This window comes from Amblyomma americanum, chromosome 6 (genome assembly GCF_052857255.1).
Source record: "Amblyomma americanum isolate KBUSLIRL-KWMA chromosome 6, ASM5285725v1, whole genome shotgun sequence".
Classification (NCBI taxonomy): Eukaryota; Metazoa; Arthropoda; class Arachnida; order Ixodida; family Ixodidae; genus Amblyomma; species Amblyomma americanum.
Genome location: NC_135502.1, coordinates 116,296,862 through 116,441,040, shown reverse-complemented (window position 1 = coordinate 116,441,040; position 144,179 = coordinate 116,296,862). Strand labels below are relative to the sequence as shown.

Below are 144,179 nucleotides of genomic sequence, written 5' to 3'. Positions count from 1 at the left end.
TCACTATGCAAGCTTAGCACATCAGAAAGCCCAGGAAAAACTGGTTGCACCATCAGGCATCAAAAGCCGTTCGCGAGATGCACGAAAGGTGTTGTCTACATAGTGTCATTATCCTGTGGTAAATATTATATAGGACAAATGGGAAGATGCATAAATGCGCGATTGGGTGAGCATGACTATGTTGTGAACAATAAAAAAGGGGGGCACATGAGCATTCATTGCCTAAAATGCAAAAGCAAAGGAAAAAAAGGAAAACAGGGTGCCGTCCTCTTTTTCACAAGTGCAAAATTCTTTACGGGAACAAATGTCAAATTACGCGCGAAATTGTTGAGGCGTTGGAGATAGCGCGAGCTGGGGATGACTGTGTAAGTGCTCCGTCAATTCTGCTCTCACAAAAAGAGATGTCCTATCTTTGATCATTCAAGTGTGACGCTCGATGACTCATCTTTCACTACTCTGTAGTAATTCCTTGCTGGCATTATCGAGAGTATAAAAATCTATTTCTTGCATGTAATAAAGATCAGTTGGAAGTGAGCGCTCGTGTTGTGTGTCTTATTCTACGTCCTTGTTTTTTGCGCTTTTACGTTCAGTATGTTCGAAAAATTGAAATCGCCGAATTAGAACAGTGGGGATGAAAGAAAGCGTGTTGCGACAATATTAATAGCATAGTATAGTTCATCTTTAAACCAAAACGACGAGGAAGGTGACTGTAGCATGCACCTATTACTACTCTCAGGTGATTAAGAGTGAGCGCAGACCTTCCTGTTTCTAGATTAGTTTGGACATGCATACATGATGATGGGATATCATTTGAAATAGCGAGAAGCACTCCGCCGCCTCTATGTGTACCCTGATTACAGCGGAAGAACTGAAAACGATGAGCATCGAAACAGATATCAGTGTCGCGAACATGCGCAGTGAGCCAAGTTTCTGTTAACGGGGTGATTTTTAACAACAAATATATAACCACAAATGCCCATCAAGGGAAATCTTTTTCCTTAGAGTGTAGCCCAGCTTGTCTGCAGCTCTCTTCGCAGGAATCAGGCAGTGAACCATACCTGTTTTAGCAATTAACCGATGAGAATTTGCTGTGGTACCATGACTCTAACAGCGGGCGTTCTGTGCAGACTTTTGTTGAAGTTCGTAAAAGGATTAAAAACTAAAGTAACAGGCCCGGCACTAACAGAACTACCAGACAGCCGTTCAAGAATTTGGCGAAATGGCTGCCAATTACTTCAGTTTCATCACATGCATTGGTTGACAAGTGTAAGCACCTTGTACCATGAATCCACTGTTCGCAATATATGAAATTCATTGACTTTATTGACGACACCAAGGACTCGGTGTACCTCAATGTTGTTCTATCCGTTCCAGGGAGCCGGCTTGCATGGAAGCGGATATTCGCCATTATTAGGTAGCAGGCGCGGCATGCACCGACACGTTCCAGGAGAGCATGGTGTTCCAACTGGCTGTCCTAGACGACACTAAATAGAAAAATATTGAGGCGCGTTATTCAAAGTAGAAAGAGTGACCACGTGATCACCTTATATGCAGCTCTTCGCTAAGTTAGAACCCTGTTATGTGTTGTTGAGAATTGAGTATTTTGATCGGTCAATTAAACTCACTTCCTGACAATTTAGTAGGTGACCTTTTGATTCACGAAATGATCGCAGAAAGGCTTTTCACATAGTCTCCACCGATGCACTCTCTTACGAAACTGCTACTCCAGAGCAGGATGTGCTCGTCGATGGCACTGATAATAATGGCAGCCGTAATAAAAGAGGAAACTTCGAAAATGATTTCTTGGAGTCTACTCGTTATTTATAGCTATGCAAATAATGAATTCCGCGCCTTACATCTGTGGTGCAACCGGCTTCGCTGCCATCGAGCTGCGAGCTAGTGCAAGCGCGGCATTATGTTTCCTGAAGACGCGATGGTTTTTCGTGAGTTGTACAGCGCAGGCATCTAAGCATAGGCAGCCGTAGTCAATACAAAATTGGGCTCGTAAGAGACGAGACCCTATCTCGCTTTCCCGGACGTCTAGCAGACGTATCCTTCGGACTGTATGTTCGGAAAGAGTATCCGCTGAATTATATGCAGGCGCGACATGTGTATCTGTTTTTTGAAGTGGAGCCCTTAGGCACCCGTTCCCGTGCTGATCACCGTGCCTTGCCGTCGTTGGCGCAATCGAGCGCGGAACGCGCGGGATGGGGAAAGACGGCGATAGCGAAGAGAGCGCGAGGAGGAACACGGAGGGCCGCCTCCTATGAGTCCTATCAGCTCTACGTGTTCCGTCTGCGGTGGCCTGCGGTGGCCTGCGGTTGAAACACCACAGCAGCTACGCTTAAAAATCGCCTTCACGAGAAGCATCGATCAATTTTTAAAGCAAAAGCAGTACTTAACACGGTCTCAACCAAGAATGTTGTGTGAAGCCTCGGATTAGTTCGGATTAGTTCGGTAAGCTCGAGTTTGTTCGGAGGAGCGTCGCGCAAGCTGCAGGCGATGGGTGGAAGCTCTGGTAAGTTCGGAGGAGTTTTGTGCCAGCTGTAGCAAACTGGATGTCGTGTTGTGTTAGGTTTAATGGCGCATAAGCAACTAAGGGTACCACGCGCCAAGCTCAAGGTACAAGAAATTGTTTTCTGTAGATTTGTACAAAGGTATAAAAATATGGCAGTGTAGAAAGCTGAAGTCGTGTTGAAATCTGGGTCAGTTGGTACATGTTCAGGAGTAAAACTAGTCAAAAGACGGGACACAGCGAAGAGACGAGGCACACACACGACGACTGGACTAGCAACTGTGCTTGTTAGAAGAAAACAGACTCCCAGGAAAAGGGGCAAAGTTTGCGCAGCTCAGTTAACAACAATCTACATCAAAAGATAAGCTGTAATCTAACGCTGTTGCGAAAGGAAGCTAAGTTCCTTCTGCATGAGGTAGATAGAAGGACTGCTGATACAATCATCTCCTTGAATACTAATGAGGAACGCTTCGAGGATTTCGCGCTCAACTTTTCCCTTGCCTCTGCCGACAATACTAACATTCGAAAATAGCGGGTAGCAACCGCATTCCCGGCAGTGTCGATGCAAGTTAGCGCCGTCAGTAGGGGATAGAGAGTTGTGGTGTTCTCTTAGTCTGTCATTAATACATCGGCCTGTTTGTCCAGTGTATACTTTTTCGCAGGTCAACGGAATTTTGTAAACAACACCTGTGGCACAGTTGACGTAGCGGTTTTCATGTTGCGTCGAACAAACCGGCCGATAAGTCCTGCCACGTGCAACACGTGAGCACAGGCGTGAAAGCTTGCAGGGAGCTGAAAACACAACATTGACTCCCTGCTTTCCGGCGACCTCTTTGATGGTGTGGGCGACTTTATGCACATAAGACATGACTTCAAAATTTCTCTTTTTTACTATCTTTGGGTAAGCCCTTTTGACGTCTCGAACCTTTATCTTTTGCAGGAGCGTTTCGGCCACACCCCTCAGAAGTTCTTTTGGAAAACCGGCCGCCTCCAAACGTTCATACTGGTTATCGAAGCTAGTCTTCATGCTGTCGTGGCAACTCTTTTGCAGTGCATTACGGAAGCAGTTAGTAGTAATCCCCCTCTTGACAAGCTTGGAATGAGCTGACGAGTACGGTGATAAGGACTTTTTAGTTCTAGGCATGAAGCACCAGCAAACATGGCCATCGTCACGAAATGTTAATTGATGTTCTAAAAATCTAATCGAGTGGTTAGCGGGCAGTTCATATGTAAAACTGAGGGCACTCGAGCAAGCTTTAAAAGCTGTCAAAATCTGGTTTACAGTTTACAACCACATGCAATGAGTCACTGGGTGAAAGATTCAAAAGAATCAGGAAATCATCAACATATCTAAAAATTCTGCACACATGTTTGTCAAAAAGAACGCCTTGCAACGTGTTGTCAAACTTTGTTAAAAATATATGGCACAGTACTGGTGCTACGCTTGCCCTAAAACAGATTCCTTTTTTTCTGGACGTACATGCCATCCTTAAAATCAACAACTGTGGAAGAAAGATAACTCGTTAACAGCTCAAGGAACGTATCCACAGAAACGCCACAAGCATTTTGAAAGGCGACTTGACCCTGCTGTTAAATCAGCTCACGCACCGCAACAAATAGATCACCATGGGGGATGCTGTGAAACAAATCCTCAATGTCAATGGAAAACGCACTGTTGGCTCCAGGGATGCGTTTGTCCAGAACTTCAATCACTGCAGCCACGCTCGCGACACAGTAAGGGTCGTGAACCGTGATGGACTGTAGATGTCTCTGCAAATACTGGCCCACTAACTTCTGCCACGTGCCTGCCTCTGTCACAATGGCTCTCAAAGGGCAGTCAGCCTTGTGCGTTTTTGCAGAGAAAAACACGCGGAGGCGATTGCCTTTGCAATTCTTCACCCTTTGAGACAGGCTGTCCAGGTTGTCCTGTCAATGGCCGCCAAGGCCTTCTCACCAAACGCGCCCGTGGGAAGCACCACAAAACCGCCTTCTTTATCCGCCTGAAGAAGTGTCAACTCGTCTTCGGTGAAGTAGACCACAACTCTTAAAACGTTATTATGTTCTGCCTAGTATTGAGAGCAAAACATGATTCACAAATGGGTAATATTAATAGTTTCAAAAGAGGCTAGGTAACCTCATCAGCCGTCCTTGGCTGGGCAAGAACTGGAGTCCCCCAACTAATCAAAATAAGAAAAAACCTCAGCCCTTTCCTCAGGAATGAGAAAGTGGATGAGGTGCATCAGTAAAAGTACTGGATCATGTTTTACATCAATTTAAGAACAGCAAGTTTTGCTTAAAATTTAACAACGCAGGACATGTCCACAATTGCATTTTCACCTAAGAGCAGTGATGGGTGAGAAGGAACGCATTGGTTATAAAACGAAGAAAAGAACTTTTACCCAAGCTTTTCCAGTTTAGAACATGAAATTAAAATGTGACTCACTGTAACTTCATCTCCACATGTAAAAACTGGTTTATCTTCTTTTGCTAGCAGAAAGTTTTGTGTAATGGTGCGTGTGGCCAATATGGAGAGGGCAGATAATGACTTCCTTGAAACATTTCTGGTGCACATATGATTTCCATTCACCTAGAACTGCTTTTATTAAGTGTAGCTCGTTATTTACTTCAATTTTTCTTTGCATTACAATTTAGTGATTTCGTGCAATCTTTATGGGGCATATTTACATTCATTATTTGCTTGCCACAATCTTGAGCAGCGCACAAATCTGCTCTTTCGTTGCCTTTATTGCCGACATGACTTGATACCCATCAGAGTCTTATGTTTTTTCCTTCAGATATGGCTGTTGTAATGTTGTGTATGAGGTCGCCAAGCAGCGGAATTATTGCATTTCTAGAATGAAGGGCTTTGAGCACACTTAGCGAGTCTGCGTAAATAAAACTGTTGGCGAGATTCTCATTTACTATTTTTTCTATGGGTACACAGATAGCGTAACATTCCGCAGTGAAGATTTCGGAAGCATACTGTAGAAGTCTTACTGTTTGATTCCAGTTCCCCTGTACTACTGCGCTTCCAACGTAAGCAACTGTGTTTAACCCATCTATATAACAGCTGTGAAATTACTCTACATTTCCTCAAATGTGAGCTCTTGTTGTATTATATGTTCTTACGGAAATTGTTTTTTACGGAAGGGTGTAAGAGTGAAATCACAGATTTCGGGAAAATTGTACCATGGCTGAAGTGGACCTCTCCTTCGAGCAAAGCATGGCACCGTTTATAGTAATCCAAATTTATGTCACACCTCTTAAAATCGCAAGAGCAGTGGACGGGCAGCTTGCGGCTAATTGTTCAAAAGTACTCTATATAGAAACTCTGCAGCGATGGGGTAACAAATATGTTTGTGCAGTGAACGCATTTTTAGAATGTGCGAGAATGTGAGCACGGCTCTTCTGTCTTTAAGTGACGGTTCGTTGGTTTCAACATAAAGGCTGTTTATAGGTGACGTCCTGTAACCACTAGCTGAAAGGCATAAACCTAAATTATGCACTGGATCGAGTCGTTTCAAGTACGATGGCCTTGCTGAACCGTACACTATTGTGCCATAGTCTAAGCAGGATTGTAACACAGAGCGGTTAATTTTTAGAAGGCTTGCCCTGTCAGAACCTCATTGTTTTTGTGACAGGACTTTGAGTATGCTCAGCGATGGGAAGTGCTCTTTTTTAAGTCATTAATATGAGTCAGCAAAGTGAGATTTTTGTCAAATGTTATACATAAAAATTTGTGTTTATTTAATACGGATAACTCGGTTTCTTTCAGATGTAAGGTCGGATCTGCCTGTAATCCTCGTTTGAGTGAGAAAATAATGGCTACTGTTTTTTGTACAGAAAACCGGCAGCCATTTCTGTCTGTCCATGATGCCAGTTTGTTTATTGTTAATTGTGTTTGTCTTTCGCATGTTGATATGTTGAAGAATGTGCAAGCTATCTGGACATCGTCAACATAAAGTGAATACATAATTGACCTCGGTATTATTTTGCTAAGAGCATTCATTTTTACAATAAAGACAATTGTGCTTAAAATACACCCTTGAGGTACTCCAATTTCTTGAACAAATTTCCTTTAAAGGGTTGAGCCTAGGCACACATTAAATGAACGGCTTTTGCTCTAAAAAGTTGCCAGTCTGCTAGATGCAGCTTGCAGCGTTGCGATTTTGTTGATATTATTTTCGGTGGAGTTGCTAAAGTGATCAATACATGGAGGTGATCGGTACCATATGGGTTGTCAATGACATCCCATTTAAAATCATTAAAGACAGATGGGGAAGTAAACGACAAATCTAAACAGGTCAATTTCTCCGAAGTAGGTGAGCAGTATGTGGCCTTTTTTCGTATTTAAAAGGCAGGCATTATTTGTGAGGATAAAATCTTCGATTATTTAACCCCTAGGGTCACAGCGCTCGCTTCCCCGAAAAGGGGAGTGAGCGTCAAAATCCCCAACTACTAGACATGGTTTTAGAAGTTCATCGATGAGTTCTTTTAGATCATAGACTGTTAATGTAAAATGTGGAGGAATTTATACAGAAAAGACTGGAATTGTTTTATAGCTTACGAAGCTGACCTCAACGGCTTCTAGTCTTGCTTTGATTTTGATTTCTCGAACATTGACGCCGCTTTGAATGACAATCGCGACACCCCCACAGAGTCTGTTTGCCTGCTTGCGATCGCGTCTAAAAATTTTATAATGTTTCAGGATATTAAGGTGTTGTGGACCAAGATTGGTTTCCTGGAGATATAAAGCTACGGGCAACACTGACCATTAGATATCTCTTATGTCAGAGTAATTCCTCAACAGTCCTCTACAGTTCCACTGAACTAAAAAGCCATGTTTATGTTTTGGGGGTGAGAACGTTGAGGTGTTTACTTATGTTCTGGGCCCGTTATGAGGGCTGTCTTTTTCGCTCAACAGAGCTGTTCCGCCCCTGCAAAGCGGACGGACTTGGAGTTATGTCCATCACCTCGCCAGAGGTGCCGGTGGACTGCGAAGCCGCGGTTGTGATAGTTTCAGGCCTCCACCGACTGGGGCAAGTCCAGCGGGATGCCGACCCATGGACCGGCGCTCCCTGCTTTGGCAATGGCAGGGCAGATTTCGCTGACCCTGCCTGGGGCGTGGATGGCCCTGCCATAGGCTCGGTGGTAGCAGCTTCTGCAGGTGCCGGGGTGCTGTGTGGAGCGACGCCCTTGCGCACCACATCAGCGAAGTTGGGTTTTACTGTGATATAGAATGTGTTGGTAAGGGCAAAGCGCTTCCTCGCTTCTTTGAATGAAATGCTCTCCTTGCCGTTTTGGGTGATTATCTCTTTTTCTTTTTGCCAGGACAGACACGCCCTAAAGAGCGCAGCATCGCCTCTTTCGCCGTTTGCGCAGTGTAGTGCTGCGTCACATTCTTCAAGTAGATGGCCCTTGGAAACGCATTTCGCACAGGTTTTGCGGCCTTGGCAAATCTGTGAGCCGTGCCCTAATCTCTGACAATTCAAGGATTTCGAGGGTTCGGAATGTATTGCCTGAGATTTAGTTTAAGTTATCCGAATTCGATGGTTTCAGGTAGTGTACTTGTGTTGATTGTGAGGACAAGGTGTTTAAATCTATTTCCTTGTTGTCCTTGCGGATTTTAATTCTGTACACATCTCTGACATTTTAGTCGCTGAGACCTTCTGGCATTTCTTTTTCGTTCATATGTATAAAATCGTTTTCTGAGATGACACCACGGACGATGTTGAGGGTTCTGTGTGCTGTTATGGAGACTGGGATCTCTCCAATTTATAGAATGTCTGAGATTTCGAAGTTTTGGATATGGTCATGGATTTCTAGCAATAAGTCACCACTGGCCATTTTCTATAGTTATATCCGGGGCCTAAGGCATCTGTTAGGCACTTTGATAGCAGAAAAAGTAATAGGATTCTTGCCTGCTTTCCTTCTACTGCACTATGTATGACAACAAACTTTGGGAAGCTTGTTTTCTTTCTTGGGGAAAAAGTCTCTTGCTTCGTTTTGCCCTCTTTTAAGAGAGCGATCAGGTTTGTAATAGACGGCAGCCATAAAAAATTAAGTTTTTCGGTCATGATGCCAGCCACCCACGACGGAGCCCAACAAGAGGACGTGACAGGAACTTTCAAGCAAGTCTTGCCCACGCCAGCTGTACATCTGAACTATTACGAAATATGACGAAACCCAGGGCAGTTTGCCACACAAAGTTAACCTTAGCCTCCACGATAAAAGGAAAACCTCAAAACAGAATAGAATTTAGGAGAGTTGCGAGAAAGAAAATAGGAAAGTTAAATATGAAGGGGAGGACAGGAAACGGTGACTGGCGATTTCCTCCGGTCGGGTCAGGCCGGAGGTGCCGCCTACAGGAAGCTGGGGCAAAAGTGGTGTGTTGCCTCCGCCGAGGGACCTTAAAGGTCCAAACGCTTGGCATCGGCTCGACCACCACGATCCCCTTTTCCCCGGACACGGCGATGCCACGCACGGCTAGGCGAGGGTGCTCGGGTCCGTGGTGATGCACTGCTCACCATCATCCTCGGGAACTCGTGGTGTCGCCACTCACCACCGTCTGCAAGCTGCAGACGCCCCTCTGCGGGGAGTAGCAAATTTTTGAAGGTCACGTAAATTCGGAGTAGCGTTGCGCCAGCTGGAACCAGTAAAGGAGGACGTCGCGACACCTGCCGCCGAGTCCAGAAGAAGCGAGAAGATGAACAGCGACAAACGCCGCAGCGTGCAGATGCAGATGACAGAAAAAAAAGAAGAGGCGAAGTTTGAACGCATGCTTTATCGCGTGTACTTGGTTTACTGCGTTAAAATCCTGCCATTTTTCTCTGTCTCGTTCGAATGCTACAGGGCATCGTCTTGTTTTCCTACGTCCTCAGATTAAACTCGACAATAATTCCGCGCCAGACGCGCATCTTTGCAATGCTTTTGACAAGAAGTGCCAGGCGCTGCAGAGCAAATATTTTCATGCTGCGACAAATATCTGCGAAAATGTCCTTCAAATATTGCCAAATATCTGCAGAATTCTGTGTTTTTAAGTGCTTTGGAGTCTAAAGAAGGTAGGTAAGTCATAAAGCTTAAGGCCATGAAGCGTAACACAACTCTGCCTGCGCGTAAATAACAAAGACGCCTTTAAAGCTTCGCTAAATATTAGGCATGGGTACACTGAAGGATCGCCGAGAATGACAGAACCCAAATCATTGACAAATACGACTGCGTTCGGCGTTGCAAATAGATGGAGTTATGAAGGCGAGGCGTTAAAATTATGAAGTAGAATTACGATTAGTTAAGAGAGGTTATGAGAGCGATATTGAGACAAGCTCATAAGGCGAAAAATAAATGGAGCACAAATTATGTCTGGCAGCTGCTCAGCAAAAATGAAAATAAATATACTCCATATGTTTAGAGGAAGCATGCAAGACTTTAAGAGGAAGAAAACGCTCTCACAGAAAGTAACTGCGTGTTTAATAACATTCGTATGTTTTGACAAGCTTGCAAAAATGAGGAGATAGGTAATATGGTTAGACTGTTTAAGTCCTCTTGAGGTGTAGAACAGTGCTGGCGTATAGAGCACAACAACAAAGCTGAAATTGCTCCTCAAACTAAGTCCTCAAGGCAGTGCTGGTGCCGAGTATCTTGATGTTGTGATTAATTGTTTAATTCGTGATTGATCCCGTTGCTCCTGGTAGCCTCCTGCAATGTCACACTAGCAGACATGAATGGATTAACAGCGACGTTGTGACCATCGGTCGAAGCCATTCGCCTCAAGGCCTGCTTTTGAAGAACATTTGGCACGGCGTTTCTCAGTTGTATCTCACAAATATTGCTTCCGGGCTAATATTTCGGACGGCGCAACGACATATAGCCTAAATTCAAGTTCCGCAAAGTAGCGCGCAGTTCTGAAATTTTTTCACAAGGTGGAGCTCTCTTCCAGCCTGCCGTAGTAATTGCATTGCACACCGCGCACATTTTTCACGCAACGCCGCAGTGGTCATGGGAGGAAATAATCCAGCTATCCGTAGGAAATGAGGCGCCAGCAGAAGGTAGACAAATATTTTTGTCCTGAAATTTCACTTGATTTTAGTTCTAGTGCATGAAAATCCTCTTCTCCGCACAACAGCTCTGCTGCCATATGGCAAGAATTTTTTCACGTTGTAGTCCTCACTAGCTTGTTCGTCTGCATTCGCGCACGCACATGTTCTGGTATAAGTTGCGCGTCTAACTGGAGCATTGCTTTTATCTACGAACGCACCACATTTACCGTCTATTATTTGCTGCACGCAAGACGCTTGCCACTGCGCGATAATTCTCTGGGTATAACATTTTTTGTGTAATTTCGTTATTTTCGCCAATGATTTCAGGCATCGGAAAAAAGCAAGGCGTTTAGAATTCTTTCTCCACCGCTCGGGATGGTATCGGTTCTGTTCGCGAAGCATGCATCTATTTTTTTGCGGTCTTCATAGTTTAAAAAGTGCGATATTTCAGCTAGGGTTTGCAAAGTCCTAGAGGCGGTACCGACTTCTACACAGAAGGAAGCTAATTTGTCCCGGTTTTGCACATCTTACAGCCCTGTACTCCGACGTCCAATCAGCATATTTCTCGGCATTTAACCAATAGCAATTTCTATTCGTGTGCTGGAATGGATTGAAAGATTGGTTATGAATAGCATCTGTTTTGATTTGATTTATGAATATTTAACGTCCCAAAGCCACTAAGGCTATGAGAGACGGCGTAGTGAAGGGCTCCGGAAATTTCAACCACCCGGGGTTATTTAACGTGCACTGACGTCGCACAGTACACGGGCCTCTAGAATTTCGCCTCCATCAAAATTCGACCGCCGCGGTCGGGATCGAACCCGCGTCTTTCGGGCCAGCAGCCGAGCGCCATAACCACTCAGCCACCGCGGCGGCTAGCATCTGTTTTGTTTGGGTTAATTTACATTTAAATAGAAGAGCTTTTCCCGCATAAGTTGTGAGCACACACTTACCAGTCTTGGGCAAGTTAATCTTTCGCCGAGATCAACTCGTGGGATTGAACTGAAAATGAAGAAATTGTAATTCAAGCGTTCCAAAGGGTATTTTTAGCAAGAAAACGTGCATACATATGCTCAGACTTCAACTTTTGAATCGAAATGTACTTTTAACTGACACTTTTTTGTTGCCCATTACACGAACTTGTATATAACAAAAATTTGACGTTTGTTTGTTTTTTCAAAACGTTCGAGAGAAATAGTTGCACGCAGACATCGCTCCAAAGTTTGTGAGGCTTCCCAGAAGAAAGATGACATTGGCATATCAGCAAATATCGCACAAATACACACCGCAAAGGAAGCCTCCAAAGCGACAGGAATTTTGCACTCTTCTTTTCTCATAACCTCCGTTTCTTTGCTGTTTACCAAAAAACCGCGATCGTGATGCGACGAAGATACAAGTCTACTGAAATCTGATTCTCTCTCATCTCAAACGAAAGAAGCGCAGTAGCATGGCTTTCTTACCAGGGGCTAGAAGCTTCGTAAAGGTAATCCACCGTGTGAATCATCATTACCAGCCGTGACTACGCCTACTGCAGAGCATAGGCCTCTTCCTTGTCTCTCCGATTAACCCTATCCTTTGCCAGCTGCGTCTACTATATCCGGGCCAACTTCTTAATCTCACCCGCTCACCTAACTTTCTGTCGCCCCCTGCTACGCTTGCTTTCTCTTAGAACTTTGTACGTTACCTATGGCAATCTCCTTCTCTAAAATTCTACCGGTATGCTGAGGCTCTTGCGCTTCACTTTGTTATCTCTCGTGTGGTTTTTGAACGGGTGACATATATTGCGCTTGGGCTCCTTAAATTCAGCTGTGGGGTAGCAAACATGGACGACGTACTGGTGTTCTCGAGAAACCTAGAGGAGCTCTTTATTCACCCCAGCACTCTGCAACAGTGAATGCCGGTCGCGGCTATCACAGCCAATCATCGCTAATTACAATTGGTTGAAATAGAGATGAATCTCCGCAGTTCCAATATCGAGCATGGCATAGCTCGGCCAAACGAGCCGAAACACCGGGCCATCCTGCAGACAACACGGCCAACGGGTTTCTGGAGCCTGCAGCGCTTTTCGATCTTGGCTAGCTTTTAACGCGATTTCATCCCGAACTACCACGACAAGTAGAGGGCCTGCAAAAATTAATTCAGAAAATGATGTTCTGTTTGCACAGTTAAGCCAAATCCGTATTAGGTGCTATAGCAATTCGGCTTTCCCTTCAGTTAAGGTATCCAGACCCATTGTTCACGGATGACAGTTATTCGGGTAGCGATAATGGGTTAATGTAGAATTATGGGACAGCTTTTTCCTATCGCTTCCCGTGTTATGTGATACGATGCAAATAAACTTCAATTCAATCAATTAATGTCCAATTAATCTTTCTCTCCTTTACGTTCATAGGTCCCTGGACGTCCTTATATCGCATCATGTGCAGTGGCGAAGCTGTTCAGCGATGCGCCACCGCTCTGCTATGGCAAGCGCTGCCATCGCTTTGACTTGGGTTTCTTGTGTTGGGCTGTGACCCAGTCTGGTTTTGCAGAGCAGCCTCTCATGATTAATTGAGCTGTCACCTGTCACGGTCACAAGGTTTTTATACATACATAAATATACCGGGGCAGGTAGCCCTCAGGCTAGTGGGCAGGTGATAAGCCTGCCACAAAGCATGCCTCAGAGAGAGACGCAGACAGACAAACGAACACACAACAGCTAAAGGCGGGAAAAGGCGACAATGGCTGGTGAGAGGCACCCTGTCGACATGAGCAGACATGGTGCAAGAAGCACTTCTGCCGCTGTCAAGGGCCGTCAGCAAGCCCGCAGGTATTGCGGCTCCCCACCTCCACCGGCCTTTCACCTCGCAAACAAATGTAGGTGAGTACGGTGTCGGTGCCGTTTTCTTGAGCAGCACTAATGAAAACTTTCTTTTTAGCATTTGCTAGCCAAACCCTCATGTGCAAGAAATAAATTATTTTGTGACAACTAAAGAGCGCCACGCAATTGCATTTGCATTTTAATGTTTTACATGTACCTCGATGGCGCACAGCTTACTATTCAGGCAGATAAAAAGCCCTGTCATGGTTGGCATGGTTACAAAACCCAGCCGGCGCGGTGCTCCACGAGGAAAAACATCCTACAAAAGTATAAATACTGGGTAGAATACAAGAAAAGCACCTAGCATATAGTAGCGAATGCCCTATCTCGAGCCTTAGTACCCAAAGGCGGATAGCCAACACCGCAGTGTCTGGCACTGACAACGCAAGAAGATTCATGGCCCAATTTGCTGTTACACTGACTTCTATTGGTTGCTTAACTCAGCGACTACCAGTATAATCGCATTAGCATGTCTCAGTGGTTATGGCGCTCGGCTGCTGACCCGAAAGTCGCGGGTTCGATCCCGGCCGCGGCAGTCGTATTTCGATGGAGGCAAAATTCTAGAGGCCCGTGTATTATGCAATATTAGTGCACGTTAAAGAACCCTCTTCACTGCGGCGTTACTCATAGCTTGAGTAACTCTGGGATGTTAAACCTCCTAAATCATAAATAAAATCATGTGTCTCGGTAGCGCCAGCACTACCAAGATCATGGAGTCTATCGATAGAAGCCTGCTACCAACATAGATGGCTGTGCGCCATATTCGGTACTGTCAAGCGAAAGAGGCTCCGAAAGTTCTACCTGGTGTCACGACACGCGCCTTGTGAGCCATAGAAACCGAACGAAAACAAATTCTGTCTTGACGTGGCCGAAGATGACGAAAGATGTCCTAAGCTACGTCCTCACTAGCCGGACTCCCGCAACCAGGCTGGTGAAACCACCGGGCCTCATGGAAACCGTGGAGAGCCGATTTCCGCGGAAGATCGCAGCCGGCGACTCGAGTGCACTCTACCACTTACATGCACTATGATAGCAAATGGTAATCGCTACCTGCTCGTCGTCACCCACTGCTTCTCAAAACCGGTAAACATATATACTTTGTAAACTGGCCTATTCTGGCATCAGATGCTATAAACGCTCACCCACTTCGGTCTCCAGCTCAGTCAATCCACACAATCAAAAATTATTTCCGGGCACGCTATTTGTTGCACGGGAAAGAACCGGCCTTTTCATGACAAAGCAGTAGCTCTCGCTCGGCGCACTGTCAATTTATGCACTCGATCGTTGGCTCGTCCATTTGTCGCCGCCATTTTTGTACATCAATGCGAGCACGGCCATGTTCCCGAGCTCTAAAATAAATCGTACTTTCCGCAAGTGTATGGCATGCTTGCGGCGAACAGGGGACAACTGGCTAAATAACAGGAAACAAGCTGCGCATGACATCCCGCTTCTAGTGGAAGTAGATATTTTCCGCATGTTTTAATGCGGGAGGGTTAATACACCCCTGTCGGAAAAAAAACTGTCCGGTGTCGCTGGCGTTGGTGACCGTTTGAAGTCGGAGCAACCGGCCGCTCCAGCCTTCTTGGTGGGCCACCTAGGTCACTTGACCTTGTGAGTAATCAAAACTTGCCCACTGATATGTGAGCAAAGTCATCACCATGACCTGTGGCTGTTAGATTAGTGATTGGTCGTGAGAGGTTGCTCCGCAAGAGCAACGTGGGACTCGCACGCTTCACCGGTATCAGCTCCTGCCATCACAAGGCAGTGGCGTATCGCTTAACTGTTCTACCACTGCGCCAGGAGGGGTGTGAGGACTCCGACCAATCAATGAATGTAAACTCGAGAATTCCGATTTACATATCCATGGGCAATAATCCAGTCAGACTATGGCGTCATCGCCTTCAAGAGGAGCTTCAGTGTTCCCTCCGGATTTTTTTCTTTCTGCCGGGAAGCTTTCACCGCTCGGCTGGTAGAAGACGCCACGATCATAGGACTGATCTCTTGATCTTCGCCTGTCGTCTGGCTCCCAGTAAATTTTGCTGTGTTGTGTCCTCAGCTCCGTATCTTGCACCGTGCTCTACGCTTTATAGCTTTCAGGCGCTCATCGCAATACATTTATGGCCGACGATCCTCAAGTTTCCATAACAGACCGCGCCAACAGCAATCCCAAGACGAGGCTCATCGTGTTAACGGCGCCACAAGGACGGGCACGCTCTTCTCGAGAAAATAGCTTTTGTAACAAGGACGATGGTAAATCCGTAAACTCGCTTTGTAGCAGAAATTATCCATCGTTGTTTGCGATCTGCGATTCCCGATTGAGCGTCGTTTCTTCAACAATCTGGATTACCGGCAAAAATTATACCAGGCCAGAGATCTCTAACTTGAACATCTACCCCTCGTAGCACTGCGGCCAGTAAAACAAGAGCGGGCGAGCCCTTGTGTTCCCAGTCTGCGACAAAACACTGTGCTGCGCATATCCAGTGAGCAATACAAGGAAAGCATTTCAAGTCTGCCTCGAGCAGTCATGGAGCAGCTCTTATTTAGCTGCGAAGCGTAATAGCCGGTTGTATTATCTCCTTCGTAACAAGCACGATGATCGAAACCTGGGCCGGTCAACGTGGACCGCTTAAAACATACCAAGAGCGCTCACCAACCGCATTGCCGCACGTGGCCCATCCGATTCTTTCTTGGTTTTTAAATATTTTTCCAGCGCGAAAAGACGCACTTATATAATGCTGAGAAAAACTGCTTTTATATAGGATCACGGATAACGAACAGTGGATGTGCAAATTTATTCGCAATGAATCGAATGCGCTGTTATAGTTTTCAATAGTTCTCGAAAAACAGGCGCAAAGTTAGAGCAGCGCGCAACGTAGTTGTTTTCGACGGCTGTTTCAAAAAAATTGGAAAGGGCACCTAAGATCTGCAGTAAGGGTATGGCGGGGCAGCTTAAATAGACTAATGCCCATATATTAGGAAATGGTCATTCTCTGCTTAACATTCATAGACCACTGGAAATCCTGATACCACTCCTGGTGCAGTGGTGCTGCGGTCAAGCGAAGCGCCACTGCCCTACAATGGCAGGTGCTGCAGGCAGTGGGGCTTGTTGGACCTAGGTCTGTCTTCCCGAGGTTTGTCTTCCAGGTTTGTCGCGCAATAAATCAGCAATTTAACTGCGGCCTGCAATGGCGGTCAGCTTGCTTACAATATGGTGGGCAGGTTGTGATCATGCACCAAGGTTACGTGACATAAGTGGCAGACCTTACTTCCTTTTCAGAGCTTTTTCGCTCACAGGAAGACGATGAAGTGGCTCTAACGCCGTCCCTTCGCCTCTTTAGTTTTTTCCTGAATTATGACCTTATATTGAAACCACTGTTTCTTTTTTAGTGACGGTGACGGAAGTGGAGGCTGTTGAACTTCAGTCCAGTCGGTCAGACGCTGCCGCCCAGAAGAAACGTCTTAGCGTCCAGAATGACGCATGCAGCCAGGCCACTGTGGTGTACTCGGCCACCAGCGGTGACTCTTCGGCTGACGACGGCTTCATCAGAGTCCTAAGCAAGAAGGCCAAACGGAGACTGCTCAGAGGTGAGGACTCGTCGTCATAGTGTACGTCCACGATCACAGCGGAGCGAGGATCACCGGCACATACTGTCCTATTTGTTCCAGAGACTCCCACCGACAATCTCAGCCACATGAATAGGCAAGCCACGTCTGCGTTCCTGGAGGCTCGCGTCCCGGGAGCAATTCAATATGTGAGGGTGAATCGTTTTAGGAATGTCGTCGGCATTGATGTCATGGACCGGAACGTGCTTGAGAGCTTGAGCAACATCACAACGCTTGGCGGCATGAGCGTTCGTTCCCGTGTACTTCTAAACAGTGGCACTATGGCAGGCGTCATTTACGACGTCGACGTGGTCATCCGCGACTCTGATCTGCCGATCATGATTCAGCCAGCTACCGACGGTGTAGCCATACTTCATGCTCAACGTCTTGGTAAGACAAAGTGCATCAAGTTGACCTTCCAAGGGGACTGCATTCCAACGTACATGAAGGCTGTACACTTTCGGCATGCAGTAAGGCCGTTCGTTGCGAAGCCTCTCCAGTGCCGGAAATGCATGAAGATAGGACACGTGAGTAGTGTCTACAATTTCCCCACCGCTTGCCCACGGTCTACTCAGCCACACACAGGCGATTTTTGCCGGCCAACAGTCCTTACGTGTGCCAATTGCCGCGGCCCTCATGACGTTGCCTCAAAAGATTGTCCTCGCCTGAAAAGAGAAATGGCGATACTCAAACAAATGACGAGACCATTGTACACATAGAGGAGCTGCCGCTAAGGCGCGACGACGTCGTCGCCCTCCTAACAGACCTTCAAAAAATGTAGCGAGCATTGGAAAGGATCGTCCAAGAATTTCCGCAACTTGCCCTCCCCTTCCGCATAATACTTTAAGGACTGGGAGCAAGATGACTGGCGAGACACAGACGGTTGTTGCTGACGGGCCTTGGCCATCCCTGCCTGAGCTACGCACACCCGCAGTGACCAAGCATGTATTGCGTTCTCAGAGTCCAGAGCCCATTGCTAATCAAGCACAAGACACAACTCCAGTCCAAGACCGGGACCGGCAAGTGATTTGGCCATCGCTCCCGAAGCACTGCACACCCTCAATGATAGAAGAGTCACTACGCGTCCAGCGTGTTGAGCCTACTGCTGGTCGGGTAGTAGGTCTGAAACCGGACCAGGTTGCAGAAGAGGAAGTGATTGCAATGATGAAGCCAATCGTGAATGCCATGCGTGTGCTGCTTTCCAGCATGTACATTCCAGCTGCACAGAATGCACTGCAAATGCCGGATTTGTTGAATCCAGTGCCTGCAGCTGCCAATAGCTGGCACAAAGCATCCTTCAGCCTCATCCTTCCGAGAAGAAGCCCGATGCTTACGTTGTCATCAACATTATCAGCCGTAACGGCAAGCAGGTTTTCTTGACACTGAGACGTGTGCGCTGCCTTGTGATGAAGGGCCCTCGATATGCTCTACTTAGGTCGGAGAAGTCGGCAGCCCTCAAGGTGTGCAGTCTACAGCTGCGGTGGCTTGTGACTTACAGTGCTTGTGTTAATAACGGTCGTGGTTGCTACGTGCCGTATTTCGCTACTTATTCTTTTATGCCCCTCTCATAACTCTCCATCACTGCAGGGCAGCCAACTGGAACAGTTCGCTGGTTAACTTCCCTGCCTTTCCTCTACCAGTTCTGTCTCTCTCTCTCTCTTTCGCTCACGACACCGTGGCCGACGATGAACCTGGATTTCTGCAGAGCGGCAGCCTTAACGCCTTCACGTTAAAAGAGGGCCGCCCTGATGCAGCAAATGGATTGTGCGGGAAGGAGAGCTCTCAGCACCTCGACGGGGTTAATTTTGGGCGTTGCAGTCTATAATATTTACGCTCGCGGCCTCCAAGACTGGGTGACATGAAAGAGTTATTTCACGTTCAGCAAACACTGCCTTCATTTCCGCTATTGGATACATTGCTTAAACTCTGTCCTGAACAGAAATGTGTGGATATTTTTGTTGCTGTCTCCATCAATAGCAAAAGGTAAAGTTCCTCTTAGTATGACATGATGGTCATTGAGTTAATGCTGCAACATAGTGTAATCTGTCACCTAGTGGAGACCACTGTTTAGTGTTTTGACACCCACAAGTTTAATTCTCTGCCTTACGGTGCCGGCGCTAACGGTACACTGCTGCCCATTAAAGTTGTTTTGCACAAATATTCGTACACCTAGCAAATAATACCAAAGAGGGTCGATTTGTATTCGTCTCGGTTTTGAATTGCACCAAGTTATTCGGTTTCGAAAAAGTACTAAACGCACGCCCCGCCTTTTTACATTCATTTTGAAATCAATTTCTTCAATACGAGGAAGGAATCTGTGATCGCCGTTCGGAAGCAGTGAATGGCGGTGCTGCGTAGCTTCAGAGATCTGAGCTGGGATAGGTGTCGTGACGCCACCGTAGTTTGCTTACGAAAACGGCCAGTAATAGGGAAATCTGAATTCAATTTTTCTTCCTTTCGAAGCTTATGTAACATCTGTTTTTATTGTAACTGGTATCTTCGTCACTAGAGCTCGGTAAACCGTTGACACATGCCCGCTTCTATTTTTCGCGAATGACTGAAAATTATTTGCACGAACACTAACTTACATTAAGTGTTCGCAATGCGAGAGCATTAAAAACTTTTTATGCCTTTGCCAGAAGTGACGTCTCTTCTTCTCTGGTGACGTTGCTTTCCTCCGGCCAAACAGACAATTTTATCACCAACGGCGAACTTTTTTCCTATGAGCCTTCTAAAGGTATGGCATTAAAATATACGTGGCAGGATACATATTTCAATCAACATTACAAAGAGAATGAAGGTTTGTGCACAGATAAAACAGGGGATCGAATTCACGACGTGGGGCGCAAAATACAGCTAGACCAACCAAAAGCGATCTCGTGCACGTGGCGGCGCCTATTTCTCAGTCATCTTCCTAGGCGGGATCAGGCGCTGCCGTCATGGTTCGCTACAATTGCCCCGGGAGCGAAGAGGAGTCACCCTGGAGACCTATGGTGAGGGCACGAGGAGCGGGTGAGGGCAAGAGGAGCTGGTGGTAGTAGCTGTTCAGGCGGCTGACGTGGGCAGTTTCTCGGCCGTGATGGCGAATGTCCGAAGAGGAGTTGAGCGGCTCCACGATGTAATTGACAGGTGACGTTTGCTGGACGGCACGATAAAGGCCGTGGTATTCTGCGCTAAATTTTAAAGGCATGCCAGTGGTGTGCCTGGAACCCAGAGCCAAGCGAGCGATCCAGCCGGAAAACGTGGTGCCTTTGATCTTCATCGTGGCGATGCTTTTGGCGGCCTTGGAATTGCGAGGTAAAAGAATGCGCCAACTGGCAACATTCCTCTGCATGCTTTGCGACTTCTGAGGGGGGTGTCCATTCGGAGGTGTCACAAGTATAATGTAAGGTGGTGCTCATCATGGACGACGGCTCACGCCCAAACAGCAGGAAGAAAGAGATAAAGCGGTGGTCGACTGCGCTGCGGTGTTGTACGCATACGTATCGAAAGGTAAGATAGCGTCTAAAATGCTGTGACCTACTACGACGCCCATGGTGAGCATGTCTCCAAAGTACAAATGAAGCGCCTGGTCAGCCAGTTAGAGGGTGGCAGACAAAGGTGGTCCAGTGCACGATGCGACATCCGGAAAGCAGAGCTTTAATGACGTGGGGAAAGGAAGGCGCGACTACTGCTACTTAGCAGCGCGTGGCGAAGAACAACATGATGCAGCAGGAACAGAGCAACTTCGCGGGCAGTAGCAGCAGGAAGGGCGGCTATCTCGGCACACCGGTTGGTGTGGTCGGTGCAGACGATAATCCAACGGTTCCCAGAGCCCGTGCAGGGAAGCGTGCCGTATAGGTCAACGCCAATACGATCGAAAGGACGCGTCAGGCAAGGGAGTCGTTGCCAGAGGCTGGTCACACGGCGAGCGGATGTCTTCCCCCACAGACAGGCGATGCAAGATCGGACGCATTTTCGAACATAGGTGTACCGTCTTTGTCAAAAGTAACCGAGCTACTGGGTGCTGCTTCTTAGCCGGGTAGCGGCGCACTTGGGGCAGCTCTTAAGCTGTAAATCTGGGTGGGGTAAGAGGACCGTTTCTCCTCATCTGTCCACGAATTTCGGCTTTAAGGACACCTACCGGCTCTGCTACAAGGCTAAGAAGCGAAACGCCGCTGCTCGGGTACTTTTGACAAAGGGGGCACAAGCCACATCAATAGTAACCCTAATAAATTCTTTTAAATGTTTCCAGCACACCAGTATGTGCACACTGAAGGTCGGAGTGGTAAGAGGCGAACATTTCAGATCACAAATGGCGGGGAATCGGTACTCGGTGGCGTAAAGTTCGAGAAGGTGCAACGTTTGGAGAAGACACGGCGTCGATCAGGGACGGAAGCCACAGGTCTTTCCGCTACTCTTCAGGCCTACCAGCGATAGCAACAGACGAGAAGACGGGATCTGCCACAGAGAAGCAGGCAGCGTCGCTGGGAAGGGGAAACCGAGACTAAGCATCGCCATTCATGAGCTTGCGGCCAGATCGGTCGATGACGCAGAGGTAAAACACCTGAAGGTCAAGAGCGCATCTATCAAGGCGACCGGTCAGATATTTAATAGACGACAGCCAGCAGAGCGCGTGGTAATCCGTGATGACATCAAATTGGCGGCCGTGCAGATAAAGTTGGAATTTCGTTAGCACCCATACAATAGCTTAACATTCATTCTGTGCAGCGCCTCCTCTATTTTAACGGCCCAGCGTTAAGGGCCCCGTGTCGCAGAAGAAGCCGGTGTCGTCGGCGTCGGCGGCGTTGGCCGTGAGCAAAAAATCTCTCTTCCTCCTCCTCCTCCTCCTCGCAATGCACGCCACTGGCCCAACAGGTGGCGCGCGACGGCAGCGCCTCCCGCTCCCCTCGTTCGGGCGCAACGGGGCCGTGCGGGCACGCATGAATGAAGTCTTGTCCGGGCCGCCGGCGGGTGCACACAAAGCCGGCCGGCGTCTCTCGCCCAGCCCCTTTGTTTCGCCGCAACTGCGTTCACGAAGCCCTCGCTGCCGCTACGTGCGCCCTACTTCGGCCCTTCCATGGATTACATAGCAGACCCTCACCACCATCCTTGAACGGATTACCACTGTGCGGTGTTGTGCTCGCGCTCCCTTCCTGCTGTTGAGTTCGGCGAATTTGGACAAGGGGAGGATTCTCTGAAAACCACCGCAAAGGTGAATGAGCCCTCTGGAATAAACGTGGCTGCAGGAATGTCGGAAGCAGCGACGATAATGGCGTCCCCACGTGTTCGAACAGGTCATCAGACGATGAAGTACAAGATCAGTGTTGTCCTCTTCGAGTGTTGGCCTCCGAATCGAGCAACAGCAGGAGTGGGTCGCGCTCGTGTGACGTGGCCCAGCAACCGGGCTTCGGGGTAGCGGCTAAGTACCTGGCGGTGTTGCGCTAGCTTCCTAAATGCTCCTCCTTTTTGTCTGTGCCTGCTTGCTCCTGTTCTGGGGTGATCGGGCGCAGGACGAGAGCTTAATGTCTACTTCTCCCGGCCAAGGGTTTTCCCCTTGGTCGGCATCTCTTCCTCGAGACCAGCTCCCAATTGATCTCTTTTTCCGAAGTGGTGTTTCGAGCATTCCGGTCGCCTTAGTGTCTTCCGATGGGGGCGCTATCCGACTGAACAGCCCGGAGGCAGTGCAGGCGGCCCTTCAGTCCACATCGAAGCACTTTATGCACATTACCGATGTCCGGCAGTTCGTCAGGAGTGGTACTTTGCGCAGGTCGCCGGATAAAGACTGTATTGAAGACCTGCTAAAGCGTACGACCTTCGCCAACCACCCGGTGAGCGCATTCATTCCGCCTCATCTGGCATGTTTCAAGGGCTTGGTCCGAGGGGTCGACTCTCGATTGAGCCCCGCGGAAACGCTTGAGAATCTCTTGCCTGCAGGAGTGATTGCTGTCCATCGATGCAGCAGGATGGTTGACGGAGTAAAAATTCCTACGGAGTCCGTCATTGCCACATTTGCAGGAATATTTTGCCCGTCAGAGATTAAGCTGTGGCCTTTGGTTTTTCGAGTTGATGTATTTACCTCTCGGCCCCTTCAGTGTCCAAACTGCTGGCGATTTGGCCACAGCGGCAAAGCCTGCAAATCGGCCTTACGCTGCTGTGCCTGTGGGGAACGTCATTGCAGAGAGGAATGTCCTGAACAGCAAGAGAAATGTTGTTTGCGTAGCGGTGCTCACCCTGCTGATTCACCTGACTGTCTTGCACGAGCACAAGAAGTTCAGGTGCTCGAGGTTATAGACAAGCGCAGATGCACGCGGAGAGAGGCTTTTGCCGGAGTCAAGGAGAGAGCCTCAGGCTACTCTGGTGTGACCGCCAAATGCCCACCCATAATAGATTCTATTTGGTCCCAGGCTATTACAGCGGCAGTTGAGAAAGCTGTGGCAAATGCATTGGATCGCATTATAGAAACCGTGTCCACGTGCATTTCGCAGCTCATAGCTGCTCAGATGACCAATCTTCTGCAGGCGTTCACCGCTCCGCTCTTGTCTTCTTTGGCTTCGGAAGTTACCCCTCCTCCTGTATTAATGGATTCCGCTCCACAGGGCCGAAAACAATGTGAGCAACAAAAGACCTCTCAGGCCTCTCCTTCGACCAGCGTTATGGACGCATCCTCTATGGACTGTATGGATATGGAGTCTGATCTCCGCGCCCAGAAACGAAGTGGGTCTCCTCTGAATATTGCAGGCCCATCTTGCCCCCAGTCAAAGACAAAGAAAAGTAACGCAAGTCAAAGTACTAAGACCAAGATTCTAGAGAAGGCAGTCGCGGCTGCCCCACTCCCGCCAAGATAGGGTTCTTTAGTGTACTACAGTGGGATTGACGATCTATATTCTCAGCTTAAACAGATTTAAATTGCCTATGCAATCAGCTTCTACCAGATTTAGTTACTTTACACGAAACATGGCTAACTTCAAATTTCAATTATCATCTCAAGAATTACCGTCCGTTCCGGCTTGCCCGGTCACCACGAGGGGGAGGGTTGTTAGTGCTCATCTCCACAAAGTTTTGCCACAGGGCATGCATTTCTTTCCAATATGCGGACAATGAACGTGAAAACCTTGCGGATGACCTCAGCGTCCCAGGTCAACAGCCCTTTACGGTAGCTAACGAATATTTCCCGTCTGGTGTGCGTGACACTAGGCCCCTTGACTCACTCATGTCTAGTAGCCGATCTCAGGTTCTATTACTTGGAGACTTCAATTCGCACCATGTGACGTGGGGGTTTAAAACAGACAGATTTGGTTCTAGACTATTTAATTGGGCTTCTGACAACAACTTGATATGAAACAATTCCGGATTGCCTACGTTTGTTCGAAGCCAATGCTGCTCTGCCTTGGATTTTACTTTTTCCTCCCCAGGAGCCTCTGTTATGTCTTGGGCGCCTGTTTACAATGCAACAAACAGTGATCATCTATCGATTAGTTTAAAGTTTGCGTGTAAATTAACTCTTCGTGAGCGACATCAGCGCACGTTAATAAATTACAGTTGCTTTAAAGACACGCTAAAATCAGACCTCCAAATCACTTCAGATACTTGCGCTCTGACAAGTGCCGAAAGCAAGGCTGCACATCTATGTTCAGTACTGGACCACGCAAGGCAAAAGTCTGAATTTTAGGTTAACAGAACCAAGGGTGCAATCGCGAACAGTTGGTGGAATGCTGAGTGCACGCGTGCATATAGACGACAGAAAACAGCTTGGAAGAAACTTCTATCAATCAATTCCCAAAAAAACTGGTTGGATTATAAGTATGTTGCAGCAATATTTAAGAGCACCGTCGCCCGTACAAATGAGGAGTGTAATGCAAATCATTACGATTTTTTTTTCACAATCAGGAAATAAACTTTCTTTGTTTAATTTCATGAGGCGCAACAAGGTGATTCCACCGGCTGCCAACATTCAATCCCACGTTCAGTCCCCTGCTGACATCGCAAATGCCTTAGAGGATATTGCGAGTGGCTTAGAGCTTCGCTTTACATCTGCCTTACTTTCTCCTACTATATTTACATGCACCTCAAGTGATTTCATTCAGGTCTCTATGCCTGAGCTGTCGCAAATTGTTCTGCGCTTATCCCCAGCGGCTCCTGGCTCTGATAAGGTCACTTCATCTATGATCAAAATTTTGTTCAATGAATCTCCTGCAGACCTGTTGGCTCTAGTTAACCATTCTATTAAAGGTCCTTGGATTCCGCATGAGTGGCGTCTTGCTGAAATAGTTCCACTGCTTAAAAAGCAAGGGGAGGGCTTAACTTTAGACAATAAACGCCCTATTTCCTTAACATCGAACCTAGTGAAATTGGCGGAAAGGGCCCTTCTCAGCCGTGTCATGTCATTCATTTCAGAAAATGCTATATTTAATCCATGTCAAATTCGTTTCAAGCCGGGTTGTTCAATTTGGTGTGCTCATACTGACCTAGAGAGTCGTATTAAATTAGCTCGCAATAGAAAACAGTTTGCTGCGCTTGTCACCTTGGATGTCAGTAAAGCATACAACAGCGTTGAGCACTCGACTCTATTACTAAAATATCAGGAACTGAACTTCCCAAGCTATTTTGTAGCCTGGATTTTTGCTTTTTTGGAAAATAGAGAATTTTACTGCTGCCAAAACGGTGTTTCCTCAAGGAGATTTCCACAGACAAGAGGTGTACCGCAAGGATCAGTTCTCTCACCTGTTCTTTTTAACATTTCTCTAAGCTCAATTTCATGCATTCAAAATGTGAAAACTTATGTGTAAGCCGACGATATTGCATTTTTTGCAACAGCAGGTGACATTCACACTCTTTATCGAACCCTGCAAAATTACCTCAATGTTCTTGACAACTGGTTAGGAAGAATTCATCTGTCCCTTAATGTGAAGAAATGCGCATTGTTAGTATTTCCAGTTTCTGTTCCTGTAAATATCTGCGTGGTCTATAGAAATAAGATAATACCTCAAGTTCGGACGGTGAAGTATCTCGGAGTAATATACGACTCTACTCATTCCTGGCGGCCACACATTGAGCAACGTTCTGCAAAAGGAGTGCAAAAGGGAATGCAAAGCTGCAGCCCTTCCCGCTTCGTCAGGGTCTGTTGCAGGACCACCTAAGGTCCTTTCCCTCTCATGTTCTTATTGCTACCGATGCCTCGCAGGATCGCGAGAAGGCAGGTGTGGGAGTTTTTTCGCCTTCACTGGATTGGTCTTTTTCTCTCCGTCTTCCTGACTTCCCTCCCATTTTTCTGGCTGAATTATTAGCAGTAATCTTAGCCTTACGAAAATTAGAAACTACTGTTTCCCAGGTTCTGGTTATGACAGACTCTCTGTCCATTTTCTCTTCCTTATCCTCGCCCACGGAGTATAGGGCATTACGCCTCTTTAAGTTGCTGATTCTGCTCCATCTAAATTCGGTAAGGTTGCTTTGGGTACCAGGTCACATGGCTTTTCACTGAAATGAGGTTGCAGATTCCTTAGCAAGAGCCTCTTTCTGCGGCCCATTTGTTGCTGTCCTGCCAACGTGTGCATATACAGATGCGGTGAGGTTTCGCAGCTACACAATATTTCAGGAATTTGCTGCCTCGGCTCTTACATCATCTCCCGAATATCAGCATCTTCGGCATCCTTGGAGTATCAAAGACTGGCGCTCACGCAGACTAGAGGTCTCTTTCACGCGCTTGCGTTGCCGGGTTCCCCTACTAAATTTCTACCTTCACAGATCTGGCCTGGCGGCTTCCCCACTGTGCCCTTTTTGTGCCGCACCTGAGAATATAGATTACTTCCTGCTGTTCTGCCGCCGCTTCTCTCATTTGAGGAAGCGTCTTTTGCAAATTCCGTTTCATCAGCTGGGCTTGCCTGTGTCCTCCGCGGTTGTTCTTTCCATTGGCGCCTCTTTGCTTGGACGAAGCGACAGGAGTCTGCGCTCCGCTGTGCAAAAGTTTCTTCAAGAAACGCAGCGCCTCCCATTCTAATTTCTTCTTCCCGCTCTCAGTCAGTGCGACATTGAAACATTACAGGCATTGAATACTATTATGCACATTAAGCCATTGTCCCGTCTTCGATCTCCAAGTTAACAGGACCCCTGTCCTTCCGTCTTCCAATCTATCAGGCTACATCCTATTACCACTCCTTTTCCTGTCAGAACTTTCCTGTATCAAGCAATTAACCGCCTGTGTCTTGTCCACTCCCCCGTAGTGGGTATGTGCCAGCAACGTCTGAGGCCTTCCTTCCTTCCTTCTTCGGTCACGCTGGGGTTGAACCATTGCCCGAGAGCTGCGCCTTCGACAGAGGTTCCACGTTCCGGTCGTCAGTACATGATCTTTCAACCCCTGCTGGGACGCAGCCCGCATTCCTATGTCACGCAGGTGCCTTCCTGTTCCACATGGGCGCAGTGCGGACCCACGTGCGCGCCCACTTGGAGGCCGCGTGGACGACAACGTGACCGGGTCCTGTTCCCTTTCCCTCGAGCGAGCTGCGAGAGAACATCAAGACCACCCTGCCGTGGGTGTTACCATCAGTGCCATCTTGTGATTGGACATAATTCTTCAAACTGTATTCCCCAGCTTGGGATCTGGGGAATACGAAGAGTATTTAACGAGCTGCTGGTCTTGAGAGATACCAGAGACTCCCGACTGCTAAGAAGCTCTCTTTACTGAGAAGCACTCTCGGTTGCCCTTAGTTGGACATTATGTAAATAGTCTTTGTATAAAGTTTTTCAAGTTTTCTTCCTCCGATCGTCCTCATCTCTTCTGCGGCCCAGCCACGCTACCTGAATCCCAACAGCGGTGATCGCGTGTGTCTGCTGCTCGGATATCTTCTTTTGGACTCTGGACGAACGGTGACTTTTTCGCATGTACCTCGTGTACCTTCCCCTCCTTCCCGCCTCAATGGCAGTTCTCTCCTTCAAGGCTTCCTAATTCCGTCTCCTCCTTGCATCACCGGCACCTTTTTGTCGCACGCCATCTTGTCCCCTCATTTCATAATTTCCTCTTCCCTCCTGTGTGGCTTTTGCGCGCGGGTGGTCTGCTTTTCGGCGCGTTTTCCGGGGGTTCTTGTTGTTGCGTGCGTGCCCAGGGGTTGGCCGCAGTTGTCGGCGCACACGGAGTGCATGGGCGCGTGCCTCGCTATCTAAGGGCGGTAGTCTGCGATGTCGTGTTCATGACTCGTTGCTTCCTCCGGACTCGTCCGCTTCGGCCGCCGCCGCTTCGCCCCATCGGGCGCCCTGCTGCACTAGCCGTCCCGGTCCTCGCGCCACGCTCTATTCGCCCGGGACTGACCCAACTCCTCTTACCGCGCTTTTTGCGCCACCTTCCTACCTCGCCTTCTGGCTACCCAATTTCACTGCGTTCAACCTCATTGCCCGCTAAACGCCCATGTCGTAATTCTCAATTTTCGCGCCTTCAAGGCATTTCTTGCGGGTGTTTTCACCTCGCCCCATTCGGCGCGTAACTACGGCCCGCTAATCTCGTCCGTTCCTTCTTTTCGCGTGCCTGGTGGCTGCTCTTATCTTTTATGCGCCTTTTTGTCGCATTAACTTTTAATTTCACGCCCACCCATGAAAGGTATTCTCTCAACGAGCGATGGGGCTGTCGGCAGAAATTGTGGGTTGCTCTCGCGGTGGCGTGTGCTTCCAGGGGTTGGCCGTAGTCGGTCTACCCGGCGTGTTTGAGCACGCTCTGCGTTATCTATGGGTGGTAGTCTGCGTAGTCGTGTTCATTGGGTGGACGCCCTGGACTTGTCCGCTTCTGCCGCTACAGCTTCACCCCATCGGGCGCCTCGTTTCCCTTGCCCTCCCGCTCTCTTCGCCGTCGGGCGTTTTCGCTCGCGCCCCATTTTCGCCTAGAGCCGAATACCCGTCTCTTCCCGAGCATCCCATGCCCTCAGACACTTCGCGGCATAAAGACAGTCCCTGTATAGCAGACCTGCCACCTATGTCCTTCCTCAGCAGACCAATGTCCCTAAGGTGCGGTGTTGTTGTGGCGTCGCGATAAGTTACTTTTGACATCGCCACCTCCAGTCCCCGCCACTCAAGTCTTGCCCACCAAGTGAATTAGAGCGCCCACATCGTGCGTGCCGTGTTGCCCTTCTCGGACCCCCCTCATTCCTTTCCTCACCGCCCTTATTCACAATCACTCCCCACGGGTGCTGTGCAGTGTTCCCCTAGAAGGTAGCCAAATACCACACGCGTAACCGCAAACCTCCAGCCAACCAAGCCACCAAGCACGTGGTGAGCGGCGAACAACGCAGCGCACATCCAAAGCGCGTTCACCAGCTTGAGGCTTGCTGCCCGTTCGTTCGGCGCGGAAGCTGTGCTGGCGTTCGTGGCATCGGGTTTGTCGAGAACGATGTGCCGACGAACTACGACTGCGACTTAAGTCGCGCGCGTTTCGGCATGGTGCCTGGCAGCGCTTCTACGTGGTTTGCCGCTCCGCGCGTCCGTTTCACCGTACGTAGCAGAGCGATTTGTCTGCCGGCAAGGCGTGGCGCCAAACGGGCGATGGCGTTCCGTGGACTCCCTCGCAGTGCTGCAACACGCTGTCGCGTTCCGCTCTTAAAGGCGAAGCTTAAGCGTCCTCCAATTTTTTTTACGATGCCTGCCTAGTACTGCCGATCCAACCGTCAAACATCCTCTCCTATCCTCCTTTCCAGCTCTGCCCAGTCGGCTAGCCTTCGAGCCTGCTATACGTCTGTGAGGGAGAGTGCCATCTGAGTGGCGCCTGAGGACGGAAAGCGGACGAAGACAATTTTTTACGCGTTCTTTCTTTCTTCGTGAGGCGACGCTCAGCTTCCCTCATAGTAGTGAGGCTGCTTGTCTGGCATTGACGCGTCACCGTGATGCGTGACCGTGGAGCTGCTCACCCTGGAGCGAGCCGCTGCAGGCGCTGGTTTTAGAAGGAGCCACAGAGAGTGTGGTGCAGCGGCGTTGGCATTGTAACGAAATGCTGTGGCGACTTGTTCGACTCATGTTTCTCTTTTAGCTACAATGCTGAAAAATTCCGGGAGAGATGCTGAAACTGCTTGACAGAAATATGAAATCAGATGGTAAAGGTAATTAGTAATACGTTTTACTCTATAGATTTGCGGTTCAATCATGTTGAGTAAGGTAAATGGGAGAATGAAATATAGAAGTAAGGATATATCTCCCCGAGAAGGCATTTTTCGAAACTGCCAAGTAACAGCAGCTTTCAACTCGTAGCTGTACTTTTTGTAGGCTAAGCTGTCATCGTTACGTTTAGAAAAAGAACTGTTTTTGTGCGTGGCGAACTGCAGCTACGATTGTTCTAAGAAGCAAAAAGAACTCCAGTCGCAAATGCATGGCGCAGCAGCTGATGCCGAAGCATTTCGGACGTTCTGCCTGGTCTTGACTACAACCAGGCGCTAATAAAACGTTGCAAAACTAAAAAAAAGCGCCTGAAGGAAAGGAGGCACATAAACTCGAAATCAAATCCGCTTGAGCACGTCTTCAGGCGCAGTCATCGTAAAGGCTGAACCACAAGGCAGCTTTTCTTCAGCGCAGCATCAGCGTTTATTCTACCGTCGCTGTCGCTTCAGGCCACAGGCGACGGCAATCAAACACACGAGGGCGTACGAACTGGTTGTCCAGACGGGCGTGAGGTTGTGTTTTGTTTCGTTCACTGTTGTTATGTTCCACTCGCGCACGAGATGCTTTGTCCTGCTCGAGCGAGCAAATGTGGTTGCGCTGCGGTGCATATTTGTCATGTCTGTAAATCAGTCTAAATACAAGCAAATACACAAATTCTAGAAATGCAACCGCCTTTATACAGAGTTGTAACGTATATAGCATCAGACACATGCAAAGTATTGTATATGCTATTGCTGCAAAGAGTTGTAAATATTGTTACGACGAAGGGACAGCGGATGACGAAGTCGCCTCTCGCGTGAAATGAGGAACTAAGAAGAGGTTATTGCAGCTCCCTGTTCAAGTTGTGCTCCCTGCCAGTAACTCTTCATTCTAACCCCCAACACTTGTAAATAAATGTAAATAGTATTTCCCCGGAACATCCTTTGTGGAGGTGCGGCAAGACGGAACTACGTATCGGACGATAGCTACCACGGCAGACAATGACGGAAGCATCCCCCCAAGATTCGGCAGCATCGGTGTCCTCCGTCGTCCTCACTCACCCTCGTGATCCTGGACCCTTCTCTGGGGATGCCAACGTCGAGACTTGGCTTCGCAGCTATGAACGGTGCAGCGCTAACAACCGCTGGGACCAAACTTTAATGCTGGCGAACATAGATTTTACCTTAAGGGCACGGCGTTCAAGTGGTATGATACCAACGCAGATACACTGACCATTTGGGCTGTCTGCAAGCAGAAGCTTATCGACCTTTTCGGCAAACCACTCGGCCGGCAGCTTGCCGCTAAAAGAGATCGCCGTAATCCACGGAGTCCTACGTCTCTTGTATAGAAGATGTGTTGTCTCTGTGCTACACAGTGGATACAAAGATGAGCGAGGCTGACAAAGTCGCACATGTGCACAAGGGCATCGCGGACGACGCCTTCAATCTGCTCATCTACAATAACTGCAACAAGATCGCCGACATCACAAAAGAATGCCGCCGCTTCGAGGACGCCAAAAGCCGACGGATCACCCATCATATCGCACGCCGGCCCAACGCGGCTGCGTCTTCCTCCTGCCAAGATCTTTGTTCTCGGAGCCAGCCGACCTCACCTGAGAACGTGACCCGTATTGTGCGCCATGAGCTTGAATCAATTGGTCCTGCTTCCTTAGCAATTCCTGTGGCCGACCAGCCGTTGGCCCTTCCTCTTATTCAAGGCGTCGTGCGACAGGAAATTTCTAAATTGGGTTTAAACTCAGTCGCCACTATTCATCCCCCCCCCCCCCCAAGTACCCGAAGCTTATCATCTTTATCCTGTCCGGCCTGTTTACGCCATTCCTCGACCACGCAATCCCTCCGAGTGGCGTACGCCTGACGACAGGCCCATATGTTTCAATTGTTCCCGTGTAGGCCACTTCGGCCGCCATTGCCGTAGTCGATGGTAATCCTCCTAGCGGACCCATTCCTCGATTCCCCTTCTCGCCCCGACGCTGCCCGCTCAAGCTCTTTCTCGCAATCCTAGGACCCATCAAGCCCCACCACCGAGATCTCGCCGCCCCGCTTCAGCCGCTCACCATCCCCACAGCGCCGCCAGTCTCGTTCGCCGCAACGGCCACGCGCCACCTATTCTAGCCCCTACGGACGATCACAGGCGGAAAACTAGCTTCTGCAGCGTCTAGAGGTGATGCTGCAGTGACGACCTGGCCCCAAAATCCTCGTTTAGTTCTTCGTGTCCCGCGGAATTTACTGACCATACAAGTCTACGTAGCTGCCGTCTCTGCTCTGGTTGACACGGGCGCCCACATTTCTGTGATGATTTCCGACCTACGTCACCGCCTGCGCAAAGTACTGACGCCTGCTCCTACAGCCGTTGTTCGGGTAGCCGATGGCACAACGTCCCCAGTTCTCGGCCTGTGTGCTGCTCGTGTGACGATTTCTGATCTCCAAACTACCGTGCTCATTACCATTCTCAATCACTGCCCTCATGAAATCATACTAGGCTTTGATTTCTTTGTGAGCACGCAGCCTTATTGACTGTGCTACAAGTGTTGTTCAGCTGGACCTACAATATATGTAAATACATGTAAACAATATATAACATATATATGGAAATAAATGCACGTGAACGTCCCCTTCTTTTCTACAAACGAGCTTAAAATTTCCCATAATTCGCACAAAACTAAAATCAGCAGCCGTGCTTGCCATAATTAACCGGTGCCTTTTTAGTGCTGCTGCGAGCGACCGTGTCAGTGTCGCGGACCACATCATTTATCCACGCAAAACAATTTTCTTTAATCATGGTGCCACGAAACGAACAAACGCAACAACTTATAATGCTGTATTCCTCTGGCAAGGACAAGAATCCTCAAGTGATAGGCGGAACGAACGCCTGAGCCCCCCTCTGCAGACGGCTAGCAAAGCTGCTGCTCCAGCCGATGCTCTTTGGAAAAAGCGCTGCGCCGCGGATGAATCAAGAGCAACGCAAGAAGGGGTACGAAGAAGAAATCTGACAGACGCGTGGTGTAAGTCTGTAGTATAGGAGTAGGACAGATAACGCCAGCACCGCGCGACCGTTGGCAAGCATGACCCAAGCAGTCGAACCATCTGGGTAGCGCCGCAGCGCGGCAACTAACTGAAATGAGGCGCACCGGCTGCTCCCATTGCGATGCGGGCGATGCGGCTGGCATTGTAAAAATAGAGGAGGCGCTGTTGTCTGTAACGGAATGGTTGCATTCAGTATTTTTGGGCACGGGACTAGCATACACGACTACGTATTCCTCAAATCCATCATTTCGCTGAGCCAAGACAGTTCCGAGGCCAACGCCACTCGCAGCCTTATGTACCTGGGTAGGGGCTGATGGTTCATAGTGTCGGAGTATTGGCGGCGAGGTGCACAGATGGCACAGGGTAGTGAACGCTTCGTCGCAATCGGCCGACTAGCCAGTCATGTCGTTGGTTCCTCCAAGTAGCTTCATCAGGGGCGCAATGATCGACACGTAAATGCGTACGAAGTTCCGAAAATAGGAACACAGACCTATGAAGCTTCGAGGTTGCTTGACCGAAACCTGTTTAGGATACTGCACCACATTATGGATGTTGGCCGGATCAGGAGAACGCATTTCTTGGAGATGATGTGCCCCAAGATGGTCAACTTCCGGGCTCCGGAGCGGCAGTTCTTGAAATTCAGCTGCAAGCCAGCGTCAGTCACACAAGTCAAAACCTACTCTAAGCTTGCGAGGTGTGTGGCAAAATTGGCGGAAACGACAGCAATATCATCCAATCAGCAGAGGCAGGTCTGCCACTTGAACTTCCGCAAGATGTTATCCATCATCCTTTCTAATGTGGAGTGTGCGCTGCACAGTCCTAACGGCATCACGTTGAAATAGTAGAGGCCATCGGATGTAACAAATGCGGTCTTCTCTCTGTCAGGTGCAGCCATCGGTATTTGCCAGTAGAGAGAACGTGGTCAAGGGACGGTAAGTATTCAGTGCCTTCGAGGCAATCAAGAGCGCCGTCGATGCGGGGAAGAGGTTGATTGCCCTTGCTGGTAATTTTGTTGAGCCGGCGGTAACCGACAGAAAATCGGATTGAAGCATCTTTCTTCTTTAGAAGTACCACCGGCGAAGACCGAGGCCTGTCAGATAGACGGATGACACCACGTTGGAGCATGTCCTCAACATCTTCACTGATCATGCGGCGCACTGCTGTCGACATACTATATGGCCGCTGTCGAAAAGGTGAGTGAGCACCGGTCGCAACGCGATGAGCGACGGTGGACGTCGATGGAAGCGCGTCGTCGATGGTGGCCCAGAGGAGGGCGTCGGGCAACTGATCAGGTACCGAGTCGGAATAAAGAGCGTTTATGGAGAAACTGCGGAGGGTCTTGGGAGCCTCCACGTCAGAGAGACGGTGGGCAGGTTGAATTGAACAAATAGACTCACCACGTAGCAGGGTAAGCTTGCACGAAGACGAATTGCAGATGAGCATCTTCGTGAGACCTCCGTAAACATCGAGAACAGCGGACGGCAGCGGCAGGTGTTTGCGGTGCACAAAGGAAGAACATGGCTTAAATAAAATGGTGACGGCTAGCGTGGCAGGACACAAAAGGGACACAAGCGCTGAAGCCTCCGGTGCGATGTCGACGTCTTCAATGACAGTGAGGTTTTTCGGACACACGAAGTGGGGGTCGCCGGCCATTTCGTCACAGAATGCAGGAAATTCTACCTAAGCGCGGGCGCAACCTATCACGGCATCATTATTTTACAGGAAATCCAACGCGACAATCACGTTGTGGGAGCAAGACAGCAGGGTCAAAAACTCGACGCTGTACAAAATATCTTCAATGACGGCCAGCGCTGTGCATGCGACCAAGGTTTGATCCTCTCTTCAGTAGCAATGCGAAGCGATAAACCAGAAAATGACGTCGTCACTTTGCGTAAGCGACGGCACAGTCTCGTGAATCACTGACACAGCAGCAGCCGTGTCGACAAGCACGTGTACAGGCAGATCCTCGATAGACACCACTAGGATGTTAGTGAGGGGACGATAAGACTGAGCTGTTCGAAGAGCACCCATTTTCCTTACTTCAGGAAATGCGGAACTTAGTTTCCCTCGTCAGCTGATCTAGAGCGACGGCGCAGAGATGACAGTGAACGGCGACGCGCGGACGGGGAACGACGGCCTATATACGGACGCTGGTCGTTGGCATATGCATCCGGAGGGAAGCAGGACGAAGCAGCTGAGGTGAGCAGGCAGAAGGGACAACAGCTGGAGGGGCGATCATGCGTTGACGACAGAGGCGAGCCGCATGCCTGGGAAAACCACACAAAAACATTTATTGCGATTGTCCGGTGTGGCCAAGAGTTGTAATGTGACAAAGAGGGAGGATGAAGCTTAGCCGATGGTTGATCCGGTGCTGGGCGCCGTACAGGCGGCTGGCTGGGTGGAAACGGCATAGGCGGAGTCTGCGCAGCCATAGCGGCGTACGTCAAGGGCACCTCCGCAGGAGGGGATTGGCTTAACGTGCCGAGGCGCCGGCGTACGTCAAAGGAGGGACGGAAGGAACTTCAGGTAGAGTAGGAAGAGCTTCGGCGACTTGTTCTCGGATGACTTGCTGAAGCGAAGGCACAAGTGGAGAGGCAGCGGCAGGACTCGGGTGAACGAGAGAGAGCTGACGCGCAACTTCTTCCCGAACAAACTCCTTGATCTAGGGCAGCAGTGGCGACTGTTCTGAGTCAGGCGTGAAAGCAGCCGGTGGCTCCAGGCGCGAGAGTGGATAGTGAGTGAGAATACAGCGCTTGCGTAGCTCGTCGTAGCTCTCGCATTGGGCAATTGTGTCGACAATGGTTGCTGGATTATTGTCCAGAAGAATCGGGAATGCGTCGTAGTTAATGCCCTTAAGAGTATGGCTGATGTTGGCACGCTCGGACATCTAAGCATCCACACGCGTGCACAGGTTCACAACATCATCGATATAACTGGTGAAATTCTACCAGGCAGCTGCGCTCTAGCATGCAGGCGTTGCTTAGCGAGCAGCTTGTGCACCTCAGGCCGGCCGAAGACGTCAGTGAAACTCCGCTTGTAGGCGTACCACAATCTGATGTCAGCTTCGTGGTCCTGAAACCACAGATTCGCGGCGTCAGTAAGATATAACTTGACGTTGTTTAGTTTAACTAGAGGCTATTAATCTATTAGTTGTGGGTGCTGACCGGCTCGTATGAGGCCAACCAGTCCTTGGTTTTATGGTCTCCGGTACTGCTGATTACAGCAGAGTCTTACTGGCATGAAGCTCCAGCGCAGACAACTGTCAGCGGCGGTGCAGCTGGACTAGGGCCGGAACCTTCAGGCAAGGTCGCGATCAGGAGCCTACAGTTTCGAAGCTCCATGGCGTCAGCAAATCCGCACCTCCAGCAAGTGAAAGGGGGTTTCTACAGAATTAAAACGGGGGATGGAATTCACGGCGGGCGACGCAAAACGGCCGGCAACACAAAATACAGGCAGTTAAACGGAAGCGATCTCGTGCAGCGCAGCGGCGCTTCGTCATTATTAGTCATATTCACTAGGTGGGTGGCATCAGAAGCGCCTATCATGGTTCGGTACAAAAGAATCAAAGTGCATCGCGGCAACGTTCATAGTTAAGTGACCGCTGATAGACTTAAGGTGATTAGATTGCGCAATACAGTTGTCTGTTGATAGTACAGGTGCCCCAAAAGTAATACGGAGCACGCGAGCGGTGGCCGAAATGAAAAAAAACTGCATGCCAGCGCGCTCTATCAGCAGATGCGCCGCTAAGAGCGAGGGGGCGTCGGCACATCCGGCTGACCCATCTCGACAACATGATGCTCGCGTTATCGCCGCCACGGGCGAAGCTATGCTGCTACCGTCACTGCTCGCCAGGGGCGCATGCAAGGCTTTGTCGTTCGTCCGGGCCATGCATAAATGTTTGCCGTCGGCCCCATGCGCCTTATGCTTCATCAGGAATTTTATCATCTTTGTCTGCGTGACAGCCGAAGCTTGTGCTTCACTTGGTGGCGAGTTTGTGTGCTGACGAGTACAAACTCTCGTGTAACACTTTCCTAAATGCGGTGTAAATTTTGCTTTGCTCTAGGGAACGCATGAAAAAAAAAAACAATGGCATGCAGGTGCTGTCTGATAAAAATAGGTGCTCAAAACATAGCAAGTGGGCTAATAACTCCAGACCAATTTCTTCAAGACAAATTAGACAGTTTTAGTTGACCGGAGCGACGGTCCCGCACCGCTCACGGTAGCACGGTAAGCGGTAGCGGACCGCTGACACCGAAATATTTTTTAGTTGCGCGTGAAACGAATTTTCCTTGGCGGAGGAGACTCTCGTAGCGCCCTCTGTGCAACTCAACTGGAAGCACTACATTTTATAAATTAAATAGGGTCATTATTTCTTTTAATATCGTAAAACATACTCTTTATTGTACCATTTTATATGCAGTTAAAAATAATTTAGGCAGCAGAAATGTATTTAACATATATCAATGCACTTCGACAGTCAGGTCTCCTCGATATCCAGAGCAAGCCAACAGAATTTCTAGCCAAAGTTGTACTAGTTTTTTTCCGACGTTGATGTTGATTTCACGAGCCACTGTACGTATGCACGTACACATTCTATATTTGCTACATCTACAAAGACGATGTCAAAGCCGAATTAGCCCCGCTGGCGGAATTAGACGACGACGAACTCTGCGTGCTTGCCTAGCTGGGGCAGCCATCTTGCTCCGCTGCCGGGAACGTATCGCTAGTCTCGCTCTGCTAGGGTCGTCAGCGAGCGGATTGGGAGGTGCGCTCCGGTATCCCGCTCATGGCCAAGCGGGCTGCGCATGCGCAGTTGTTTTCCCGCTGGGCTGTCTGAGCGGAGCAGGACGGCGCTCCGGTCAACTAAAACTGTCTATTGACTTTCTTACACTAGAGAACAAAAAGTTAAACGAATAAATGTAGGAATGAGTGGCAGGAAGGAAACAGTTAAAAAAAGCCTCCAAAAGGGCCGTTTTATGCAAACTCAACAGTTTCATAACCGGTAAAGCCCCCCCCCCCCCCCCCCCCCCGCAGGTTGACGACAGGCCAAGTGCCAAAAAAGAGATTCTTATAAGCACCGCAGCGGTGGCCTATAGTCGTTTGAGCATCCGCCTCGCATTCGGGGGGTGCAGGGTTCGATCCCCAGCGCCGCTTGGTAGCCACCAGTGATACGGTACAAGCTTTCCCCTGCCTGGTGCTCGGCTTCTTTAGGATGAAATGCTTGGGAAATGGGTCTTTAACCCCACCTTGAGTAGAACAAACAACTTTGTGCCATGGCGCTCTTTGGCCACAGATGCTCTTGCTACATAACAATTCATTATCATCAGACTCGTAGAAGGAGTCGACGTCGCTTTCGGAGGTTGTCCCAAATATTCTTACAGCCTTCCAACCAGACATCATCTGGACCCGTTCTGAGGCTGATACTAAATAGATTGCTTTCCAACGTTCACCAAACGACCTCACTTTTCAAATCGGCGTCCTTTGGCGCCCACTCCAGCAGCAGCACAGCCCGTTCTTCTAGCAAGACATTCATGACTCGCGCAATGTGGACGGCACTATAGTCTTGATGCTGGAAGACTACATCATCGTTAAAAAGGCCCTCCGAGTCATATGGGATAAGATGGTGGTCGAGAACGTCGCAGGAGCTGGCTTCGTTCATGCTATCGCCTTGATAATCGATGAGAAGGCTAGGCGCCTTTTGCAAGACACGCCCACACGCACATATGTATTAACGAACGTTGCGGAAATCCCCATTTGACGAAAAATGCCGCCCCGAGTTCCATTGGAAGTTAGGCGCGAAATTGTTCTTCTGTGCGCGCAGGGTGTACCGCAACGGGAAATATGCAGCAGGACTGGAAGGTCGATGACTGCAGTTAATCGTATAATATAAGCTTACAGGGATAAAGGCGGCCGCCTTGGTGATGCTCCCCGTCGAGGTCGCGAGCGGTGCACTTCGGCTGAGGCTGACCAACTGATCGTCGCTGCAGTCGTTGCGGATCCTTTTCAAAGTGCAAAAGAAATTCGAGATGCCCTCGGCCTAGACATCAGTCTGAGCACCATTCGAAACCGTCTCCAGGAAGCCGGTATAAGTGGATGTGTGGCGGCGCAGAAACCGTATTTGACGGCAAGACAAAAGGAACAGCGCTTTACATTTGCTCGCGCCCATGAGCAGTGGACTGTGGACGACTGGCGACAAGCGATCTTTACAGATGAGTCAACATTCTCTTCAAGATGGGACCAGCAGCGGCGTGTTTGGCGTCCATGCAATTGCAGGTATGTCCTAGTAAGACTGATTTGTGTGAAGTAAAGAGCACAGCGGTCTAAAGCACAGTAAGCCATGTGCGCGTATAAGTAGAGAAATGAAACTTTTTCTTCGCTAGTCTTCTTGCAGCAGTCATTTATGTTTTATGAGCCAAAAAGGGGTTTTTTTTACCCCTGGCCTAACAATTAAGGTTTTGAGTTGAGTTAGTCTTTTTAAATATATATTGCGTAGGAGCTGATCAACGCATTATTTTTTCGCACATAGGTACCTACCCGACTTCACGACGCAAGTAGTAAGCAGTGGTCGTTGTGCCGTGAACGTCTGGGGATCTGTCAGTGCAGAAGGCCTCGGCCCCCTTATTAGACTGCCATCAAAGTTTAACGGAGCCAGCTACTGCGACGTCCTGGACCCCATCTCATCCCGTACGCGTTGGACGGGCCACTTATAGATGGAATATTCCTCCTGCGGCAAGACTACAGCCCCGTCCTAACTGCGCGAGTTGTGAAAGCCTTGCTTGAGGAACGGGCTGTGCAGCTATTGGAGTGGACTCCAAAAGGCGCCGATATGAACATTTGAGAACGTTTGGGAAACTTTTGAAAAATAATCTGTCGCGTATGAATCACAGCACGCGTCCAGATGACCTCTGGGAGGCAGTCAAGACGGAGTGGGACAACCTCCGAGAGCTACCCGGATACGTCGACTCTTTATACGAGTTCCTTCCTAGGCGCATGGCCGATATCATCAGCGTGAGCGGGAGCTTTACCCAGCATTAAAGTTTAAGTTCGCATAAAAAGTGCCTTTGAAAGTTTTTTTTTAATCAACTCCAACCTGATGCCCTTTTCTTCTTACATGTTCGCAAAATATAGCCGATCGCGGACGACTGAATAAGCGACAACTTCGTGTTCTGTTTATATTTTTCCTCCAGTGTAAGAAAACAAATCTATGCTGAGGGAAGTGATCCGTATTTAGCTCAACTGCTATACTCTTGAGGCCCTATCTTTATAATGAAGATAACGAAGACAACACATGCATGCTATCCTGTTTTCATACGCGCCAAGAAAAAGTTGACCACACTTGCCAAAGCGATGGACGAGCGTTTGTATTCTATAGCGCGCGCAAACCCGCAGAACACATCATGAGCTAGTTCGTTATTCATCCCAAAAAAAACAGTGCAAACTTCACGCAGAAAGGGAAGACGATCAGTTGTTAGCTCAGCGTGTCGTCTTTCCTTTCTGCGTCCTTCGTGAAGTTTTCATTGTCACAAACTCGCTGCGAAGCGAAGAGCGAGCCACGGAGGTACCCGCAGGCTGAATATGGTGGCATTCCTGAAAAAGCAAAAAGCGCAAGCTGCCGAACTTTCTACACGGCGCGAACAAACAGCAAACCCAAGCATCATGTATTGAAATCACCCCTGGCGAGCAGTGACGGTAGCAGCATAGCTTCGCTCGTGGCGGCGATAACGCGAGCATCAAGTTGTCGAGATGGGTCAGCCGGATGTGCCGACGTACCCTCGCTCTTTACTGCGCATCTGCTGATAGAGCACGCTGGCATGCAGTTTTTTTCATTTCGGCCGCCGCTCGCATGCTCCGTATTACTTTTGGGGCACCTTTAGTACTTCTATTATTTGTTGAAAAGCGGCTTGTGTTAGCAGAGGAAGTACTCTTACTTGTCTAGCGTAACATTCTGCGCAGCGGTCTGTCTATAAAAAAATGTCAATTTATTTGAATAATTAGGACAATTGCGGATATATGCGCTAGCATGATGTGTTTCGGTACTGCGCTGCTCTCCTAGGCTAAGGTGGTTGTTGGTGCGTTAGAGCACAATCTTCGTAATGACCAAATCATGTCAATTGTCCGTTCGAGCTACGATCTACTAGTTGGAACAAGAAGTGAACTCAGTATATTGACTAAATGTTCGGTTCCTTGCACCAGGGGTGCACCGTCAGAGACAGTTTGTTGGTTTAAAGGCTCCTTGAGGCTGAGGTGCCCCTTCGGTGACCTAGGAAGGGGGGGGGGGGGTGTTGATGACGACTTGCAACGGCGGGAAGTGACAAGAAAGTGAACTGAAGTTTAGATATGGGAGATTTACAAAACGTACAGCATATTACATGGAGTGCCAAAAAAGGCACCACTGACTAACAGGGAAATCTTCTCTCCTCGACATAGCCGAAGATGCTAAACATCTAAACCTAGCCATGAACGGTGCATTGGGCTCCAGTGCTCAGTTTTGGACCTTCGGGAGTCCATCTTGCATCCAGGAAACATCGAATAGCAGCAACACTCAACACGATTGGTTGCTTGCAGCATGCTGCCTCTTCAACTTTGGATTTTTGATTCGAGCTTCCCGCCCTTCAACTTTTATAGTGCACGCAAAACCCTCTGTTAAGGTAGAAAACAAGCTGGATGGACCCCGTAGTCCCTTTCTGCACGGGGCAATGTGGTGCCTTCCGAGAACACCCTCAGTTGTGACCCCTCGTGCGGTTCCCATGCTTAGCACATTGCAGTAGTCGGCAAAGGTAACTGTCTTGCAATCTCTCCTTTGGGGGCGGGGGGGGAGTGTTTTTTGGGATCTTCGGTTTGCATACACAAAGGAAATGGCTCTAGCTTTCTGACGAACCGCCCACAGCCTGTCACACAATGGTGATTTCTTCTCGACGGCTGCTGGTGTTTGGCAATCCAGAGCCCACGTTATTACTGCGACTGAGCACTGCGTATAACGCCATCGTCTCACGCGCCTCATGCTGACTCATCGACCTCTACACATGGCTACCACCTCGGCTTCTTCCGTTTACCTACTGTGCTAGCATCATTCGAATCACATTCTACTCCTAACCGCTGCTGCTCATTCCGCTTAGCTCGGTGCGCTTAAGGGTGGTGGCGCCTAATTAGCGCCGTAGGTCCGCGGCTGGTCACCGCCGGCTACACCTTGGCAAGTAAGCCACCCGCTACACACAGAGCATTGTGGTGTAGTGGCACAAGGCAGGTGCTATGGCAGGTGTTGCCGTCGGTGGGACTGAGTTTGCTTGATTTGGCTTGAGACCCTGGTTGCTGTTCTCGAGCAGCCTCTCCCGATGAAATAGGCTGCCGCCTGACACAGTGGGCAGGTGAGCAGCCTGCCACAGGATTGGCTTCAAACAAACAGACGGACAAACACACAATGACCAAATGCGGGGAATGGCAACATAAGTGCTCGCGCAATAAAAGGCAGTACACTGAGGCGAGCATTCCACTACACTAGGTGTCTGACAAGTATATCGAATAAATTAAAAAGGTGGGAATTTTTATGTCGAATGCCTCAAGTCTACGGTCTCAATCAGTATAGTTAAATGTTGCTTGAATGACCCTAACGCATCGTTTTTATTTCTAAACTTCTATTTATGTCATACGCAGCATCTACCATAGCGAAAGTACCCTTAATTGAATCCTACCAAGATAAAAAAAATTTAGTTCTGGTTCCATCACTGATAATACAGGCTTGTCATGGTGCGGATATTGTGAAAATGCAGTTTTGCTGCGTGCAAAGTTAGGGAACAATACTCCATTATGAGAACACATCTCAGAAACCACATATAATTACGTTCATGCCTCTAACTGCCGAACTAACTGCGCCAAGCATAAGACAATGAATTGGTGTGCTTACTTTGATGATACCACCAAAACGAAAATGACGCACACACGCAGTGTATTCCGCTTCATCGCAAGGAAGTCGCCTGTAAGGAATAATAATCCTTATCATCGCAGTGAGTTACTACCCATGGGGGTAGAGTCCTGATATTTATATTCAACAATTGCACGCCGTATCAATTCTTGCCATCTGTGTTGAATTTTGATTTGGTGCAGTGACGCGAAAAGTATCTCGCAGCGAAGTTTTTTTACACGTCCGTACGACAAAGTTTAATACAATCAGAACATTGCCGCAGGTTCTGATGACAGCCTAATTATCCTCAGCATTATACTTCCTTGCATGCTTCGAAATTAGCATAATTATAGATTTTAAATTGGCAATATAAAGCGTATTCAGCATGCAACGCTTTAAAGTGCGACTGGAAAGGCTTTTATCAAAGATTTGAAAAGCAAAAGACTGATTGATAATGAATCATTCACAATCTTTTAATGTAGAAAAAAAATGACTACAGACCGGGATTTTGTTCCAGCTACGAATACGTGCACTTCTCTTACTTTTTTCTTTTGGCAGCTCGCTCCCCCGCCACGTCACGAAACACCACCGTCTTTGAGCGAATGTCATTCTGTTTCCCGCAAAGGTAATGACAGCTCCTCACTGCTGACGTCACGCAGTGCACAAGACGTTGCATGGCAGGATTCGCGCGAGAGACCGGCATTGTACGTCTCCGCGAAGCGCGTTTAAGACATTTTTGGTTATCAGTTTTTGGCGCAGTTTTTAGCATATTTACTTTGCATCGACGCACATTGGCCATTATTAAGATATTTAAAACGCATTTTATAGTTACACTTTGACAAAAAGTTTATGGACATTTAATAAATTTAAAGTAGAGAATGATATTATTCGGAGCTCTAAGCTAACTTATCTATTGAACTCTACATATCAAAGACAGATGCACGTTAAGTTTTCAGGAGACGTAAAATACCGCGAAAATAAATCATCAAATCAAACTCTAACTTTACAAGGGCACAAACAGCGGTGTGAAAATAAAGGTAATTTAATGAACCAAAGAGATAAATGCTATGATTGTCATAAGCCTGAGTACGCCACTTCAGGGCAAAGGTCTCATGTCTCTCCAATTAACCTTGTCCTGTGTATCTGCGGCCACCATATCTCCGCAAACTTCTTAATCTCATCCGCAAACATTTCTGCCCACCCCTGCTACGCTACCCTTCTTTTGGCATAAGCCTGTTACGTTTAAGGACCATCGGCTATCTTGCATTCGGATATCGTGCACTACCCAGGCCCATTTCTTCCTCTTGAATTCGACTTGTGTTTGGTTCCTGACCCACTCTGTCCTCTTCCTGTTTCCCCATGCAGCATAGGTAGTTGGTTCAATATTGGAAACGTATTGGTAAAGGTCGGTTCCACAAAGGGTCAAAGTCAAGCCATTCATTTGCAATATTGGGCCGATCAACTGTTCTGTTGGGTCTTAATGTTACACCTATCACCCACACCCTCGTTGCGCCGTCTTTAACTTGAGCTGACCCGTTTTTGTTGGCCTCCACGTTTCCGCCCCATAGGTAAGCACCGGTAAGATAAGCTGTCATACTTTTCTCTTGAGGGATGTTGGTAAACTGCCATTTATGATCTGAGAGATGCTGCGCAAATGCGCTTCACCCCATTCTTATTCTTCTTGTTATATCACTCTCGTGGTCCGGATCTGCGGCCACTACCTGTTCTAATTACACGTATTTCCTTGCCACCTGTAGCTCTTCGCTAGCAATTTTAAGCTGCTGTTTCCTTGCGTGACTGTTCAACATTACTTTGGTTTTCTCTGACTTTCTAACTCATTGAACATGTTTTTGAAGATCATCTCCTAAGTGACTTAGCAAGGAAACGTCTTCAGCGAATCGCAGATTACTCTATTAGCTCTTATCCCCGACTGTTCCCAATCCAGGTCTCTGAATACCTCATGTGAAAAGCCAATGAATATTATTGGCGAAATCGCATCTCCTTTCCAGACACCTTTTCTTATTGGAATCTTATTGCTGACTTTATGGGGGACTATGGTTGCTGTGTGGCTGCTATAGATATCTTGCAATAAATTCTAGGTCCCGTTATGCAATACCTTCATGACTGCTGAGGTTTCGACTGAGTTAAAAACTTTTTCGCAATCTATAAAAGCTATATATATATATATATATATATATATAGGTGTTCATGTTGCTTTCCGCAATTCTTCATAACATAATTGGATATGGTCCATTTTCGAGCCCCCTTAGCGAAAGCCAGGCTGAACATTCGGTTGCTCAAGTCTAAGGTTGTTCCGACTCTATTAGTTATTAGCTTAGTTTAATACCTTATAGGCAATGGACAGTAAGATGATCGGTCTGCAAAATTTCGAGTCTTTGACGTCTAGCTTCGTTTGGATTGAGATGATGTTAGCGTCAGAGTGTAAATTTTTTACAAGAGCCCAAACACAACCACAGAAATACAAAACATTTCCCACATGGAAGTTTCAGTACGGAACTGCACAGTGAGAAATGCTATTGCTACAGTGATTGTAGGAATTACACCCTAGTTCTTGCATTTCTGTTGAGCCTGACTGTTTGAATATTGGCGGACAGGGGAATGTGTTCGTCTCAAAATATTATGTTATTAAGCGAGAAGACAAATTCAGAGGGTTAGCGCAGAAAATTTTTTAAGGATGACAGTGGACACAGGTGGTGAGGTGAGGATGAGTGAGGGCAAGACGCACGGGTTCAGGGTGAGGGTTTGTCTCAAAGTTGGGTCCTGCCCCGGCCATTGGTTAAGTTTCACGTCCGGCGCGCAGCCGCGTCCAAAACACGAATGTGCGACGGCTAAAAGAGAATTGGTTTGACTTATGGGGGCTTAACGTCCCAAATCGACTCGGTGTATGAGGGAGGCCGTACAGAAGGGTTCTGGAAATTTCGCCCCCCTGGGCTTCTTTAACGTGCACTGACATCGCACAGTACACGGGCCTCTAGAATTTCGCCTCCATCGAAATTGGACGTCCGCAGCCGGGATTGAAACCGCGTCTTCGTATCAGCAGCTCAGCGCCATAACCACTGAGCCAACGAGGCGGCCCCTGAAGGAAAATTACAAAGCAAGAACTGTCTAAAGTCTAGCTAGGGTACGAACGCGTTCATTGGACGGCCCTAGTTTTCGTCCGTGCCCATTGACGGCACAACTTATACCGCAGGATATTCACCAAGGGGTCTTCTGCCTCCTTCCCAGGAAAGAAGCAGCCTTCATGTGTCTCTCCCTCTCATTACTCGCTCTCACTGCCCCGCACGCACTCCTGGCCTCGGAAACTGCTCCAAACGCGGCGAAGAGGGGCCCACGCAGTTCAAATAACAGGATGCTAGGCAACTTCGTGTAGCACCGTGCGGCACCCCGATGAGTCACTGCTCATTGGGAGTACCCATTCTTTCCGCGTTTCTTCGCTATGTGTGTAAGGGTGCCTGTTGTGACTTGGGGTGGTGATTTCTTCACCGTTTCTTTTTATTGCAGCAGATGGCAAAGAATCTCGCTAACTTACCTTCATAGATTTCAAGAACATAGACTCTGAACCGGCCCACAAAATTCGCATAAATGAACGACGTAAAATATAGCCTGCAGAATATTAGGCTAGAAGACTTTAGGTCAATGGACTCATTTACTTAGCGATCATCATATTATAAAATCAGTGCTCTGGCGGAATCTTTTTAACCATGAACATGCTCAACAAGCACAGAGCAGTACTATTTCAGTCAACTCATCACGCTTACAACGGCTGAGGCCATATGGACAATGTTAACCATGCAATTTCAAGCAGCCTTAAGTGTGCTGAACGATGCAGTGTGCATCGTAACCAGTTCTGGATTGTGGTCTCTTGGGTCTCGGAGTCACCAACAGTGCCAAAGATATCGCCCGAAAGGAGGTCTTTGTTAGCGGTTTGTGATTCGAAGAGCCCCAGGACGATGTAAGTAGATGAAGTTCCTTTTTAATTCCATTTGTTGATTAAGCCACGCGATACGACGTTAACCATCTTGGTAGTAAAATAAAACTTACACTCGCCAAAAATTGCTTTAAAGCATGACAGTTCGGAACCCCTAATACAAGGTAAAAGAAGAGCGGCCCCTGGGAGAGAATACTAGAAAAAGACGCTACACTGTCATCCCGAACACCTTTCGAAGCAGCCGATCTGTGCCGTCTCCTGAGATTCTGTATGTAGAGCACATATTTTGCATTCAGCAAAGAGTACTACAAGCAAGTCTTTGGCACGGCTATGGGCACGTCGGTGTCCGTAACCTGTGCCAACCTGGCGCTGGAGTCCATTGAATTTTTAGCCCTTCAATCGTTCTATATTCGTCCGAAGCTTATCTTGCGGCATGCGGACGATTGATTTTGTGTAATTCACCGCAAGGACGCCAAACCATTTCTAAAGCATATCAACACAAATCAACCAACAGTTCAATTAACCAAAAAAAGAAGTCGCCGAAGGGACTGTTTTTCTTGATGTCCTCGTTCTCCGAACTCACGAAAGGCTTGTCACTAACGTTTTCCGGAAGCCCACGCACACCGAAAAAGTATCTGGATTTTGAATTTGCCTACTCCATTGGCCACAAACGTTCCGTCGCGTCCGTCCTATTCAACCGTGCAGGTCATCTTTGCTCCAGTTCCGGTCTGCGCTTTTACGAGCTGAAAAAAGTCCATGTCGACCTGGAAAACAATGGCTTCGCAAGAAAACTTCTGCAAACCGAACGAAGAGCGTTTCTCTCTGCGGCCTGCAGAGCCTCCATTCGCCGTCCACCTGAAGCGCACGACCGTTCATTACGCCTGGGAGACAAATGAGGCTCTGGCGCGAATACCTGCGAAACACTACGTGCACATCACGCACGTACCGTCCAGCCAGCTGAAACAACAACTCGGTCACGTAGAAGAAGGTCTGGAGCGCCGACGTTACCCCGGAGTTGTGTGTAAGAACCCTAGCAAAAACCAGAAACCTTCATACATTGGCGATTCAGGCGAGTTTAAAAGATTAAGAGAGTGCGAGAACGACGTGAAACAGTGTCGTACGTCTTCCAACGCCCTTGCAGACAATGCACAAATGCCGCAGCACACCACTGGCTGTAAAAAGCTCAGAATACTGGACATAAAGGTGTGTATCGAATCGATTGCTTTTGGCATCGTTTCACATACAGGCTACCAATAATGTTATTAACAAGAAGAAGCTTAACCTCACGTAAAACGTCGCCCTCTCAGTGCTTTGTCAAGTACGTATATAAGACCCAGCTCATTGTGTCCATCCTCATTGTGAACTAGAGACCTCTAGGGATTGCGAAACATCATGCTTTAACACAATTTTTAGCGACTGTACGTTTTATCTACCACTAAGCTTCCCCCTCGCCATGCAAGATTCTGTGAACCATTTACTACGTTAACCATCCTGGTTAGCTCTACAGGTGAACCGATTGCCCCGAATAGAGGTTGGTACAAATTAGTGACCCACACGAAGAAGAGTTTTTCTTTCAACTGCAATAATTCTATGCATTCTGTGTAACTTTCTCTTCCAGCCGTGATGCTGCGAACGGGTAAAGGGCGATTAGTGATTAGACTATTATTTTCAGTTGCTTCTAATCCACAGAATCACCATCGCAACACATATCACCTCACTGCGGAATGGCAAGCTATGGTATGTGCCTCTGATTAACTTTATTCATGAATACCAAGGCTATGTCAAAGGAACGAAAACATCTTTACTCCATCACATTTTTATTCTCTGAATTCAATTCACCTCCTCGGGGCGCAACGTTTCGAATGAGCTCAAGGCCAGAAATCTACCATCTACATAAGCTCAGTTTTGTCATTCGAGAACAGTAGAATGGTCACAAAGCCTCTTTCGGGCTGTATTTATTTTATTGTACAATGCTGCAGGCCGTAAATGCTTTAGATTGTCGACACAACACTGAAAAGGACCGTCATTAAGCAGAGATTATAACTGAGAAGGCAGAAGGCCTTTTGTCCAAAGAAACTCGCGGAATTTAGATGAGCAATTGTAAAGCCATCCCTTCCCCAGCGGAAGAAATTCTACCCGTAAGCGCCATCGAGACCAGTATGAAGCCTTGGATATTTTACTTAGTATAAAGGATAGACCACCTAGAGCTCCTATTCGATTACTGACGATTGAGCATTGTGAGAAATTGATCAAGACGATACTCCGGAAATTTATGACGGCAAGGATCTAAAGAACTGCTATTGGCAGTCGGAGTGGACAGGAAAGATCAGGAGAATCCGTTGAACAAGCTGACGGGGCTCATGCTGCTGCAGGGAATGACATTTGGAATTTTTTCCTCACCTGAAACGTTTCAACGAGTCGCACGGAAAGTCTAGGAAACTGCTCTGTTTCTTATAGTCGATGTCGTCTTCACCGTCAACTTTGCCAATAGCCTAAAGTTAAGAGAAGGCCTCTTCTGGTGGAGGTAACTGCCGACCATCGCGCAGTCTTCCACAGTGCATGGAAAGTTGAGACACAGTAAGAGACATTAGAAAGTCTTCAACCAGCTTGCAGTCCCATGTGATCAATGTAAAGACAGATACCACGAGTGTAGCAATGTCCGTCTACCGCAAACAGAAGTTGGAGCCACACTGTCGAGGCATTCATGTTGTCAGAAGAATCGGTGCTCGCAAGAACGATGTTTTTTGGCCTGTCCACAGTAGGTGCTGCACCGTGGCATCAGTGCCAGGCCCTGCACAGGGGGGTGACTTGTCAGGAGTTGGTAAACTTTCGCTGCTCAATTAGTACTGAACCGCCGGGCCACTCCGACCCGCAGGCATCTCAGGGAGACCTCCTCCGCCTGAGTGAGATTTGCGGGGAAAAGATTACGTGCACAGGCTAACGAGGGCACATGTATGCTACCTGAAAGACAGACACCTTCTAAACTTCAGTTCCGGGCATTTCAAGCTCATAAATAACGATGTACTCCAACCGTCTCGCCGGTTCAGCCTTGCAAAATCCTATATTCATGCTCTGAGCGAAAACCTTGAGGCACGATTATCAAGACAGGCAGCCGCAGGCTCGCCAAACGTCGTTTTCTCCCAGTCATCTGGAAAGCTACTTAGATGGACAGATGACAGTGCCTCTTCCACCGCCGCGGGAATGGATGACAAAACGAAGAAATTCCCTGTTGTATTCGTGCGGCGTTTTAAGAGGACTTAAGCCTCGTCAAAAAAAAACGTAGTCAAGGTTCTGTCTCGATTTCTTCCCACTCTGCAGGCTATGCCATGTGACTCAAAGGAAGTCGGAAAACGCGGACTCCGTCACCCACACTTCCAGAATAGAAGCCCAAGTGAAGTTTGCGTTTGGTCATTCCGATTTTGTTTATATTACTCTCTTGAGGTGTTGACATTCGCAGATAGGCCACATGGTGCGCTGCTTGAATGCTCACCTCAGTGAGCGAAGAAAAATTGGCAGTGGCGTAGCTCGGCTATGCCAGGATATACGTAGCGAAAGGTACCTTTACCTGGCAGAGGCTGTTTTTCGAAAACTCGAATAGTGTGATCAGTCACATGACGGGCCTTCAGTTCCTCTTATGTTGGTTCCCGTTAACTGACGCCTTCCATAGGCTCCATCTCGGCGGCTATGCGCCGTCTATTGCGCTTGGCAGTCTGGCATTTGCGTTTGGCAAGGCCTTCCTCTCTCTATTCGGGCGTCTCCGCTGCTCTGTTTGCCTTATGACGCTCATTCTTTTTTGGGTAGCCAAATTCCAGGCGACAACAGAAGGATCGGAAAACCTAATATTCTTTTGTCTATACCGCCGTTTAGCAGCGACTGGACTCTCCTCTGTACACACGTCAAACATGATGCAAACGCCCACTACATCTCCGCCTTTTATACGCAATGCTGTGCATGCGACGCGCGGTTCGGTGATAGAGCGGCCTGCGGCGAGGCACTGACGAAGAACGCGGCGCAGCTGTGGTGTCTTTCTGGTTACCATGGTATCGGCGCATGCTCACAACTGCTCATCTGCGTGGCGTCACGCTGGGCTCCGACGGTGGAGCGGGCGCGCGGCGCGGCGACGGCGAAGCGTACGCCGCACCTTGCCACTCTCCGGTTGCCATGGTAACGGCGCATGAGCACAACTAGCATCTCGCATGCACCGCGAAATGCTCGACTGGTAGCACAGTGTAGCTCTCGCTACAATTCTTTCTTACTCTTGTGATCACTCTCCCATTTTCAATGAATGCCGGCTGATCTTCGACAAAAGAAAAGTTTCGCCATGCGCAAAAGCACAGAACAGCATTGTGCATCTGCCCGTGTACGAATTCTGTAAGCAAGCGTTCACTCGCGCTCTTACTGAATAAAAAGGCCCGGTTCGGAGATTCGAACTCTGTCATAGCCCCGTTACCCTGTGTTGTTTCCTGATATGTTTTCTGTATGCTTCTTTTTGATGTTCCTGTAAGTTTCTCTTTCCATAAAAAAACCATTGGAAGGAATAGAGCGCGTAATGTCGTTTATTCCCGCGTCGTCAAGTTCACTCCTAATCAATATTCTCCAACGGAGCGCCTTTCCTGACTTTCTTTTTCTTGTTCCAGAGCCTTTGGCTTTAGGCAGCCATCACTGAATGTAAAAAAAACAGCACTATGCGCGAAGAACAGCTTTATAATTAGCAGCATCAACGCAAAGCGAGCAGAAAGCAGTGCCAGCAGATTTCGTGCAGCGAGCAACTGCCAAATACTGATGAACCGAGAAAATGGGAGCATGCAACAAAATCATGAAACTTCGCTGGAACACATGAATGTTACTATTCGTAAAACAAAAATAATAAACAAAACACCGTATCATGCAATTATTTAGAAACTTAGCAGACTACTTAAGGAGCTCCTGTCCAGCATTTATGAGAACAAGTTTGAAAATGAGAAAATTGTAAGATGCTTTTTCAGAAATATTGAAGGTAATGCTCCATTCTTGTAATATATAGCAACATCTTTCTTTTATAATGTTTCCATCGATCGCATCGAACAGTTAAAGACTGGTAGACAAAACAAAGGGGGGCGCTTTTGAAGACAGCAAACACCTTAAAAGAAAAAAGTGCCGGACACTGGTCAGGTGATCTGCGGATATATTGATTCTTGTACTGAAATCTTACATTTAATGAAAAAGTCCCATTCATATACTGTTTCTATGACAAAAAATCATTTGTCGAGAATTGCTGGGTATGTGCCTTCTCGAAGAGGAGCACTGAAACAAAATACTGAAAGACAAATTGAGAGGAGAGCTTTTCGAGTTGTACATGTGAAGCAATGCGTGGTATATGTGAAGCAGAAGGCTATTAGTGGGCGCATGAGTGCTTCCTTGTTGCAATAGTAAAATTCAAACGACCTGGGAGTTGACGTGTGGAAGCATGTGTTTAGCCTAGTTGGCTCATGGTTTTGCTTTGATGGGTCGTCGGCACGTCTGGTGACGATATTAGACTCAGGTTAGGCTCCGATCGAGGTTAAGTTGATATGATCTATCCGCGCCGCAGATGGAAGTTGATGAAGCGATGAAGACGACGACATGCAATGCACAGCCAGACAGAGAGCGTGTCGAAGTTTAGCACGAGGCTTGTTCCGCTGCGGCAATAGCATCCTCCTCACGCGCAGCGGCCAGCGAAGTTGATCTTCTCTCGCCGCCGTGGATTCAGCAGTAAGTCGTGAATATTTAATTGACTTAATTTTATCTTAACATGGAGTTGCTGTTGCTAGGCAACAGCACAGGAGAGGTCAAGACAAGCTCCATGGTAGCTATTGGTGAGCGTATGAGTGCTTTCGCACTTTAAGTGAGAACTGCTTTGTCAGTTACGAGTGCTCTTTAGCCATTTTGTATGCCGCCAAATGCAGTAGGGGAAGAAAATTACCTGAGCTCGAGACGTCAGAATTCCTTTCGTCATACATGAGCCAATTAATCTTGAGAGCATTTGGAAACCTTGGAACGATGTCAACCTTCATATAATTCTGCGTAAAATGGCGCCCAATTCAAAGCGTTTATGCAAAAACACGCCTGCCTTTTTTAACAACAGCGGCAGTTTGTGCGCATCTATATAAATACTTAAGCAGAACTTTATGGCGAATATTTGAGAAAATTTATTCTATTCTCGGAAGTTAACGAGCTGCGAGTATGAAGACCTCAGCGCAATTGTTCACTCATTTTCGCTTCAGTATTCTCGCCGAAGCTCCGGGCGATTTTCACCAACCATCTGTGCTCCGAACACACAGATCTCATTCATATATATCAAAGTGTTTTCATGATTTCATTTTTCTTTTTGATATGCACGCGTATTGAATCGTCGCGCTATTTTCGCGCATAATCAAAATAAAGGCACCCAGTGTTGTGATCGGAGGCCCGACAGCGGGAACAGACGAGCCCGGCAGGCGCCATCGAACTATGCTTGACCCAAAGGTGCTGTCGTCCTGAGAAGAGGATTAGGAACGGCTCCTGGCGACTGTGAGCTGTGACCAAAGGCCTCTCATCCGGTCGTCCGGAGTATGGAATGTGGCATTGCTTCCAAACTGTGCCCTCACGTGGACCGGCAGAAAGACGCGAACAACATATATATATATATATATATATATATATATATATATATATATATATATATATATATATATATAGTGCACTAGGTGTTCTAAGGTAAAAGTAATTAGTTGAATAGCAGTTACTTAATGAGTAAGTCAGTGATTAGTTAATTGGCAATTCGTGAATTAGTAAATTATAATACTAGTGGTTGTTGTAGAATGTCGTAATTGGAACTCAGTACACGGTAATGCACTGCGCATGCGCAAGGCACCAGAGACAATGCACCTGCGCTTCAGCCTACTGAGCATGCGTGTGACGTCATTGGGTGGCGCCTTGAATCAACATCTTCACCACACATCAGCGACAAAGTAGGAACACCGCGCTAAAGGCTTTCTCTTTACCACAGTTTAGGTCACAAAGTGCCACCCTGAATTTTTTAAAGGATGTACTTATAGATTGTTTAAAATACTGGCTTCCGTAAGAAACTTTATACTTAAAAAATCAACAAGTTCTTGATCATCCAAAAGTAACATGAGTAATAGTACCCCCAGCTCTTCAACCTGGCCGTGGTAGGCCTCCGTGCAATTCACGGCGTAAAAAAATTTCATGGTGAAAAAAAGTTCGCGAAGTCAGACCAAACAGCACTTTCCTACCGTTCCATTTCACGCTCTTCTGTTTGGAAGCCTTACCGTACATTTTCGCGCCTGAAAAAAGGTAGTGGGCTATTTGATTTTTTACGTCATTGTGAGCATGTCTCTTTACACGAATGATTTCAGGCTAACAACACATTTATTAAAACACCAAATGATCTCAGTTCCTAGATATACATCTCGCAATAGCATGCATATATAGTTGTAAAGTTAGTGCGAAGTTATAGTTTGACAGCCTACAGCTGCCAAACGCCCTGCGAGTGCTACTACACGGCGGAGTGCTGAACCTTCGCCCCAGGATACAGTCTGTACGCGGCAGTTGTAGAAAACGCAAGAGCTAGTCCTCCGGAACATCCAGTTCGACTACGTAGGTGCGGATGTAGATCACCACGAAGAGGAAAAACGCGGCTGGAAATAGAATGCGCGATACAAGGTCAAGCTTGTCGGCCGTTGTGCGCGGTGAACTCAGCCAATTCTGGACGGTGGTTTTCCAGTTTCCTTGACCCGTGTTCCGCAGTGGCCCGTTCGATGCGTTATCCTTCGTGTCCATCTCCTGCACACATAAACATAACCGAGAAGCAACACGGGTGTTAGCTTGTCATGCGAAACGCTTCCGTTTGCCACTTAAAGCAGTTCACACCTTTTAAGATGAAGGGGAAGGAGCAAGATAAGAAGGACAGCAAAATGTATGGCACAGCATGACCTATAAAACCACATTGTGAACAGTCAAGTTACGTGTCAGTGTGTGTGCGTCGCTGTGGATCCTGGTTACATCTCTGAGGCAGGACATTGCTGTAGCAGAGAAGGCGCGAGAAAATCTAGCAAGAAAAATCCTCACACTTTGTGTACTGCGAGTACTTTAACACGATAGCGTTAGAGTACGCGGTCTGTGGCAGGCCCCGAAATTTGAGAAGGAAATTCTGTTCGGCGGCAATCCTTGCGATTTGAGAACGAAACTGACGTCACATGGTATTGAAATTCATCACGACAGCAGAAAGACTACGGCTACAAGGTCGCAAAATGTCTTAAAAGAGAATTATGAGATGTAAGGTTGTAAAGAAAGTTAAATGGAGTGAAAATAAAATTAGGGTGGGATGGGAGGAACGCTACACTTAGGTCATCGAGGGAAATTTGATCGATTTCATTAAAGGAAGACCTTGTGTGTTCGTGGTTACGAGAAAAAAAGTTAAAAATAAAATGAAGAATAAAAAGAAATGAAAAGAACAAAATAACTTTAAAAATAGATTAAAAAAAACAGGAAAATAAACATCAGTGTCCATGGCTGCGAAGTGATATGCAAAACGAAGCCGAGGCGGCTGAAAAGATCCATTAACACTACTACGTAATAACTTTAGGGCGTATAATACCCTTATGGGGGCAAATTTTGAAAAGCGCGCGATTTATACACTAAAACCACCTGGGGTGCCTGCAGACTGGAGACGCTCTCTGCATTTCATTCTCTAAACACGTGAACACAAATTCAGTTTGTCAGCGCTTAAGGAAATCGCACACAAGCCTCAAGATCCCATGAACACGCACAAAAAATAATGCAGCCGTAGGGTCCACAGTTCTTCCTCTGCAACTTTTCTCCGTTATTTGTGCTTTGTGTTTCTCCGTGTTCAGGAACATGCAAAAATTTCTTATGATGCACGTTTGGCTAGATACACGCGCGGCTTAAAACATATTTAAATTTAATAAACAAAAGCTGTCTTGGTGTAGGGCCAAAAACTTCAGAGATATTCGGCCTCTAGAAACACGGAGCTCGTTAAAGCCCACAAGCTAGAGGCAAACAAGTGGGGCCAACCAACTGGCAACTATAACCAAGCTTTTTATTGAAGAATGCACAGCCATGATAAGAGTAGGAAAATTTCGATTAGACCCCATTTCATTGAAGGAATGGCACAACAGAAGGGTTGATTCTCTCCCCCTTGCTGTTTAGCATAGCACTAAGCCAACTGCCCCCTCCCCTCCCTCCTCACCTACCCCCCCCCCCCCCCTTAACAGGAGCCATAGTGGGAGCCATGGTGATATTACGCTCATGGCGATATTACGATCTGGGCCGCCAGCAGCTTCGATTGAGAAATAGAGAACCCGCTGCAAGAAGCAGTGACCGCCACTCAACAGTTATGCGCGAGAAGGAGGATCAGTGTGCATATTATAAGTAGTAACTATTCATCGCCAGAAAATGCCGGAAAAAACCAACTCGCCAGACGACATCATGTTAAAATTTGGGGGCTAAATCGTTAAAAGGGTAAGCAGAGTACGATTACCTGTCAGCACATACGAAAGAATATGAAGGCAGCATGCTAGAGCACATGCTACTTACGGAGCAATTCACTCAGATCATTCACCTGATCGTACGGGTTATCAGCAGCCCCCAGGGCCCCAAAAAGAGCTGAACTTTAAGGTATCATACAGGCTCTCATCATAAACCGCACCACATATTCCGCATTATATCAGCCACTTATGTACCAAGGCAGAGACAAAGCAGATGGGCACCTTAATGCGCGCAGCAGTGGAAATGGTGACAAGGATCTCTATATGTGCCTCAGCCAAAGAACAAATACAAAGAGGCCTACATAACACCACAACTAAATTAATTGAAGGCCAGGAAGTCAATCAGCTAGAACGACTGGTTTGTGGCTGTAGGGGTTTAATGTCCCAAAGCGACTCAGGCTATGAGAGACGTCTTAGTGAAGGGCTCCAGAAACATCAACCACCTGGGGTTCTTTAACGTGCGCTGACATCGTACAGTACACGGGCTCTAATATTTTGCCTCCATCAAAATTCGACCGCGGCGGCCACGTCTTTCGGGTCACACGCGTCTTTCAGGTCAGCAGCCACCGCGGCGGCTAGCTAGAACGACTCAAACGCACCCCGACATGAAGGCATGCCCTCTAACAAATAAGACACCCAGTGTCATAACTTTCCTCAAGCGAGCTAAACACCACACCAACAAAACCAGAGCATGCATTTCAGTTGCACTCGTACTTCGGAATTCTCATCCCGTACAACACGCCTGCAGGCGCGAAGCAAGGGCTAAGGCCCTGTGCCGAACATACCGCAACCAGCGTTGCATCCTTTACACGGGCGACGCTGACTACCTATTCACAAAGGCAAATGTAACAGAAGCAGCTGATCGAATTGACGAAGCGGTACCATCAGGCAGAGTACACACCGACAAAAGCTCGGAAGCTGTAGATTACGGAAACTTTTTTGACCATGTTGCATTGCCTTCTCGTAAAATAGTATGTTTACGGCATTACATTCCGTTGCGTCACACTCACGAGGAAACAAACTTGGCCTTGAATAGGTAGCGCGAAGATGCGGCAGAGTATATTTTCTAGACAGAACAAAAGGTATCATAAGGCAGCGAATAAGGCAGCGTCACGTTTGGGTTTTCTACGGCGGAATTTTAGCCATTTACCAAGTAACTTAAAAACACAGCTGTATTTCAGTTATGTACGCTCCATACTTGAATATGTATGTGTTTGCTGGGACCCACACACATCTGAGTGTGTACGAAAATTAGAGAAAGTTCAGAATAGGGCAGTTAGATTTGTTCTTGGTAATTATAATTGGCAAATTAGTATGACGGAAAGCAAACGAAAACTCAACTGGCAAGAGTTGAAGGACCGTAGAAGGTACATCAGATTGAAATTTTTCCATGAGATTTATTATTCATAAACTGGCATAAACCGCGAACAATATATCCAGGCACCTCATTATATATCAAAGCAACTGGACCACTGCTTGAAGGTCAGAGAATTTTCTTGCAAGGGTGACGTCTTGCGTTATTCTTTTTTTGTTAGAACTGTTCGGGACTGGAACGGTTTGCCATCGAGCATTGTATGTGTTACATCTAACGAAGCATTTTTCCATGCACTGCAATAATTGCTTTATACCTATAAATGAAGTCTGTACGCCCCTGCCGTAATGCCCTGCGGGGCGATGCAGGTAACTAATAAATAAATAAATAGATAAAATAAAAACGATTGCTGACTGAAAAAAGCAACACCACTAATATTGGAGGCTACCTTAGATTTCCGATTGGAAGTAGATGATAACGAGATAACAGCCACGGCACACCCCCCGTGCCAGGGGCGAATGAGCTGCATCAGCCGCGTCACCTACACTTCGTTTCATACATAAGGTACTACGCTGTGAAAGGTACGGAAGTAGTAAGCATAAAAAAATAATGTGAGAGGTGTTACTTCATGTTTGGTTTGTGGTCGAGTGTCTGGCAGACGAGAAGGCGACAGCGTGTCTGCAGTAGTAAGAGCACATTTATTCAAGCTCGTGACAAATGTATCACGTAGATAGACATGCAGGCCAAAAGTTTATTATCTGTCGCTCACGACAAGGAAAGCACTACTTTTTGATCGCGGATGTAGGCAGCGCAAACAACAGCGCTAGATTTGACAGCGTTTCACCTGATGTATGAAAAGGAGTATACGTTCTTTACCGCACAGAAAACGAAGCCGCCTTGGGCGCATCAACTGCGCTTGCCCTAGCGACGGGAATGCCCTGTTGGGCCTTTAGGGTACTTTAAACAAATAAATAATAGTTTTGCTACCTTGTTCGGGCCTCGTAAAGCATCACTCACTTGATTTGTATGGAAAAAATGTCCTTCCGCCTTCTCCCTACGCTGTGCTTTCCAAAAGCTGGGTTTTTTCCTTTCACTAAAACCGCACAAACTCTATCAGCACTCTCCTCTACCACGCGTGCTCACCTAGCACGCATCCTCCGGAAGGCTCTCTGCACTGAAACGTGATTGCTGTATGCTAAAAAATACTAGCTTTTCAGGCATCTCCTGAATATCATGACGTCTCCACTATGGTTACAGACTCCTCAGAACACCTAAATCATGAACGAAAGAACGCTCAAAAATTATCCATTCACTCGTAACTACTTCAGTTCTACGGCACTGTACACAGAACGAAAAGCACTCAATAGATACTGAGAAAAGCCGTAGTGGGAAAACAAAGCGGTAAAGGCAGTTTTTAGCACTTCGTGATTACTTCCCCACGCGTACGCAGACTCACAAGATATGGGGACAGATACTTCCGCATATTTAAAAATAAAATTTTCAATTTCACTCAAACGCTCCTTTTCATCCTCATTATGTGCGTTTATAGCTTTTCATTATGAAAATTCAAGGCCGCTGATTCAACCTTCCTGTTTCTTTCGAAGTGTGCCCCGAATAAAGAATACCTCTTTCTATTCAGCTACTGATTAAATCTCAAACTATTTTTCGGCGACAATGTAGCCTGATTCCCACAGATCTACTCTAATCACGTTTCAGCAGCTTGGAAAGGGAACGAAATTTGATGAAACGCTAAAGTTAATAGGTTTGCACATGTTAGTAATTCATTGTTACTCGGAAAATAAAAAAATTCAGAGCCACTTTGTTGACCTAAAGTGCGGTGAGGCGAAAGCCTTTAGCCCGGTGTTGATGCTTGTGTCACTAATGTGTGGTTAAGATGTGAATTAAGTACACAATTCTATGTGAATGTTAAATGCTGCCCACACTCGACGGCATTTGGGAGGCATCCATATGATTGGACGCCTTCCTGCAAAATCTTCAGCGTCCTAGACAAGAAGAACTGCATGTGCGTTGGCAGGAAGTAGCGTAGTTGTTAGCACGCTCAGCTGCGGAAAGGAAGGATGGTGGTTGGAACCTCATCGTGCACAAAGATTTTTTTCCATATGGAGTTGAAGAGTGTCACGGACGGACGGACACCGCGAGTATGAGCCATTAAAGGCGTCCGCCTTAAATTAGCGTGGAGGCACGATAGGACGAGGACAACACAAGCGCCTTATAGCACTTGTAGCGAATGTAGCGCTTGTCTTGTCACGTGTCTGGCTCTCCTCCTCTCGTGCTTTCGCGCTATTTTCAGAGTAGCGAAAACCTAAACAATTTGGGCAAACTCTGGCATCGTTTACATTAGGACTACGTTAAAATAAACGAAGAAAATGATCACTAATTTCTCCACTCTAGCATGGGAAACGGGCGTCTTTTACTATATAACACGATAATTGCTCAGCATCAATGAGTGTTTTTATACCATCATTATTTTAATCTATATTGATAATAAGGACTTAAGGGCCCTTTATGACACTTTAAGGGGGTGAGAACAAAATGTGATCACGGGTCAGGGCAAGTAACATGCGGAATTATAAACATAAACTAGAAACAGTGCTGCAGGAAGGACCGTAAATACAAGTAATGACTGCAATACGTCTGTTTTTTTATTCTCCTCTGAAGCGTTAGAACGCCGCAACGCTCGAAATTATCGCCGGATTGCGTTTCTACGTAGCATTCCAAGCATATTTTGTTATATGAGTTTGCGTTATTGTCTCAATTCAGCACTTATTCTCAACGTCAGCCTTAGGTACGCCCACCGCAAGACAATGGCCTCTCCTATTGGTCTCCAAATAACCCCGTCCGGCGCAAACTGCAGCTGCCCTTCCATGTAAAACCTTTCTAACTTCATCCCTCCACCTGACTCCCTGTTGACCCTGATGCTGTGGTTACTATTTCTTGGAATATTTGACGTAAGGAGCCATCTGAGTTCAACTGAGAATCAGCTCAACTCCATACACTGTGGTCTGTTGAAAAATTAATCGGTACTTTGCTGTTTAGAGACGATGGAGTGGCTCGTGTAAATCAACCCCAATTACGGAGTCAAATTTGTGCGATATCGGTGGGAATGCTTGCTTGTTTTACTTTTCTCCTGAGTTTGTGCTTGAGATAGTAGTCGCATTTAGAGAGAAGATTGCGTTTACGATACAGACACGGCAGCGAAGTTAGGTGGAGGGCGCACCACTGAAAACAGAGTACGCTCGCCAAGAAAGCCATCCAGCACCCAGATATTTTGTTTTGCCGTCGCCAATGGATCAATAAATAGTATTCCTGCTGTTGTGTTGGGGTTTACGACATATAGGCAAGTGAGGCCATCATGTTCCAAGCACGAGGCGTAGGAAAAGTTCTTTGTTGAATATTATAGAATTGGAAAGTTGTAAAGAGTCCCTCAAATGTTAATATTACCTTTGGAACCAATACGCAAATTTTAGAAATAGCTACTAGTAACAGCTTTACCTATGCTATGCTTGGCTGGGCAAGGTTGCTGAGGAACCCAACAATCGAAATAAAACCTCACCCTTCTTCTCAGGCTTGATAAAGTGGCTGAGGTGTATTAGAATTCATACAGACCAGCGGGTAAAATATTTAGTCTCTTGAGAAATATCGTTTCTTTAAGAAAGGTAAAGACAAATGATACATAAACAATTGCCTCAGTTCCTAAAAGCAGTGTAGGATGAGAAGGAATATGTTCGTTTTAAAACTGAGTAAAATACTTTTTCCTTAATTTATCCAGTTTCGTACAAGAGACGAAAATGTGATTAGTCGTACCTTCATCTCCGCATTCTTCGCAAAGAGGTTGGTCTTGTTTCGTCAGTAGGAAATTGTGTGTGAGGTGCGTGTGTAATATACGAACACGGCAAATAATCATTTCCTTAAAACGTTTCTTGTAGGTGCAGGACTTTCATTAACATTTAACTGGTTTTACATTGTGTAGTTTGTTATCTCCTTCGTTTTTTCATCTGAACAGGCATTTTACTCTTACATTACTATGAAACAACTTAATGCAATCTTTAAACGGCATATTTAGTTTTTTGATATGCTTGTCATGAGCTTGAGCAAAGCGGAAGTCTGCCCTCTCGTTCTCTTTTATTCCGACATGACTGGGGACCCAGCGAAATTTTATGCTTTTGTCCTTTAGGTGTGCCTATTATAATGTTGTGTATATCACCAAGTATAGTAATGACTGCATATCTAGAGGGGAGATCATAAGTAAACTTAGGAAGTCTGTGTAAATAATACTGTTTGTGAGGTAGTCCGTTAAATGGGTTCAATGGGTATACAGACGGCGTAATATTCGGCAGTGCAGATTGACACACTTTGTAGAAGCCTTAATATTTGATTGCAATACCCTTGTACCACTGCCCTTCCAACGTAAACATCTGTTTTTGAGCCATCTGCATAAAAAGCTGTGCAAGTACTGCATCTTTCTTCGAGTGCAAGAAATTCTTTTAGTATAAGTTGTGCAGTTTGCTTTTTGCGAAACAGTGTAAGAGTGACATCAGAGATTTCAGAGAAATTGTACCATGGCGGCAGTGGATTTCGTTTTCTAGCAATGGCAGGTAATGTGTCTAGTACGCCGAGATTTTGGCACATCTCTTCAAAATGCAGCAGCAGTGGCCTTATACTTTGCGGTTTGTTGTTAAACAGTATTCTGGATGGGCAACTTGTGACTATTTGGTGACAGATGTGTTTAGGTAGTGAACGAAATTTTAGAATGTATGAACACGTGAACATTGTTCTTGTGTCTGTAAGTAATGGTTCGTTCGTTTCTATATACAGACTGTTCACGGGCGACGTCCTGCGTGCACCATTTGAAAGAGGTCAGCCAAAATTATGTACCGGAACCAGTCGTTTAAGATACAATTGTCTCGCTGAGACATAATTTGTACATCCATAATCTAAGGTAGAGCGTATTACAGAGCGATAAATTCGTAGATGACATGTCCTTTCGGAACCCCAGTGTTTCCAGGAAATTACTTTGAGTATGTTCAGGGATCGAGAAGCTCTATTTTTCAACGCGTTCATTTGAGGCATGAAAGCGAGCTTTCAGTCAAATGTTATACCTAGAAATTTATGTTAATTTTCAGGGGTAACTCTATTTCGTTCAGGTCTAGGGTGGGATCTGTGTGTGTCTCGTTTGAGTGAAAAAACAATTGCCACCGATTTCAGTGGAAAAAACTAGAAACCATTTCTGTTTGCCCATGTTGCCAGTCTATTTACTTTTTGTTGTATTTGTCTTTCACTTGTTGATACATTACAGGATGTGCAATCTAGTTAAAGGTCGTCTACATAGACTTAGTACATAATGGACCTGGGGATTATTTCTCTAAGAAAGTTGATTTTTACAACAAAGAGAGTTGTGCTTAAGCAAAGTACATTCCTCAGGTACTCCATTTTCCTGGATGAAATTCTTCGAAAGGGTTGTACATAGGCTAACATGAAATGAATGGTTGGCTAAGAAGTCTTTTAAGATATTCAACATTCTGCCTCGTATGCCAAGCTTGGCAAGGTGATGAAGATGCCCGAACCTACAGGCCGTGTCGTACGCCCTCTCGAAATAAAAAAAAAACACAGCAAGACAGTGTTGTTTATAAAGAAAAGCTTCTCGGACAGTATTTTCATTCAAACTAGGTGATCTGTAGTGGAGCATCTCTTTTGAAAACCGCACTGGTGGCTGTCAGGAATTTCAAAAGATTTAAGGACAAAAGTTAGTCCAGTATTTAGGAGACTTTCAAAGGATTTGGCTAGGCAACTCTTAACGGCCATGGGTCTATAACTGATAGGACATGTTGCTGGCTTCCCGTGTTTAAGAAATGGTACAAAATTAGCTTTCTTCCAGGTTTCGGGTATTTTCCCCGATACCCATACTTCATTAAGGAATCTTAAAAGTACCTCTACGGCAGGCTGGGAAAGATTGACCAGCATTTCGTAGTCTATTTGTTCAGGTCCTGGAGCAGTTTTTTTGCCGGCAGACAGCACTCTAGTGATTTCCTGGATGATAATTAATCCATTGTAGTATTCGTTAGCCCCTCCACTTGTTGGGACTCTGTTTCTCGGCTATATATCTGTATTTTAGAATTGACTGGGTGGAATGTGACGAACTAGAGACTGCAGCGAATTCTTCGCCCAAAATGTCTGCCGGTTCCTTCACGCTTGTTTGCGTGCCAGGTGTCATTAAAAAGGAACTGCGAATAATGAGAAACTGCCTTTTAATTTTCTCACCTGCTTCCACATTTTTTTATGTGGTATAGCTGTTTATGGAGGAGACATAAGCTTGCCATGATGTTTTCTCGGCCATGCGCCAAATAGTCCGCGCTGGTGCTCTCGTCTTTTTGAAAAAAAAGAAATTAAGTTCTTTTGTGTTGGATATCTCGAAAGACTCCCCAGGCTTTGTTCTGTTGTTTCCTTGCCTCCTTAAATTCTCGTGAGTACCACACCTCGTGGTTCTGGCGCACCACTCCTTTGGATTTTGGGATTGATACATGTGCAGCAGAAAGAATGCATGTTGCGAACCTTCCAATAATCCAATCTATGCTATAGTTTTATAAAAGTATATCCTCTTAACTGGCTTTTTTGTAAAAAATGCCCATTCAGGTAAATGTAGTTTCTAATGCCGTGGTTTTGTGGAAATACCAGTTGGCGAGGATCAAATACTTATTATAGGGAGATGATCACTTCCAGATGGATCGTCTAAAACGCTCCAGTTAAAATCGCTAGAAACAGACAGTGAATTAAAAGGAAAAAGTAAAACACTCATTTTCTTTGACGCTGTGGAACAGAATGTGGGTTCACCCGAGTTTAGTAGACAAACATGAGTGCACTGAACAAAAACCTCTATAAGCTGCCCTCTAGCGACCCCATAAAGAAGAATGTGCATTAAAGTCTCCAATTAACAGCTATGACTCTGGTAGCTGTTCTAAAAGGACCTCTATGTCATGTAGTGTTACCTTCAGATGTGGCTCAATATATGCAGAGCACACAGTAATGATTTTATGTACAAGGAGAGTGGCTGCTACAGCCTCAAGTCTTGTCTTTAGTGTAAGCTTACTAGCCGGTACACCGTTTTTTACTATGATGGCTACACCTCCTGACGGCCTGCTCACCTGCTCTCGGTCGCTACAGGAAAGAGTATAATTCTTGACAAAATTACCTTTTTACCTAAGTCTGTCTATTGCAGACATAACGCGACTAGAGCGTGTGCTCCTAGGATAGCTTTTATGTTACCGTAGTAAATTTAGTCCTCTACAGTTGCACTGAATTAAGAAAGCCGTATTAATATTGTGCTTCTGTGTAGTTAAAAACTAGATCAAGTAGTTTATGACCACGTGACTCGGGGCCTGTCTCTTTTTTATCGATCTAGAGATCTCTGCCGACCGTCTGATGTGGATGGCACGGGGCTGCCCTGGGTCGTGTCCATCGCCTCTGCAGTGACGCTGGACGACCGTGCAGAGGGAACATACATGATAGAGTTAGACCTCAACCTGTGGGAAGAGGAGCTCACTGCGAGTGGCCTGGGCAGGTGCCGAAGCCTGGTGTGGTGTACGTGCCGCGCCTACGCACCACATCGGCGAAGTGTGTTTTTGCGTTGAAATAAAATTTGTTTACCGCAGTGCATCGCATCCTTGCTTCTTTGAAAGAAAAGATTTCAGTAGTTTTCAGTGTAATAATTATTTTTCTTTCTTACAGGACAGACACGACCTGAGGTATGCAGCATGGTCTCCTTAACGGCTTGAGCAGCGTGGCGCGCCTTAGTATTCATCAGAAGAGTGATCTTTCGAAGCGCATTTCGTGCAAATTTTGTGACCATAGAAACTCTCTAAACCATGGCTGAACCTCTGGTAGTTAAAGCATTGTCGAGGATTAAGAATGTCGGGTCTCACATTTATTTTCAAATAATCCTCTTCAATTCAATCAGGAAGAGTACTTTGGGCAAATGTGAACTCTATATGTTTCGTTGGATTTCTTTTCATATTTTTATTCTGTGAACATCAACGTCGTTTTGTTCAGCAAGCCCTTCTCTGATGTCTTGTTCAGCGAGGTGGAGGAAATCATTTTCTCAAATTACCGCACGGATTGCGTTGAGGGAACGATGGGCAGTGATGGAGACAGGTATGTCGTCCATGGACACGCTGTTGGAAAGTTTTGATTGTTGGACGTTATCTCGAAGTTCGAGCGAGATGTCTCCACCAGCTCTATTTGTAATCTTGCAGCCTAGGCCGGAGGCACTTGTCAGGCATTTTTCGACAATGAATGGGGGGATTATTGGGGCGGATTTCTCGGTTTTTTCCTATGTATTATATGAAATTTAGGGAAGCTTTGCTTTTTTTTCTGCACAAACTTTTCACTTTCATTGGTCTGCCCTCTCATAAGAGGGTGATCAGTTGATAAAAGAGAGTTAGCATAAACTAAGCGTATTTTTCGGCAATGGTGCGAGACACCCACCTTGGAGCCTAACTTGAGGAGGGGACAGGAACTTGCAAGCAAGTACTGCCCACGGCAGCTGTACACCCCAGCTATAACCAAATATGACGCAACTCAGATTGGTTGGTCACACAAGATTAGCGCTAGCCGCCAGAAAAAAAAGGAAAATGCAAGAAGTAAATAGAATACAGGAGAGTTGTGAGAAAGAAAATACGAAAGTGAAAGACGGAAGGGAGGTCAGGAAAAGGTGACTGCCGATTTCCACTGGTCGGGTCAGACCGGAGGTGCCGTCTACAGCAAGCTGCGGCAAAAGTGGTGTGTTGCCTCTGCCGAGGGGCCTTAAAGGTCCAAACGCTCGGCATCGGCTCAACCGCCAGGGATCCCCTTTTCCCCGGACACGGCGATGCCCCACACGGATAAGTGCGGGTGCTAGGGTGCGTGGTGGCGCACTGTTCACCATCATCGCCCTGCGGCGATGTCCCTGCGGATGCTCAGGGACCCGTGGTGACGCAACGCACCAACGTCTGCATGAAGCAGATGAACCTGCGGGAGAGTATTCCTGTATTCCCTTGTGCGACAGGATGAGGTCACCAGTACAAAACGGCCTATTTTGGCACACGCACTGACGTCCCACAGCAGCAGTGTCATTCCCCAATAAATCAGGGCTAAGTGAGACTGAAACAACAGCTACATAACTTTCCCGGGTACCTAATTTGAAGCATATGTAATCTTCAATGCTCGTTCATTTCATGCCGACTTACTTTCCGCAAATACGCTAGAAGAGTGGCACTCTACGCTGTGAACAAAAGTGAATAAAAAGAGAGTAAGTTGTCCTCTAGCGCGCTTCCTTTCACAAAACGGAGTGCGCTAGAGGACCACTTACTCTCTTTTTACTCCCACATAGGTGCATTCGTGCGATAGTGCACTCACCAGCAACTCCAGATGCTCCGCTTTTCCGAAGCATTCATCGTTGACTGTTGCCGTCTCCTGAGCAGCTGCCTTCCCAGCACCGCTTGGACTGCGGCCAGCGAGCAGCGCGACGAGTCCCAAGTCTATCCACACGGCCAGCACGAAGGCGAGGGTGACCCCTGTCCACACGTCCACCGCCTTGGTGTAGGCCGTCTGCGGGAACTCCGAATGCCGGAGCCTGGACAGGGTTGAGCCCATAGCGACGAGCACCAGTGCGGGAACGACTAGGCGCGTTCGCTTGGCAGCACCGGTGTTGTCCAACCAGAGCGGCATCCAGGAGAGAACCACGTACATGGCGCACGGAATGAACACCAGAACGTCGAGGCTACGCGTGAGGCGCCGGAACCAGAAGTCCGCCCGAAGGCAGGAGTAGTCGCCTGCAAGGACATTTTGTGAAGGAGCGTGGGCAATCATGTTATGCAGTTTGACGAGAAATAAGTAGTTAAGACCGGTGCATGGAAAACGGCCTAATGACCTTTTTCAACATACAGACTAGAAAGACCGCTAAAATAGCACTCTACGTACTAACTGCTCATGAAACCTAGACAAAAGGAAATAGTGAAGAGACCAAAAATTGGGATTACTGGCGCTTCACTTCATACCGTGAACAGATGACAGCTTTAACACGTGCCGAAGCTCACTCACAGGAAAAAATTATAAAAGACGGCGGAAATCAGAACGGGTAATATCAGGAGCGTTAATACTGTTTATACAATAATCTAACTGGGGTAAGAAAGTATTGAAGAGCTTTTTACCAAGTACCAACGTCCACCTGAGTGGTTATCAATTCACATTTTCTCATAGCGGCGGCTCTATCAGGCACATCTTTTCTACATAACAAACGTTAATATATGAAGGGAAGCGAAATGTTACCGAAACCAGGTAGCATAGGGGAATGATTTTTTTTTCTTATACAGCCACCGAAACCATGTACCTTGGGGGAATGTTTCTGTTATTTTATATAGAAAAAGAAAAAACATTGCCGTGTTGCTACTCTGTTTCGGTAACAGTTGGCTTCCTCCATATATATCTCATAACAAGCCTAGCATTTCACTTCCCTTGTGTGCTCAGTAATGACAATAATGGTAGTTAGGGATAGCAAAGACAGTAATTGAGATATAATTGATTCACTCACAATAAATCTGGATGTCCAAATTTTGAACGATTAAAAGCAACATATCTGTGCCGTATTATAGGAATAACTTCAGGCTTCATTTTTTCTTATCTCATGCAATAAAGGCTTTATTCTTTTATTCATCCGAAATAAGCTTAATGGAAGCAAAAAGCTACAGTATGATCACCATTAACAATTTATTTCTGACACCGACTGTAATAAGTCATTGCAGCGGGCACGACATACGAACCCCACACAGTACATATTATTCTCGCGTGCATAATTATTTTAGGGCACATCGATGCATGAACGCTTTTTAAAATGCGAAGTAGCATGAATTCGCAAATGTAAGTAACCATACTAGAAACAAAAAAAATATTGCTAGGAATTCAGCACAACTGCTTTCTGTTCTATTTTCTACCACCACGTGGAACATGGCTTCAACATTAAAAAGTAACGCACTGGCATCATCCGCGCAAGAAAGAACAATACTGATTTCCCACTGAAGCACATTGACCACTAGGCCTAGCGGCACAGGCTCGGCACTGTTCGCAATTCCTGGTAGCATTCTGATCTACGTACCTGTGTTCGTACGACTCGTGCAGCTTCCCTGTATGAACCCAGTAATCTTGTAATCCCTGAGCGCGACGCTCTTGTCAATCATCACGGCATTGTGTTGCTTGTAGGCGAAAATAATGTCATCCGTGGTATACCCGTCTGGATCGAAAGAACACATTCTCAGGACTCAGTGGTCTCCCGGCAACAATTGTAGTAAAAAGAAATTAAGTGTACAGTTGTCCGTGCCGCTTAATTTTAAAAAATTCCAAGTCTCTCGGATTTATCAAATTCTATACCAGCGTGGAGCCCATTCCGTCCTTATTAGAGTTACTAGCGAGTGACCATCAGCGGGTCTCTTGTACTTAAAGAGGAGGGAGACTGAATTATTGGTACAACGGAGGGAAATACGATAGATGGAAGCGACGTTTAATGGCCAATGAGAGGCAGGAAAACGAAGCGCAATTTAGCTGCCGGTGGAATTGGAGCTAGGGCTATAATTGTGCAGCCATTTGGTTCGGACGAAATGAAACTGCTTACGATGGCTGTTCGACGGCACTGGCGCCAACTCCGCTTCTCTCATGACTTATGACAGCAAGCCGTATTCTATAAGACGTCTCCCAAGTTCTCAGTTAGGCACAGTGCTTGCGTCTCGGTTTTCCTCCTTTGTGCGCTTACAAGTACCCCAATAATTTTTCAACCTAAATAAATTAGAGCGTTCGTGGGACGTACATCCTTTGAAATAAGTTTTCTGCGTCTAAGCGAAGTTTAACGCACTGCAAGCGCCAAAATTCACACCATCTTTGAAGGTCGCTTGGCGTTTTTAAAAGGCATTCTGCCTATGACGTCATCTCTTCATTACTGGTATCGTAAACGTTACGCTCTGTTTTAGGCCTTGGCTTGATCTCAAAGTGCAATTAAAGTTCAGGTTCATCTGTGTCTCGCTTTTTCGAGGTACACGTTGATTTGAGTTATCACGCGTAGCAGACAGCCTCTTGATAAAGATATGCACTGAATACAGATGGATAAACAGAGGTACTAGCTTTATAACAAAATTTAGACAACGATACGGTAAACATATAAAAAAACTAAGAGAATACCAAAGCAGACGCAACACTTTTGCTCAGATACTGAAGTCGACACAATGCCTAACTGTAGAGCTAACTGCTCGCATTAACCACTTCCCGATAACCTAGGCCCTTCTACTACCCTCAACCAAGCATGACCATGAAACGAATAGCTGCACATGGCCTCCTGCTCAATAACCCCGCGCGTCTGTTCGTTGCCCTTGCGCAAATATTATCATTAAGCCTCAAAATTGCTATTGGCTCGCGACCGCACCCACTTTCGAGTAAGTTCAAAAAATGTCTCCATTGTATTCTCCAGCGGACGCGCCCAAAACGACTGGCGTTAACGAGAGCCGCCAAATACCCTTGTTGTACGTGCCGGTATACACTCACCTGCGGTTGTAGCGAATAACGGTTTACCACTTGAAGAACAACCTAAATGACCTGGTGATCGCCAGAGCAATGTTGCATTGGCTACACCTTAGTTGCTTGTTGTTCTTCAAAGGTAATTCTGTGCGAAAAATGAGCGTTGCTGAAGCCACCCAGCTCAGGCGCCTATCGCACACTTTTTTGGTACACCTGCCATGAAGGCGTAGTGTGGGTTCATTGTATGCTATTGGAAATCATGTAAGGTATTTTCGTGCAGGTGCCGGTGAACGCAGTCGTACGCACACGTGCAACCTCCCTACACAGACGCCGCCATATTCTTGGTTATTAAATCAAACCCAGGACACGTATGCCTCACGTATCCGTGCTCTGGACAGAAGAAAAAGCTACTTCTGTTACCAAAATAAGAATCAAGACAACCAAAGTCGTAAAAACTGGGAATAAATCTTGGAGTAAAGGCATAGATAATGCGTACAGCTTGGAATGATGATCGCGCAGCTCTGGGAGTCGAAGGGATACTTCTTCAGATTCATGAGGCAAGACAGCGTCAACGTTAACCTGAAAATGAAGCAGAAATGCCGAAATTGCCAGAACATTATGGAGGTATCTCTTCTCTGTTGAACACTTTTCTATCCTTTTTCATTTTCTGCAGTGCTCTATACTCTACTGTTCGCCAAATATCAGAAATTTTACATAAAGAGATAATAAAGGACGCGACATCGATGCCAAGCTTCGGCATTCAAATTAACTAAAGTATACATAAATGACTACAGCTCATTTGCTCTAAGTTTTTCTACTCCCCAGATATTCTATTAAACTGGAATATCTGCTTACGGCACAGAAAACGTCATGACCGCACCACGCCGGCTTTGGTGACATTTTGCTTTTGCAGCTCATCATTCATATTAACAAATTTTACACATTATTATAGTCGCTAACCTAGGTCAGATATCTGCAATACAAATCTCTCATCCGAGATCAAGGTCTTAGCGCGTCAGCCGAAAAGTGCGCTACAGTGGCATTTAGGCGAAAACGTATTGCTCAATAACAGCCAACTATCGACGGTCATGCCATTGCTTATCGTGCTTCTCATCATTTTTTGGGAATTATCATATACCGGAATCTATCATGGAGCCCGCATTTCAGCTTTGTAAAGAAAGATGTAATCTCTGTCACACATGCTCATATTTCTTGGCTGAAAATCATGGAGTTCATCGACTCAGCCAATGCTGCAGCTGTACAGAACACTGTTTTTGTAAATTCTTGGGGTATAGTACACCAGTGCTTTCGAACACATGCAAGACGAATTTGCATGCCTTCCTACGGCCGGTCTCGAGGTGGGCGCGCGAGCTCTTTCATACGGCCTTCGCATTCGCTGCAGAAGCAATGCGAGTTTTTCTCCGGGAGTTACGCCGCCCGCCGCCGCTAGAAGCGCGACCACCCCACCGCTCGCTCCCCGCCTGCATCTGCGGCGGCGGGTGGCTTTTGACTGGTTTTGTGCTGTGGTCCGCTGCTTCATGGTGAGCGCAGCACCGAAGTCAAAGAAAACAAAATCCAGATGCTTAAGCTGCGTATCGGCAACAAAGTCCACATGTGCACAGATTCTTCGTCACAAACTTTGCTCGATGAAAACATTCAAAATGAAGAATATTTCTCCCATTCCTCAAAACTATGTCCAGCATTGCTGGTTTTCAATCCAGAACGAAATACTGTGATCACTTTCTCTCTTATATATCATGGTCCGTGATTAAATGACAAGTTAGTGCTAAGAGGAAGATAATGAAAACTCAGAGAACGAACGTTTTGTGCTCGTCCCATAAAAATGTACTATATCGGGGGAAAACATTTCTACGACGCTTGAGCCATAAATTCGATAGCGCCGTAGCTGGTGGCTTGAGACGATACTTGAGTCGTTGAACTGTCAAATAAATTGCAAGATTGCTGGTAGGTGCATATAGTACTTAATTACGCCGATATCGCTTTTCGCAAGTCCTGAATGAACTTATTTTCACCCTTTTATACGTCACAACTTCCTTAAACGAGAGGCCTGTATTGATATCTCAAAAGAATGCTAATTACTAATGTGCGAGCAAGTGTCAAGAAGCATTGTAATGAATTTTTATCTGCTCAAAGCCAATGGCACGCGGCCTTTCTGCTTTTGTTGTCAAACAAGAAGCCACCAGATCCCTCTGGAATGTCTGTAGCCGCGTGGAAGTCTCCATTCATATTCAAAATGGTCGTAAGCGCATTAGGCGTCTAATGTTTCAAGTTCCTGGTCACCTTTAAATTGTGCAAGGCCGAGAGCGACCGTCATTCTGACCTTCGTTGACCGAGTACTTGTTTAATCGCTGCGCCGCTGAACTGCATGCTTTATGTTTGAGTACACGAGTTAGCCCCAATAAACAATTTTCTTGTTGGACGCAAGCTTCCTTGTCGTCAGTCTGGCCTGACTAACATTAATAGAACATACAGAACCAAACAGTACAAGCTGCGCTTGCGGCCACAGATATTGAAATGTACTGAGTATTGCAATTTCAGAAAGTATGTATGTCCAATAAGTGACTTCAGCTACCATAAAGAGCGCCAGTTTTTGTTCTCCACGTATATTCAACCTGCGGCGTGTCCTGAAACTTCCTAGAATATTTGGTTTAAATATCATTGTAAAAGACATCAGATTATGGACTTGAATGCCGAATACCCTCTATTTTCTTAAATTCAGGGAATTTTACTAACATGTAAGTACTGCAAATCTTCAATTTCTGTTCCTTACATTATAAGCTAAGCCAGCTGGTATAACGCGCATTGCTGTGATGTTTAGTGGAGCTCCGTTAAGTTGCGGAAAACTTCTTTTTGTGGTGCGACTTTGTTTACTGAATGACGTGAGGAAAGTTCATGTTCACGGGAGGTTTATCGAAAGCAAGGACGAGGCTACAGATATGCAGGAGGATAATGCAAAGCTCGTAGCCATCGCCTCCCAGATAAGTTTGCTCGCTCGTAAAGGCCGATTTTATTACGACAGAGCCCAGTGCCTCATTTTGCGTTGCTGGCAGTTAGTTCATGCTTGCAGTTACTGTAAACAAATGACTTAATTTTCGCATTGTCGTGTGGTGGGATGGGCGGTCGTGAGACACCGCCAAACTTCAAAATGCCTTTCCAAGAGGAAATCTTGGACGTCGCGTGCGTGCCGCGTGCTCTGCTCCAGCAGCCAGGGTTGGGCTCCGTCTATAACCGTTCCTTTCGCGAATGACATGACGCGTTTTCCTGGGTAGCACCAGGAATTCTTGCTAATGCCGCGGTTGTGCAAACTTAAAACAGCTGCGCTTGAAATTTCAGTAGCTATATTTGCTCTGCAGAATCCTTTACTCTTTGAAACTCGCCATCCAAGTATTACATGCCGCATATCATTCTACACACTCCTAAATAGCCTGCCGGAAGCCGTACTATAGAAGCTGAAAGCCTTGCTTTTTAGCCAAATATAAGGGTAGAACCTGTTGACGTTTGTGCTCGAAGCATACGTTCGACCATACACAGTCCGGCTCAAGGAGTGAGCGTGCAAACGTTAATCCGTTATTTCAGATTTCGCCCATGCGAAAGGGGCTTACTACGCGGTTTTTGCGTAAAGCGTAAAGGGCGAAATATAAAGGCTTGACAGTTACCACTGACGCGGGCCGAAATGGGAGCGAGCGCGCGTTCTCCTTCGGAGTGAACGGCGGTCGCAGCGGCGGAGCGGTGTGGCAGTGGCGACCCCACCTAGGTGCGGCGGGAGGCGGAAACAGATCCCATTCTAAGGCCTTAAGAAAAGCGCGCGCTCCCCTTGAGACCGGCCGTGGCCTTCCCGACTCTAAAAGGTCAGGCACTTCGCACATGCTTGGGTCTCCCTAGCAGTGCATCAATAATTGCTACCATTGCTATTACGCAAGAATAAAGTCACTTTCGACGTATATAAACCTCGACACCCTGAGAACCCGCATACGTCATCTAACAAGGATTCTCTAGCATCGCATTATATCTGTGGCGGTCAAAAAGACCACACGCAGCGATTTCAAATGTAGTAGTAGCCCACCAGTCGTCCATCCCACCACAGTTCACCCCGGCGGCGCGGCCTTCCTTTCTGCTGTGGTGTCTGCGGTGTCTGTGCAGCTTACAATTCCAGGCATAGCGAAAAAAGCAACTTATCGACGCCGGCCATAAAACAGTTGAAAATATACCTACTGCATACCGAATATAGTGGCCGCTCTCATGTGCATACAGATGGTTCAGTTTCAGCTACAAGTTCAACTTGAGACAAGCCAGTATTAACCAGATAACTTCGCATCGGACAGCCTCCACCGGATCAGAATTGGCCGTTCTTCATTCGGCTGTGCAGTAAATCGGTGCGCAAACACCCCACAAATAGGCTCTGTTCTGCGAACTCAAAAGTAGCTAACAAAGTCTTAATTCTGCTTTACATCATGACGATCACGACCAACTCGTATCTGAATTAAGATATCGTCAACACCAGACACAGGAAGATGGTCATGATATCGTCTTCCAGTGGATACCAGGACACTGTGGAATTCTCGGAAACGACAAAGCTGACGCTGCAGCTCGATCGGCTCGCGGTAGAGCTATCATTGTCCGGATACCCCTGACAAGAGCCGACGTAGCAAGACATCTGTGAATGCTTGGCCGAAATGAGATTTTAGCGTCTTCTCCTGGAAACTCCGCATGCCGCCTGCACCGCATCGACTCCTTATTTCAACTCGAGCCTCCGTATTGCCTGTCCCGCTGCGATGCTGCGCTGTTGTGTCGCCTGTGGCTGGGAGTGGCAGTTATAAATGCGTACTCTCACTTAATCGCAATGGAAGACCTTGCTGCATGGGAGAACTGCGGATGCGACGAAACAACAGAGCACATTCTATGTAACTGCCCTTGGTTCCAGCGTCAGCATGTCCTCCTGGCGGCAACTCTCCACCGCTTAGATCATCGGCCCCTTAGTAAAGCCAAGATTCTGGGTTCTTGCACTAAACCTTCATCGTAGAGAACAGCTGTGAACACGCTTTTCAAGTTCTTGAAGGACTCAGGACTCAGTGCAAGGTTTTGAACTATACGTGTGTCCCCGGTGCACCCTGTAAGTAACGGCCAACGGACACGTGAAAAAGTGATCTTCCTTTGCTCTATCTCCTTTCTATCTCTCCATCCGTTTCCCTTCCGACGTCTAGGGTAGCATACTAGGCGTCTTCTAGTTAACGTCCCTGCCTCTTCGTTCGCGTTTATCTCTCCTCCAGTAGTTCCGAAATCCCTCCATGTCGCGACAGAAGTCACCTCACTATCCCATCAAGATTCCATAGTATCATCACTTCACCTAACTGTCTGCCACCTCAGACAACGTTTCGGTTCCCTTTGCGCCCACACTGACAGACTAATACTGGACGATTTGTCACTTACACGCTTGATACGCACAAGAAAACATCCTAAATGCTAGCGTATTTGCTTACTGCTGAACTACGTCGAAATTATTCAGCTGTATCTGACTGCGTTACGTGGAAACAGAAATGACACACACTGTCACACACACCAGCTCCGTCACTTAACACGGCAAACTGACAATAGAGCCCTTGAGTACAGCAAGGGAAAAGGGTAGACTTTATAAAGGAGATCTTTAATGAGCGGACACATGTTTTGCAAATGACCGCTAAAAAGACGAGCGCACCCACCTCGTGCTGTAGAGAACGCGTCCTGTGGGAAATATCCGAACAAAGGAATTAGGCCGGGGAACATGGTGGAAGTAGCCTTCCTTTTCGTTGGCGAAGAACGCGTCCGGCCTCCAAATCTTGTCGGCCTGGTACAGGTTAAGGTACTCGACGTCACCAGCACGGTCGTCAAACTGCAGTCGCGGGTCGACCCAGCTTTGTCGGAAGTACACTTGCATCGTGTAGTCCTGCGAGGCGCCACAACGTTATTGCATTGCCAGCTGCGGTGACGAGAGTCTGGGAAATGTCCAACAATTTCGGGCAAAATTTTTGAAAATTGTAAGATACTTTAATGGAAACATCGAAGGAAATCATTGAAGGAAATCAGTTGATATGTCGCGAAATCTTTTAGTGTTTCCATCAGTCGCATGGAACAGTTAAGACTAACATAGAAAACCAATGGGGAACGCTTTTGGCGATAGCAAATACATTGATAAAAAAATTCAAGACTGCTGTCGGGTGATCAGAGGATATATTGATTGTGTAGCGAAATCTTACGTTATATGAACAAATTGTGTTCATAAAAGGTTTTCCTGTTCAAAAATGATTTTGTCCAGAATTGCTGCGTATGTGTCTGCATTTTCCGCTCTAGGCCGCGGCTTTGCTTCGTAAAACGGTGAGCGGCAAATGAGGTCATTACCACAGTGTGGTTTCCAGTGTTCCTTCCACGTTTGGAAAAATCGTGCTGGCCCGTTGTAGTGTTTTAATGCGATAACACTGGGAAGGCCATGAAGGCGAAAACTGTCCGCGGGTTCGGCGCTACTTTGCCGTGTTTAGATGGATTTACTTATCTCCAGCGGCCACCTGTCAACAGTCCCTATCTCCCCCTCCCCTTATCAATGCGCGAGCATAAAATGGCTCAACAGGCGCAAAATTCGGTGTTTTTGTTGTCTACGTCAGATGGTGCCAAAACTCACATGACCCCGTCAGGAAAGGAAGAAAAAGAAATTTGATTCGGAAGGGGTTTCGAACCCAGGCCCACGCGACAGATCAGTTTATCTGGCCACTTAAATAGAGCACTGCGCGTTCAGCGCAGACAACAACCCGAACTCTAAAACTGCCACTCTTTCGGGATGTATTTGGGTGTCGTCGTCTTCATCAACTTCATTCGGCCGGCGCGAGCAGATCACGTTCACAGGGCAAGGCATTGTAGGTGTACACCATCGCAGCAGCCGAACACTCAGCGTGCATGCTTTCGCATTGACACCACGTAAGTAGTCTGAAGTTCCCTCCGTAATTTTTTAATGGAGGACAGAGGAGGTGGGCGCTGGACAAAGAATGACTTAGCAGAAACGAAAATAACTAAGAGCAAAATGACATCTACAACATCGCGCGTACGTGCAAAATATAAACCCTCGTGAAGAGCTTTGTGTGCAAAAATGATGTTTGCGGGAGCTATTCCTCATCGCATTGCTCGGTAAAATCTAGCGCCACTGTGCCGCTATATGTACGTACGAGAACACACCATGATCTGCCAATGTGGCGCGTTGCGCGTAGCCGGAACTGAAACAGGATCAGAATTGGGGCTCATTCGGTAAGTGGAGAGGGCAATAACTGTTTGCTGTATACCTTTGTGTCGGACAAGGGAGACGTCGAAATCACAACCGGTCCCGCCGCTGCACCTACCGTCTTACAGTTCCGGCGCGCATGACTCCAGCTCGCAATAGACGACGTTCACGAAGCATTACTGCAAAGGCCTCGGTAGTGTCAACCGGTAGGGAAAGACAAAGGACTCATATTTCATATTTGGAATACAATCATAACTTTAATAGTCACAACTGCAATTGACTGGCGAGTGAAGGAAGAATCCTACCGTACTTCCTGCACATAAAACCAATTTATCGCCATTAAAGTTTTTCCCTCAGCCTTGTTGTTTCGCTTCGGCACTGTTTATCTTCAAGACGACCGAGAGAAATGATACAGGTGCCGTTACCTGTATGGCACTGGTGACCCAGATGATCCACGTGCTCCCTCGCTATATGCGTGCCCATCGGCTGCTGCAGCGTGCTAAGATGTACTTTTTTCATCGCTCACTTGCCCAGATCTTACTTCCGCGGCGCCTGCCCAAACTGCAGTATCAAAATCATTGCTGAAAAATAGTGGCTACGGGAGCACACGGACGAAAAAAAAAAGAATTACAAGGGCAAGCGCTTTCAACCGTTTCAACCAGCCTGCCCAACTTTCCGCCATTTTATCTGTAATTTATGCCGTAACGTACTCTTTCTGTACCACTTTTATGCCTGTCAACCCACCTGCCCATTTTTGCACTGTTCTATAGGTGCAGTTTCAGGTACAACGCGCTCTCTTTTGTGGCACTCCGGCTTTGCATTTAAACCAACTTACCCAACTTTCCTCTATTCAAAGTGCAATTTCTAGTACATGTGGCACTTGTATGCATTTCAAGGAACTTGCCAAGGTTTCCGGTGTTCTAAGTTATTTTCTTCTACAACAGGCTCTTTTTGTGGCATTTCTATGCATTTACACTAACTTCCCGAACTTTCTTACCTTCTAAGTGTAATTTCTAGTAAAACGGGCCCTTGGTGGATCTTCTATGCATTTCAAGCAACCTCCCCAAATTGCCGCGGTTATAAGTGTAATTTCTAATACAAGGGTCTCTCTTTTGTAGCACTTCATTTCTACATTTGAACCAACTTACCCAACTTTCCTCTCTTCTAAGTTTAATTTCTAGTACAATTGGCATTTTTGTTGTCGCACTTCTTTGTATTTCAAGCAGCTTGTCCTACTTTCCGCTTTTATAATTTCTGGCCCAATGGGCTCGGTTTTGTCGCACTTAATCTCTGCATTTCAGCTAACTTAGCCTAATTACCTTAATGATAAGTGTAATTTCTAGAACAACGAGCTTTGTTTGTGGCGCTTCTTTGTATTTCAATTAACTTGCCCAACTTTCCGCTCTTCTAAGTCTCTATGAATGGATCTAGGACACCTCACACAAACTAGCTTTTTAAAGAAATTGCAAGTTGACTAATCTGCTGATTAAATGTCGCTTTGAATTTACATTGATTTTCTTGATTGTGACAAATATTGTGTCGGTAGAGTGCAGACTACGCATGAACGCAGGGTGACGACAACGTCTACTAATTTTTATTCTTACCAAGAAAAGTTCTTTTGATATGCGGATGTTTTTTGTCAGGAAAAAAGGATTACAGACTGAAAGTTTTGATTCCAATGTTCAACATCTTTTTCTCGACACTCGAATCAAGCTCGTAACATGAACACCGAAAGAAACTCCACGGTAAGCCTTTATAAGTGCATGGCACTATAGCCTAGGCTGAAAGCTCCGCGCTCTAAAAAAATTGTGTTTATGGTCATGGAGATTGCTTTCAAAAACGGCCTTCGTCGTGAAACATATATTAAATGGTCTTACCTTGTTTTGCTTATTCTATTTTTTTCTGTTGTAGCTTATAGCTCGTTTCACTGAAAACCTCAGTTTTCCGTTATACAAGCCTCTCTGTTGATAGTATGCCGTACTCTATTTATAGAGGCCACCTGCACTTTCTCCTATGAGATATTCAAAAAGAAGATATCCTATCCCAAAATAAAACAAACCGATATGAACAATATGTCCGACACTACGTGTTTGCCTTTTTTCGCGGTTAATTCCGATATTTAATACCAATAATTAATACCAATAATTCTAATGCTTGTTCTAAAATATTTCACCTTCATGGTTTTTCGGACCATGACATCATTACTGGCCGCTTCAACTGTAGAACTTTCGAAAAAAAGCTACCTTCAAGGTGAAGAGCTGTTATAAAAGAGCTAATTGTGACCAAATGAATCATGACTTAACCTCTTGTTTTAGGTGGTTCTTGGATGAATGTTCATTCGATTGCATTGAGCATAACTGGACACTGTTTAAAATTATCCTAATTAAGTTCACTATAAAATACACACAAATTATCACAATTTAGTGCAGAAAAAGTGCGCCCTGGTTCAATGGGCTGCTGCGAAGTGCTAATAAAAAGAAAAAATAGCGTTCGCAAAGGCAGGCGGTCGCTAACAACCTATTGATCACATAGGAAAAGTGCAAAAGCGGTAAAAATTACCAAAAAATGCTTAAAGCTACCCGTCGCCAGATTTAAGTGTCGTTTTGCTCACCCTGCTATCTAAAAACCCCCCAAGATTTTCGAGCTCAATTAATCCTCATTCGCGTCCAGATTCTTTCTTTACAAGTTCTAATGGTGACCAGGTGGACGATTGCCATTCTGTTCAGCCCTTCAACAACCCCTTCTCATTTATTTTCTCTCAAGAAGTCAATACTACCGCTACAGTTCTCAACTCATTTTATGAGTCTTTTGGGTCCCCAATAGTCATTAGTGAAGATGGTATTCTTTTTTTGTTAACTAAACTTAAAATTACCACAAGCGCGGATCCGCTGGGCGTTAACAACGAAGTACTAAAACACATACCTCAGAGTAATTTTCAAGTCTTGTCTGAGCTATTTTCTCAGTGTTTATCATCTGGCTTCATCCCTCACAACTGACGCGTAGCCAACGTAATGCCTATTTTAAAATCTGGCATCCGCTCTGATCCTCTAAATTTTATACCCATTTCATTGACTCTGTCTTTCTCCAAGCTCCTTGAACACGTCATACACACTCAGATCATTCATTATCTTGAAGATCATAACATCATTTTTAAATATCAGCACTGTTTTCGCAAGGAATTTTCTTGCGACACTGAGCTCGCCGGATTTACTAACGACTTATTTACTTCTTTGGATACCGAAATTCAAGTCGATGCTTTGTTTTTTAATTTTACCAACGCGTTTGATTGGGCTCCTCACCACACACTACTACTCAAGCTATCGCATCTCGATATGCACCCTCAGGTACTAGCATAGATTAAAGAATTCCTTTCGTCTTACGTCCAGTTCACTTCTGTTAATGGTTCTAACTCTACAATGACCCATGTCACATCCGGTGTGCCCCAATGGAGTGTTCTTGGTCCCCTGTTCATTCTTATATATATTAATGACTTACGAAATCGCATTTCTTCCCAAGTTAAAATGTTTGCTGAAGACTGTGTTGTGTACCGAACAATTACAAATGACTCTGACCGACAATCCTTACAAACTGACCTCGGTTATATTAGCACTTCGTGCCAGTTGTGGCTTATGACCCTAAACCCTTCTATGAAAAAGCTCTTCTCGTTTACCAGAAATTCTTACCGCATACTCTCTTAATGACATAACAGTTGACACAGCTAACACTTTCAAATATCTAGGAGTGTACCTTCAGTCAGGCTTAACCTGGAGCTATCATATTAAATTGATTCTAGCAGCTGTTAGCCCTTCTCTTGGCATTTTAAAACGTAACCTTCGACATGCTGCGGCGCACGTGAGTAAACTTGCCTATATTATATTAATTACACCTAAAATTGAGTACGCTTCCGCCATATGGGACCGAAATCAAGGCTACATAAAAAATAACGTCGAATTCCTGCAAAACCGTGCTGCTCGTTTCATTTAATCCGGCTACTAACGTTTTACTAGCGTAACTGTGTTAAAAGCTCGTGCTGGACTAGACAACCTTTCTCATCGTGCAAACTCGCTCGTATAACTCATTTCCACAAAATTTACCATCATCTTTTGCTTCACGCCGATTTCTTTCACTGAGCCTCAGCACGTTTCCACGCCGAGATCATCCTTTCAAGATCAAACGCATCACATGTCGCACTTTTACTTTCGCCAAATCGTTCATATCCGAAACCATTATTGATTGCAACCGGCTGCCTTCCACAATCGCATCTGAAACCAATACATCATTTCATTGACCTTTAAAAATGAAAGCGATGTTCAGTTTCTCGTAGTTCTCTTCCGGTCCACGTAATGTGTTTTAGGTTTGCTTTTCATTCCGTTTATTACGTTGTTTTCTTTTTTTTTTCAATTGTGTTCATTTTGCGTTTTATTGTTCCCCACATTTTGGCGCTTGCGGACTATCAGTTATTGCGCTTTTATTGTTTTGTTTCTGTTCAGTGCCTCATGTTAGATGTTCCTTCTTGTATATTGATGTTCAAATTTTTACCAAACCCCTATGTAATAACCTCGTGAAAAGGGCCTTTAGGGGTTTCTTGAAATAAATAAATAAATAAATGTAAACTATGATCCTTTTTGTACAGCTCTATCGTTGTCCTACTCGTTCCTTGCTCGTTGTATGGAACTCAGGTTGCCTTTCACTCAAGGTTAATAAATGTTCTCAACGAGCGTTCATTTGAACCGGCCTTAATTCGGTCACTACCGTGAGGGGCAAATATTGTCAATAAAGGTCTAAAATATTTCCGGAGGCTAATATGTGCAATCGGAGACTTTTTTGCCCATCGCGACGGCGATGATTAGTTTCTTTATATCATACTCCACAAAGAACTGAACAAAAGAAAAAATCGACACCGACGTCCGCTCTCAAGCTATTGCTCGCAGCTGAATTGTAAATTATGAATTCCTTGCTGCGTTTTTCTAATGATGCGCTTTATGTCAACATCAAATATGGCACGCTTTCTCATACACGTTGCGAGAAATGGAGGTTTTTCGTCGGTACTGTGTACTTTTTGTTCTTTTCTGAAAAAAATAAAATGATTTTCACGAATCTTTGCAGACTGACGCGAGGCGCCAGCAACTATCTTCTTGTTTGGGACATCTTCAATTACTGCTGACAAAAATAGCAGCAGTGGAATGAAATCAAATTAATCAAGGCACTGTTGTTCGCGTTATGGCAAATAACTATCCGAAAGCTCTCTGCACTTTGGTCTTATGTCACAGGCTGCCCATGTTTTGATGCTGCAAATAGCCCATCAAACAGGAAGTCCGGCTATAGACCGCAGACGGCGCCGGGGCCAGATTTGTAGAGATCTCTTGAAGGTTGCGATTGTAAAACAGAAGGGAGTGGGTGGAAAGAGGATATCCGTCGCACAGAAAAGGGAAAGAGCATTCTGCTTTGCATCAAGCGTACGGGAAAGGGAGAGGGCGAGAGAAAGGCAGTCGCTCTCACACCTGCTGCTCTCTTTGGTCAGCCTGAGTTATTTGTTGGTTCACTTCTATTTTCAATTGCGTGCATCGCCAGATCTCTTGTTCCAGCATACCATAATGCAGAGAAAGACAGCGAGTGTTCGTAGTCAGGGAGTGCCAAAAACTATAACACACAATATCGGCAACTTATAGTTTATTTAGGCATGCGTGATTAGCCTAGAATAGCTTGAACCTTATACGCCTCTTTCGTACCCATATTCACGTCGAATAACCCCAAGGTGTGCCGCCTACTATTAAAAAAACACGGCTAGTGAGGAGACACACCAGCAACGAAGTTGCATTGCTCACCATGTGCTTTTCTGATACCTCCGGGATGGACAGGACAAACATGCTGACCTCCACACGTACAGGACCTTTCACAAGAGAAACAGGAATGACAAATATTATAAAGGCGTAACTTTAGTGATGCAAAGTGCGACTCTTTTCTGTCACCCTGTGGACCAAACGTAGCAAGGATTCATGGTATAGCAAATTTTAGTACCGTATTGAAACACGCGAGCCCAGTCTTGGTGGCTAATATGCAATTCGTTCCAGAAGCTCAAACAAAATGGTTGGAAGATTGTGCGAGGAAAGATACACCATGTAAGTAGCAAAAGTAGCATCTGATTAATTTCTCAGACTCAGATTTCTCAGATCCTTCGCATTACTGAAAAAATTTTTGCTGATATGCATTTCTACCCTTTAAACTGCTGAGCGTCAGTACTCGTTTTTTTGATACAACTATTGGGCTGTACTTGTTCATGCAATGCATCGTGTTCGATATATTTTTCCTACTTCGTATTTCGTATATTTAACTTATCACTGTTTATTTCATGCAGTATTTTTCAATTAGTGCATACTGCTATATTTCTTGTTCTGTACCTCATTGTTCTTTTTCGGTTTTAATGTGTTTTTGTTGGAAGTATAAAGTTCAATTTTCTCCGGACTTATGTGTTGTCCTCAGATGTTTAAGGAAACAATAAATGAAAAAAGATGAAATGAAACTGCGCTCAATAAAAAAAAATGCTTATATTGGTGGAAGCAGGGCGAAAACACGAAATTACAAGCGACAGAGATCAAGACAGCTCAAAGTCCCGCTAGCATAAAACCTCAATGAAATACTTTCATATCACAACATGGACTATCAAGTAGGTCACAACTGAACACAAAAGAATGAACCATAAAAAAAAGTCCAGCGAGTGCGACGCGACAAACGGCAGACTTTTTAGCGCTGCACTATCCTATTATCCCGAAGAGGCGGGGCCGACAATGTATAAATACTTGTCTCTATTTCCATTTATCAACTTCCTTTCATCAATTGTCTCTACTTCCTTTTATCATCTAGTGATCACTTACTCATGCACGGTTTGCATTCTTGCAGGTGAACATATGGCGGGCGTGTATGCTTGAAAAGCGCATTTCTTTCTTAGAAAAGCGGAGCGCAACGATGCTTACGATAATAATCGGCCACATGTGAGGCAGCCCCTTTTTCTAAGAAATATCTACCCTTTTCGGCGCGTGCTAATGGATCGGCTAGTTGCCCGATGTAAGAAGTTCAAGAATGATAAAGGCAGTTGTACACAGCGTTTGTATTTTATACATGCGCAATAATAGCCACATTCTTCTAAACCTTCGCACCCCACTAATCGTCCACCTTCTTTCTACTCCCCGTGATTATCACGGCCAGATTCCATGGTCAGAATTCTGGTTCATGCGCCCTAGTTCACAAATCCGGCAGCACGCGCCGCATGAAGTTGAGCTCTCCTTCTCCTCTTAGATTAATGGGGTGGAGCGCATATGTCAGGTTTTCACAGATCATGAATTCCAGTTTACCAGTATCTCTCAAGAGAAAAGTGCATAACAGCTGTATGTTACCGGTACTCACCTGTGGTGCAGAAACATGCAGGCTAACGAAAAGGGTTCGGCCTAAGCTAAGGACAACGCAGAGCCATGGAAAGAAAAATGATAAGTTAAGACACCGGAATTGGGCAGAGTGGGTGAGGGAACAAACGCTGTTTAATGACATCCCAATCGAAATCAAGAGGAAGAAATGGGCTTAGGCAGGGCATGTAATGAGAAGGAAAGATAACCGCTGCATATCGAGTGGATTCCAAGAGAAAGTAAGCGTAGCAAGTGGCTGCTGAAGGCTAGGTGGGCGGATGAAATTAAGAAGTTTGCGGGAAAAGGGTGGATGCAGCTGGCAAATGATAGGGAGAGACATGGAAGAGGCCTTTGTCCTGCAGTGGGTGTATTCAGGCTGACGATGACGATGAGTTTTCCAACAACGTGTTCGCAGCAGCGCGCAAGATGATCTCCAGCACTATGTCAGGATGGTGCCTATTGTAGCAATAATCTAAATCTTCACTCTCTGAAAGCAGATGCTTTGTCAGGGCAACAACTACGTGTATATGGTTGCCTGCGGCAGGAAACCTGGCGGAGTTTTCTTTTTCTGTCTGTTTTTCAAGTACTAGTTGTCCGTTCAGGACAGCATTGACGACAACTGGCTGTGGGAACTTGAGAGCGCGTATAGTGAGAATATTTCTCTCCAGTTCTCTATCCCGCGTTTTTAAGCTTCCGCGCTGGTTTCGCACGGTAGCTTCTTCAGTGCAGCATGCGCACAGAGTCCTGCTATATATGTGATAGCTTGTAGAGAGGGTGCCTTACTTTTCATGTTCTGTGTAATATGGATTCCGTAGTCTTCAAAAAGCCTTTCTCTGTCACTAGGGGTGGTACATCGCTTGCAGAGTTCTTGCATATTTGTCAAGGACAAGGAATCTTGAAGCGTAATCTTTGTTACTGTTTCGAATATTTTTTGAATGGAAACAAAGTAATTTGACCCGTAGAGGCAGCGATATTGGCCATACTTGCCCTCTAAACGGTCGGTAAGGTATTTTTAGAGAAGTGTATAATTAAAATTGAGTTCGTCAAGATAGTACCTTCTAGGCTCTATCAGGGAGTGTGATGTGAGCCTCAGAGCTGCGTGTGTATCATTTTTTAGGGCACCAGTCTTCATACTTATGTCTTTTCACAAGTCGAGCCAGCCAAAGAAAGAATTTCGAAATTCCCTTAGTGCTTCGTTGATGCTTCTAATTGGCTCTTGGAGGGTGTCTCTAAGGCGTCGCCCTTTCGAAGGGGTTTTCACATTAGCAATGCACCGCCACTGATTGATCAGTCCAGTGAAAGTAGCTGTGCTTATCACATACAGGAAACTAAGCCAAGTTCCGCGCCTTCTTAAGGCCTCTACCACAAAGCAGTTGAATACCTTTAGAGGGAACTTTACATTCTGACACTCAATGTTTGACGGATGAAAAGCTCTTTAGGTCAGTAAGTAGTCAGATTTTAACAAGCAGTTGTTCGGAAGCGTGAAGATCTCACAGAGTCTTAACTAATGCAGCATAAACTTGTACAATTGACCCTGTGTTAAATTATCGATCAACAAATGCATGTGCGAGGTTTTTTATTTAGCCAGTTATTTTTTACGCAGTTCAACAAATGTAGCTGGGTCCAAAAAGTAAAAAAGCGGCCTCGTATTGCCAGTAGGATGTTGATAAACAGTGTCTACTGTGTTCTGTTTAGAAAACAGCGACGTAACCTTCCAGTTTTTAGCGTTTTTTTCAGTTATTCTAATTCCAAAATTTCTCCAATTCCAAAATGCTTCTCACAAGAACGTCTTGCAGCTGACTTGCCTCTATACTGGCTACGGGGACAATATGTGCAACACCTTTGTGGGCTGACAGCAAGGATTGTGTCATGAAGACATGTTCAGTTTTTTTCCGCTTCAGAAGAGTTCGACGCCGTTCCAGACACTGATCCCCTTGAAATCAAAATATTGTTGAAGGTGAATTTCATCAACGATGAATGTGACCACTCTTTCGTGCAGCATTATATGGTTTGCTCTCTTCTTTATGTATCGCAGGAACCCCTCACCATTTTGGTCTTTTGCAGGACTGGCATTTTAATGACTGCATACCCTCATTAATGTTCATCGGTGTGGTAAATCTGTTTTTTTCACGACTGCGAAGGAATTCATAGGCATGGGGGAAAATTTAAAAAGAAGGCTCGAAAAGACAGGGAGCGCTGCAGGGTACCTTAGGGCGCCTCTTTTTTGCGAATTAATCGGAGTTGCCCTTTTAGGAAAGTGACGACTTCAACCTTATTCTCCCGGCAGTAGCTCGCCACTAGCCAGGCCATCGTGAAGAATGCAAATTGAACTGCAACAGGCTTCCAGTTTTTCTTCTCGCTGGCACACACTCGGCGCTATGAATACCTGCACGCTGTTTAAGGCAGAGTGAAAAATGCGCAAATCGCCAATTTTCACTAAAATCTTGACCTCATTTTTTAGAGAGCTTGACTTTTTTTCTAGAAGACTGAGATTTCTATGAGATCACTGAGAGCTACAGAACACTCAACCTCCGGTGGCCCTGCACCGCCGTCAACGTGCACAAATAGTACACACTTTCGCCTTTTTTTAATGTCCAGATGTCGGAGATTTCAAAATCGTGCAGTCGTGTGAGAAGTTGTCCAAACCGTGGTAGGTGGTTGACACGCTCATCTTCTTCGTATGCTGAAATTCTAAGTTGTATGGCTTATTCTAACTGAACTTGTTCGAGGCGCTTCCCTTTTTCCTCCGGCACCTGACGTTCTGGCCTTCTGTCCGACAGGTAAGCAGGACTGTTCGAAAGAATTGGTGGTACTGCGTCTGGAGTCAGCCTTTTGAGGCCCATTGGTGCTTCTATTGTATTGCCAGTAGCGTCTGTATACGCGGACGTGTTCCTGAGATACTGGGGTTTCAAAATGTAGCACGTATTCTTGAAAAGCACCGGAGGAAAAAGTCCTTGAGGACTTTTTCTCTAATCTAAAGATCTGCGCTTTGTGTGTGCGTCTTTGTGTCTCTCCTTGTCCCGTCCACTTCGCGCAGTTTTTATTCGCATCAACTATGAACCGACCAGCCGAACTTGATGTCCTCCTTCAGGAACCAAAATATTCCCTTTCTTTTCAGTTTTTTATTTCAAGTTTGAACCAAATTTGGTGCAGGTACTTGTATGCTAGACTGCGCACCCATGTCATAGACGCCTCTGCATAGAAGAGCTTCAATGACCTAAAAATACTGTACATTCTTAATCCAAAACACTACGCTCAATAAATATAGTTGAAAAGTTAAATCAAAATGTAAGAATATACCTTGTTAATGTATATATGCTCTCTGCAGAATTGGATGGAATTCATAGGCACATTTAATTAACCAAGACATGAACGCCCGCACTGAACTTAACAAATTGCATGCATTCAACCACAAAAAAAAAACATGGCCGGGTACATGAGAAAGAGATATATTTACTGATACCAGCAAACTAGCGCAAATTTCGCGTCCCATGAATTTTAAAACCGCACCTTCTTCATATTTAAGCACCGTGATAAATTTTTAGTCTTCAGCGATTGCTTCGATGCACCGAAACAACGTACCTTAGGATCTCGGAAAGTCTGTATGTCGACGTCATCGCGGCGAACAGCACGCTCCCACGTAACCCTACGGGCGTCTTTTGGAAACGAAAACACACGCACATTTGGCCGTTGTCATAGTTTCCTTTGCAGTTGAGCACGCAGAAGCGACCCATCGCTTCGAAAGCAGGTGCAGGAGACGCAAAAATTTAGATATCACGATCACAAGTAATTTCCTAGCCAGCCCTCACGGACGCGACAGCAATGGAGCGCGGCAGCCCACGCTGACACGTCCGGGAACACGACAACGGATGGGTGCAAGAGTGGTTGAGGGAGGAAAGGAGACGTCTCAGTGCCAGTGGAATGCGGAGGGGCCAGCAGTCAAAGTAACTGGCGTCAAAGCGGGGGAAACGGAAAGCGGGCAGGCCTTGTGAATTCAAGATGGCGCTGGTTAAACAGGAAGAGACCCTGGGGCTGCCTCGCCACTCGCAAGCCTGGGCACGGAACATCCTTGAGAAGTGAGCGGATGCAGAACACGATGCATGGGGTGATGAGAGCTACACTTGAGTAGGATTGTCTGACCGACTTGACTGGAAACTTTTGCGGTTCATCGGACAGGTTCCCGTGAGCCGTATATGCAGTTCCTGTGGACTGGTGCGCAGGTGGACCGCGTTGCATCTCTGCATGCACTCCATGTGCTACTTTTGCACGACCAGTGCGAACACGAAGGTGAAAGCGCCTGTCCTCTAGATGGCCGCCTGTACCAGGATGACGACGTGCAATGGACGGAATGCGCCACCGAGGACATGCTAAAAAGAGAGGTAAGCTCAGAGGGTGGCAAGTAGTTGGTGCGAGTGTTTCTTTGACGACCCAGACACTGGAGCGTCATATACAGAGAGACAGTTGTCTCGATAACTCATTTATTCTCACTTAATCTTAGGGAGTCTAACACCGGTACAGCGTGACTTTCCGGCACAGTGTTATGGTGGCTGACTATGATTTTTTGACGATTAATGTACGCCTAAGAGAAGAGTGTACATATTTGTTCTGAGGTAATTACTCAAATACATCGCGTCGATGTAGGGGTGGAAACAGGCAGTTGTGGTGTTCAAAGCATGGGCTATATGAAACTTTGGGCCACCTCTTCCGGACCAAAGAAGAGCCTGCGTTCACCGGGTCGGCTTGAAGATGCTTTGCATGTTTGCTCCTAAAACGAAAGCGACTTTGGTAATGCGTCAGGAGAATTCTTAATGTTGTAGGTTATAAATCCAAAATGGACTGCAGAAGTCGGCACATAGACGCAACTTATCCGGCTGAAAACGTGATAAATATACAAAAAAGTGCGGTCTACTCGCTGATGTCGACAATGTTGGCGGTGCCATTGCGCGCGATCATGGGCATGGCTCTGGCAGCTCGTCCTCAGAGAGCAACATAGGAGACACGTGAAATATGTCAAGTCACCTTGCGGCGTCATCACAAGCTGCCCAAAAGATAGTGAGTAAACTGCCCAACGTAGCAGGTGCCAAATAAAATAATGATGGGCTGCTAGGGAAGAGCAACCTGGTGCGTACAATGCGTGCCGCTGGGATTGCAGGGCACTGGCGCATCGCTTAACCGCTGCACCAGTACGACAGGGGTGTACGAGGGCCCTCAGGGATCTACGAATATAATGTAAGGAATGAACTTCCACATATATGAGAATTAATCCACCACGCTATCGCGTCATGCTCTTAAGGCGGAGCATAATTGCCCCCTCTAATTATTTTAAATACCTTAATTGGAGGGGGTCAATGAAGACATCTCTGGTTTGTTATTGCGGGTTCGTGTCTTACACAACTCTCCTCGAATGGTAGAAATGATAGCTAAATTCTTCTGACTGTTCTCTGCGCTACGGATTGTATTTCTTTGCAGATAAATTGCTGGAACAAAGAACACGGCTGTGGGGTTTTGATGGCCACATCGAAGAGCACCTGACGCTTCCAGGCTGACTCATGACACTGTTTGCTGCCCCAAGTTCTCGGCGGCAGTTCTTTGCACTGACAGGTGCTTTTACCTAAAATTGAACTGTTCCTCCCTAAGGACGCTGGACACGTCCGGAAACAAATCCCGGTCGACTAGCATGAGTGAGACAGAGCTGTTTTCATCTCTCAAGAGAGTGCTCGAAGAGCAGGCTTGTGAAACGAGGGCCTTCCTCGAGCGGTTCTTCGTTGCAAGACTCTCACGTGAAGTAAGGTGCAGTGAAATATAACACTTCATCGGCGGTTTAATAGGCACTTTGAAAAAGTTTGCGGGAACAGTGGGGCATGATCCCGACTGTTTGTAAGCAGATGTGCGTCTAGTGATCGCATCAATAATAACGTGATAACGTGAGCAAGTGTGATGGAAGGAGAAGATCGAATTGAAAATCTTACCCGCACCGCTAACTTATTAGGCCAGGACCAAAGAAATAGCCTCGCTATTGTGACGAAACAAAATGCAAAGACGTTTTCTCATATTGCAGCTTCAATCGAAGAATATGCAGCTGAAGCAAAGGAGCCAAAAGAGTTTAGAGTGCAGCAATAAAGCGCTGCAGCTGTCACCTTCGTACACCTCACTGCTTCTTTGCTAACGGTCTGAAGTCACCTTAAGAAGCAGTAATGAAAACCGGATGTGCCTGTCATGTAAACGAGTAGGTGTACCTGTGCGGATACCGTATGTCCCTTAGAGTGACGTTCAAAAAGGAAGGTGACTATGTAAAATTACTTGTTGGATTCAACCTGTAAAATGGTTAAATGGACGGCACTTGTACGTGCCCATTCGTGTACAAAATCATGCTACGCCCCGTACATACACTCACTACTGCGGTACGTAAAACCACTGCTAGGCTGGCTCCTTCCTCTTCTCTTCTAGGACCCACAAAATCGAGCAACGAGACCGTTTGGTGTCTCGCTTCCTTCTTTAAACTGAATCATCTCACCAGTGATGGCTTCGTGCACGCAGACCAGCTTCTTGAGTACTGCGGGCATGTGGTGTGAGCCGCATTGCAAGCCCAAGCCGACAGGACGGTTGCTTAATAAAACGCTAGCACTTAGCTGACGTGGGCTGACTGTTAACACAAAATTGTTAACAGAATATGAAACAGTTATTCAATGTATGCGTATACAGTCATTGTTTTCTTTGGTGTTCAAAATAAAAGCGATATATTTGTCCTCGCAATGCATCTGAATCCTGATGAATGAAACAACCGCCATGATGGAGCCGCCGCGGTGGCTGAGTGGTTATGGCACTCGGCTGCCGGCCCGAAAGACGTGGGTTCGATCCCGGCCGCGGCGGTCGAATTTCGATGGAGGCAAAAATCTAGAGGCCCGAGTGCTGTGCGATGTCAGTGCACGCTAAAGAACCCCAGGTAGTCGAAATTTCCGGTGCCTTTCACTACGGCGTCTCTCATAGCGCGAGTCGCTTTGGGACGTTAAACACCCTTAAAACCAAAAAACGAACCACCATGATAGCTCAGCGGCACGTTGGCGTCCAGCTGCTGATTTAAAAGTCGAAGCATCGAATCCTTACAGCAGCGGCCGTATTTCAATAGAGGAAAAACTCGAATACACCCGAGTCGATTTTAGGATGATAGGTCACTAAAACATAATTGGCGGCGGTTTAGCTCTGGTTAAACCTGGAGTGACGCGATAGCTACAGCTGGCCGAGTGGAACTTGTTCACGTGACCAACAATGTGACGAACCACGTGACCAGCCACAGCGCCGCACCACGTGACCAATCACGTGACAGCGTGGCGGCGTCGCCACAGGGTTGCGCGCCGCCACGCTGAAGGTTCGAAATGCTACCGTATTGTAGCTCTCGCCACAAAATAGCTTGTGGGTTTGTATTAAGTCAGAATTTCTTCACTACGGCATTCAACATAGGCCATGCGGAACTTTGGTATGCCGAACTCCACATACCATGAAAGAAGCAAAAAAACATTGTATGGTTGTCTTAGGGCTCATGCATATGTTTGCGCCGCAACAGAATCTGCATGCTGTGTACTTGATGCTGGAGCATCGAAGCACGTGCGTGAGCAGTACCCGTGCGCCAAATTTGAAAATGACGCTTCAGTGTAACATATATTAGGCTGAAGCAACCTAAAAAGATTGAAAAATAACAGAAGCCTGCAGGATAATTCTAAGGATTATGGGCGCCAGAATCTCAGAACGGTCGACTGCACTAAAGGCTGTTGATATCACGACCCGCCGTGAGTTTTGGATGCGTACCAGCACGTTAAAGGATTGGAGACTTCCATTTCGTGAGTGGATTTTTTAAAGCGATAGCTACATTACGCTACAACTTCTAGCCTTTAGCGTGGCGGCGCCGCCACGTGGTCATGTGGTGCGGAACAGCTGCTGGCTGTGCGGCGAGCCGGCAAAACAGAGGCGGGGTGGGGAAGAGTGAATCACGTGTAGGGACGAAGATCAAGAAGGAACGCCCTGCGAAACGGAGCGGCGAAAGACTGACTTTGAAACTTGACAGAGCGAGTTCCACTCGGCCAGCTGTAGCGTTCCGTCACTCCAGGTTTAACCAGAGCTAAACCACTGCAATTTTTTTTGCAGACACTGCATACCCCATGGTCACCCTAGAATGCGATGCAATCGTCACTAATGCATCTTTATAGTAACATCGCGCAATTCATAGGGTGGTGCTGCCTAGCATGGGTTTTGGAACCGGAGCCCGCCATCAGAGAATATTTTATCTTTTTCCGGAAAAAACGTTATATGTTTCCATTTTTGTTTATATTTTACCTTATTCATGATAACTATAGCATCCGGTGATCACTGCCTAGCTCAGGAGTAAAGATATCAGTATAACCGAATTCTTTGAACTTGGCAATATGGGCGTCATTACTTCGGAGCTTTCTGTAGTAGCGGCGTTGAATCTTAGACTGATTTCAGCCCTCTGCTTATGCCTCCTCTGGAGCACATTGCACAGTCAAAGAGCGTTCCTAACGCGAAGAATGCAGCCTTTGCATTTCAAGAAGCGTTTTACTGCTGAAATCCCGCATGAAAAGCGTGTTGGCGTTTCCTTGTGCGCAGCATTACAAACACCTACCTGTTCCAGGCGAAATGGATTTCGTGCTTACGACGTTTTAAAAACCCGCTATGGTCAGTGGTCGTAGACTACATGCTAAATAGTAGGCTAAGTTAATTAGCTCATCCTAATTTATTAATCACTGCAGCCTGTCAACATTCGCTGAGAGCTGACGATTGTGACTACAGACAACACGCTGCCGTCTGGAATTGCGTCCCCTAAAGGAGAAGAATGTCCTGGGACATTGACCGCAGCCATCGCCTAAAGGAACACCATCAAGGTGCTTCTCATACTGGCTTTACCCTGCACTCAGATCTAAAGGACAACGCGGCAGTGGTCAAATTGGTCCACGCCGCAGTCTGCACTAGGTCTTCATTGTTCTACTCTTTCGCTGCCTTCACCCCAACTAGAAGTGAAGTAGGGCAGACAAACGTGTTTGCATGATAGTCTTGCCTTTCCTTGTTCTTGTCTTTCTTTCCTCTTTCTCTCTCTATTTTCTGCTTCATTGCATCTAGTGCTGCTTAAATCAGGTAATGTGGATTTGCCGTTTTCTGTTTCGTTTCACTATTGCATCTGTTTCTAAGTTCTTGGCTTTTTTTTCACGAAGGATGAATGCAAGTTATAACCCATTCTCTTTTTTTTCTCAGTTGTTAACTTAGCGCGGTTTGACGCGCGTTTTTCATCGCTTTTCTCCATTTCATTTTTGATCATCGCAAGCTCTAGAAAGTGCTGCAGTGTAGTGCAGGACTTAGCGCCTTCGTTCCATGCGCCGAGAAGCCACTTAGCGAGTGCTAAGGCAAAACTAAAATCTTCAAGCTAGAACCACAGAAGGTGCATGTGAGCTCTCTTTAAGGGACGAACTTTCGCCAGAGCACGTAAGTTCATTGCATTCTCCCAGGACCAGTCAGACGCGCGGCAATCTTTGTCACGTAACTTACCTGTGCCATTGACGGCTGGAGGCCTCATGCTGCTGTCGTAGGCATTCTTCTCGAAAATGGTGTTTAGGATGCCGATATGACGCTCTCGGCTATACATGCTGAAATCCAAATAAAGTCGCGCATTGGTAATAATACGACTCCAACACAAAATCAATGCGCGCTTGTACTCATTCCTTGTGCCCTCTTTCGAGCTACTTCTAAAGATAAATTTACGCCAATTAGCCCAACTGCCGACACTTGTGCATGAAAGTAAGTCCGTAAGTATGCAACAAAAAAAATATACCCGCCGCGGTGGCTCAGTGGTCAGGCGCTCAACTACTGCTCCGGAGTTCCTGGCTTCGAACCCGACCGCGGCGGCTGCGTTTTTATGGAGGAAAAACGGTAAGGCGCCCGTGTGCTGTGCGATGTCAGTGCACGTTAAAGATATCCAGGTGGTCAAAATTATTCCGGAGCCCTCCACTACGGCACCTCTTTCTTCTTCTCTTCTTTCACTCCCTCCTTTATCCCTTCCCTTACGGCGCGGTTCAGGTGTCCAACGATACATGAGACAGATACTGCGCCGCTTCCTTTCCCCAAAAAACCCAATTAATAATATTATTATTAAGCTGACAAAAAGGCAAACATTCAGCGCTTTAACCTCTGTAGTGGTGAAGCTTCGAATATCTTTATGGTGGCGCTGCTGGCCATTTGCGCGACGAACAATCGAAGCGGAAATTGTATTTCTGTTAAGGTAAGCTACTTGCTTTGTCCAATTTGCTTAACTCTACAGTCTGATTTAGCCATGCGTTTCGTCTAACATTTCCTTCACACGGCAATCAGCACCGGCTGTCATCATGTAGAGAATTTGCTTTAACACATGGTGAATTCTTACGAATACTTTTATATGAGCTGCAGGCAGTATTACCCCAAAATACGCAGTGCTCGCGATATGTTGTTCAAACTGAAGAAAACGGTATCACATGCTGAAGCCAGTGCATATTTGGAGGTATTGCGTCAGAATGGTTAAGGAAGAGCGTGTTAAAACGGTACCTGAACCTATTGTAATAATACAGAAATGTTATGAATGATATCTTGTACAGGAGGAGGTACCGAAGCCGGAGACGGTAATTGGATATCCCGCGCAAAGAGAGTAACAAAGATAAAACAAGTTGCAAACTAAAATATAGAAAGCAATAAACTTACAATAACGGTCAAAAATGTAGTTATTCACCAATAATGTCATGTATGAAGAAATGAACTTAATTTATCATGACCGCTTGCAGAATCCGAATAAGTGTTTGCTCGTGTTTGTTACCGGTAAAAACAAAAACTATTAGAAAAGAATGTTTTTCAGTGCAGTGAGACTGTACTAATGAAGCGTTGCGCTACAGAATACAAACAAGCAAGGTTTTTTGACGTGGATTTAAAAATAAAATGAAAAATTTGTTAAATCTTTTAACCAAGGTGATGAAGGTATAATGCATGGTTTGTCCTATAGCAAAAAACAATAGTGGAAGCGGCATGAGAAAATAAATGATGTTCAGCAGCTTAAGCAAGACGTGAACAAAGTTTGGGTAGAAATAAGGTGGTATGCCATAGCGGCGACATAAAATGAGGAAAGAGGCGTTACAAGAGTATCAACACCGGAAATACGTAATTCTGGCTACAGCCGAAAAGCCGGTTGCGCACCTACACTGCAAGACACGCTCGACATCGAACCAGGAACTCGGTTCGACGGCTTCCAAAGGAAGCCGTACGAAGTGCACTAAGATGGTTGCTCGCTGGCGCTTTATCCGCAGCAAAAAATCCCATCACTAGCGTGGGTCGCTCTCCACACATGGCATGATTATATTGACATGTGGGTTTATAATCTTGGGAACTCGTCATGGGTGAAGCACGGAGATTTCGTTGGCAGCGCGAAATTGGCGGAGGCGACATAGCCATGTGCGTTGTTATCACTCCCTATGCCTGGCTGTGTATGAACTACAAGCGATATCATAATTTCTTGATTCAGATTGTTATAGTAGCACACTGTTCCGTATCATTAGCCCTTTACAAATATAAGTAATTTTAAACGCACGCTCCCACAGTGCAATAGTGGAACCTGCCTCAGCTGCTGTTGTACTCAAAGCTCCCTATACGCTAAATTCAGGAAGCAGCATTTGATGGGGATGGCATTTATGCTGCACGAACTTTTTCACATAAACCATGTAGTCAGTTGAAAATGGATGCCCTCATGCAATGGATCACTAGAAAGCTTTGTGTTCAACTGAAAAACTAACAAAATTGCTTACGGTTGGCTACACGCCGTAATTATTAAGGAGCCTAACAGTAACAGTTATTTTTTTTTAATTTTATGCTGGTTAACCATCTTGCGAGTTAGCATGTCTTAGCTGTATTCCGATGCACAACACCGCTTACAATGTCATGCCGAAGAAAGCGCTCATCTAACTGAAGACCCCTATTTTTTAAAAACTGTGTAATGTCTTATCTGAAACACTCTGTATATTGTTTTAAAATTTCTGGGAACTATATCTGAACAAACATACATTGCTTGGTTCTCTATTCTCTTGTATTCAAGCCATGGAAAGCAATCTTATACGAGATTATGTAAATGGTACATTCCCCTAACAGTGAAACTTACCGGCTTGATGCTGCTCCATTTAGGACGAGGAAACCAAGCCACAACAGACTGCTTCTCAGACACATGGCTCGGGGTCCTCAAGCTGTTCCACCTTCACCCTGAAAGAAATGTCAACGCATATTACTTTGTAGTAGATCTAATGAACATACTGAGCGAGACTAAAACAAGTATGGTATTTTTCCGACCTCGTTCAGTAAAATGGCTGCTCCCTGCCATAACTGGAGCGTTCCCGCGCTTGAGCCAGTGACCAAGGATGAAAACAAATCTCTTAATAGGATGACAACGAAAGTCCTATAATCGCAGCGCCTGGCGTTGCGAGATTCATTTCAAGAGCATACCGCCACAATACGAATAAGAAGTGAATAGGAGCGCCAGTGGCATGCAACGCACAGACGACGCGACGACGACAGAATAGCTCCTTGAAGGTTGCACAGAAACACCACTTGAGTGTACGTACAGTACTCACGGATTGAAATAGGACATTCGGAGCGCGTGGCCGTCGCTTCATGGAGCGCCGCCCGTAGACGCTCATGGAACCAAGGTGGTGCATTGTGGTATGGCGTGAGAGGGAGAACATCTACAAAGCAGAATTGTTCCTTCCAGTAGCCAATCAGCCGGCCTGTGGTTTACCACATGCCTGCGTGGCACTGCAAGGCTAGCGCTCCGAATGTCCTATTTCAATCCGTGAGTACTGTACGTACACGTTTATAACATCTGTCAAGCTTCGTACGTGAGAGGGTCCGTAGTTACAGCATTCGCACAAACCCTCGCTATAAAAAAAAGCGGCTTAAGGAATAGAGTCTGCCGTGCAGATAATTAAGGCGCCAAAATAATGCAAGGAAGGTTTCAACAACGATTATGACAGTGCAGACTATGCCTTGAATTTTAGCGAAGGCTCTCCTTTCGATCGATAGAGTAACTTGGTGGGCTAGTTCCACCATTGCCTCTCCTTTAGCCTTGACTTATTTTAAAACAATTCCCTTGAACGTTACGTTAAGCGAAAGTGTGTTTCCGAGGCTCCGTTTTGTGTTACAACTGTACATAAATATATCGGCTGGATTTTACCGTTAGAGATTTATACATCATCGTTATGCATGCACAGTGTGTTGGCTCGCCAGCGCACTCATATCGCAATTTTCCTTTTATAGGCACCAAGTTTTTCGTACTTATTCGAACCGATGCGGTACAGTGTGCCCTTTTAACAGTGTGAAAAAATTAATATAAATTTTTGCAATGAAATTTGCCATTTTCATTGGAACGAATTCATGACAGGTAGGGTCTAATTTTCCTACTTGGCAGATAAAATCCCATCTCGGCACTTTGATACGTACGTTGCGTCAGAAGTTTTCATGCATTAAGAAATAATAATTGTGCCAAATTATAAAGCAATAGCACACATAAATCAGGTGCACATGGACAAAAAAGGCTGTAATTCACGAAAACGTCTTATTTATGTAACGCTACCTGTCCAAATTTCCGTAGGAAAATGAAAAAGCACATTTCGAACCTCAGAAACGCCCGACTATAAAATTATATTGATCGTCACAGTGATTAGTTTTAGGTTCCCGTTAGATAGCATGAAAACAACGTCTGCGTAGAAAGTATCAAAATATTTTTCTCAACGAAAACAGGACGCAACTTACGTGCCTTTTCGCCACCACCCTGCGTCCAACTCCTGCTTCACGCCCTCTACGCGCGAGGGATTCTTCGGCATCCGCGCCACTTGCCGCAAGGAGAAGCAACCACAAAGAAGCGCCTATTCATGGGCCCTTAGTTCGTCTCTCGTCGACGGTTCGCGAGAATTAAGTGAGCATTTTTCCAAAGCGACCGAAGTCGCCGTTGCCACGGCCGGCGCACAATTCGCGACCCCGAATAGGATGGGGTACATTTTTCAGGTCTGTTTTCTTGCGGTTTGTTTCACACCGTGTAGACCCTCACAGCTCGGTACTACACGTGGGCTAGAACAGACGCAAGAGTGACTCTTGATTAATTTTGACAACCTTTGTTTAGAATACACTGGCGTCGCACAGAACACGGCAGTTTACACATTTAAGCTCAGTCTAGACGTGGCCGCCACTGCCGGAATAGGAACCCATTATCATGGGCTTCGCAGCAGAAGGCCAGGATTCACAACCGCCGTGGTGGCTCTTCTTCGGCTGCAGACATCACACTTTGGGTTATCGCGCAAAGTCTGTATCACGATGGTAGAGTTTGCACAAAAAAATCACATGCTTCTGAGTATGTGGACCCTGCTCTGTTGGTGAGTTTTCTAAAGAGCTTAATTCGTTGTGTTGTTGCATCATTCATGGGTATTTATCATCGTGTGAATGCGTTCATTTTCCGCTTGCTTTTTCTGCGCATTATGCACCATATCGCTTAACAATACATTCTTCTTCCACTTCTAGGAAACTTTGCTGCAGCGAAATGAATCCTGGCTAATTCCCCACCTCTCGATAAGCAGCGAATGAACAGGGCACGAATGTCTAGTGTAGTGAACCGTGGAATGCTACATGTAATGAGGTAGTTTATCAAACGATACTTCCTTGAAATTTCCGGCCTCTTTTAATGTCGCTTTACCGAACTGTCGTTACTGCTGCTTTCTATGACAAAGTTGCTTAGTCTCCCTTATGTAATGTTTCGAAAAGACCTTTGAGGAAATGAATGAATGAATGAATGAATGAATGAATGAATGAATGAATGAATGAATGAATTTGAGAATGAATGAATGAATGAATGAATGAATGAATGAATGAGCTCTCACCGGGCTTTGAACTGAGTGACTTGGTCAGGATCATCATAACTTTACCACACACCTGTAACAACTCAAACAGCTTCACTGCCTTTGAGATAACTTCTCCGACCCATACACTTTGGCCACAAGCGCAGCTTTAGCGGGGAACAGGTATGGACAGTGACAAGAGGGTGAACACTTACGCAGAGAAAACATTTCTGACGAGTACTACATAGCTATACATTATGATGCTAAAGAATCGTGAAGCCACCCAACTTGCTGACTTTGAAACGCTGCTGAGCGAATGTATTTCTTGTGATTTGAATTGCGTACGGTAGTGTGATGAACTGCAGAACAAGATTTTGTGATGCACTTGCAAGGTTCACACCTTGATTTAGCTGTAAGACATATTGGTTCATGCAATAGCTGGGTAGTTGAATTCAGATTTTGGCCCACCACCACAGTTCTGTGGCCGTCATAAACAACTCTTGTAGGGCGGCTGCATTACAAATACATGTTGGCTACTCAGAAAGAGTAAATAAGCTTAGCACATTTCCAAAACTGGTGTGTATGCAAGCATAAAAGGGGTGTGAGGTGGTCCACTGCTTTATCCTTCCATTGCCATGCTGAAATTTTATGTTTGGTCCATGCGTAGAATGCCTACCTGTGTTCCCTTTTGGACGATGAACAACGATGAGCTTGTCCTTGTCCGTCTGCCAGAGAGTTTATGGCCCTTTTAAACAACTTCTGTGCAGCAGCTTAAATACATCTACACGACTACACAAACACTGAATAAGCTAAGCGCATTCCCTAAAATGGTTTGCATGCAATCTGTAAATGCTGTGATGCCATGGAGGCAGAAATGAGGTAAGAGATCGTCATTTTGAATGAAAATACAGCGCGAACAGAGACGACAGACGAAGAAGAGGTGCACAGCACAAGCGCTGTCTCGGAACAAAAATTTTATTCAGGGCGAAAAAACATATATAAAAGCGACCGAAGAAACTGCGAAGTCAGCAATCACATGAGGCAATCAACGCGAGGAACAAACTCAAAAGATAGCGCGGGGCGCCCTTTTCTAAGACCCATGGTTAATCAGGTGTTTTCCAAGAACCGTATCTCTAAATCAAGTAATGTGGTATAGGGTTGGCTGATGCATGCGCTAATTTTTTTACTGTATGAAAAACGCTTCCATAATCTCTCTGGTATGCTGGTCGCGGTGCCGTTACAGTACCTCGGTTCTCTCAAATATCGCCTGACAGTTCTTTTCATTTGCGCACTGAGTGCAATGTTTAGATACATCTGACGAGGCATTTTTCGCGTTCTTTTTGGCGGACATTCAAGTATCGCCCCGTTTGTTCGATGTACGCCTTTTGGCAAGTGAAAGGAATCTGGTACACCACTGAACGCACACAATCCACTAATCTTGATCTGTGCAGCACCGAACACGTAAAGGGGTGCATTTTTTTCTTCCATTCTTGGACATCTGTCCCTGTCATCGGACCTAGGGGTTGAAGGTCTAGGGGTGATGAAGAAACCACATCAACACTAAAACGACGAGCAATATTCCATTCCTCAGATTGTGCGCCATGTGATTCACGTAGGGCATGGCCACGGCTTTCTTTTTGGCTAGTTTTTTCACCTCCATGCATGGGTCGGCGACCCCTGAAATTGGCAATTAGTTTTCGGTCAACAAACAGTTAGTTGGGTCAACAAACCACGTTCCAAGAAAGCAATATAAAACTTTTGCTCAGGGCACTCGAAACTGGTAAAAATGGCATAACCCTCTCCTGCCTAAGGTCTGCTCTAGAAAAATCTTGTGTGCACTCGATTGCAGATGGTGTTTCTTTGCAGCTGCAACGACTGACCACGGCAGGGTTCCCACTCTCAGTTATAACACGTACATGCGAAAAACTAATTGCCAACTTCAGGGGTCTCCGAACCACGAACGGAGGTGAAAAAACGGGAGCCAAAAAGAAAGCAGTGGCCATTTCCTACGTGCATCGGATGGCGCACAATCTGAGGAATGTTGCTCGTCGTTTTAGTGTAGATGTGGTTTATTCAGCACCCCTAAAGCATCAACAGCTGGGTCCGATGAGAAGGAATAAAATGAAAGGAAGAAATGCCCCCCTTTACGTGTTCGGTGCAGGACAGATGAAGATTAGTAGATTGTGTGCGTTCGGAGGTGTACCAGATTCTTTTAACTTGCCAAAAGGCGTAGATCGGATAAACAGGGCGATGCATGAATATTCGCCTAAAAGAACACGAAAAAGCATTGTCAGGTGTATCAAAACATCGCGATCAGTGCGCAGATTAAAATAACTGTAATGCGATATTTGAGAGAACCAATATACTTTACCGGTACCGCGACCAGCGATCCAGAGAGGTTATGAAAGCATATTTCATAAAGAAAAAAATTAGCGCATGCATCAGCCAACCTTCTATCACATTATTTGATGCGGAGATACAATTCTTGGACAACACCAGATTTGCCATGGGTAATAGGAAACGGCGCCCCGCGCTATCTTTTGCGTTTCTTCCTCGTGTTTATTGCCTCATGTGATTGCTGACCTCGCAGTTTCTTCGGCCGCTGTTATATATGTTCTTTCCACCTGAATAAAACTTTTGTTGTGAGACAGCGCTTGAGCTGTGCACCTCTATTTCGTCCGTCGTCTCTGTTCGCGCTGTATTTTGTATTTTCTTTCGAAATGACAACCACTTACCCCATTTTTGCCTCCATGGCGTCGTCGCATTTACAGATTCCATGCAAACCATTTTAGGGAATGCGCTCAGCTTATTCAGTGTCTGTGTAGTAGTGTATACTTATTTAAACTGCTGCTCAAAATTTATTTAATAGAGCCATAAACTCTCTGGCAGACGGAAAAGGACCAGCTCATCCTTGTTCATCGTCCAAAAGTGAACAGAGGTAGGCATCGTATGCCCCAAACATGGCATTTCAGCTTGGCATTGGCAGGATGAAGTAGTGTACCACCTCACACCCCATTGATGCTAGGAGTGCATCAGAGCTTTTACAGCTTTCATACACACCACTTTTGAAAATGTGCTAAGGTTATTCAATCTGTGAGTAGCAAAGAGGTATTTGTAATTCGACCGCTCTTTAAGAGTTGTTTATGAGGGCCACAGAATTCTGGCAGTGGACCAAAATCGGAATTTAACTACCCGCCTAATGCATGAATCAGTATGTCTTACAGCTAACTAAAGGTGTGATCCTTCCAAGTGCATTACAAAACTTTGTTCTGCAGTTCATCACGCTGCCGTACACAATAGAATCACAGGAAATACATTCGCTCAGCAACATCTCAAAGTAAGCAAGTTGATTGCCTTCACCCTTCTTTCGCAACTTAGTATATGCCTATGTATTTCAGCCATGCGGTAAAAAACAAATGGATGCACACGCCATTTAGCATAGCAGTTGTAAAACAATTCATTGACTTGCTTAGATTTATCTACAGAGTCCTTCCGGTGTACGCTTGGTAGACAGTCTGGATCCTGCTCAAATCTGAACGCCTGTTGGTCCGCGGGTGCAAGCACCACTCCTATCACGCATGCCTCAACTGCTCCTCTGCCAGTGATAGGGAATGTAATTGCAGGCACAATAAATCGAAGCTTTTCCTGATAACAGTGTCTCGAGGTGACTGCAGAACGCAGAGGAGCAGGACCCTGCTGGGAAAACAGCATCCCAATCCGCAAACTGGGAATACGCGCTCTCTAGCCGGCAGGTTCTGCCGATAGAAAAATCTGTGTGATCTGGCTAAACCAGTCTCTGTTCTGCATAAGATGTTGGTTTTCCTGGTTTCCAAGGTGAGTACTGAACAAAGAATATGTCTCAGCATGACCATACAATCTTTGGTCGTGTGGACAGGAAACTGGAAAACAGCAGCCGGTTGCACCTGCTAGAAACTCGTAAAAGTGTATGCCGAGATAATGTTAATGTCGGGCTCTGATCAAGCATAAAGGGAAGCAACGCAACATGCTACCTGTAAGACAGCTCGAACCTTCAAATACGCTAGAATTTGTCGCCCTTACCTTGGTGAAGGCAGGGGTCATTGGTGCTGGGAAAGCATTTATGCTGGCTTTTGATGCACCAGAGAAAAAACGACAGAGCTTGCTGCTTACCATTTGGTTCAAAGGCCTTTAGACGTACACTGAAAATAAAATCTGCGTTTTATATTGCTCCAAAATGCTCAACAGATGTCATTCATGCGGACGGAAGTGTGTTACAGAATGTTGGAGGTGCTTTCATGTGTCAAAGTGTGTCGTGGCCGTTCTGCGCCTTAGTTGCTTATTCACCACTGCCTTGCTGCGTCATAGCCTGGCATTCGTCCGCACTTTTTTGACATGTAGGGTGTCGAGCCATTCCAAGACGCTATGTCGGCCTCCTCTGATGCAGCAGCAAGAGAAGCAACACATGGTACGGCTCGTCAGACAGTTCAGACTTCCAAACACGTTGGAACTTGGAGTCGCCACCTTGGTTCGGTCGAGATAACATGAACTCGAGGCTAGCCTCACTGGGGACCCTGGCTGAAGTGGGTCCTCCTTGCTTCCATGAGCTCCTGAATAGAACGCCTTGTGAAGGTGGAGGTCATTGGTGCTTAGAAAGCGCTTGTGCGGGCTTCCGATGCATCAGAGGGGGATCGCCAGAGCTTGCTGCTGGTGATAACTTCTTTCACAAGCTTTTCGACATACGCTGGATATGTAGTCTTCATCTGAGCTCATTCCGGAAGGCTCCACTCAAGTTGTTCATTCGGGATGCAGCATAATATTTGCTGTAAGTGATATGTGTCTTGATGGGACACACTGTGTGATGGCTTTTTCGCTCTTTGGTGGCCTTCACCATTCAGCGTGAATTGCCTTACTTGGTCAAACCTGGGAGCGGTCCACGTTTTCATTGAAATGAAGGATAGCAAGTCGCGTCCTGTAAGTTGATATTTCATAAGGTGGCAATTGTGCCTAATGAACCGCAGTACATGGACATGGTTAGGTGCTGACTCTTGAAATAAATGAGCTGCCTCAAGGCACAGGACAGAACGAAAATATATTCCTTGCAAGCATCCCTGCTGAGGAAAATGACGCCGAATTTGGTGCGAAGTCAGTCAGGACACTGTGGAATGCCTCCTGACCAAATGTTTGTCCATTGGGCGACACCTGTGCAATATCCTTGAGGAGGCGCTTGTCCCCGGTGGTCTGCTTGAAGTGATTGTATGCCTGAGAATCTTGAGGAAACGGCATGCTTTAAAACAGTTCTTTAGGCAAGGGCAACAAAAACTTACCAGGGTCCAACCACATTCCCTCCGGCATGTCGTCGTGGAGAAACCTTGTATACAGTCCGTCATGTTCAGAGTGCTTGTTGATGACTTCATTTTGCATGCACTGCCAGATGTCGACGACCAGCTTTGGATCGCCCCCCCCCCTCCCCCCGGCCCAGGCTGTTCAATACATGTGGTTGGTAGCTGCCTGAATCCACATCTCCTTCTCCTGGCATCCAGCCCGCTTTTATGCCTTAGCCAGCTTTTTCTTGACACCTCGAATTTAAAAAGATATATCAGTGAAGCACGCGCCACATTCTGCGCAAGCAAGTAGGTTTTCAATCTGGCTATCAAATTTCTTTTAGATATGTGCCAAATGTCGGAGTAGCGGTTGATTTTGGGTTCATGGGCCTGCATATACTTTTGTGTGGCAGGGTGGAGGGTCAGTAGTGAGAGACTGCATCTAGATGCCTGTGTCGTGCATTGTCTTGAGATAACAATATGACAATAAATAGAGTATCTACCATGTTAACCTTTCTGGCATGATGCTGCTAGTTACAAACATATGCATCTATACACATGCATATTTCCTTGAAGAATTCCAGCTGCTTGATTAGGCCTTCCTTCTCCGTGTTCACGCTGGCCATTACCTGCTTCGACTGCATGAAGACGGTTTTTAAGCATTACATTACTGTATTTACGCACAGCTTACCAACGACTTACCCAAATATAGATCACTGAATATACTGCAACAGTTTTCCATCTACGGACCTCCCCTAGCTGGACCTGGACCGAGTGAAGCATTTTGTTCATATGATGAACATACGTGGTGTATGTCAGGAACTTAGCAGAAAACCCAGGGGAGTCAAACCGTCCGTCATCAGTGACATCAACCTCTTTATTTATTTATTATTTATTTATTGCAGAGGTACTGCCAGCCTTCGCAGAAGGCCTTTGGCAGGAGTGAGCATACATGGTGAATAAAGTACAAAAAAGCGCTACAAGATATGATAATAATAACAGTGGTGTCATCCGCCTGCTTGAGCAGATTAACACCGAGAAGAAAAGAAAAAAAGAAAAAAAGAAAAGAAAGAAAAAACTAATCGATGAGTCCAGCTTGTTCTTGTACGCAGATCTGTTCAAGTGTTATTTAATTCCTTGACTAGCCCAGAATGGGGTAAAATAACAATTTAGTTTTATTGTCCGCTACTTTAGCGGTGGTGACTAGAACAAAACAACCACAAAAAATGACAACAGAAATGTGTTCTTTTAATCTGAACCTCATTTCTGCCTTTTGGGCTCCCTAGAATTGAATTTGTTTAAAACACCGCTGCTTTGTTCATGAAAACTAGCAATCTGTTCATGCTGGGGTAAAATATCTCAGTATGTTTGGTTTGTTGAACACCTTTTCTGCCGCAGGAAACAGGAGGGCATTCTGATATGTGTAGAAGGTCTGGTCACTTGGGACCCGCACATTCATGCGACGCAGCATCCTCAGCGTGGAAGCTACATTTGCTCCTGAAAAGAGCAAGTGGCTGGACAGCAGAAGGTTTCCTGCTGCCCATTCAGTGATGACAGGCTGGCTGTTCCACGTCCGGACATGATCCAGGGGCAGATATTGATGACATTGATGAGGCTGCCCTTGGTAGTAATGGTTTTTCGCAGGGCCTCGAGCACTATGGGCATGTCTGGAAGAACTCCCTCAGACAGCTCTCGAACACCAAGAACTGCCGTTATTCTTCTGGGATGGGTGGTGTACTCTTTGTGCCTGGCTCACTGGAATCAGAACAGTGCCACCTGTCAGGCCCAAACCCGATGCACGTGTGAAGAGCCCACCTTTCGATGTCGTCATGGTGGGTTGGAGAGTAGCTGGAGTTAGAGTCTGGCCTGTGACCCTGTGGGAATGTGCAGCCAAGTGGTTCACTGCTGCATAAGGCCAGAACGAAGGATGGAAGCAGCATGGGTGCCTCTGTGACACAGGCGGGAGAAGCCGTAGCTGCTGCCACTGCAGGGAAGCAAATATGTATCTAAACAAAACGGGCGAAATACAATAAGGACTTACCGACGGCTTCGGATCCAGTGCTGTGCTCGACAGAACCACTGTTTTGGTGCGGACAACTGCTGGGTGTAAGTTGAAGGCCCTGCCTCGGAAGGATCTGCTTGAAGGTATCCGCTCTTAAAAACGGTTGTAAAAATGCAGATCGACCACTTTACTTTCTAAATCATTTCGGTTTAGAAAGCTGGGGGTGGTGAAACATAGCATTTCCGGTTTGCTGAGCGTTTCATCGCTTCGCAATATATCGATTTCAGTACGTCGTGAGTTTCTACAACGAGCATGGCCTCGGCAATCACTGTGCAAAATTGGTGCGCACCTAGCGCAGCACGGCCCCTCCGTTCGTGCACAGTGGGTGCCCGGCCACTGCGTAATTGCGACCAACGAGCAAGCTGATGAACTCACGACCGCCGCACACCAGCTGCTTCCGAGCGACCCGCCTCCCGCACTGGAGGACATGCGAGCGGTTGTCTACGATCGCCTGCGACAGCAGCATCACCCCGAACCCCGAATTGCACGAGGGGAGCGCATCAACAGCGTCAGTGGCCGCTCCCAGACACGGCCGCAGTGCGCGATGATCAGCCGTTACAAACTAAACTTGATGGCGCCATCGCTGGGATAGCGCCCTGCTTTGCTTCACCGTCAGAATAGACGATGCGAATACCCGACTTAGGGCGATCGACTTACGCAAGCACCCCAAACCAACAGCACTGCCGACGAAATGCCATACCTGTGTGAAATTTGAGCACGAACAATGCCCCGCTTTAGATGACAGAACCAGTCTAAGGCGCGTAAAACTGCCGGACAAGCTGGGTCACAATTTTCGAAGCTTATAATCAGACTGACCACACGCTTACGAACGTGAAGTACGAAACATTGTTAGTTCCTTAGCTTCCGGAAATCATGAACATTCAGGTGATGATACAGCCACGTAACATTTAGAACAATCTATATTTTCAGCCTGACGCATGTTCGAGTCAGCGACTCTACTGAACAATGCGAACGTTCGCGCCGTGCCAACAAAAGAAAGTTCATTCAAGAAATACTTACCAGGACTCTTTGGCCTTTCGGGACTTGTTGCTCGGTTCTGTCGACGGCGGGAAGTCGAAGCGTGGACAGAGCGTTCCACCGCAAGCGGGACTCATTCAGGTTGTGCCGAAGGAAAGCGCATGCCTCAAAATCTTCAGCTCAGAAACGGGAAAACTTTGATAGCTTCTCGGTGGTGCTACAGCGCCCCGCGCGACGTAGCCACGCGCTACGTCCCGGTTCGTCCACCGGCAAGCAGAAGAATCGTAGGCGCTTTGGGTAGGTTTTTAAGTCCGATTAGGGCACGTTCTCACCGAACAAACGTCCGGCATCGCGAAAATATCACTAGCGAACCGGACGGCACTTGCTACAGAACACACAAAAAAGTGCAGATCCAAGGATGTCGCACGATAGCAAAAGTGGGAAGTGGGGCAAACACGGGACCTTCGAGGAAGGGGAACCGCGCACACCGACAAACCACAAGCAAAACAGCGAGGGCATAGAGAAACAGCACTTCCTCGGAGCCTGCAGAAGCCACCGCGCCGGGGCTCATCACTTCGGCGGCCGCAGAAGAGGAGGAACCATAGTCCGGCTGGTTCGGGCTTGTTTTTTTTTCGGTGATATATTCTATGAACCGAAAATCTTTAGAGGTTTTATAAAAATATTTCTTACAGCGTGTTCAGAAAGAGCAATAGAAATCACTTCGACTATTTTCACGGTTTTCATTTCCCTACCTCCAAGTCGCAGGCGAAAGCAAAGAGTCCACGCGTATTTTTATTTCAGTGGGCTTAATTAGCGGCCATCTTGCGGCGCAGAAACAAAGCGCCGTCTGGCGCCCTCATGGCGGAGTTTAAATGTATATGGCTGTCCCTCCCTTGCCTTTTCAGTACAAGAATCCTCTTTGTTATTTTATCTGCATTCAGAACCTTCCTATGGTTGGTGTCGATTTAAAACCCCGCGAAATTTGCGTGGCTCCAATTGGATGCCATCGTTAACTAACAAATTGAAGATATAAAGAAGAAACGAGCATTTTTGAGCGTCGCTCAAACGTCACTTTGTGCCTATATGCAGGTCCTCAATTACGGGCCTTGATGGATGAACGGGCAGAAGGTGAACAGCTCAGGTCAAGTGATAATGTTGCCGTTAAACATAGTCCTGCATTAACATTGTTTCGCTATTGGATTTGTCAAGCAAATGTTTACTACGAAAACGATAGACTATTCACGGCAAGCAAACGACTTCTCTTACTTAGCTTATCCACTCTAAATAATTAGCTTCCGCCATTCGAATAACTAGCGTCTCAATAGAGGTTGAAGATGACATCAGAACAGCGCAGTTTTTAGGCTTTTGCTACTTATTACTGGTTTACTTCGCACACTCGAAGTTATTGATATGAAAGGCATAAATTTCATTTCATAACCTGCAACTATAGACTACTTTTGCGTGGCTCACGCGATGTTCTCACTGCGACGCGGTGCACATGCGGTTTCTTCCTACTATTCGCGTTTTTCACCGTTAGGTCAGCGTTTCGAAGGTCAGCTGCTCAGCGAGCCGATGGTGGCTGTTGTTCTTTTTTGCCGTTCACAATTACTGTGTACCAGCAATGCAGGATGAATGATGTCGGGAACCAGCGTATCAAGCTTCTCACATGGGACGTAGCCTAACCCGTTTAACTGATACTAGTGTCTCCAGAACCTTTACTTTAGGCGCAATTAGAAAGCCAGCCGCTAAAATAAAGCAGCAATAGAGTTTAATTGCATTGGCACACTATTCGTTTGTGCACGGAAACAGCACGAAGGACAAGCAGGCGATTTTTTAGATACTAGTTTGCTAACTGCTTTAAGCATACCGATGGCGCTGGGAACTTTCCTGTCTAATCATCGTATATTTGCTCGAATAATGCGAGATAGTTGCACACGGGACACTGCCTCTGCCTCCATTTTTTGAAAGATGTTGGACGTTTCAACTAAGTTTAAAACTTTCTTACAGTCCTTATCGATGTGTACTCCACCCTATCCATTGACCGAATTTTTAATTTTACTCTTTTAATTAACTTTGTCTGCAGACTTCTTTGACTGCAGTTCTCTCCTGTAATCTTTGAATATAGAATACCATTGCAGCGCATTTCACACGCCCGCTAATATAACTGTACTTTAATAAAGCGCCTCTCCCTCTATCCCTCCCCCCCCCCCCTCTCTCTACGCAGGAGTCAAACAATCTCGGGCTGGAGGTAAGTGTATCTTGTTTATAAAGGTTGCTGAAACAAATTTGTAGCCATGCCTCTTTCTTCTTCGCTGTCTCTTTCGTCTATTGCTGTGTTTTTCCCATGATTAGGCTGTTACCCCAAGCGTTTGCTCTTTTTTTCTATTGTCATTCTGTTTACTGGCTTGAGTTAAGCCAACTATGTGCTTTTTGATGAAATAATGCTGTGCCTGGCGCTGCAGCACTCAGACAGGGTTTAAGGCCGATCAGGTAGCCATGAGAAGCTTTTATCTTAATCCCATAAATCCCACAAAAGAATATAGAGGCGGGCAGAAGGATTTCTGCTTTAGAAATAAGCACAACCTATTCACTCAAGGTTATGTGAACTAAACGGAACTTAGTGAAACAATCCCAACCACTAATCCTTGCAAGGTTAAAGTTTCTTCGCTTGATGTGCACAAAAATACGTCATTTTAGAAAAGGTTATAATAAAAAGAAGGTCACCACGTTCAGCCGTACGCAGTAACTATTATATAATCATGCCTCTGCAAGCGAGTAGAGGGGTATTGAAGTAATCTGCTTTTTCACAAAAGTTTCAAGCATGAAGCTCTTTACGAAGGGAAATTGTAATTATGTATTCCGGAAGGAAATTGGAAAATGCATTACCGGATTACTTTACGACGAACAGTAGCGGCTATATTCTATTGTTTATATTGTAGTCGTGTTAGACTGCATTGTAGTAGTCCGAATTCTTCATTCGTTAATATACTTTTGTGCTCACCATTTTTCTTCCTCTAAGCTATAATAATAATGTGCTTTAAGCCTTATGTACTGGTTTGTATTGTGCGCAGCACTCGTGTTACTCCTGTATTCTTCATTGCTTTCGCGCTTGAAGCTAGCAACACTTAACCGTGGGAAAATAAATACGCTCACTGGCGACCTCATGGGCCAACATCACATTTAGATAAATGAAAAAGGTAAAAATTTATATGACCTGTCCTTATATATTCAGGAGTCAGCAGTACAGTAATATTCAGGACCTAGCAGTAGAAAAACCGACAATTCGAAAAACTGTTGCTGGCCTGGTTTATGATACTTTCCAGAGTACCCAACCCGAATTAAAAGAATCGACACTCTGATGAAGATATCGCTTAGCTACAATAGGGAAACTCGGAAAGTCGAGCTTATGCAGAAAACATCCGCTGAAATAAGATTACGCTTAATTCTGTGGAGCACTATTGGAGGGGGGGATTATAATGAACTTATAAATGGGCAGTCGCAAATCCGTATTAATTAACGGATCAATGGATTTCAGGAATATTCATTTCGCCAAGATGCGTTGTTTGTCTGCCCTGGGTATATTAGTGCTTGAACAGAATGTATATTCGGTTAAGAATTTGATGAGCGGGTTTCTTTTTTATGCCTTGACACGAAACCACAATGGCTTGAGAACTGGATCTGCAAACAGTTGTAAATTATCCTTCCCGAAAGCAACTCTTTAGCTTTGCCTCGCTCTCGAGGTCAAAAGTACCTGAGAGCTATCAGTAACTATTAAACGGACACTGAGAACACATGGAGGGTCATGTTTTTTTATGGCCACCTGCTTTCCCAACATAGTGACGATACATGCTTTCAAAAGAAAGCTTTTATTAGCTTGAACATATCAAAGAATAAAGTACAAGTGTAAGCACCATCGGCTATATTGGCAAAGAAAGCGACAATGCCTAGTGACAGTTTTTTTTTTCAGGCGGATTTCTGATGCCAGGGTCCATTTTCACACACTCCCAAAGCGTGATAGGCAAGTGCTTTGCAATTTTTATGTCGAGCCCTGGAATCAAATGGCGGAAAATGTTTTTTTCAGTTCAGTTATCTCAGCATTCTCATGTTTTTTTTTTCCGGTTTACGCAGAAACATAAAAATGTCTTGTAATGTGTTCGCGGCTGTAATCGCTGATTGAGGTCTTTAATCCTATGATCATGCTATTTTGCAGTAAAAGAAAAGTGGTTTTTTAATGACTATTGTTTCATTAAGGTAGGGAAAATATGATGGAATCGGTATAAAAACGACCTTTCTATAGTTTGTTAGAATTCAAAACCCAGCGTTTAGCTTCAGCCATTCTTTTAGTTACCCTTATCCACCTTAATTGAAGAAAAATGGGGGCATTAAAGAGAAAACGACAGTTTTTAAACCACTTTCAAGCATCACTATGTCCACTTTTCAGGTCCTAGAGGACGGGCCCTCATGGACGAATGGGTGGAAGGTGAGCAACCAAAACCAAGAGAGAATACAGCCGTTAAACGCATTCCCGCAATTATTATCGTAGCTTTTTTTTTACTTGTCAAGTAGATATTTACTGGCAAAGAGAATGAACTGATCGCAGGAAGCAAACGACATCAATTATTTACGGTATTCACGCAAAATGACTTGCTTTCGTCTTTAAAATAAGCAGCGCCTTTATGGGGGATGATGATAATATCAAAAGAGCACAGTTTTGAACGCTTACATATTTATATTACGGCTTGCATTAGTATTATAGAAGGTAGCGACACGGAAGGAACGTGCTGATTTTCATAACGTGCTACTGTAAGCTACATTTGCGTGGTTTACGGAATTTTATATCATTGCGACACCATGCACGTGCCGTTTCTTCCAGCTATTCGTGTTCTGCATCGTCGGCTTAGCATTTTGCACATTAGCGGCACAGCCAGCCGATGGCGCCTGTCAGCCTTATTTTTTTTTTCACCTGTGTATACCAGCAATGCGGTATGTATGATGTCGGGACCCATGTATCGTGCTTCGTGCGTAGGACGTAGCCTACCCTTCATAATTCAGATTCCAGTCACCATCTGGGACTTAGGCGTAAGTAGAACTCCTTCCGCTAAAATGAAGAACTGATCGTTTTTAATTATTGGAACACTTTTCGTTCACGCACCGAAACAGCGCAAACACAAACACGCGATTTCTTAGGTGCTAGCTTATTAATCTGCTTGAAGAATACCTGCGGCGCTAGGCAACTCGCTGTCTGCTCTTCGTACTTTTGTATAAATGTTGTCTGAGATAGCTGTACGCAGGACACTGCTTATGCCGTCGCCCTTCGGGAGGATAGCGGACATTTATGTACGTTTGAAGGCAGGCTCCTTATAGTCCGCTTTCATACATACTCTCACCAATGCAATTACCGCATGTATAAATTTTCAGCTTTAATCAACTTCTTGTGCACACTGCCTTTAGTTTATAAAACCCTCTACAAAATAGAAAACCATTCCAGCTCATTTCACACGCCAACTAAAATCTCTATTTTGCGAAAAAGCCCATCCCTCTCTCTCTTTTTATCTACGCCGCTGCTGAGCAATCTCGGGCTGAAGGTAAGTGTAACTTGCATAGAACGGTGACAGAAGTGATCCACATATGAATTTGTAAATGTTTTCTATCTCATTGTTTATTTCGGAAAAGTTTGTATAACTGTATTTGTTGCCCATGTGTAAACTGTTATTTTTAGCTGATGGGCTTTACGTTTCGTTTTGTAGTTCATTTCTGTTTGCTGGCTTAAGTTTATGCCAAATATACGTTTTAGGTGCTAGTGCTCTGCCTGCCGCTACTGCCCTAATAAAGCGTTTAAAGGACAATGAACATCAAATTTTTGCTTATTTGTTCTTTTTCTCAAACGGTGCCTTATAACATTATATACATGGAGCATCGCGTGATATTTGCCTACGACCGCTAAATAACGTTCAATTCTTCTTCGCGCTCTTTCGGCTTCATGAAGTGAAGAATGGCTGTAACTTGAAGTTGAACTCTAGTTGACGTGAGGCGCATAAAGACGCCAATAAAACAGCCGATGCGTGATTTGTTGTAATTCTAGCTCTTGAAGCAGGTTGGTTTATGTGCAGTACTGTCTTAAAACTATGTATAAACGTTCATATTGTAGTTTTTTCTTTGCCGCACGTCACTTAATGTTGAACCGCACGTCAAAGCAATCGTTTTGTTGATGAAACCAATACTGGATGAAAGAAGAGATTGTATTATAGATTATTTAGATGTCGCAGTCGAATACCACGCGGTGATCCATGTACTCCAGTGGCTAATGCCTAATTTTAAAGCAGAAAATATGCAATAAAATGAAGTGACCGTAAACATGCAATGAACTGTTTTCTTAATTCCCCATAAATTGAATACGTATGTTAAATAAAGGTAACAGACTTCACTACCTGGGAATTCAATTTGGGCACTAAAGTTATTTACGATGTAGCAGTATAAAGGCTTGAACTCGAGAAGCAGCTTCGGGCTTTGGTGATGGTGATTTGAAGGTGATCCAACTCGCGCATTTATTGATTCGACTCGCGTCCGCTGGTCCTTAAGAGTAACGGAGTGGATTCCAAGTGAAAGCAAGCGTAGCAGAGGGTGGGAGGGGGTGAGGTGAGTGGATGAGATTATGAAGAGATATGGGAGAGTCCTTTGCCTTGCAGTGGGTGTAGTCAGGCTGATGGTGATGATGATGTGTGATAGAGGTATTTCTTAGCTGCAATAGGAAGGTGAAAGCAAATCAAGTTTCTGTAGAAAACGTCAGCTCAAATAAAAGACTACGCATAATTATTTGTAGGAGATCTTTAGGGGGCTTATAATAGACTTACTGACATAAAGTCGCAAGTGCGTAACCATGAAATGCTCGATCGACTGTATCTATTATGCTAAGTTGCGTTGTTTATTTACACAAAGAATCTCTTATGAAATTGATGATCGAGTCTTTTTTATGCCACGAAACGAACTTACTATCGCTTTAGGATTGAATCGGCAAGAAGTTCCTAAATTATCTCGCTCGAAGGGAAAAATTATGGCGTTGCCTCAAAGTCGAGTTAGAAGCTTTCTGACACAAATCAATAACTATTAAAGCGACTCTCCGATCTCATTCAAGCTCACTTTGCTTGTTTGATACTTTTTCTAAACATACAAGTAATACATTTTTTTAGAAGCCGAGCTTTTATTAGTTTAAAAACATAAAGAATAACGTACATGTATCGCCGCCACCAGCAATTCTCGCAAAAAATCTATGATGCCTGGACACAGAATTTTTTCACCGGGATCGTTTATGCTAAAGCTCATTTTAGTTCACTCTGCACTTTATAATTTTGACGTCCAGCCTTTTATTCTGGTGGTGGCAAAATTTTTCGATTCAATTTTCTCAGCAATACCGTGTTTCTTTTTGCTTGAACAGAAAAATTAGCGAACCGAGAAAGAGCAATAGAAGTGATTTGTGCAAAGAATAAAAATTTTTGTTGTTACCCTCAAGGTTTTGCCACGCAGAAAATACATTCTAATGTGCTCACCGCTGCAATATTTGACTGAGATCTTTAATTGACCGTTAATATTCCTTTGGAGGTAAGAAAATTTGGAGCTAAAATAAGTTGTAATAGAATAACAGCTATTGCCCCATTTATATATACTGGGACGAATCTGGAGTAGCTCGTACGAAACTCTTTCTTCTATAGTATGTGAGAATGCAAAACCCTGCTCCTAGGGCCATCCCCTCTTTCAGTTACCCATGAACACCTTCATTTCATTCGCCCCGTATATTACGCGTTGGCAGAATGCACAGATCAGGTCCTTGGTTTGTTTTTAAGCTGGTCAGTATTATATAGATGTACTCATTCGTTCCATCAACACATAAAATACTAAAGTATGTGTGTAATCCATGATCCGCCTGGATTACGCTACAGCAGGAATGCATGCGTGCGAAACCGCGTTCCCAGGCTGTAGCACCACTGTTTGCGTGAGATATCTTTTGACGCGAGTCAAAATGTTCCTTCCATCTCGACCGCCTGGTGAAATCTGGGGCAGTTGGGACTAACGGGAGCACAGGCAATGAGAGCATCTTTGAGAGCATCGTATCCCATACGGACAGCCTGCTGGGCTACTGCAGAGCACGTGCCGAGAGAGTGTCATGGAACGCACAGAGCTGGTGGAGGGGACAGGCCGCTAGGGAACCTATCAATTATGCACTGAAAGAAACGAGAACGCTATCTTTGACATAGGCATAATTGGGACATTCTGCATAGCGCGTTGCGCCAGCACTTTAGCGCCCGTACGGTGCCTTAAGTGCTAAAGCGCTGACTGTTCTCGACGCGGCCGGCGTGCCCCAGCTCGCGTGCATGATGCGCCACCTGGCGTCCTGTAGGTGGACTTTAAAGGTATATGGTTGTCACTGCCTTGTCTTTCTCAGTACAAGAATTCTCTTCGTCATGCCATACGCATCTGCCTTCACAACTTTGTTATTGTTTATGCTAATTTTAAACCCCGCGCATTTTGCACACCTCAAATTAACTAAGGCATACGAGAACAGGAAACGAGAATTATTTTGCCTTGTCTCGAGCTTAGCACGTGCGGGCGCAACCTAACAAATATAATAAATTTCAGTCTTCTGGACCTTTGCCTTATGCGTAATTGCATGGGTTTCATCCAAAGTAAACGCTAACCCGATTTTAATCATTAGCACACTGTTTCATGCCCGAAATAGTACCAAAGACAAAGACGATACTTATTACATGCCAACTTCCTAATCTGCTTCAGGAATATCTATGGTGCAAGGCACCTCGCAGTCTACTCTTCGTATATAATGTGAATAACGTGTGAGATAGTTGTACGTAGTGCACTGCCTATCCCATCGCGTTTCTGGAGCACAGCGGAGTGCTTAGCTTGGTTCAAAAACTTCTTACAGTTGCCTTCGATGTGCACTCACCCTAATTCCGTTACCGTATGTTGAATTTGACTCTTTTAATCTCTTTTTTAGCAGACTTCTCTGAGTGTTTTTTCCTGAAAAAAGCATTCTTCAAGATAGTATACTGTTCCCACGCGTTTAAAACACCGATTAAAATTCCTATACGCTGTTGAAGAACCTCTCTCGCTCTCTTTCTCCTTTCGCAGAAGTCGAGGAATCTCGGGCTGGAAGTAAGTGTAATTTATTTAGAAAATTTTTGTAATTATGATGGCGCCATTTTGTTGCTCAGTGTTTATTTCTGAAATTACTCTATGACTCGCTTTTGTCGCCCTTGAGTAAACTGTATATTTCCTGGCTTTGGTCCTTTATGTTTTCTTAATAATAATAACTGGTTTTTGGCGAAAGGAAATGGCGCAGTATCTGTCTCATTTATCGCTGGACACCTGAACCGCGCCGTAAGGGAAGGGATAAAGGAGGGAGTGAAAGAAGAAAGAAAGAGAGAGGTGCTGTAGTGGAGGGCTTCGGAATAATTTCGACCACCTGGGGATCTTTAGCGTGCACTGACATCGCACAGCACACGGGCGCCTTAGCGTTTTGCCTCCATAAAAACGCAGCCGCCCCGGTCGGGTTCGAACCCGGGAACTCCGGATTAGTTGCCGAGCGCCCTAACCACTGAGCACCTTTATGCTTTCTTGCATTGCATTTTTGTTTACTGGCTGAAGTTCAAGATAAATATGTGTTTTAGTGTATTATTGCAGAGCACACCGTTGTTTCCCTCAAGCAGGGTACAAGGCACATTAAGTTGCACTGAGCAGCTTTTTTTCTTAAATCCCCCAAAAGAATGCAGAGGCGAGCAGCAAGATATATTATTTCGAAATGCAGGACAACGTATTCAGTCAAGGCAATGTTAACTAAACTTAATTTACCAAACTACGCCAACTGCGAATGGTTCGTAGGTTAACGTTTCTCCACTCGTTGTACAAGATAAAAATTCTATTTACACCGAGAATTTTACAAAAGAAGGTCACCGCGTTCAGCCAAACAGAGTCGCTCTGATCAAATCGTGCTTCTAACTGCAAGAACACAGTGATATATATTGTCACGGAGTTGGTGACAAGACAGGGACCCGGCAAGAGAGGGCTCGGCAGCATGTCCTTTGGTGGGAGAAAACGGCGAACTTCCACTTCCTTCAATCCGCGCGCCAGTAGCGTAAACGTCTTTTTTGCTTCAGCGCCACTTTCAGCGCCACCTTCAGCTGCTTCAGCTGGGAATTAAAGGAGGTCCTTCGGTAGGTGCCGAAGGATGATCTGATTCATGAAGAAATCTGCAACCTCGGACGCTGTGCCACGAGGTAAGGCTTTGGCCTCGGCGTTTCGAGTGAGGTAGTCTGTGGCAATATATTCCTCTTTTACCCGGCACGATTCTAACACGAAAGTCGTTACCATGCGAGATTATAAAATTCCACCTGAAAATCTCAAAAATTCGTATTGATCTACCTTGCTGCCAATGGTTGCTCTTAGGGCCAAATGTTTATACTGAATTCACGTTCCACTGTTTTGTATTAAACCATGGTTCATGCATTGTCTTAGGGCTTATATTAATGCTGACCACTGAACGGTGCGATGAGGGAAGAGATGAAGTAGGCAGCGAAAGAAGCGAGGAGACTAGCTTTTGCAAAAGCATTGTAGACACGTTTGTCATAGCGTGTACCGCTTCAGTATCGCGCTCCGTCAGTGCTCACACGCTGATTGGTCTGATTGGCGTGCCCAGCTCGCGGTCACGTGGCGCCAACCGGCGCCCTCAAGGCGGACTTAAATGTATAAGCCTGTCGCTGTTTTGTCTCTTTAGCAAAGCAATCCTCTTTGTGATGACAGGCATATATGTCTTTGCAACGTTGTTCTTGCAGGCATGAATTCAAAATCCCGCGTAGCATGGACCCCTCAAATTGATGATATTGTAAGCAAAGACATACAGGGAACTGGAAAAAAGATTTTTTAACTTCATTGAAGCATCACCTGGTGCTCTTATGCAGGTCCTAGAGGACGGGCTCGGATGGACGAACGGGTGGAAGGCGAGCGATTAGCCTACTGAAAGGGAGAATGTTGGCGCTAAATGCGTTCCTGCTTTACTGCAGCTTTGGGTGTTGCTTTGTAAAACGTATCTTTACTAGTGACAAGTGCGGACGAAACGCGGCAAGCAAGTGGCTTCTTTCTCGGTTCTCTGCACGTATAAAATAACCTGCATTCGCTATTCAGATCAACAGCTATTTTATGTGCAAAATGTGACAGTTTTGAGAGTTAAGATATCGATTGCTTTTTTATTTATACACAAGCAGGTTGTGGCATGGAGCTGATAAGTTTCATTTCATAACCTGGCAAGTAAATTCCCACTGCGTTGTATACTCGACTTCATCACTGTAACACGCTGCATACGCGCTTTCTTTGGCTATAGGCGTTTGTACCTTCAGGTCAACGTTTGGCAGGCCAGCAGGTCAGCGAGTCGATTTTGCAAGTCATTGGTGCGCTGCTTATAAAAAGGGTCATGTCACAGCTCCACCATTACTACAATATTAAGCTCGATACATTTGGCACAGATGGAGGTCTGTAAAGATTGGAGAGATTAGTTGCGGTTTTTGCTGGAACGAAAGTTGGAGAATTTTGGATAACGTTGCTCGATAATCTCTCCGCGTTTTGCAATCAGCCGACGGGACACAAGACGGTGAAACATGAAAAGTCGTGCCAGATTTCTTTAATTTAGCAGCAAGCTGCCGAACATTGCAAGTTTTAGTCATTTTCTGAAGCTTATTACCTTCAGCGAGGCTATGCTGCCGGAAGGGACTTTAGCCGGCAAAAACACGGCTGAGTAGGCATTAATTGAGAAGGCCTTCAGGTCAGAAATGGGCACTCTGTCGTCGTCCGATCTTGTTTTTAACGGGCAATCATTTTCTTGAGAAATGAAATAGGCAATACAAAACAAGAACTATTCGACTCCCAAGAATATCAGAAGAGCGCACAGAGGTGGACATAAAAATAGGACCCAGACAGGGCGCTGTCTGTCTCCTCTTTTCACACCCATGTCTTTGCACTCTTTCGGAAATCTTGAACCAACTTGCCCAAGCTTCACTTATTCCGCATTGTAGACATTCCAATCTTCAGTATAGTTGGGCGTGAATAGGATAACAAAACTTCTTGATTATAGTATTCGCTGATACTGAAAAAAACATTTTAGAATGCCCGACGGCGCTGTCAAAAGGCATTTCCCGGTCGTCTTGCTTTGTGTCGTCCCATGAAGCCAGAAAAACACTTTAATATTGATGCATAACATGTCGTGCTCTTTTAAAATTGTAATCATTATCATTACTGCTAATACAAAGCAAAACCTTACTGTATGATGACTCTCAGTGGTGTCTACTGAGCGCATAAGCAAGAAAGAATTTGCCCGCACAAGCCAGGAATATATCAGAAGTATACTCTTTGAACCTAAGCTCCAGGGGCCATTGTAAAAGTGCAGATGGCAGCGGTGCAATCGTGACATCGCTGCGATGAAAAGCGGGTGTTTTCAGTGATTTTTTTGTGGTGATTTGCGAATTTTTCAGATACCATAATGACGCAATAAATAATTCTTACAGAGTTCCGGCGTGGATACTAGTGAAGGCTGCTGCAAAATCAAGGATGCCATGATTTTCTACGAATCACACTGGTTTTATATGTATTGACATTTTGTGATCACGTAAACAAACTGCATCTTTTGAGGCATTATCCGGAATAAGAAATGCGTTTGTTTTGCTCGGTGCATAGTGCCGACTTCCAACAAATTTGTTGATATAACTTATTTAGGTGCTGGAGTATCTTAGCTACACGTTTTCAAGGGAATGAATTAATTTATTTGATTCCACGTAGCTGAACGCCGCGAGCTATGGAAACGAAAATGATGGGTATTGCCAAGGAAATGTGAAGACAAGGTAACCGATAGCCGTTAAGGTTAAGCGACTGGATGACAAGACAAGGAAAGCGTAACAGGCGGTCATAGAAAATTTGCTGGGCTGATGAGAACAACTTTGCGGGAATAAAGTGGCCACAGCTGGCACAGAGCAGGATTCGTTTTAGAGATATGGGAGAAGCCTCTGTCGGTGGCTTGCACAGAACAGCTTCTGCGTGGAGCCTGTAGCTGGCGCAGAACAGCCTCTGCCTGTAGCCTGTAGCTGGCACAGAACAGGATTCATGTTATGGATATGGGAGAAGCCTATGCCCTGAAGTGGGCTTTGTCTTGGTGATGATGACAATGATTTTATTTATTTATTTATTTATTTATTTATTTATTTATTTATTTATTGTACATACTACAGCCCCTATTCTGGCTACTTCAGGAGTGGGGTTCACAATTCGCGCCCAAAAGGCCATGTACAATATACACATGCAAAAAGGTTATATCTGACATGTTTGAATACATAGAGGGAACAATGTGATAGGCTGTAACTGAGAAATTGGAGCAATGCACATTGTACACAACACAAAAGAAAACATCATGTGGCACCGATAGCTGTTAAAAATCAGTTTAATGGAAGAGACCGTGTTATGCCAGGAACAAAGTTCCAATGTTCAATTGTCCGAGGAGAAAATGCGTGCTTAAAATTATTGGTACGGGTGAAGTATGGCTTAACATTAACGCTGTGATGACTTCTGGTTGATCGAGGAATAGCAGCGGTAAGAGACATTAGGCGTGACAGGATAAAGTGAAATGACCAGAGAATCCACGTGACGGCGCATGGACAGGGAGGTTATATCCAAAGCGGACAAGGCTCAAGAAGGAAGAAGGATATGGTGATCATATTGACGATATATACACCTGAAGGCTTTTCTTTGCATGCTCTCGATTTGATCAATTTCACATTGTTTATGAGGATTCCAGAAGGGAGACGCGTATTCAATTACGCGACGAATTAAGGATTTGTACATTAATAGCTTAGTTTTGGTGCATTAGTTAACGTTCTCCTCAAATACCCAAGTGTTTTAGTAACTTAGTATAAATGGAATCAATATGTTTAGCCCAGGACATAGTGGTGATATTAAGGCCGAGATACTTATATTCGAAAGTCCTGTGCAATGGTGAATATTGAAGTCATAATTAATCAGTGAAGGGGCGTGCAGTTAGTGAAAGACATCAGTACAATTTCAGCAAAATTTATTATTATTATTTGCCATTTATTGCACTAGGTGGAAAAGCTGAGGCGCTTAGTTGCACGTGATCATCTGATGTGTTAGTTACTGGATATATTTAAGGCTTCTCCGTTTAGTGGCGTATAAGCAATATTAATTAGCGAGGTAAGTATTTGATGTATATTAGGAATAATAAAGGGTGAAGCACTGACCCTTGAAGAACACCAGATAATATATCGACAAGACAGGAGTTAGTAAATTTATAGGAAACAAGCTGTGGGTGGTGGGAAATAAAACTATCAATCCAATTAACTGAGAAAAGATTTTTTAAAATGGCATTTAGTTTGAACAAAAGATGATGTAGTTGCTATGATTTCAAATTTTAGGCAGCTTTGATGTTCATTTCAGCTCGTCAAGCATGTCGATGCTATATTTTTCACCATGCCTTTTGGGATGACTCATTTCGTCAAAGTGAGTCCACAAAGACAGCGCCAGTATTTATTCGAAAGAAAAGTATCTAGAACTTATCGCATTACTCGACGTTGAAATTTCAAGTAACATGGATATATGGTGTGCTAAGACTGCTTAGGTCGCATTATAATTCTTCCGAAAGTTCAAATTAAAATATTTCGAAATTGAAAATTCTTGTTTTCTATAAACAGTTTATGTTCGGGGAGCGGGTTTTCTCAAAAATACCTACAGAATTAAGGTTTTGGAGAAGGTACGTTAATAAAACACGTTAATTAACATATGGCCCAATATATTTTCTTTTTATGAAAACGGCGCCGGATAAACCTTTGCGAATGATAGGAGATAAAACACATATTTATCAATGTGTTTTAATAACCGAGGCCGAAATGATTCGGTTCCCGCTTTATGGGGTTTAACGTCCAAAAGCAGCCCAGGCTTTGAGAGGCGCTGCAGTGGAGGGCTCAGAAAATTTCAGTCACCTGCGATTCTTTATCGTGCACTGACATCGCACAGTACGCGAGCCTCTAACATTTCGTCCCCGTCGAAACGTGATCGTCGCGGCCAGATCGAAACCGCGTCTTTCAAGTCAGCAGCAGAGCAACATAACCACTGCGGAGGCCGAGGAAGAAATGGGCTTGTTTCATAGAATCCAGGTAATTCTCTAATTGGTTCGAGGTTAACAAAGTACGCCAGGAGGGGCATGTGCGGAGAGGGTTCGAGAGGTTTGGGTTTGAAAGGCAATCTGACATGTGTAGAGATAGTGTTCAAGGTCTGCACAAGAATCAGGGCAGTTAGGGCATGCTTTGTTTTATGGTTTTTTTATGTGCACTATCACTTGCATTCGGACGTGTTATCTGCGTATGCTACAGCTGCGCAGTTGCCAGAACGAAGAAAACGTTCTTCATACGTCACAGGGGCCGTTTGAAAGCAAATGCATCATAGTTGTGCCTGCCAGCATGGAGCTGTGCGCGGTACTGCAGTGTCTTAGCGGTGCCTGCAAGCATGGAGCTGGGCGCGGTACTACAATGTCTAACGTTATAGTGGCGCTCATCGAGCAGTACTCATTTTCGATCACAGAGCTTAGTTAAAATGTGTACTTTTGAAATGGTTGGTCGAGTGGACAATTTTTAATGGGTCCAATGTGGCGTTAAGTTTTCATATCTACAGCTTGTTCTATTTTTTGATGTAGACATTACGCCTTACTGTGACTGACATCAAGGCACTGTTCAGTAAGAGTGGAGATGGCGTTGTATTGATCACGTTTTATTGTACAATTGATGTATATGCCTCTCGGTTCGGCAGCACATACCAGCTGATAGCTGCGGAGCTAGAGTAGTCTACCCTTCTCAAATCTTCTCTGGGCATGTGAAAGCGGGTGAAGCACATCACTCTTGAACAATTCTTTGCGTAAAATACCTTTTTTTCGTCACAAACATTTCTATAATGCTCTCCGCTTTGCAAATCCTTTGGATGCCTTCAAATAAGTTCAGTAATGAGCTCCCCATTTTCGCAACAGGAAGTGTTTTTTAGAAGCTCCACTATAGATTTGCGCCGGCCGAAGCAAGTTTCCTTGCATCAAGCTCATACAGACGTTTGACGCACACATATTGCTACACTATTCCTAAAATTTTTGCATGCTTTAGAACCGCGATTTCTTCCCGTGCAGTGCAGCAGATCGATTATTCTTCCTGTTAACCTCTCTACCTTTCTCTCCCTCCTCCTCCTTCTGCTTCAAAAAAACCACCGTGAATGGGATCAGCACTAGCCGAACCGAACGTCGGAGGCGGAAGCTGACGAAATGGCTTGCTTAACACTGAATTCTGTCAAGGTAAATATACCTTTTGCATGTGATACAGCTCTCGCTGCAGTTGTGCAAAAAGCTTAACAATATTTGGCATGTATTTCGAACTCTCAAAACCACAGCAATGAACATTTGAAAAGTTACAACGCGGCTGCCTCTCTGTAAGTTCGTGCATCGGCTGCATCGCCTCTCTCAGAGGATTGGCCAGCGATTGCCGACTGTTTTAAGATATGGCTCAGGTTTCCTTTCCCCCGAGAGGGTTAAAACCGAAGTGCTGTGGCGTGAACTCATCTTCACGAAAGCGCCGCGTAGAATCCTTTACATCCTCTCTGCCGATTTATCGTTCGATGACCATTTTGTGCTTCTAGCCGGTGCAGGAGTTGAATCGGGTGCCACCTGCCACCAGGCAAACGTATCTTACAGGAGCGTGTTCATTCGTCTCATTTAGGAAGCTCCTCAACGCTGCGTCCTATTTTTCAGGTCTTTGTGAAAATCGTTGGTGAAGCAACGCCAGTTCGCTAATTCGCAAGTCGCTTGATGCTGTCGCAGTGAAATGGTGAACCTTTTGTGCGAAATTAGCGAACACAGCCATTTCACTGACTTGGTTTTTAAGGCAAGCAAACGACGCAGTACCTGTCTCACATATATCGATGGACACCCGAACCGCACCGTTAGGGAAGGGATAAAGGAGGGAGTGAAAGCAGAAAGGAAGAAAGAGGCGCCGTGGTGGGGGTATCCGGGTAATAATCATGACTACCTGCGGATCTTTAACGTGCAGTAACATCGCATAGCACATGGGCGCTTTTTTTGGGTTTCAGTGCACCATTGGGTCGACAAGCTTTCACTTAGGCAGTGGTGGCCCAGTGGTCTGTGCATCCGGCTCGCATGCGGGAGGTGTGCCGCCGGTTGCCCACCGGTCATACGAGTACAAGCTTTCCCCTGGTCTGGTGCTGGGCTTATGTTAGGTGAAATACTTGGGGAATGGGTCTTGACTCCACATTGAGGAGAAGAAATGGCTTGTTCCATGGCGCTCTTTGGCCACAGATGCCCTTGCATCATAAAAATCCATCATCATCATCATCATTTCCTTCGACGAGTGAGTTCGCTAGCGTTAGAAGCTTGGCTGTCCGCTACTACAGGTTGCCAAGGAGTTCTTGCGTTTACCGACAGGAAGCATGTTTGATTCAGCGGCTCCTTTCTCCAGCGTCAGAGGCGATCGCGTTAAGGGGTCGCGAGCTGGTCGCGGCTTCTTTCTCTACTGGAATGGTGCAGAGCTCTTCGAAATTCACCTATTTGCACCACAGCACAGCGCGAACCTCTCTGCGATCTTCTACCCCCCTCCCCCAAGGCGCCACAATCCATCTGCATGCTCCGTTTGCGGCACGAAGACTGACGCGGAGAGAAGAAGGAGGAGGAGGAGAAGAAGACATTTATTACAGCACTGTATTGAATTGGAAATGTTAGCTTGGGAAGGTTGTTGCGCTGGGTGAAAGTCCCTATCCCGGGACGCCATTATCGACCTCTGCTTCCCGTGCTCTCTGGATTAGGGCCCCCTGGACCTCCAGGCCCGAAATGGACAGTGCCGTCTCGCAGCCCTCCATAGTTCGTTGACTTATAGCGGCTATATCTGTGTCGTACTTGCAGGCCCACTCCATGCGGTATATGTCAGTATACTGCCCGCAGAATTTGCACCTGCTTGTGAATGTAGGGTCCACGTATTGTATGGGAGGATTAAAGGGAAGCTGAAGCACTTTTCGAAAAAAAAAGAGTTCTCTACGTCATTTTGTAGTTTTTAGTCCGCTGAAAAAAAATTTCTTATTCAAAAAGAGCGGAAATAAAAGTAAAAGTGGTTTTTAGAAGGAAACGCTCCCCATCACCTCAGGGCGCCGAGCGAACGCTGTTCTTTCCCGCGATTAGCAGGGAATGTCGCGACGCCATCCACGGGGATCCCCGGCCAGCACAGACTGCAGTGCTACGTAGAGCGCTGCTTCAGCTGGTTTTTAAGGACTGCGGTTTGGAACTTATGGATAATTCAAGTAGTGTTGAGCAGTTTAGACTTTCACCATGCAAGTTCGAGCCATCAGCAGCTTCAGGAAACGGCGGAACCAACGATGCCGCGAAGTGCGCCTGCCGCAAAAGTCATGTCGCGACATTTTCACGTGTTGGAAGTCTCGAATGAATGAATGCATGGATGGATGGATGGATGACAGCTTTTATTTCCACCGGAAATGGAGACACCTTACTTTTCACAGCCGCCGGCACGCAGGCTTGGAGGGCGAGGGCCGGAGCCTCCGTGACTGAAGTATAACAAAGAGATTTTATTTCTTCGCTGCCTTAGCCGCCAGGCGAATTGGCTTGTTTCTGCCGAGCGGGTTCTTCTATGCGCAGCGGGGCTTCCGAGCTTTCTCTGCTATCAATGTCTTCGTCGACTCCGGGGTAGTCAGCGCCTTCGCTAATTCTCTGCTTCCGGGTAACCGTGGAACCGCCGGACTCTCGGAACCTGGACGAGCGCGCGCAGACCTATTCTGAAATCGGTGAGAACTACAGACTAAACAGGAAACTGGTGCTACCGCAGGATAAGAAACTAAGTAATAGAGAAGCGACCACACGGCGGCGCCGGCATGCCGGAAATTTCGTTAATCCAGCATCGGCCTTTCTTTCACGTCCTACCAGAGTAACACGAAAACCAAATACCGACTGATACGTATGTTTTGTGCAGGTTCATGCGCGTGCGTATTAGGTGCATGTGCAAGTGGCAACAAAAAAAAGAAATTGCGCCGAAACGTTGTGTACCGCTGCTGCATAAAGGATGGCCAACTTTTTCTGGTGACAGCCTCTGTTCGTCTTCTCCTTTCCTGCGTCTTTTTTTTCGCTGGTTTTTTTCCCCTTGACCAACACCTTGTAACACCTGTACACATGATCTAAATCAGATCACCGGCACGCTTACACGATTCGAGCGAGGTAAAGCATTTGTTTGCTCATTTATTTATAGTTGCTTGCCTAATTACTCCCGAAGGCCTTTTAGAAATACAAAAGAATGCCAACCTGGATGAGTCGCAGTAGGTGCACTGCTGTGCTGCAGCGCGAAGAGACGAAGCGACCGAGAGGAAGCTGCCGTGTGCGCTTTCTTTCTGTCGCATGCTCGGGCTACTGTTCATCCATGAATCTTCTGCACTTACTCCCGTGCGTTGTTTTCTTTTTTGCGTGCTGAACACCCTTTTGAAGAATAATTATGCCTGCGTTTCGGAGCTCGCAGTGTTGCTCATCAAAACTAGTGTGCTGCGAGGTATATAGTTGCTGCTTGCGTATCGAGAAAACCAGCAGATATACTTGTGGCTGACATACGTGTATGCGTACCGCGGCACGACAACTTTCCCGTTCATAGTCAAGGACAAAATAGCATGAATTCTTGCACCATTTTCGATCGTCAGCCATGACCATGCAAGCGCTCTTGAATGGAAATGTTCGGTTTGCTTAAGTATACTAGGCTTATATAATCGCTTTTTGTTCATTTAGGTGCAGCTGCATGTGCTGCGCGCTGATGAAAGATTAAGAGAATTGCTCGTGTTGGCATGAGGTGCAAGCAATCAGGAAAAAGCAAAAACACACACAGTACGTAACGAGCTCTAAATAGTTCAAGACTGTGTGCCTTAAAGACAGTGCTGGAAGTGGCATTAGCTCAGCATGGATCAGCATAGATGTGAAGCGACTGGAAAAGGCAGAGTTTATACAAACAGGTAAGAAGGTAATAAAACGAAAAGAAAAATATTGATGCACATATTTTGTGCAGGCAGTTCCGGCATGCTGTGTACCACCAGATTGTCTCAACGTGGAAGTGGCTGGGGGCCAACATCCGACGGATTTTACCAAGTTGTGTGCTGAGCGCTGTTGGAAAGAAGTACCATGTCAAAACTGGATTATATACAGGCATCAAGCATTACACAGAACGCAGAACGAGATAAAGTAAACGGCACTGGCAGAAGATTATGTTTTTCTGTGGTTCGCCAAAGCGCGGGCCGCAGCGAAGCAAGCGCAGTCGGACGGCCGGCCGACTCTCCGTGAATGGCGTCACTTCCGCCAGTTCTCCCTCTCGGCTGTCCCCCCACCCAGTGCTTCCGAAAGCGAGGAGGGCGTGCCGGCTGTGCCTTTGTAAGAAGCGATTTCAGCTCTCTTTGCGGACAGAATCGGGAAAAATTTCACACACGAGATTTTTAAGGTCCTTTCCACCTAACCACAGCGTTTCATGCGATTTGAAAACCGTTTCAGCTTCCCTTTAAGAAAGACCCGGTTTGAAGCTGTCCAATGTGCCACACCTAGTTTTTGTCGAGACCCTGAGCGGGCCCCGGGAGTAACCTCCTGCAGAGGAGTATATGATTTTGAATATCCGCGTAAGAGATTTGCGGGATTGGCATAATTGCCGTGGAGGAACCGAGGGATTGAGCTCAGCCGGGGGGCGGGAACACTCGGGAAGACGCGTGGGTTGCCTCACACCCCTCAACCGCTTTGTGACCAGGCACTCATGCTGTGTTTTTTTTTAATAACCGCCGAATTCGAATTGCTCTCAACTGCCAATAGTATTTTGCGGGCGAGTGGTGCTATCCCACCCTGAATGTAATTTCGGCAGGCCTGCTGCGAGTCCGACATTATGTTCGCTACGTCTGAGTGCAATCACCACTTCCTCCAACATTAGGGTGTCGCTAGCTTTTACCGAGGGCCCGCTCACCTGCTTTCTCTCTTGCACCACCGCATTGGCGCAATTGCCCTCCTCGGTGGCACCCGCTGCTTCCACGTATTATATGCCTGTCTTATTCCCGCAATAATTTTGAATAAATTTGGCCTGGCTTCATGCCCCTCCCCATTATAATCATAATTCATATTTATGAGGAGTGGCTTAGCCGTCAAGGTATTTCCCTTGCCTCCGGGATGCCGAATGAGCGTTCGGTGCTGGGGAGCAGAGCGAGACTGCGGTCCCGGAGGTCTTGTCTGCGGTGCTGGTCATCGACAGACTGGCAATTTGGCTTGTTCCGTGGGCCTCAACCAGCTCCTCCACCATGTTATGGACAGCAAGTTGGAGCAGGCGCTCCGTAGACGCTTTGGCAAGCAGTCCTAGCGCCCTTTTTACCACCGCCCGAATAATTGAGTCGAGGTTCCTGTGGTCGCTCTTCCTCAGCTAGAGGTATGGCGCCACATACACAACCCGACTGATGATGTACGCCCAAACCAGGTGAACGGTTTTTCTTTCGAGAAGTCCACCATGCTTGACAGATATCCTGCCAATCATCCTACTAATTTTTTCTCACACGTGGACGTTATTTTAAGAGCGTTCGCTCTTACTCATCACGTTTAGAGATTTTGTGGGGCCTGCTACCACCCTGAAATCACAGTGCCATCTGTGGCACCAACTGGTTATCACGCTTATATTTCAAGGAGAAGAACATGTTGCAAAAGGAAGGACAAATACATTTAGCATTTCGTTTGGCTACGAACACAAAAAATACTACAAACATTTCTCACTAAACAATACATGTCACAAGCCGTCATTGCACACTGATGACTTTCATTTTACTTCTAGCGATTCAACATCAAAGCACAGAGTAATGGTGCTCTGTAATGGTGCCCTGAAGAGCTTCGATTGTTCTGCAGAATTGTGTCTTCACAAGAAATGAAATTAAAATATTGACAAATATGCTTGGAAAGAACACAGAATACGGAAAACCAGAGACAGTAAGAGACAAAAAGCGTGTTAAAATGTGACAGGATATGTTGCAAAATATAATAGAAAAAACATACGACTAACAGCATGCCTGCGTTGTCCCACGAAGTCACTCCTGTGGCCACAATGCAAGGGGCCAGCCTGCTTTCAAGGCGGCAACACAGCATAACAGCCCAATCAGCCAACATAGCACGATCGGCACACGTGGACTGAGCTGCAAAACGACGTCATTGGATATAGCCTTTCATTGGAAATAGCCTCCGCCGTGGTGGCTCAGTGGGTTCAGGTGTAATATCGGCGTCAAATGAAATGCGAACAGCGGAACGCGTGGCGAACGGTCCAGCTTAGGCAGCCTGCCAGTCGCTAGCAGCGATAGGCGCCCGCATCCGGTTATCGACACTTTTGCTTCTGTTCTCTCTTGTGTTCGTTTTCTCGCTTTGCCACTGGAGCGTAACTGGCGCAGCGCAGTTCCTCTGGCGGAAACGGCTGTCGTCCGCGTATGTAAAGCGAGCACTGCTAGAGCCCTGGCTTGCAGCGCTTCGATTTTTCTGCCATCATCGTGGTGCTATAAGCGCCTGTTCTGCGAAAAAATAAAGGTTGACCAGGGAGATAGGACCGCTCGCTTCCCTCGCTGCCGCCCGCGAAGCCACGCTGTGCAAGTTGTGATCGGTGAAAAGCATGAATGTGGCGCTCCAGCGCAAAGCGATGAAACGAAAGTCAAATAAAACAAAAGAAAACTGTCGCAAACCGGAAGAGCGCGCCTGTAATTGATAACAACAGGCAGACGGCCTAAGCTTGGCTGTTTGCCACGCGCTCCGCTGTTCGCATTTCATTTGACGCCGATAGTACAACGATTTACGAGACAGATACTGCGCCATTTCCTTTCCCCGAAAACCAATTATTATTATTATTCATTGGAAATCCACGTAGTGCAAAACCTAGTTTTACTCCCTTTCATGCTTTCATATCCTGAACCTTATCAACCTTTCATCTTCATCAAAACTTATTATATTTTATCGGCACTGTGCCCCTTTCCTTTGTCCTTAATTAGATTTCCTTCATCACCAGCGATACACCAGTGATACGGGCGAGGTCTTCTTACTAGTAAGATTTAATGTTTATTTATTTCTCCTTCTTCCAGTATGATCACGACCTCTAGTACGCGGGGTTGTCCGCTTCACAGTTAGCGCACTTTGGAGCCGCGCTTGCAGTCATCGCTACGGTGTTCAGTAGATACGTATTTGGCACAGGTTTGGAGGCCACGACAACTCTGGGATCCATGGCCAAACCTCTGGCACTTGAAGCACCGGCGCGTATTTGGGATGTGTCGGAAAGCTACTTTCGTATAATCTACTTCCATCGATTCGGTGAGTTGGCTGGAGGCGAGAGTTAGAAATAAGTGCTTTGTTGGTGTTTCCTTCACTTTTCCAATTTTTATGTCTTGCACATCAGTGACGTGTTGGTCTCTGAGGCTCTCCAAAGTTTCTTCTTCAGCGAGGCTGAGGAAATCATGTTCAGCGATTACGCCTGTGACAGTCGTGAGGGATCGATAAGCACTGATGGATAAAAACTTGTCTCCAAAGGTCACAATGTATGAGAGTTTGGAATACTGCGCTTTGTCATGAATCTGAAGGTGTAGATTGCCGTTGGCCAGCTCCAGCACCCTCCACCTGACGATCGATGCATCGGTCAAACGTTTGTAAACTTTGAAAAGTAGAGATGATTTTCACTTTCCTGTCTGTTACTTCACTATCGACCATATAGTATCTTGAAAAGATTTTTTGTTTTTTGCAAGAACTGGGCAGCAGCTTCTGAGCGGCTTCAATTTTGAGGCCGATCATTTTTAGAAGCAAATGAATACATAGAATAAATTTATTGGGTCACATTTGCAGCTCCCCACCACGAAGCCCAGCACGGGGGTGGAAAAGGAACTTGCAAGTACTGCCCACGCCAGCTGCACAACACGTCTGTAAACAAATATGAGGCCACTCACGGCAGCTACGCCACACAACGTTAACGACAGCCGCCAGGAAAACAAGAAAAACCAAAAAGGGAGGAGAGGACAGGAGAGTTGTGAGAAGAGAAGAAAAGTGAACTATGTAGAGGAGAACAGGAAAATGCGACTGCCGGTTTCCCCCGGTCGGGAAACTGGGGCCAAAGCGATGTGTTGCCTCCGCCGAGGGTACTTAAGGGTCCAAACGCTCGGCATCGGATAAACCACAGAATCCTCTTTTCCGCGGAAACGGCGATGCAATGCACGGCTAAGCGCGGGTTCTCGAGTCCATGCTGACATTCTGCTCAACAGCAGCCCCAACAGGAATGTCCTTGCGGATGCTCGAGAAACCGTAGTTTCACAACTTACCGCCATTTGCATGTTGCAGATGCCCCTTCGGGCCAGTAAATTACCAGAATGACGTAGTGGTCAGGGTGGAAGCACGGCGGGCTCAAATACATCGGCGCAGCTGACTCAGTAAAGCGACAAATAAGACTGACAGTTATTCCGTTCTCCGCTTCATTACAACCAAAAGCCCTGCGGAATCGTCAAGTGGAACGTGTCTCCTTGTCTATACTGTGTCAAGTCGTTGAGCCGCGAGCATGTAAGAAAAAATGCTACGAGTGAGGTGCGAGTGTCTTATAATTTAGAATAACAGCGTACTTTTATGCTCATCGAGAGCCGCTCAGCCTGCAGTGTGGCTGTACGACTTCCGGTGCATGTCATGCCTCTCTTTTGGTATGGAGCTGTTCCGGCCACACAATTCTATGCTCCACATCTTGCACCACCTTATGGATTTAGAAAATTTGAGAAACCGAGTTCACGTAGAATGTGGAAGGCCTCCAATTTCGCGGTGTAATATTATGCCCTAAACTAGTATTTTGAAGTTCGTTTGTTATAGGAAATAATTGTCTTGTAACTACATACTGCTACCATGGGGTCTTCCATGCCTTACAACAACCTTGCAAAGAGTGCAGTGCCGTATTTTAATGATTTAAAAGAAAAATCTCTCCAGAAAAAGCTTTAAGGTACGTGGCGTTCGTGTCTTCCTGGAAAAAAAAATGCTCTCGCACAATGTATTGTGCATAGAAATTTTTTTTTAATTTAATTTTTTTAATTGGTTTTTTGGGGAAAGTAAATGGCGCAGTATCTGTCTCATATATCGTTGGACACCTGAACCACGCCGTAAGAGACGGGATAAGAGAGGAAGTAAAAGAAGAAAGGAAGAATTAGGTGCCGTAGAGGAGGGCTTCGGAGTAATTTCGACCACCTGGGGATCTTTAACGTGCACTGACATCGCACAGCACACGGGCGCCTTAGCGTTTTTCCTCCATAAAAACGCAGCCGCCGCGGTCGGGTTCGAACCCGGCATACAAATCCTAAACCGCCAGTAATTTTATTTAGTTCAAGGAGTTAACACAGCTTTCTGACTCCGGAATGGGCGATACGTCTTGCCGGAGTCCCCGGTAGCGACAAGTGTTCAGCCATTAGATGTCAGTGGAACCATCATTCAAACCTAGGTAGACCCTCCATAATACTGGTTAGATGTGCCATCATAAAATCATACAAAAATATGTATTCTGAATGGCATCTATAACGGTACCACAACGTGGCCGTCTTCCCTAAGCTTCCCACGTGTGGCAGGTGGCAGACAAAGTCCGTCATGGACTATGTGCCTGAGCGTGCAAAAAACACCCGTCTTGCCACCCACCAGATTGGGTAGGCCTAGGTTGGTCCACTAGAGGACGTAGTGGGTCAGGGCGCAAAGAGCCCTTCAAAGCCATGGCACTATGCTGGAATGTAGCGGAAGCTTCTCCAGCGTGGTTTCACGTGACTCTGTCGTAGTCTCTGATGGTACGGGACACGCTCGTGTGCTAATTGGGTGCTCAAAAAATGGCCCCTAATTGTGCTGAGTGTAGTTCTTTTAATTTTCAAAAATACGCTAAATCTACCATGTCCGAAATCGAGAACATCACGTTTTATTCACACTTTTTGGTAAAACATCACGTAATATTTTGTGCAGTGTTACACATAAATACGCCACCGCGATCTTGGAAAACGAGAATTGCGCACTTGTTTTCGTAGGACTTTGTATCAAAATTGCATGAGGCTCCTATTAATAGAAAGCAGAGGAAATATTTTAGTCGAAAATTTGAGGAGGAAAGTATATGGAAGGCGCATGTTTGTTCTACTACTCACAGCGCACCTTCAAGCAACCAGTGCTAGCATATTTTAGAGAGCTCTTCGCGTCTTTTTGGCGACCAAATCTCACCCCATTCCCATCTTTTTATTCACACATAAAGCAGCGAATCATGCAGATTTTATGTTGAGCAAAATTCTTCGCGAGAAGGTAATCCGCGGCTGGCAGCTTCAGGGAGTTCATTTCTGTGTACGTACATCTTTTCTGTTTCTAGTGTGCTAACCATTTTCTTCTTAAGTGGGATGTTGGGCCTCGAAATTAGACTTTAGTTTAGAGTTCTAAAATACTTAGTGATGCGCATGCAGTTTTAGAATATTTCTTGCAGAAAAAATCAGGTCACTGTAAATGATGGAGTTAACAAGGCGATTAAAATTGACTCATCTCTAGCAATGTTTCCCTGTATATAAAGCCAACGTGATTGTTATTAACTGTTAATTTCTCTACTGTGTTCACGACGTTTCACTTTGACCATTAATGTTACACATTTTCCTCTTCCAGTTTGCATTCAAGCATGAGTTTGTGTCATCTGTACTCTATACATAGGCATAATTCTATTCTATTCCAAATTGAGTAATCTTGCCAAAGTGGTGAAATCTTACCGAAAGGCACAAGTTTCTATCATGTGTGACATTCTGTGTCGTGGATTACCCTACCGTTTTCCTAAAAGCGTTAAGCTCTTGAAATTTGTCTATTTGACGCAGACTTTTCAAACGCGTGACTTGCCTGAATATGTAAAATCTGCCGGATTTTTATACGCACGCAATTTCCAAAAGTGCACTTGCCATGTTCTTTCATCTAAGGGAACGCGAGTTAAAATGATATATTTATATAACAGACAAGTGGTAAGTAGTGAACTGTTTCCACAAAATTACACAACTGCTTAAGAGTTCAAAGCTGTTTTCGTGCTTTACAAGTACGATCATTTCACTCGTAGTGCATAAGCTGTTTAAAGATTCTCAGACAAGACGAGACGTCTGTGCCAGAGGCAGGCAAATGTCCTCATTTTTGCTTTCCTCCCTCACCCTCACTTTTGGATCCATCACCAACCTTCTCCCTCCCCCTCATTTATAAAAACAGCATCACCCTCAGCATCACCCTCACATAAAAAAAATTTGATCGCCCTCCCTCACGAATTCTAACCAATGTTTTAAATCTCGAGTTATTTTTTGTAGTCGTCAACTTCTGGCGATGTTAGTGAGAAATGAACATACGGGACCTGCTCTGAAGGCACTATTGGACGAGAGGCTAGATGCTGACATTGTTATGTGTGTACATGTACGTGTTGTCTGAGCTAATACGTGAGACAAAAGCGAGACAGTTTCGAGCTCTGCGCCAAATTATCACTCTGCTTTTATTCCTAACACGCACTGCATCCATACATATGCCCTGCACTTATTACATTTCATTCTTATCTATGTGTACTTCTAAAATGAGTCAGCGTGTTGTTTGACATCTTTACAAAAACTTAAACACGCCAAAAATATTCAGAAAACGATGTTCTAGAATTTACGACGAGAGTTACAACTGCGGCGAGCATAGAATAGACTCAGGAGAAGAAAAGTTTATAGGTCGCCTAAATACGATTACCCGATGACATTTGGATGGAATTGTGTATTCAGAATTTCACAGTTTCTAATCTCCCGCCATTTTAAGCGGTTTGGTGCATGCTCGTCTGATAACGCTTCAAAGCGCACGGATGGAAGATGAAGAAGACCACGTTTTCAAACAGAATGAGAAACTGGCGCTTTAACACGCGTGATCGCGGGTACGTGACGAAGAACGTTGACATTGCAAGCACAGCTCGAGAGCCTGCAGTTCGTACAGGCAGGATGTTAACATTTCTGCAAGATGACTTTACACCTGAGGGAAGGGTATAAACCGGCAGAATTTAAGCCGGAGTTCACTCCCTCATGGTGATGTGTTCGTCCTCACCTCCCGTCTAGCGCTAAGTTGTTCTCTCGTTTTTCCATGTCTTTCGTGGCGTTTCTGAAAAGCTTCGTAAATACGTTAGTTAATCTTTGGTTGGTAACAACCTTATTTAAAAGTGCTACAGAGCTTTCGCCGACGGGGCCTTAGATCTCCCACGTGGGGACGTCGAGGTGTTGCCTCGCCGTCACCTCGCGGGCCTGCTGGACGGCCCAGATTTGGTTACCGAGGCTGGGGCTGCGTAAGGCAGCAGCCCACCGCGGTGGGAGGGTTCCGGAGTTAGCACCGTCAGGGTTTTTGCTACAGTCCCAGAGCATGTGGGGTAAAGTTGCTATAGCAGTGTGGCAGACCTTGCCTATATTTGTCGGGTATGTTCCGGGGTAGAGTCTGTGGTATTGTGCCGGGTTGGGGTACGTGAGCGTCTGCAGTTGTCTAAAAGCCACCGCGTGCGCCCTGTTCAGCTTGTCGTTGGGCGGAGGGAAGGTTCGGCGGGCCAGGCAGAGGGCCTTGGTAATTTCGTTGTAGCTGGTAAAACAGTCTTGGGTGCTGTCCCATGGACGACGGTCGCCGGCGCGGTTCGCGAGCTCACGCGCCTTGGCGTGTCCCGTCTCGTTTCGGTTGCGATATGTGTTCGATGCTTCTCCCATGTGCGCCGAGAACCACTGGATTCTGGTTTGAAAAGCTTCCTCCCTCTGGAATTTTCGATTGCCCAGGATTCAGGCCGCTGTCTGTGAGATCCATCCTTTGGCGAAGCTTTTGACCGCTTGTCGCGAGCCGCAGAGAACTGTGGTACACGTCGGATCCGCGAGGGCGAGGGCCACCGCCGCTTCTGCGCGCTCGCACGCTACACTTGCCGTTATGCGCGTTTCGCCACTCGAATCGACGACCGCAACCATGAATCGCGAGCGTTCTGCGTATTCCGCGGCATCAACGAACCTTGCCCCCGTTACGTCTCCGTGGCTGTGTAGGAGAGCTCTGGCCCTGGCCACTCTTCTTCCCCGGTTGTGTTCTGGGTGGACGTTCCGTAGAATCGGGTCGACTCTTAGAGCTTGTCTGATCGCGTCCTGAAAAGCGACTTTCTGGCCTTGTTGTGCATGGTAACGGATGCCGACACATTCCATGATCTGGCGTCCTGCTCTCTTGCCCGCTAATCTTTCTAGTTGTGAGGTGCGCTGCGCCTCGGCGATTTCGGTAAGCGTGTTGTGAAGCCCGAGCTGGAGCAAGCGTTGCGTGCTGGTGGACTCGGGTAGACCTAGTGCTATCTTGTACACCCTGCGGATGAGGACGTTGATCTTGGCTTCTCTCTTGTACCAGTTGTGGAATGCCGCGACGTACAAAATATGGCTCATGACGAAAGAGTGTATGAGTCGTCCGAGACTCGCCTCCCTCATTTCGTTTCTTCTGCTGGTGACCCTCTTGAGGATTGGCATGGCGTTAGCCGTCTTGTGCTGTATTTTAGTGATCGTTTCGCCGTTGACGCCATTGGCTTCGATTATCATGCCAAGGACCTGAATTCTGTGCACTATCGGGATGGTTGCTCCGTTTCTCGTGCGTAGTCTGATCTCTTCGTATTCTCGTCTGGTATTTGCCGCATTCCGGCCACACCCGGGTGGTCTGCCCCTCTGCGTAGGGCGGCGGAGTAGGAGTTTCTACTTTGTAGGCGAACATCGTAATCCCGTGCCCAAAAGGTATTCCTCGATATTCTCGATTGCTAGTTGCAATGCCGTTACAATGTGACCGTCGCTGCCTTCGTGCACTCAGAGTGTTAAGTCGTCGGCGTATATGGTGAGCCGGACGTCTCCGAGTTCTTGTAGCTTTTCTGCTAGCCCTATCATGACGAGGTTGAAGAGCATGGGCGAGATGATGGAGCCCTGCGGGGTGCTAGTGCTTCCCAGCGTTTGCTCTTCTAGCTGGACATCCCCTGTCACTAAAAAAGCTCGCCTGTCTGTCAAAAACTTTTTAACGTAGTTTTACGAGCGTACACCTAGGTTTTGCCGCGATGTCTGGTGTAAGATCGCCGAGTGCGCGATTCTATCCAACGCGCTTTCAGGGTCGAGGCCGAGAATTGCTCTGGTGCCTCTCGTCTTACCGTCAAGCACCTGGTGCTTCAGTTTTAACATTGCGTCTTGCGTGGATAATTGGGGGCGGAATCCGATTATGGATGGTGGGTATGCCCCTTTCTGATCTAAGTGGGCTTGCCAGCGGTTAAGCAGTGCGTGCTCCATGGTCTTGCCGACGCACGACGTTAGGGATATGGGGCGAAGTTTGTCGAGGCTCGGCGGTTTTCCGGGTTTTGGGATTAGTATCATTCTCGCAGTTTTCAACTGTTGCGGGAGGCTGCCGCGCTGCCAGCACTCATTGAGGAATGCTGTTCACTGCTCCACGGATCGGTCGTCGAGATTTTTTAGGGCGCGATTCGACACCCCTTCGGGGTCCGGCGCCGATCTGCTGCGAAGGTTGTGCAGCGCCGTCCTGATCTCTTCTACGTTAAAGTCATTATCCAATTCTGCTTTCGGATCCCCCTCATATGGGCCGTGTTGTGCAGTCGATGTGTGCGGCAAGTACTTCGCTCATAACCGGACGGTCACTGCATCTTCACTGTGCTTCTCGAGCTCCTTGTGTAATGGACGTCCGAGGCAATTCCTCTGGTGGGACTTGGTCTTCGTTTCGTCCAGCAGATGCCTGAGCAGGTTTCACGATTTCCCGTTGTGTAGTTGGCCGTGGACTACATTGCATAACTCATCCCATTGCTGGCGGTTGAGCGTTCGGCAGTGCTCCTCGATGTTGCGGTTGATCTCCGCTATTTTCTTTCTGAGTCTCCGATTGAGACTCTGTCCCTTCCACCTGGCCAGGACAGAGTTCTTCGCTTCGATGAGATTCGCCAGGGGCTGTCCATCTTGTCAGTTTCAACATCGGTTTCGGCGGTCTTGGTTGCCGCATTTGCGCCTGCAACCAGCGAGCGGGTTCAGGCTTCGATGTCCGTGATTGTATCTCTTAAAGACTCTTGTTGGTCTCGTTTATTTATGAAATCTTCCCAATCGGTCCATATGAAAATTCGCTTACTGCCCTGCGCCTTGTCCGGAGTCTGTACGTGTATTTGGACGATCATGTGGTCAGTCCCCAGGTCGGTCGACGTGTTTTTCCACGTGGTAGCCGTCGCCCCGGCATTTCGGACGAACGTCAGGTCCGGGGTCGTGTCTCTGGTAGTGTAGTTACCTATTCTCGTCGGGTGCGCCGGATCCGTAAGTAACGTGAAGTCGAGTTCCTGCGCATCTTTCCCGAGTTGTGTTCCTCTGGTCGTGCTGTAGCCGTAACCCCATGCCGTGTCTGCCGCGTTGAAATCTCCCCCTGCAATCAGCGTCCGCGACCCGGCAATCTTGAGCGTCTTCTGAAACAGCGCTCGGAAGCGTTGGCGGCGTTTCGACGGGCTGCTGTATACGTTCAGTATGAATATACTTTGTTTCCTTTGCTTGGTGGGTTGCTCTGAATCTGGACGCCACTTATTTCGTGTTCAACGAATGTGAGACGCTTCCTAACGAGCGTGCATACACCCCTCCCCTCGATTTTGCTGCCTTGCGTTTTGTAGCCTGTTAAGGTAGCCGCGTTGGTGAGCGTTTCTTGGAGTAATATTACGTCCGGTTTACGTGTTGCGTGCCTGATGTGTTGCTGTAGAACGTCCTTTTTTCCGGCGAAGCCGCGGTAGTTCCACTGCCATTTTACTATCCCTTGGTTAACGTTGGCCATGTTGATGCTGATGCAAGTTACCCGGCTGCCCTTGATGGTGGATCGGTCCCGCATCACTGCTCGCCGGTGCGTGTCCGTGTTGCGTTAATACGGAATGATTCAGTATTATCTGCATGTTTCCTTCAAGGTTAGTGGTCCTGTTTGCGAGGCCGAGGAATGTTGCGTATAGGGTCTCATGGTACTTTGCATGGTGCATAGCATTTTATTGATGTCCGTAATTTCCACTCGCACCTGGCTCTCGAAACCGCCCTCGTGGTGTTGTTGTATCGCCCGTTTCTTCGGGGCGAGCGCGTCCGCGTCAGGATCGCTCGCCGGTACCTGCTGTTGTGCGTTCTGTTTGTTTTGTTCCATCCCGGCGCGCTCGCGTCTGAGTTCTCGCATCTCTTGCATTAGCTTTTGGACTTGTTCGCGCATTACCGCGTTCTCTTTCCTTAGCGCCTCTAAAAAGTCATTATAAACTTTTTGATTCTGCTCTGGGACTGCAGGTGCAGTTACGACCCCCTCCCGCGCGATGTCCCGGACAGTTTCCGCCCAGCTCACCTTGTCTCCGGGAGTTGGCGTCCTGGATCTCGATCTTGTTGGAGCGCGGTTGTGCCTTTGACGACTGCGGGACCGGGACCGGCCACGCGATCGCGACGTGGATCTGGGTCTGTGCGGCTGGATGGGCGGGAAGTCTTGCTGTGTCAGTTGGGCATGTGCGTTTTGGCGCTCCCATCGTCGCCTGCGAATCACATACGGAGTCTTGTACCTTGCTTTACAGGCCTTGTCGGCCGTCATGTGAGCGCCGCCGCATAGGTTACACTTGGGCGAGCATTGGTGCTCTGGTCTGGGCTGCGGTCTCCGCAACCACTGCACATGTGGTTGGCGGGATTTGGGCAAACGTCCATGCGGTGGCCGAGGCGTCCGCACTTGTAACAGATGTCAATTTGCTTGCGATACAACGTGCAACGAACGAGTGTTGCGCCGTACCTGACGAGGTTGGGCACTTTGAGTCAGTCGAAGGCAATTACAACCGTGGTGAAAGTGCCTATGCGTTTGGCCGCCAGTGCTAGTGGGTTTCTCGTGTTTACGATGTTCTCGTCCAGTGCTCGGGGTGCGTCTTCAATGGGGATACCACGAATCACTCCCTTGGTTGTATTATCGGGTGCCGTTTCGTACGCGTTGACTTCGTGCGGTTTCCCTTGGATGTGAATTTGCCGCAGTTTGGCATAGCGGTCCGCGTTCGCTCGTTTCGGTGTGCTGACGACGACGATGTTCTGGTGCGAGTTCGGACAGATTGTGTCTTCCGCACTTTCGTCTCCCGTTAGGTCGGCGGCCGCGAAGATTGCGGCGGTGACCGTCGGGGCGCCGACCTTAACGATGTCGAGGCCGCCTTTTGGTCGAACCACGATTTTAACTTCCTCCTTCGGTAGTCTGGGCATGCGTCCCGCTTTGATAACCTTTCCTTTGACATGCTTGGGTTTCGTACCTTGCTGGCCGGTGGCAGGGGCGTTCGCTCTTGCATCGATGTCGTGCGTAGAATTCGCACCGTGGTCTCGGGGGTTTCGAACGCCGCACTCCGGCGGCCTTCCATCCGGCTTCTTCGGTAATTTTGTCGGCGGAAATGTCTTCCCCCATTACTTGCATGTTTATTCTTGAGTCGCGTTCGCCGGCTTGTGCCGCTTCGTTGGAGAGAGTCCGTATACGTGGCGCCGCGTCTGTCAGCGGCGCGCAGCGGTTGCGCCGGCTAGGCCTAAAGTCTGGCGTACACGCCTAGACCTAGCGAGGCTATGGTGGGGTCGGAGCGCAGAAAGGGCAATATCTCTGCGAAGAATGGTGGCCCACCTCAAAACTGTGTATCCGTCGATGCCTCTCGACATCACAGATACGTTGGTGAAAGGTTGGCGATGAAAGCCAGTTTGAAATCGCTGCGAAATCATTTGTAGAAGACAGAGCCGATGTGAACGCGTCCGCTCATCTCGGCCATCGCAGCGCCCCCGTCTTAGTTAATCTAAACGGAATATATTTTCAATGTAATAAATATCATGCTTTAAAAAAACTGCACGATGGCGCAGTGCTCTGAAGCAAGCGGCCAATGGAACAGATTCATTCGCGCCGCTGCGGGGTCGAATCCCGGTATAATCTTTTTATTTTCTTAGTGTCTTCCCGAATCGCGATGCCCGTTTTCGGCTGCAGTGAGGCCGTTATGCTGTCGCTTAAGTGAAAACATTATTCAGGTCAGTTGAAAATCAGATGGCTCGCTGAAATGAAGTATTTGGGATGAATAATAGGAATCACTAACTCTCCGAGTCTGGGGTGAACGATTCCTGCGGCTGCCATTTTAGTGCCCTAGCGCTATTGATACCACTCCGCTGTAAGGCGGTTGTCTGTCTGTCCGAAGCCTGCTTCTGCTTCTGTCACGTGGCCACCTTGGCCACGTGACGTCTGACGGCATCACAAGCTGCCCTCTGAATTTTGAGCAAAGTGCCCACCATGACAGTACAATTAGTGATTAGTTGCGATAGCTTCCTTAGGAACAACAACCTGGGCCTCACAAGACACCCCGATGGCAGCACCTGCCATCACGGGGCAGTGGCACGTAGCTTGATCGCTGCATCTCTGCTCCAGGAGTAGAATCATCGCTGCCAGAGATCCCTGTATCGGACCAATTCTGCAACCAATTCTACTGCAGTACAAGTCTAACATGATGAAATATCAGGCAAGCTTACATCATATGATATATAAACCAAAGTAAGACAGTTCAAGTGAAGCAGAAATATAGAAAGTCAGGATAAACAATGCAAAACCAGGGCTTATGGTGCTAGCGCACGATAATTCGTTGTTAACCCCTAGCTAAACCGCACATGATTTTTTTTTCTTGGACATCTACGCATGATTCCAACACCTAGTGCTAATTCCCTTCCATGCCTGAAAGAAATTCGGATTCATAAAATGAGGCGCGCGATTACGTGGCCACACGTCTCACCAGGGGCAAAAATAAACCAAGAGATGCTCCTGTTGTTTTGGGAGCAGTACAAAAATTTGTTTTTTAGCACATTGTACAATGCAAGGCGGAGCGAGTGATGATTCAGACCAAGCTGATTAAGCTGCAGCTTTATTTCAATGGTGAGACAAATGTGGTGGGCGTTGCCCACCAGATTTTGCGGCACGGGTTTCCTATACCGCAATTCCAGCGAAAATAGAGAATATAAAGAAGTTGGACTAACAGTGTGAATGAAAAAGACTCCACGAACGCCACCAACAACCTGCTCCCTACTTCAAATTCACAGTGGAATTCAATAGAGGCATTTCTTGCGCTGCAGCCATACAGTTCTTTGGAACCTCATTGAGCTCAACTCGGATTTCGTTCCAGGAAACAGGGCTTAAGACCTCGGAATTTAACAGCCTTGCTAGGTATAATTTGTACATGATTTACTGCGCACTTTGGTAATCTGACAGACTCGCGGCAAATAATGAAAATGTTTACTTCGGTACGACGGTTCCCGTTGGACCGGCCGGCGGCCGTCCGCACGGCCCGGCCAGTGCGCCTTTGTTTGCGCATTAAATATCCTTGTGTGGCGGTGCCCACGACTTAGAGTTATTATAGAGACTTTAGGGGCAAACCTGCGCATCGAGCCCAAGAATGTCAGTGGGCAATGCAAGAATGCTGCCCTGACAAAACTGTTGATGCGTTTCCAGCTGTTTAGACACTTTGTAAATCTGGGCAAAGAACCTAGTCTTAACCTGGCAACGTAGTTCGTGGGCAGATGACGGCATGCAGTTTACCTCTCGGCTGCTCTAAACATGCTGTATATAGCAGAAAAATTGTCTCGTTTCGAGCATTTCTGATGTTATACATACAGCGTCGCGAGAAAGAGAGAGCAAAACCCTTTATTGAAAAAAAGGTGAATTTAGCCGTTGTTTAAGAATCTCTGCCATGCTATCTGCATGGGGAAGGGAATTTGGTAGATAGAGACGGAAGGAGAGCGGTGC

General features: G+C 46.3%; 1 protein-coding gene and 1 pseudogene across 1 annotated transcript; both read right to left on the bottom strand.

Annotated features, from left to right (window-relative positions):
* Positions 1 to 54,364: 54,364 nt before the first annotated feature.
* On the bottom strand, positions 54,365 to 98,921 carry LOC144094949 (glutamate-gated chloride channel-like). The gene is made up of 9 exons (XM_077628816.1): positions 98,856 to 98,921; positions 97,213 to 97,310; positions 94,590 to 94,687; positions 83,466 to 83,530; positions 76,097 to 76,320; positions 70,876 to 70,958; positions 68,974 to 69,108; positions 67,239 to 67,654; positions 54,365 to 54,794 (listed from the first exon to the last, which is right to left on the bottom strand). The coding sequence occupies exons 2-9, from the start codon at positions 97,275 to 97,277 to the stop codon at positions 54,579 to 54,581; spliced, it is 1,302 nt and encodes a 433-aa protein (XP_077484942.1). The 5' UTR covers positions 97,278 to 97,310; positions 98,856 to 98,921; the 3' UTR covers positions 54,365 to 54,578.
* A 5,548-nt stretch (positions 98,922 to 104,469) lies between these two features.
* On the bottom strand, positions 104,470 to 105,857 carry LOC144094948 (uncharacterized; annotated as a pseudogene).
* Positions 105,858 to 144,179: the final 38,322 nt, after the last annotated feature.

Excerpts from the sequence above, each read along its gene's own strand:
- LOC144094949 (XM_077628816.1), bottom strand. The coding sequence starts at position 97,277 with ATGTGTCTGAGAAGCAGTCTGTTGTGGCTTGGTTTCCTCGTCCTAAAT. Across the intron at positions 83,531-94,589 it reads TCCAGCCGTCAATGGCACAG|GTCCTGTACGTGTGGAGGTC; the intron begins GTAAGTTACGTG and ends CTCTTGTGAAAG. Across the intron at positions 67,655-68,973 it reads CACGAGTCGTACGAACACAG|GCGACTACTCCTGCCTTCGG; the intron begins GTACGTAGATCA and ends ATGTCCTTGCAG.